At 32.6% G+C, this 106,684-nt stretch overlaps 2 protein-coding genes across 7 annotated transcripts; both read right to left on the bottom strand.

Moving 5' to 3' along the window:
- Positions 1–19,361: 19,361 nt before the first annotated feature.
- On the bottom strand, positions 19,362–63,631 carry LOC134718763 (uncharacterized). 6 transcript variants are annotated; one of them, XM_063581453.1, is made up of 33 exons: positions 56,875–63,630; positions 54,729–54,785; positions 54,017–54,055; positions 53,335–53,388; positions 52,750–52,794; positions 51,799–51,897; positions 49,443–49,463; positions 48,410–48,520; positions 47,477–47,509; positions 46,943–47,008; positions 44,793–44,954; positions 43,872–43,916; positions 42,966–43,007; positions 42,651–42,680; positions 39,818–39,844; positions 38,831–39,103; positions 38,304–38,345; positions 37,100–37,183; positions 36,467–36,490; positions 35,494–35,523; positions 35,017–35,034; positions 34,454–34,468; positions 33,694–33,714; positions 31,331–31,402; positions 28,454–28,672; positions 26,949–27,230; positions 26,083–26,124; positions 24,896–24,928; positions 24,250–24,273; positions 23,761–23,784; positions 22,094–22,150; positions 21,034–21,051; positions 19,362–20,008 (listed from the first exon to the last, which is right to left on the bottom strand). In XM_063581453.1, exons 1-33 carry the CDS (start codon positions 63,575–63,577, stop codon positions 19,998–20,000), a joined length of 8,823 nt encoding a protein of 2,940 aa, XP_063437523.1. In that variant the 5' UTR covers positions 63,578–63,630; the 3' UTR covers positions 19,362–19,997. The 6 variants fall into 6 exon arrangements, with proteins under 6 accessions (XP_063437523.1, XP_063437524.1, XP_063437525.1 ...); XM_063581454.1 differs by lacking the exon at positions 34,454–34,468 and having other exon boundaries at positions 48,410–48,522; positions 49,442–49,463; XM_063581455.1 differs by lacking the exons at positions 33,694–33,714; positions 34,454–34,468 and having other exon boundaries at positions 48,410–48,522; positions 49,442–49,463.
- A 3,244-nt stretch (positions 63,632–66,875) lies between these two features.
- LOC134717868 (uncharacterized) lies at positions 66,876–82,195 on the bottom strand. The gene is made up of 8 exons (XM_063580365.1): positions 82,174–82,195; positions 80,227–80,241; positions 75,091–75,162; positions 74,152–74,196; positions 72,140–72,226; positions 69,663–69,875; positions 67,954–68,055; positions 66,876–66,892 (listed from the first exon to the last, which is right to left on the bottom strand). The coding sequence occupies exons 1-8, from the start codon at positions 82,193–82,195 to the stop codon at positions 66,876–66,878; spliced, it is 573 nt and encodes a 190-aa protein (XP_063436435.1).
- Positions 82,196–106,684: the final 24,489 nt, after the last annotated feature.

The following is a 106,684-nucleotide window of genomic DNA, read 5'->3' as shown; positions in this document are numbered from 1 at the left end:
TACTTATTTTTCATTGGACAACAATGACTTCCTTCACGTGCTTTGATATGAGCACATCGGAATTTTCACGTGTTCAACCCTGAAATATCGTAAACAGTATAACCTGTACAAATGTATGTGTATGTTGTCGTAATTGTAAATATACGTGTATATTACACGCACATGTACTTACCAGAAGCAGTTAAACTAGAAAAAGTGAGGCCTGTGCCCTCCACTCTAAAGGAATTGCAACAAAGTGAATGCACGAATTTCTTTGAGATGTCCCCGCAGATGCAACGTGTTTTAAAATAACTGTAACATTTAACCTCTTATACCCCAAAATTGTGCATCTATCTCCCCAAAAAGCAAATACATGTATTAATAAAAATCAAACCCGTGACCACATGAACACCTCAAGTTCAATATATGTACAAACAGCTAGGAAGGTGAAAACTTCCTAGGATTCAAAATGTAAGAGGATCTATACGGAATAACTAACAAATGGTTGGACATGGGTAAAACAATATTCCCCCAACTTTCAGTTACGGGGGCATAAAAAACATAAACTACATATCTTTCACGCATCATAGTGTATTACTCTCGAGCTTATGCTGTTGGGGGCAACGTCAGTCCTTTGAGCTAGACTGTCGGTGTAATATCAAACACTCGAGCTTATGCTGTTGAAGGCAACGTCAGTCCTTTGAGCTAGACTGCCGGTGTAATATCAAACACTCGAGTTTATGCTGTTGGGGCAACGTCAGTCCATGAGCTAGACTGTCGATGTAATATCAAACACTCGAGCTTATGCTGTTGAGGCAACGTCAGTCCTTTGAGCTAGACTGTCGGTGTAATATCAAACACTCGAGCTTATGCTGTTGGGGCAACGTCAGTCCTTTGATCTAGACTTTCGGTGAAATATCAAACACTCGAGCTTATGCTGTTGGGGCAACGTCAGTCCTTTGAGCTAGACTGTCGGTGTAATATCAAACACTCGAGCTTATGCTGTTGGGGCAACGTCAGTCCCTGAGCTAGATTATCGGTGTAATATTAAACACTCGAGCTTATGCTGTTGGGGCTACGTCAGTCCTTTGGGCTAGACTGTCGATGTAATATCAAACACTCGAGCTTATGCTGTTGAGGCAACGTCAGTCCTTTGAGCTAGACTGTCGGTGTAATATCAAACACTCGAGCTTATGCTGTTGAGGCAACGTCAGTCCTTTGAGCTAGACTGTCGATGTAATATCAAACACTCGAGCTTATGCTGTTGGGGCAACGTCAGTCCCTGAGCTAGATTATCGGTGTAATATCAAACACTCGAGCTTATGCTGTTGGGGCAACGTCAGTCCTTTGAGCTAGACTGTCGGTGTAATATCAAACACTCGAGCTTATGCTCTTGGGGCAACGTCAGTCCTTTGAGCTAGACTGTCGGTGTAATATCAAACACTCGAGCTTATGCTCTTGGGGCAACGTCAGTCCTTTGAGCTAGACTGTCGATGTAATATCAAACACTCGAGATTATGCTCTTGGGGCAACGTCAGTCCTTTTAGCTAGACTGTCGGTGTAATATCAAACACTCGAGCTTATGCTGTTAGGGCAACGTCAGTCCTTTGAGCTAGACTGTCGGTGTAATATCAAACACTTGAGCTTATGCTGTTGGGACAAAGTCAGTCCTTTTAGCTAGACTGTCGGTGTTATATCAAACACTTGAGCTTATGCTGTTGGGGCAACGTCAGTCCTTTGAGCTAGACTGTCGTTGTAATATCAAACACTCGCGCTTATGCTCTTGGGGCAACGTCAGTCCCTTGAGCTAGACTGTCGGTGTAATATCAAACACTCGAGCTTATGCTCTTGGGGCAACGTCAGTCCTTTGAGATAGACTGTCGGTGTAATATCAATTACTCGAGCTTATGCTGTTGGGACAAAGTTAGTCCTTTGGGCTAGACTGTCGGTGTAATATCAAACACTCGAGCTTATGCTCTTGGGGCAACTTCAGTCCTTTGATCTAGACTGTCGGTGTAATATCAAACACACGAGCTTATGCTCTTGGGGCAACATCAGTCCTTTGAGCTAGACTGTCGGTGTAATATCAAACACTCGAGCTTATGCTGTTGGGACAAAGTTAGTCCTTTGAGCTAGACTGTCGGTGTAATATCCAACACTCGAGCTTATGCTTTTGGGGCAACGTCAGTCCTTTGAGCTAGACTGTCGGTGTAAAATCAAACACTTCAGCTTATGCTGTTGGGACAAAGTTAGTCCTTTGAGCTAGACTGTCGGTGTAATATCAAACACTCGAGCTTATGCTCTTGGGGCAACGTCAGTCCTTTGTTCTAGACTGTCGGTGTAATATCAAACACTCGAGCTTATGCTCTTGGGGCAACGTCAGTCCCTGAGCTAGACTGTCGGTGTAATATCAAACACTCGAGCTTATGCTGTTGGGGCAACGTCAGTCCTTTGAGCTAGACTGTCGGTGTAATATCAAACACTCGAGCTTATGCTCTTGGGGCAACGTCAGTCCTTTGAGCTAGACTGTCGGTGTAATATCAAACACTCGAGCTTATGCTCTTGGGGCAACGTCAGTCCTTTGAGCTAGACTGTCGATGTAATATCAAACACTCGAGATTATGCTCTTGGGGCAACGTCAGTCCTTTTAGCTAGACTGTCGGTTTAATATCAAACACTCGAGCTTATGCTGTTAGGGCAACGTCAGTCCTTTGAGCTAGACTGTCGGTGTAATATCAAACACTTGAGCTTATGCTGTTGGGACAAAGTCAGTCCTTTTAGCTAGACTGTCGGTGTTATATCAAACACTTGAGCTTATGCTGTTGGGGCAACGTCAGTCCTTTGAGCTAGACTGTCGTTGTAATATCAAACACTCGCGCTTATGCTCTTGGGGCAACGTCAGTCCCTTGAGCTAGACTGTCGGTGTAATATCAAACACTCGAGCTTATGCTCTTGGGGCAACGTCAGTCCTTTGAGATAGACTGTCGGTGTAATATCAATTACTCGAGCTTATGCTGTTGGGACAAAGTTAGTCCTTTGGGCTAGACTGTCGGTGTAATATCAAACACTCGAGCTTATGCTCTTGGGGCAACTTCAGTCCTTTGATCTAGACTGTCGGTGTAATATCAAACACACGAGCTTATGCTCTTGGGGCAACATCAGTCCTTTGAGCTAGACTGTCGGTGTAATATCAAACACTCGAGCTTATGCTGTTGGGACAAAGTTAGTCCTTTGAGCTAGACTGTCGGTGTAATATCCAACACTCGAGCTTATGCTTTTGGGGCAACGTCAGTCCTTTGAGCTAGACTGTCGGTGTAAAATCAAACACTTGAGCTTATGCTGTTGGGACAAAGTTAGTCCTTTGAGCTAGACTGTCGGTGTAATATCAAACACTCGAGCTTATGCTCTTGGGGCAACGTCAGTCCTTTGTTCTAGACTGTCGGTGTAATATCAAACACTCGAGCTTATGCTCTTGGGGCAACGTCAGTCCCTGAGCTAGACTGTCGGTGTAATATCAAACACTCGAGCTTATGCTGTTGGGGCAACGTCAGTCCTTTGAGCTAGACTGTCGGTGTAATATCAAACACTTGAGCTTATGCTCTTGGGGCAACGTCATTCCTTTTAGCTAGACTGTCGGTGTAATATCAGACACTCGAGCTTATGCTGTTAGGGCAACGTCAGTCCTTTGAGCTAGACTGTCGGTGTAATATCAAACACTCGAGCTTATGCTGTTGGGACAAAGTTAGTCCTTTGAGCTAGACTGTCGGTGTAATATCAAACACTCGAGCTTATGCTCTTGGGGCAACGTCAGTCCTTTGATCTAGACTGTCGGTGTAATATCAAACACTCGAGCTTATGCTCTTGGGGCAACGTCAGTCCTTCGAGCTAGACTGTCGGTGTAATATCAAACACTCGAGCTTATGCTCTTGGGGCAACGTCAGTCCCTGAGCTAGACTGTCGGTGTAATATCAAACACTCGAGCTTATGCTGTTGGGGCAACGTCAGTCCTTTGAGCTAGACTGTCGGTGTAATATCAAACACTTGAGCTTATGCTCTTGGGGCAACGTCAGTCCTTTTAGCTAGACTGTCGGTGTAATATCAAACACTCGAGCTTATGCTGTTAGGGCAACGTCAGTCCTTTGAGCTAGACTGTCGGTGTAATATCAAACACTCGAGCTTATGCTGTTGGGGCAACGTCAGTCCCTGACAAAATGTCGGTGTAATATGAAACACTCGAGCTTATGCTGTTGGGGCAACGTCAGTCCTTTGAGCTAGACTGTCGGTGTAATATCAAACACTCGCGCTTATGCTCTTGGGGCAACGTCAGTCCCTTGAGCTAGACTGTCGGTGTAATATCAAACACTCGAGCTTATGCTCTTGGGGCAACGTCAGTCCTTTGAGATAGACTGTCGGTGTAATATCAATTACTCGAGCTTATGCTGTTGGGACAAAGTTAGTCCTTTGGGCTAGACTGTCGGTGTAATATCAAACACTCGAGCTTATGCTCTTGGGGCAACTTCAGTCCTTTGATCTAGACTGTCGGTGTAATATCAAACACACGAGCTTATGCTCTTGGGGCAACATCAGTCCTTTGAGCTAGACTGTCGGTGTAATATCAAACACTCGAGCTTATGCTGTTGGGACAAAGTTAGTCCTTTGAGCTAGACTGTCGGTGTAATATCCAACACTCGAGCTTATGCTTTTGGGGCAACGTCAGTCCTTTGAGCTAGACTGTCGGTGTAAAATCAAACACTTGAGCTTATGCTGTTGGGACAAAGTTAGTCCTTTGAGCTAGACTGTCGGTGTAATATCAAACACTCGAGCTTATGCTCTTGGGGCAACGTCAGTCCTTTGTTCTAGACTGTCGGTGTAATATCAAACACTCGAGCTTATGCTCTTGGGGCAACGTCAGTCCCTGAGCTAGACTGTCGGTGTAATATCAAACACTCGAGCTTATGCTGTTGGGGCAACGTCAGTCCTTTGAGCTAGACTGTCGGTGTAATATCAAACACTTGAGCTTATGCTCTTGGGGCAACGTCATTCCTTTTAGCTAGACTGTCGGTGTAATATCAGACACTCGAGCTTATGCTGTTAGGGCAACGTCAGTCCTTTGAGCTAGACTGTCGGTGTAATATCAAACACTCGAGCTTATGCTGTTGGGACAAAGTTAGTCCTTTGAGCTAGACTGTCGGTGTAATATCAAACACTCGAGCTTATGCTCTTGGGGCAACGTCAGTCCTTTGATCTAGACTGTCGGTGTAATATCAAACACTCGAGCTTATGCTCTTGGGGCAACGTCAGTCCTTCGAGCTAGACTGTCGGTGTAATATCAAACACTCGAGCTTATGCTCTTGGGGCAACGTCAGTCCCTGAGCTAGACTGTCGGTGTAATATCAAACACTCGAGCTTATGCTGTTGGGGCAACGTCAGTCCTTTGAGCTAGACTGTCGGTGTAATATCAAACACTTGAGCTTATGCTCTTGGGGCAACGTCAGTCCTTTTAGCTAGACTGTCGGTGTAATATCAAACACTCGAGCTTATGCTGTTAGGGCAACGTCAGTCCTTTGAGCTAGACTGTCGGTGTAATATCAAACACTCGAGCTTATGCTGTTGGGGCAACGTCAGTCCCTGACAAAATGTCGGTGTAATATGAAACACTCGAGCTTATGCTGTTGGGGCAACGTCAGTCCTTTGAGCTAGACTGTCGGTGTAATATCAAACACTCGAGCTTATGCTGTTTGGGCAACGTTAGTCCTTTGAGCTAAACTGTCGGTGTAATATCAAACACTCGAGCTTATGCTCTTGGGGCAACGTTAGTCCTTTTAGCTAGACTGTCGGTGTAATATCAAACACTTGAGCTTATGCTGTTGGAGCAACGTCAGTCCTTTGAGCTAGACTGTCGGTGTAATATCAAACACTCGAGCTCATGTTGTTGGGGCAACGTCAGTCCCTGACAAAATGTCGGTGTAATATCAAACACTCGAGCTTATGCTGTTGGGGCAACGTCAGTCCCTGAGCTAGACTGTCGGTGTAATACCAAACACTCGAGCTTATGCTGTTGGGGCAACGTCAGTTCCTGACAAAATGTCGGTGTAATATCAAACACTCGAGCTTATGCTGTTAGGGCAACGTCAGTCCTTTGAGCTAGACTGTCGGTGTAATATCAAACACACGAGCTTATGCTGTTGGGGCAACGCCAGTCCCTGAGCTAGACTGTCGGTGTTATATTAAACACTCGAGCTTATGCTGTTGGGGAAACGCCAGTCCCTGAGCAAGACTGTCGGTGTAATATCAAACACTCAAGCTTATGCTGTTGGGGCAACGTCAGTTCTTTGAGCTAGACTGTCGGTGTAATATCAAACACTCGAGCTTATGCTGTTGGGGCAACGTCAGTCCTTTGAGCTAGACTGTCGGTGTAATATCAAACACTCGAGCTTATGCTGTTGGGGCAACGTCAGTTCTTTGAGCTAGACTGTCGGTGTAATATCAAACACTCAAGCTTATGCTGTTGGGGCAACGCCAGTCCTTTGAGCTAGACTGTCGGTGTAATATCAAACACTCGAGCTTATGCTGTTGGGGCAACGTCAGTCCTTTGAGCTAGACCGTCAGTGTAATATCAAACACTCGAGCTTATGCTGTTGGGGCAACGTCAGTCCTTTGAGCTAGACTGTCGGTGTTATATCAAACACTCGAGCTTATGCTGTTGGGGCAACGTCAGTCCTTTGAGCTAGACTGTCAGTGTAATATCAAACACTCGAGCTTATGCTGTTGGGGCAACGCCAGTCCCTGAGCTAGACTGTCGGTGTTATATTAAACACTCGAGCTTATGCTGTTGGGGAAACGCCAGTCCCTGAGCAAGACTGTCGGTGTAATATCAAACACTCAAGCTTATGCTGTTTGGGCAACGTCAGTTCTTTGAGCTAGACTGTCGGTGTAATATCAAACACTCGAGCTTATGCTGTTGGGGCAACGTCAGTCCTTTGAGCTAGACTGTCGGTGTAATATCAAACACTCGAGCTTATGCTGTTGGGGCAACGTCAGTTCTTTGAGCTAGACTGTCGGTGTAATATCAAACACTCAAGCTTATGCTGTTGGGGCAACGCCAGTCCTTTGAGCTAGACTGTCGGTGTAATATCAAACACTCGAGCTTATGCTGTTGGGGCAACGTCAGTCCTTTGAGCTAGACTGTCAGTGTAATATCAAACACTCGAGCTTATGCTGTTGGGGCAACGTCAGTCCTTTGAGCTAGACTGTCGGTGTTATATCAAACACTCGAGCTTATGCTGTTGGGGCAACGTCAGTCCTTTGAGCTAGACTGTCAGTGTAATATCAAACACTCGAGCTTATGCTGTTGAGGCAACGCCAGTCCTTTGAGCTAGACTGTCGGTGTTATATCAAACACTCGAGCTTATGCTGTTGGGGCAACGCCAGTCCTTTGAGCTAGATTATCGGTGTAATATTAAACACTCGAGCTTATGCTGTTGGGGCAACGCCAGTCCTTTGAGCTAGATTATCGGTGTAATATTAAACACTCGAGCTTATGCTGTTGAGGCAACGCCAGTCCTTTGATCTAGACTGTCAGTGTAATATCAAACACTCGAGCTTATGCTGTTGGGGCAACGTCAGTCCTTTGAGCTAGACTGTCAGTGTAATATCAAACACTCGAGCTTATGCTGTTGGGGCAACGCCAGTCCTTTGAGCTAGATTATCGGTGTAATATTAAACACTCGAGCTTATGCTGTTGGGGCAACGCCAGTCCTTTGAGCTAGACTGTCAGTGTAATATCAAACACTCGAGCTTATGCTGTTGGGGCAACGTCAGTCCTTTGAGCTAGACTGTCAGTGTAATATCAAACACTCGAGCTTATGCTGTTGGGGCAACACCAGTCCTTTGAGCTAGACTGTCGGTGTAATATTAAACACTCGAGCTTATGCTGTTGGGGCAACGCCAGTCCTTTGAGCTAGACTGTCAGTGTAATATCAAACACTCGAGCTTATGCTGTTGGGGCAACGTCAGTCCCGGAGCTACATGTAGACTGTCGTTGTAATATCAAACACTCGAGCTTATGCTGTTGGGGTGACAGCATATACAAACTACATGTGAGTTAGGCTGTCTTGAGCATATCAGACTCTCGAATGGTATTAACCCTCGAGCTAAGCTGATGTGTGTAATATTGTGTAAAAGTCTTACAGTAATATACTTGAATAAATATGCCATGATTTCAATAAGATATATTTCAAGTACTTATAAAAAGTGGATACATTCTTTTATGTTCTATCATTTTTAAATGATTATTGTAAATTATGTTTACATACAAGAAATCTGAAAGAGTTATAATATTTACATTATGATTTATAGTGTTGATCTGTTAAGAAGTAAATACACAAAGCTTGTCTACTAGACATAAAGTAAACAACAATCAACCAATCAATACACAAAGCTTGTAGTAGTTTAAGTTCAAATGTGATTTTATGTTTATAATACCCATATAACTTTCTTATTAGAAACAAAATAACTAACCAAACAAATTACCAGCACGCCCCCTCTTTTTAAACCATTTAGTTAGTTAACCTATACTTTTTTTGTGACATCATTATTAAAATACAAAACAGAAACCAATGCTAATTTGATGCGTACGTGTATCTAAATATCTAAAATATACCGAAGAGATCTCAAGAAATGCTAATTTTGAGTTTGGAGATAAATGCTATCATCAGTGATGTACTGAAATTGAAACCATTACTTATTTATCTTAATTTATTTAGATTGATTATCTCGCTTGAGCCGGTACGGTTAAATTGAGAATACCAATCGATTTGTGATGACCAATGATAATCTTTTATCGTTATTTTACAAATGTACATGCCGACTTTATTAATTTCATTAACAACTGGCACGTGCGCCCTTAGTATCGCCCTTAATTTCTAACGATAATTTCTTAAAATGAAAATCGCTGTTATGTACATTTTTACTTTGATCTTTTTTTGTGATAATTTTTCATATCATGCTACTCGCTTAAGATGGAAACTTATCACTAGAAACTAAGAAGTCATGTGGTGTTGCTAAGGAAATTGACATGAAATTGACAACGTCGTCATAGGTAAAATAACGATAAACAGATTATCATTGGTCATCTTTATAACTCGATTGCTTGTCTCGCTTTCGCCATAAACGGCTCAAGCGAGAAAACCAATCTCGTTGAGATGATCAACGATACTCTATAATTATAATATACTTGTTTCATTTTTCTTCTTCCAGTTAAGCGGCCACAATCAACTGTCTGATTATTCTGCCACTGTGTGTTGAATATTATTATTATAGTTGAGATGACCAATGATAATCTGTTTATCGATATTTTACCAATGACGACGTTGTTAATGTCACTGACTAAGGGTACGTGTGTCCATTAGTTTCTACCGATATCACTCTTCTGTGCAAAGAAAGAAAATTATCAGTCAGTAAGATCAAAGAATTTTTTTCGTATTATCGTTGATCATTTCAACGAGATTGATTTTCTCGCTTGAGCCGGCGAAAGCGAGAAAAACAATCGAGTTGAGATGACCAATGATTATCTGTTTATAGCTACTCTACCTATGACGACATTGTCAATTTCATGTCAATTTCATTAGCAACGCCACGTGCCCCATTAGTTCTAGCGGCAATTTTCATATCACTCGACTCCACTGAGAAAGGAAATAATCAGCCAGTAAGATCAAAGGAATTCGTTATGAAATAGCGATAAACTTATTATTTCAACAAACATTTTTTTTTATCCCGGCTTAGTATATATCTAGGATTTTGATTGGCTAACGCATGTCGGTACAAAACCAATAGCCCCTTTGTGTTGCTAACCTATATCCCCGGACGTTGCGAACCATTATCCCGGGGAACTCCACGCAAGTTTTCCTTAATTCAATGATTGCTCCTTGTGAAATATAATCAAATATGAATAACAGCTAAAGGAAATCTTCCGTATGAAAGACATTAATTGCCATCCGCAGCCAGGCCGTATGATGACCATAATTTAATAAGTACCACTATTACAGCTAACAGTAACAGTTATGTGGACTCTTGCACATCAATTGCAAAAATATAAAAAGAAAGCCCTTGTTCAGCAATTTCTCTGTCCCATTGGTACATGCATTTAAGTTTTACATAGCGTGACCTCTAACACTTTCGTTACAACAAATGGAAGTTTTTAACGACATTGACTGGCTTTACAGCCCTTGCACGATCAGTAATACTTTCGATCGGCCAGATTGTCACATATTATGCAGAAGTGTCACATACCGTAATATTGACATATAACGCTGACATATCTTAACCGGATACGATTCATACCTTATTGTATTGTCGTATTATGATACTCTCCTGTAGGGAAAACGGTACTATTTATTCTGTCATAGGCGACAATACTAATATTTTCTAAATTTACTAGTTTTTATAATAAAATCCTGGATAAAACAGTAATGTGTGGTGTTAGTACTTTATTACTGTATTCTAAAAATTGGAGCCAAATAGTATCTTGACCAATTTCCAACGGAGCATGTTATCCATGCCCACCGTCATTTTGCACCAAATTTATGAAATTTTGGAGGCCTTTTCGAATAATTATGTAGAAAATATTTCAATAGGTTTTAAAATTTATAATTGGAAATTTACACACTGCAGTTATTCGTAGATAAATAAAAAAATATATTGTACCCTTATAAATTCTATATATAACTTTTGGACTAGTTTATATCTCGGTCTATTTCTGAAATTTATTCTTACATACTTTTGATTTTTTAACCCTGTATGCTAACATTGCCTATGTAAATTTTAAAATTGTTTGTTTGCTCATTGAACGACAATTTATGTGACGTATAAAAATTTTCTGACGTCAGACACTCAAATCAATCAATGTGTTCGTAGATAGTAGATGTTTATTTGTTCTGTTAAATTGTTATACGATGATGACTGATGTACCCATATTTTGACTATTTTATTTATTGTGTCTGTATATTTAACGCATTAATATAAATATAATGGAATTTGATGAGACTGTCATTAAAGTGAGAGGGTTAGCGCTATAGAACCAGGTTTAATCCACCATTTTCTACATTTGAAAATGCCTGTACCAAGTCAGGAATATGACAGTTCTTGTCCATTCGTTTTTGATTTGTTTCGCTATTTGATTTTGCCAAATAATTATGGACTTTCCGAATTGGTTTTCCTCTAAGTTCAGTATTTTTGTGATTTTACTTTTTACATCCAATCACAGCGCTCCTAAGTTGACTTCCTTCACCTAATGATGGGAAAATGTAATACTACCGTTTTCTCTGTAAAGAAGGAAAATAAATATAGTTTGTTATTGTTAACATGTCTTCGTACTTATTTAACATGGTGTCAGACTGAACAATCGCCCATCATAATGAAAATAAGCCATCCGTAGATGGTAGAACAAATAAACATCTACTATCTACGAACACATTGCATGATTGCATGAACAATCCAGCTACCTAAAATTATCATAATCGATTCGTCGATGAACTATCAGGACCCCATCATAAAATGGACTGGAAAGCGACAAACCTATTGATCGCTTAAAAACAGCATACATAATTTTGGTTCGCGGGACCTCTAGCTAAAAATGCCGAAGCACAAAAATGTAACTATATAATGATATGGATAGGCAACAAAAGTAGAGACTCATACTCAACCTGGGATCTATCGGAAGATGACAAAAAGAATTTCGAAGTACACTATCAGAACTTTGAAAAACACGTCCGCCCTAAATCAAACAAGATATATTCACGATACAAATTTTTAAGCCATGTACAAAAAGACATCGAAAATTTCGACGAATATCTCACCGACCTCAAAATACTGATAAAAAAATATCGTAATGCGACGCTGGAGGAAATGGTACGAGAATCCATTGTTTTTGGAACTAAAGACCACAAAGTAGGGTAAAATGTATTACTGAAGGGTCCGAACTCTCGTTAGAAAAGTCTATACTGACAAGTTTTTGGTATATGAATCCGTTGATGAGAGTTTTAATGCCTTTCTGTGATATTTCTGAGTTCAGTATTTTACTTTTTATAATCATGTTTATTCTGTTCGTTTATTTTCTCGTCATTTTTTCAAATTATGATAACTCTTTATTTCTCACTTTATTAAAGGATTCTATAAAAACAAACAAGTACTTTGTACGACATAAAACAATTTATAATTAATTTTAAATAATCAAGGAATAATTTGATTTTTATTCTTTTCTAATCAGTGGTTGAAAGGATAATAAAACTATAATATAAAATTCATGATTTTTTTATAGCAGTGTGCGCTTAACAGATGTCTAATGTTATAATAATTTCTATTCTAAAGATAAAATCAATTGCTTAATGAGATTCTGAGACATAAGGTTACAAAATTGACCAGGTAAACAAAATATATATATTTTAGTTAAAACACCATCATTTCCATTTAGTGTATGACTATATTACATGACTTATACACGAGAAAGGACTACACAGAACAAACAAAATACCAGTAAGAACGCTACTACGTTGTGTTATCTAAATTATAAGTTTTTTATTTAACTATTTTGACTGATGAATTGAATCAATCAATGTTTCCATGAGGAAAAAAATCTGTCCAACTTAAAAGATTGTGTGTTGTAATGTCAAAAGACATATACATGTTGTTATGAGATTATGAGGTCGAACTTTCCAAGTAAAAGAGTCAGAAATACTGTAAAACTGTTTATTCGCGTAGTTGTTTAACCCAAATGCAAATTCAAGAACACACAAAAGAACAACTGGTGCAGTTCCTTCACTAGAAATCTGTGACATACTTATGATTGAAATAATAACTCAAATAAAACAAATAAAAGATGTTCATGTAATCAAAGGCCAAAGATTTAAAACACATGGCATTCTAAACCTTGAAATACATTTTAATGAAAATAATACTTATCTTATCTGCACAGAAATAAGTGTATCAACAAACGAACTAATTTCAAAGTGAAATCATTAGATAGGGTTTATGATAACCATGATGACGTGGAAATAGATGATAGTATTACTGATGCTTCATCAAGTGACCGTACTGAATTATTACAACAAACAAATCAAAAGAAAAACAAAATATTCCGTTAGTTTGAATAACAATTTTTTTTACGAATATGTCGGAATTTGCATATATGTAATAACCTCAAAATTGCACGGGGAAAAATGAGGTTATTGGTTATTGTGCCCTAATTCGCAATGACGTGACGTTATTGCACCCATAACAACACAAATGTGATAAAATGTTAAAGATATTTACCTGCTATGTTTCGAAATTCATTAAATTGTTATACTTGGATTTTCCCTCTTTCCTGCAGAACTTAAATATATAATAAATAGATAATAATATGACTTTTCAATACTGGCCCTGGTATCATCCCTCGACCCATATCGGCCCTTGGCTAAAGCCTGCAGGCCGATATAAGAGTCTCGGGATGATACCAGGCCAATCTTGCTATAATACATACTTACTCCGGTTAACATGATTAATGCTTTGTGTTTATTATAATAGGTACGAAAGAAATATGATATACAGGACGCTGATGACGACATCTGTTGTTCCAGTCACAATTTTAGCACTATGCACTCTCTTAATTGTCGTTGTCAGGAATTCAGCATACACTAGTTTTAGTAAATCATTGAAATCTGATGAAGGGGATACCAGTCTAATTAAAAACATTGTTCAAGTCAGAAATCAACTATCCATTCAATTAAACAAAGCAAGACAGGTTATAGGAAAAATGGAGTGCGAGGTAAAATAATTTAATTTAGTTGATCACACTTAATGTGTATATCAAGACTCATTAAGATAATACGCATATAATCAACCCCGCAGAATGTTTTACTCCTGCCGCATTTGTGCGATTGTATCAAGTTAGGAGCTTCTGGTCTTGTAAGTCTGGTATGAATTTTAATTTTAGTAATATATTTCGGAATTCAGCATGGCGTCTTTAATCACTTAGTATGTTCAAATATTTTTTAGCGATGATATATAGATCGTCTACAGGTGCAGAATGTTCTCGCTGTATTGAAATCTAATTGGTGGCCTACGGCTGTTTTCTACTCTTTGGTCGGGTTGTTTTCTCTTACACATTCCCAATTTCCATTCTCAAACTTATATAATTTGACGAATATTTCGTAAAAAAAATCCTCAAAATGTCCAGGGACAATCTACCTGTAACTTTCTATATAAAAAACATGTCCACTCCTTGCATAGTTATATCATAATTGGTATATTTTACTTTGATTTTCGAGTGAGTTAATGTAACGTTTTGGTTTAAGCACTTTAACATGTTCGGTCCTGATAAATCATTGGTTTTCAAATATTCAAATTTGAGTGTTCCTGATGAAGGTAAATCAAGAAGCGCATTTCGGACGAATGAAATATGTAGCGTGTTATTTGCTCATGCACTGCATATCTCCTCAATTTAAGTAAATGCATAGGTCTAAGCTCTTTTAGAATCTGTCAACGACAGGATATAATTACGGGGCGCCGAATGGGACTCTTGTGGTTTTGTACTCAAAATTCAATTTTGTACGGACAAAAGTGACCTTTGTTCAACAAAAATTAGTTCAGTTTAACAAAATTTGTATCATAATACAAATTTGAAATTTTGTCATACAAAATTATCTATCAGCGGACAAAAGTCACTTTTGTCATGACAAAATTCATTTTTGTTACACAGACTTGACTTTTGTTACCTAATTTGAAAATTGAGCGACAAAAGTCAATTTTGTATTTAAATTAGTTTAGTTTGGTTTCTGTGAACTAATTTGCATACAAAATCGACTTTTGTTACACAAAAATTACTTTTGTTACACAAAATTGACTTTTGTTACACAAAATTGACGTTTGTTACACAAAATTGACAAAATTGACTTTTGTCTCAACAAAATTGACAAAATTGAATTTTGTCTCAACAAAATTAACAAAATTGAATTTTGTCTCAACAAAATTGACAAAATTGAATTTTGTCTCAGCAAAATTGACAAAATTGAAGTTTGTCTCAACAAAATTAACAAAAGTGAATTTTGTCTCAACAAAATTAACAAAATTGAATTTTGTCTCAACAAAATTGATTTTTGTCTCACGAAAGTCAATTTTGTCTCACGAAAGTCAATTTTGTCTCATAAAAGTCAATTTTGTTGTTACAAAATTGAATTTTGTCATCACAAAAATGAATTTTGTCGTCACAAAATTGACTTTTGTCTCAACAAAATTGACTTTTGTCTCCACAAAATTGACAAAATTGACTTTTGTCTCAACAAATTGACAAAATTGACTTTTGTCTCAACAAAATTAACAAAATTGACTTTTGTCTCAACAAAATATACAAAATTGACTTTTGTCTCAACAAAATTAACAAAATTGACTTTTGTCTCAACAAAAATGACAAAATTGAATTTTGTCTCAACAAAAATGACAAAATTGAATTTTGTCTCAACAAAAATGACAAAATTGAATTTTGTCTCACAAAAGTCAATTTTGTCTCACAAAAGTCAATTTTGTCTCACAAAAGTCAATTTTGTCTCACAAAAGTCAATTATGTCTCACAAAAGTTAATTTTGTTTCACAAAAGTCAATTTTGTCTCACAAAATTGAATCTTACCGTACACAATTGACTTTTGTGATTTAATTTCCATATCAGGTAACAAAAGTCAATTTTGTATGCAAATATGTTTATATTTGCATACCTTTAAGACAAAATTGACTTTTGTCATGACAAATATGAATTTTGTCTACAAAAATGAATTTTGTCATGACAAAAATGAATTTTGTCTACACAAATGAATTTTGTCATCACAAAATTGAAGTTCTCACAAAACAAGTCTGTAGCACATAGTTTTGTAAGACAAAAATGATTTTGTTATGACAGAATTGAATTTTGTACAAAACCACAAGAGTCCCATTCGGCGCCCCGTAATAATTAAGTAGTCATTTAAATTATTTTCTTTCAATTTTATCATGTTGTTAACATATAAAAGACATTTGATAACTCTTCCCTGCAAAGCTGACCTTGGAGGGATTCTTATTCGATATATTTTTTTTTTTCAAAATTCATTATGAACGATAATGATCGAAAGTTAATGACGCTGTTTAACTGTAGCGGTTTTCAACATTCTTGTCTTTCACATTTCGGCTATGATTTACCTAATTAAAGGCGACAACGGTTTGGACGCATGGAAATTATAAAATAACAATTTCATTTCTGTAATCTAAAACAAAAAAAAGTAAAAAAAAAAATCAAAAACGGCACGATATAAATTTTATGCGTCGGAAGCATTTTTCTGAATTTACCTTCATCTGGATCGTTCAAGGTTAAATAAAGACTTGTAAAACATTAACAAATAAAGCAGAAATATCAATGACCGTTCCAAGGTTAAACAAAATCAACCACCTCAGATATGAATTTACAAAAGGGATGTCCTTAAATAATAACAAAATCCTATGTTATCCGCCAATAAAACGAGAAGTAAAACACAAAAGTCCTATTCCTATCTGGGTATTAGAATTTTCTAAAGAAAGTTGGTAAAACCTGGTTTTATACCTAGCCACATTTCGTATATGTATGGCATTTGTCGATGTAAACACATTATATATAAGTATATAAAGTTACTGTCTCGCAACCATTATCTTCAGGAATGGCAGCAATAGGACAATAGTTTCCCAATCGCTTTGCTGGTTAATATAGAATAATTTCTGATTGAATCATTTTAATAGACTTTCCCGTGGATATAATATACTTATAAGAAGATGTTGGATGGTCGACAATGAGACAGCCCTCCACAACAGACTTAATTACATTTATATGTTATTGTACAACCTTCAACAATGGGTAAAACCAAAAACATGATATTAACAATTTTGTTTTCTAGACTTTAAACTAAGTCAATTTGATGTGTCCAAATTCATTATGAACGATAATGATTGATGTTAAAGTTAAACTTAAGCAAAACCAGCTTTAATCCTTGTTGGACACAAGCTCAAAAATTGTTCAATACCTTATGTCTTTTTTCAGATGTCAAAAAGTCTCACAAATAAACATGGTGGATACTGTAAAAGAGCCAGCACTGAAACGGGAGGTCAGCATTTCACGGACAAGTCATTAATTCCTCATCTGTCATTGCTATTTAAAGGTAAAACTGTCGCTAGTTTCGGAGATGGACCCGGCGCATATAAAAGAGAAATAACGAAATTAAAACAGGTTGAATTGTATGACGCTTATGATGGTGCTCCATATTCGGAGGACAATAGCAACGGTGATGTCAAGTTTTTGGATCTTACAATACCACAGTACGGAATTCCGCTTTATGACTGGATCATTTCGTTAGAAGTTGCGGAACATATTCCGAAGGATTTTGAGTATGTCTTTTTGGATAACATATTCAGGCATGCAAAAGATGGGATAATTTTGAGTTGGGCTATACCAGGGCAAGGTGGCCTACAACATGTTAACAATCAACCATTAACGCACGTCATTCATGTCATGGAGAAAAACGGCTTTGTCCGAGATGAAAGTTTGTCTAACAAATTACAGGTCTCCTCCAGTTTAAGACCGATTCGCCAAAACATTAATGTATACTTTAGAACAAACAAATCTGCATTTGATACTGAAAGTCGCCGTGTTCAATGGTTTCTTTGATAAATTTGCATATCATATATTTCTTTTTTATTTTGTGTCAAATTTATTCGGTGTTTTTAGTGTACATTTAAGCGAATTTTCTTTTGCTTATTATTTTTCCAACAACATGTGTATTGCATATTTGCTGTAACAATTTATTAAGTTTATAGCCTTTGACTTAGTATCCCTCGTGTTAGCTTACCTTATAGGTAAGTGAAGCACTATTTGGCAAGATATTATTATTATTCATAATATAAGTATTCATTGATAAATTATTGTGATTACAAATATCTTTGGTTTTATTTCCACTTTTTTATAGTGCTCGTTTTCCGGAATCAGCTCCGTCATCGGTATGATCCATGTTTACATTGATATTGGGCAGTGTTGTTTTTCACATGTTCGTTATTGGGTATAGTTTTGATGTGTGTCGTCTATCATTATCCACAGGATTTAACTTAATTATGTGATTATATATGGTGAGTATTCAAGATATCTTTAGTCTGTTGCTTATTAATTTCTGTGTATATAATTTCGCAAAATATATGAACATATTAAAAAAAACCCAAGAAAGATACCTAACTAGAATAATATACACAAGATACACCAGACGCACGTTTCGTGTACAAGGTCAAACTAGTAACAGTAATCAACATTCTGATGTTGTACAGCATTATTACGGTTGATCGAATCACATTGTGCGAATTTCTGCGAATTGTGTTACGAGGTTATCCAAAGGCCCAAAATATCGTAAGTAAACATCCAATCTAATGCAAACACTACATCAACAAACTGAAAGTTTCATTCCAGAATTAAGCCAGTTAATAGTTAAAACGAGTGAAAGAAGATATATATATAATCTTTCCAAATGGAGAAAGGTTGTGTAGTTGTTTATACAAATTGGAATTAAGAAACTGAATGGGTTAACTAATATCCATGCTACATCAATCTTTAAAGTCAAAAATAGTGTAAATTAGTGTTCCTCATTTATTTAAGCAAGATTTCGAAAGTTGTACATATCGACTCTTCTATAAATTTCTAGATACGGTTCAGCATTTTAATAAAATTTTGTTTTGCTTTAATGACTGATTGCAGCGTACATGTGAATGAAGTATTTGGTAAAGGGATGTTCTAATGCTATTGTGGCCAGGCTTTTTTAGTCGAATAGAAATGCCTATTAAATGTATTGATAGCTAATAAAAGGTAGTTACTGGTTTCTCTCCGTTTGCCATTTGATCCTTAATATATCACAACAACCTTGACAAGTCTTCATCTAACATAGGCAACACAACAAGTGCCATATGTGGAGCAGGACATGTTCTTCAAAACACCTGCAACAACTCCCGTTTTTTAGTAACGGTGGTATTTATCAGTTTTTAGTTTCTATGTTTTGTTTTTGGAGACTGTTGTTCGTCAAGTTCGTCTTTTTTGTCGTTTTTCTCCTTTACCATGAAATATTGGCAGTTTTTAGGAAGGAATACATGTCTGCCTAAAGGTCGTTAGACTACTTTCATCGAGATAGTATTATCTGCATGGGTATGCTATATGTGACTGAATTTATCATAGTGGCTTTGACTACATTGGCCTATCTATAAATTACGCAGTCGGCTTTGATACATGCGTTAATTTTCACAATGTTAATTATAAAAAAAATGAAAAAAATCACATTGCTGGTATGCGTTTGTTTACAAAAAATGAGAAATAAACAATTGAATAGAGACAAATACTTTATTCGTCATAACAGTGTGTGTCCAGTTATAAATAAATGATAATTGACCACAACAACGAACATGTTACATCAAATTATACTAAAAAGACTATCATCACAATCATTTGGTACATTATTTCACAAATCTGTTACAAAAAAACAGACATAATTTTTCCGTAGTGTATGATAAGAGAAAACAATAGCAATTTTGCATTTTACACGAAAACTGTTGAAGAGATTTGTAAACCTTACATTCTCTTATTTTTTGTATTTAATACGCAACAGAATAAAAATCTGTTTCATTTGCTTGTATTTGTACTCTTTTTGTCAAGCATCATGACTCAACTTTCTAGACATAGCTCAGTTAAAAAAAGGTTTAACTTTTATATATGTATAACGAAAATAAAATATGAACAACATATCATTCAACAATCAATTCATTATTTAAATGTCAATGACTTAGGGGATATCTATAAAAGAATAATTGTATTACGAAAATGACCTGAAAGATGCAAAATAAATATTAATATGTATAAAACTTGAGATTGATATTGTCACACATTAAGTACTAGTTCTTTTAAGTTCTTAATTTCAATTTAATTATATCATAGATTATCTTAAGTATGTTGGTTTTCTCCAGAATCAGCCTACCACTGAAACAGAAAAAAATAAAATTTTAATAATGATACAAAATTAAAAAAAAAGGACACAATTCATGATTAAGGTGGTACCTAACACAACAGGGAGATAACTCTGTAAAATCAGCAGAACGTTTTAATGACGTTGCGTTGTTACGGGAAAAGGGAGCTTCTCAATGATCAAAATAAGTGTTTGTTAAACTGCTATATAACAGGTGTAATTTTTCTGATTAAACAGTTGGTTCAAATTTTTTGATTTTTTTATATTTTTGTCAAAGGGTCAAAGTAAATACTTTGTCAAATTTTAAGAAAATTAAACGAGCCAAATTAATTTAAGTTAAGGTGTTGGGTACCACCTTAAACCAACTCTTTCAAGTATAAAGATTTTACATTACTTTTAGAATAAATATTCCGTGTCCAGGTTTTGTTAGAACTGATCTGACAATATTTCCTTCCACATTGTAAGTGGAAAACCTTTTTTAAAGTTTCTGCGTATTGATCCAAAAACGGATTTATATCAGTTTTTCTAGTTTCAGAATCCTAGTATTTCTATTATATAATTGTATTTCGTGCACTTTTGACAAATTCAATATTGTTGAAATTCAATTTTTGAAGTCAGATTGCAATTTATGCATTGTTGAATTAGTGCAGTAAAAGTAATATGAATCATTGTGCGTACGAAGATTTAAAGACCATAACTTGCTGACACAGCGTTAGAAATTTATATATATAATTGTATGCTATAAAATCGTAATCGTATTTCAACACTGCATGTGCGTGTGTGTGTTGACGTATTGAAATGAATCAAGAGTTTTGAAGGAAAATAGAGATATCATGTTTATAAGAGAGTACATATCATTAATTTAGTCAGAGCTCCCTTTTCCTTAATACTCTCCATGATAATGATATAAATGTTCCATTTTTATACTTGAACTTTTGTCATTATATGCATTTATCTTCTGTACAACTTCATAATTTCAAAAATATCATTTTTTATTTTACTATGGCGGAAAAACTCTTATATTTTATAAAATACTCACTCGGCATCATTCTAGCCCCTGCAAGGAGATAATTACAAGTTAGAATATGAATGAAATACTACAGTTTAAATATGTCAACCACCAAATTCCATCTTAACAATTATTCTAACATCTTCAAATACACCTCTTTATACTGTACAGAAATTTTGTTTGGAAATAGTACGCATTTATTAATTCACTTGTATATATATGAATGCATGTATTAATGGTGTACATTGCAATCCTGGAAACAGTTTCGTTTCTATTTTCATTACAAAATCTGACAAAAAAAAATTTCTTCTGCGCTTCTTTGGTAGGTGATAGGTGATATGTTTGGCTAGCTATAGGACCAAGTTCATGCCACTTTTTCTCACATTGGAAACTGTATGCACCAGGCCGGGAGTGTAGCAGTTGTTTGATGAATTTGAGGTTTCGATTTTCCCGTTTGATTTGGGGACTTTTTGTGTTGAATTTTCCTCGGAGTTCAGTGTTCTTTTTATTTCTATTTTTGCTGACATTAAATAAAAAAAGTTTTGTTGTTTTTTTAGCTTCTGGTATGTAACGAGGACCACATTTTATAAAGTATGTGTTCAAAGGCTTTCCAACTACTTTTCTTCGTTTGAATGTGTATGGTTATGATCCAAGCTTCAATGATGAAGTCAATACGCGTGTGTATTATACTTAGGAAAAACATATTGTATTTTATGCTTTAATTTCAATACTGTTGCACATTTCATCTAATCATTACTGCCAGCTTTTATTAATTAAAGATGCCGAAGGAAGGCAACATACTTTCGGTAGAAACATTGACAAGTCTTCAATTAACATTGGTGTGACTGTCAGATGCTCTTTCCACATACGGAGTTAGAATTCCCAAAATTAGTGTTTACAAACAATTATTCGATTCCATTTCTAATCTTTAATGTTTGCCGGATGTTTTTGCAAATTACATTAAAATTATTATGTGTAGAGATATTGTAATGGTATACCTTTACAAATTGTGACTTGGATGGAGACCTATCTCATTGGCACACATCCACAACTGCCTATATATCTAACTAAAATATATTGCATTACTTACGTCTTGCTTGCATAACGTCTCCTAATATGTCGGCTATTTGATCAGGTGTTGAACCCACTAAAAATAAAAAAAGATATGTTCGAACATGTTTATCTAAATGACAATTCAAAATCTATGTTAGATCTTCCATTTAAGGGCATACGATAAGTTTTAATCCCGTATTTACAAATTCGAATTCGTTGCCGTTTTTTTCCTTCCGAAAGAAAAACATAACTTTTTGTTTTAAAAGATAAACACAAATTGTTTTTTGTTAAATAGTTTGTAATTTCTGTATTTTATATGTATCCCAAATTTTTATACTTTTTTATTCAGAAATAACTCATACTTATATTTTTCAAATTTAAAAAAAAATGCACTATTTATGTTTTCATGAAAATTGGCGCACATGATCTTCTCGCGTAATCAAACCAAATGGCATTTTACAAAAGGGGGATGCATAAACTCGTTTTCAAGTTAAATAAGTCAAATAAGTTTGAATGATATAAATCAGTCGAAAACTGAATCTGTTTTCCGATAAGTCATCTTTTGACGTCGCGAAAATAACAATTTACGTTAGCAACGTCAAAACCTTCTCTGTAACTGTATCGTATGCCCTTAATGATCCATATATCAGGCACACCATACGTATTCTTAAAACACCAAAACCAAAAAATATTTTTTTATTTTGTTTTGTATGTACTTGAATTGTATTGACTGTAAAAACATTTAAAACAAACACTTAAATGAGAATACATACCTTGTGTTGATGTTAAGGGGGCTCGCGGGTCTGAATATTTTTTTTTTAATTTAATATAGGATTTCGCTATATTTTTCTATAAATGAAATTTATCTTATACTCAATAGAAAAAAGAAATAAAAATTGGGGTCATCGTTCATTTACGCTCACAATCTGCCTTCGAATGAAGCATACATTATTGTTAATGTCCTTTTTTTCTGTTAAACTAATAGGTGAAATAGCGGTATTTTCGAAATAAAAAATAGAACAGAAATCTCTTAAATTTTACAGTTATTTAGTTTTTTGTACAGCCTATTCGAAAACAATAACAAAAAATATAAGTCTCTGATGTGTAAAAAAAAATATTTCAATTTTATGGCCAAAAAAATGGCATTTTTGCTCCAAAGGGAGATAATTTGGAGCCTTTTTAAAGATATCTACATTTCAAAAGTCACCTGGGGACAACACGAATAGAATTTTGAGAATGATTATTGTACCATATGATAAAGTAACAACTACTAAAGGTAATTAATAAAATGTGTAATGAAAAATCAATGTTCATTTTTTTTTCTGAAAATCTTATACCCGCGAGCCTCCTTAACACAATAAGTTTGTAGAATTGCATTTACAACTTAACGAAGTACAAGTTCAAAATAAAAAAAAACTTAGTAACGTCCTAGAACTGATTATAAATTATCCAGAATACTCAATTGAAGTATAACAAAATACAATACAATATATTTGTTTAACGTTTAAGTCGCCGTAAGAAGGAAGCACACTTCACTGTTTTTTTATAGGACTTGGTCTCGTAGAAATACAAATGTTATTTCGCTATAAGGAATAGCTATTCATTTTTATATTTCAATTTTGAATCGTTTTACGTGACATAAAAAAACGATTCCCATAAATTATATTAAATAAAACAATGTCAAATACAATAAACTGTACTTACTTGCTCTCATTTGGATTGCTCTTACTACAAGGGAAGGAAAAACAGTTACATGTGTGCTTGTAATAAATATTACACAAATAACAATGTCAATTGATAAATAGTGTAAACAAAACGTGGCATTGGCTTCCTCAAAGAGGGCAGAGATACCGAAGAGACATTCAATATACTACTCTGGTATTTTCTAACATCATTTGTATCACCATCAATTTCTTACAATACAACGAAATAGACTATTGTTTACAGACAAATATATCATCTCTTCGAATAACGCAGTTAAAACCTAACATAAATTGTTTTCCTGAAAATGTGTTATATTTATTGTAAGTAGATAAACAACAATATTTATCATTGCATTATTTTACTTTCCCATTTAATAGAACAGTTTTAGTTATTTTATTTATATTCTTTAAATGTATTAATGTATTTCGAGTTCTTGCCATTTTAAAAGAGCGGAAAATATTCTTAAATATAAACAAATATTTATCTTACTTTTAATATCTTCTGGTAACATTGCTGCAAAAAAAAAAGATATGTTATAATGTGTTACGAAAATTCTTATAAGCACATGCATACCTTATCACAATGATCAAAATGCAGAAAGCAAAAATTAATAGCAGTTTCCCGAATTTTAAATTAAAATATCTTATTTAAGAGAATTAAGTTTAAGAATTTAACTTCGCAAGCTATTAGATTTTGACACTATTTTGAATTTTGTTAATTTGCTGATCTTTTTGGGTCAAAAAGCTTTTAAGTATGATGTTCATCATGTTCATAGCAAATGCTTTTAAAAGTTTGATTTGGGTAAACTTAATAATAATCATCCACAAGAGCGCACTGGAAGCACGAAATTTGTAAGGTGTTTGTTTGCTTTAATGTTGTTCCTATGCTGTTAGTCAATATCGATATTTTTTTTTACATTGAACAAATGAATAGGTGAATTGTAAACAGAAGTGGTGGGATGTCTAATGACAAAGAAAGTGTCAGATCAAAAATACAATCTCTAATTCTAAGATATATTATTACTCTACAAAGATAATTTATGATGTCATAAAACTTGTTTATAATAGTAAATTGAAAAATATATTAAATAAAGACAGATTCAATGGTTCATGCTGACCATATAAGTACTACTTACTTGCTAATCCATGAACTCCGCCGCTTATATCACCTGTAAAATTGTATGTTTAGTGTAACTATTGTATTATAAAAAGTAAAATCACAAAAATACTGAACTCAGAGGAAAATCAATTTGGAAAGTCCATAATCACATGGCAAAATCAAAAAACAAAACGCATCAAAAACGAATGGACAAGAACTGTCATACTCCTGACTTGGTACAGGCATTTTCAAATGTAGAAAATGGTGGATTAAACCTGGTTTAACTACATGTTCATACAATTTTGTGAATAATTGTATTAGGTGATTTTTATGGGGAGGGGGGGAGGGGCTAGGATGAAATATGAAAAAATAGGCAGGACAGGAGTTTTGAGTAAAAAAAAGGCAGGATGAGACACTTGCAAAAAAAAAGTCAGGACGACAATTCAGGTAAAAAAAAGCAGGATACACTAAAAAAAAAAAAGGCAGGACCAAACAGAGTGAAAAATAACAAGGCAGGACAGAGATTACAGCTAAAAAAAAAATGCAGGACAAAATTTTTCATCCTAGCCCCCCCCCCCCCCCCCCCCCATAAAAATCAAATGGTAGCTCCCTTTTACTGTTCACATGTACTATCATGGAAGTAAACATGTCAAAGGTACCAGAATTATAATTTTATACGCCGACGCGCGTTTAGTCTTCATAAGACTCATCAGTGACGCTCAGATCAAAACAGTAAAAAAGCCAAGCGAATACAAAGTAATTATTACAAGATAAACCTTAAATACGATATAACATATTGACATTAATTAAGAAATTTTATTTTTTATTGTAGCATGTCCTTTTTGCCCAATGGATTTGACTGCTACAGGGTTACCACAGTGGTTTATACAACAATATTTTGATTTATTTTATAAAACAACTTTAATAAAGTCCTTTGTCATTTTATACTCATAACACAAATGATACAAATTACTGCTATTTTGGATTTATTTAAGATCATTTGCGAATAAAAAAAACCCAGATAGATATATAGAACTCGTCATGAATATGACTTAGTTAAGTTTTCTCTTTGGTATGCAAACAACAGACACGTATTGCTAAATAAAGGCAACAGTAGTATACTGCTGTGCGAACGTCATAAGTGTGGTAAAGAAAATTGCATCCGAAAAATAAATTTGTTCACAGTCTCAGGAGGAATAAACACAAGAACTTTATTAAACTTACGTATTTGGTCAGGAATCATTCCTATTGCTGTAAACATGGTTTCTGAAAAAAATTAGTTTAGGAATAATCATTTTAAGTTTATGATATGTTATAAGTATATATTTTACTTATATTTTTTTACACCCAAACCGTAGTGTTTCCCGACATTTTATTTTTTATATTAAACTTTAAAATGAATCTTTTTTAGGGGTAGATAATCAGTTCGAATGACAAAGCAATATACATTGAACAAAGTAGAATCTAATATATCTGTTTTGTTGTTAAAGAACGTACCTCAGTTTTCCTTTAAATTTAGGGATAACTGTAAATTGTGAAACAAACAAAAAATGTAAAATGAAGAATGACCTGATAATGTTTTTGTGACATTTGTGATGTGTTTGACGGTTGACGCTTTGTTTACATCTTTATTTCAGTGTTCAAGATTATAACTCAATGTTGCCTGATATATCTTTTTCACATGTTGACCTATCATATCTGTTTGTTTTAGTCACACATCGCTGTCAATATAATGAAAGTTTATGTCACTGTCTTATAAGTAAGAGGTTAAGCTAGCTAAAAAACCAGGTTCAGTCTTCCATTTTCTACATACATGAGTGTAACAGTTATTATTTTTTCTTTTAATGTGTTTTTGCTTCTATTTTTGTCTTTTGCCTAGGTACTTTCTGTTTTGAATTTTCCTCGGAGTTCCGGATTTTTGTTATTTTACTTTGATGCATTTCTCGCAGCCAATAACCATTTAAAGTCGTATAAAAATACGCCTATAACTCACAATGTTAAGGTAACTACCCTTCATTACATCTATAAATAAATAAAAACAGTATGTGTACCGCAAAGAAATAATAATTTGATGATATAAAGTTGCGTACCTATTTGAAGTGGAGTCATATTACTGGATATTGGATTTGCTTGTGCAAGCGCTAAGCCTGGAGACATCATTCCAGCCATGCCACCCATGCCACCCATGCCACCCATGCCACCCAGGGCGGATGCATCAGTTCCTGTACCAGTCAATCCTGCGCCCGTCAATCCTGCGCCAGTCAGTCCTGTGCCAGGCACTCCTGTCAACCCAGTACTAGTACCTGTGCCGGTGCTTTGGAAAGTAAACTTACTACCACCTGAGTGTGAGGCAGCCGATTTCGAAAAGGCGTCTGAAATTTAAAAGAAACGATTGTTGTAATCTCATTCTCCTTCACAGCATCATTAAAACGATCTTTTATAATACATTTATTCGACCTCTATTGGACTACCGTTTCATTGATGTTTTATTTTAACATTTACATTTGAATCCTATTATTTGGTTGTCACCATAAAGGCGGCCGTGTAAACACATTATGAAAAACATTAACATTAAATCAGTGACCTTAAACCATTGGTTCCCGTTCAAGTTGTTTTCTCTACGGCACTACGTTTGAGTTTTTGCGAGTTTAAAGTCCTAATTAAAGCATTTAACATTTTGCATCATGTATCTTGCATCTTATATTTTGAAAGATGTGATTTTTCAGTAAAATAACTTTATGTATTTTAATTAGAAGATAAAAAATTACAACACAATAAATTAGTAGAATATCGGTATGTGCAATGTAACCAATCAAATTCCAAGAATTCATGTTGCCAGGTAACCCATTATAAAAATTCCAATGAATTCGTGCGTATCAAATGAGTTAAAAGTTCATGCTCTAGTGTTTTATTAATCATTCCTCTTATTTTAGGAGGAAATTAGATTAGTTCATCAAAAGGTGGACTGACACGACGACAAAAATGATGTATTCAAAGCAGTAAAATGAAAAATACAAAGTTGAAAATGTAAGCGGTGCTTGATCTAGTAAGTTTAGCTTGCCTTACATATTCTTGTTATAGATATCGTTCAATTTAAAGACCATGTATAACAGTTTTTTCCAAACACTTTTGTTTTTTAAATGATTAATTAGATATAGGAAGATGTGGTATGAGTGACAATGAGACAACTCTACATCCATAACAGTTTATAAAAGTAAACCATTATAAATCAAGGTACGACCTTTAACATGGTGCCTTGGCTCCTACCGAACAGCAAGCTATAAAAGGTCCAGAAAATTACCAGTGCAAAAACCATTCAAACGAGAAAACAAACGATCTCATCCATATAAAAAAGAGTGACGAGAAAAACGTATGAATTACATAAACAGACGACAACTACTGTACATCAGGGCGCAAAGTCCGTAACAGGAAGGACGCCTCTCGAAAAAAAGAAAGATGTATATCCGATTCCTGACTTAGGACAGATGAAAACATTTGCAGCAAGACTAATCGTTTTAATGGTACCAAATCTTCTGCCTTTTCTGAAATAATAATATTTACATTAATACATTATTATGTAAAGTGCCATTCTTACCAAATGCTGACACTGTAGGAAGGGCTGTTGGTGGTGGTACTGGCGGTGCTGGTGTTGACACTGATTTTCTTTGTCTATTTGGAGGACTAGGATCATTCATCAATAATTTCTTCAGTAACCAATCAGGAATAACTTGTGATCCCATTGCTGCATTGTTATTGGTTGGCATTGATGGTTTCTTGTTGGGCATTCGAGATGCTGGTGGTGATCTTCTGTGACCTGTGTAAAGTAAAGTTAGGTTTTTGTTAATCAGTGTACGTTATTCCAAATACGCCTCAGCCAGCAGTGAAAACGTCTAGACTACGTATTCATTTTTTTAAGGACCTTCCGTATAGTGACACAAGTACCGAGCTGATTTAATTAAATATATAAACAGGTTTACTGTTTATAATGTGTGTTCACATTGGGACAGTGATGTTTAATGTGAAAATGTTTTCCAGGAGGTTCATAAATTTGGATTCATCAATATTCAATGATTCAATTTTTTTATGGATTTTGGTGGGTTTATGTGAACCAAAATTTCAATTTAGTGAATTTATATAAGCTTATATGCAGACATTGGCAAAACAACGAAGTTAAATGTTAACGAAACACGAAATTCAAACCATCCACGAAAATTGGTCGCCAGGGAAACATATATTATTCCACGTAAATAAATTCATAGTAGATACCAGGATTAAATTTTGTATTTTTGGATCTTCATTTTCGTGGGTATCAATTTTCATGGAATGCTGAAAACTTGCATATTCGTGGATATTTGATATTGTCGATTTGCCAGTCTCTGTATACAAGGCCTATTGAAAATATGTCCTTCATTGAACATTTGAGTTCGGGGTCTCCCCTTTCCAACAAAATCCATGAAAATTGTTATTCAACGAATATTAAGGAATCCACAGTAGGAAACAAAGGATAGTACACTTATGACGTGACATACTAATATATACGAAGGGAATATGGAAAATGAGAAATGCTACGGAAACGTTAAATACACAGGTATAGACATCACACTTTCATCAAAAACTACACATTGATTCTATAAATACACAAGTATAGACATCACACTTATATACATAAAAAATACACATTGATCCTATAACTACACATATAGCAGCATATTGAGCCAATTGTAAATACAAATACTGTGTGCATTATATATAGGACTAAATGTATCAAAACATACATGTTTAATACTACAAGGGAATACAAAGGACTATAAAAAACACTATTTAAAAGTAAAACCATATACATTTAACACAAAATTTACAAGATACAGGTTAAAGCAAGACATATAAATGCAGTAACAATGTACTAAATAGCTAATATCTACATACAGTGAAACCTGATTAAACCGAACCCTGAATAAACCGGAAACCTGTATAATCCAAACTTGTTCTGAAGACCAATCATACCACATTTTATGCATTGTGAACCTGATGAAAACGAATACCTGCCAAATTCGAACAAAATTTCAAGTCCCGAAAGGGTTCGGTTTAGTCAGGTTTTACTGTACTGATATATATTTTACACACTATGATGAAACGTTGCAATACATCATATAGATAAAAGGCTAAGGCTTAATATTTCCCTTCCTCAAAATTTATAAAAGTATAATTTGAACTGGATTTGATTCCCTCTGGAAATCCATTGATTAAGATAGAAGACTAAATGAAATATAACATGCATTACTTTGAGTCCAATTTGCCGCATTAAAACAAAACCATGTAAATCTCCAATCACGAATTTGAAATATTACTTGTAATTTTGCTAACTTTCGTAAGTAGCGAGAAATTATCAGATTATCTAATACAAAATTTGAAAAAAATAGAAATCTCTAATATACTTTTTTTTACAAAAAAAAGTGTGCAATAAAGCCTAGATTTGACGTACTATATAGTTTCACGTGTTTTATTCAATAAATTTAAGCTTTGCTCTTTAATCATTTACCCAAACTTCACTGTTGTTTATTTTAGGGATTGTCTTATTTTCCTTAAAACTTGTTTGTATGCAATATGTAACATTGCTTAAGGAGGGTCGCCGGTACAAAAATTTTAGCCAAAAAAATGAACATTTGTTTTTCATAACAAATTTTATTTATTACACTAATAGTTATTACTTTATTATAATGGTACAAATATCAGCCAAAACATTGATTCGATTTGGTCCCAGATAACTTTAAGAAGTGTTTATATCATCGAAAAAGCTCCAAAGTATCTCCCTTTTGAGCAAAAATGCCATTTTGTTACATTGCAAAAAAATTGAAATATCTTTTTCAACTCATCGGTGACCTATATTTTTTATTATTGTTTTCAAATAAGCTGTACATAAACTAAATAATTGTAAAATTTAAGCGATTTTTGTAATTTAGTTCTTTTTTTATTTCGATATCACCTCTATTTCTCCTATTAGTTCAACAGAAAAAAGGGACACTAACAAAAATGTATGCTTCTTTCGGAGGCAGATTGTGAGCTTGAATGAACGGTGATCCCATTTTTATTTCATTTTTCTATCTAGTTTTTGATTAAGGTCTTTTATAAAAAAAAATATAGCGAATTCCTATATTAGAACAAAAATTTGATTTATATCCGCGAGCCCACTTACAACACGTTGCATATAACAATCCAAACGTTAATATCAAATTTGATAAACAAGGTTAAACATTACAAAATAAAATATTGTCTCCTAGGCCTTTCCATCAAAGCATAAAGTTTTATATGACACATTATGATTTATATGAATACATGTATATATACGAGAACGAATATTATATGGTTACACACAGTTCAATTAACCATGACCTATTTGACAAATTATAGTGTGTATGAATACATGTATAAATACGAGAGTAAATATTATATGGTTATACACAGTTCAATTTACCTTGAGTTTGCCGATGCCAAGGATTTGGTCCACGGCCTGCACTCCTCTTTTTCAAACCAAATAGGCCCATCCCTATAGTTTGAAAGGCACTTTATCGTTATTCAATTGGCCGTTCCGGAATATAAAGAATCAAGGGTAATTTCATTGTTCGTACCCCAAAATGAAAATAACGTCACGTCATTGGTTAAATTTCAATTGTTTATGACATTTTTAACCGATCACGACTTTTTGGTGTACACTTTTGAAAATATTACCCAGGATGCATTAGATTCTTAAAAGGCTTATAACACACTAATATACAATTCGTTTCAACCTTTATTGACATTTATCTCAACTTTTGAAATCAAATTAAAATGCGGAAACCTTAAGTGAAATGATGAGTTTAATAGTTATCATGGTTTAAATTAACGGAAAACTATTAATATTAAATAATAAAAAGTCTAGAACATGATTTGATATGTGATAAGATTATCGTGTTTAATAAGAAAAAAGTAATATCACAAAAATACTGAACTTAGAGGAAAATCAAAGTCCATAATCACATGGCAAAAACTACATGTAACTATAGTATCGAGTTCATTTTTTTTAGTAAAGTACGTTAAAACTTCTACCAATATGTTCTCTCCATAAAACATAATAAGGTTAAATATACTACGTGGACGGTTATTTTACAGACAAACAACAGTAGATTAGAAGGTTAGAAACGACTTGGATAATAGGTTAATTAATGCGTATAGATTATAGTTAATGAACTCAGGATTAAATGACAAACATTTACACAGATTATTGTCCATTATTAACTCGTGAAAGGAAAAGTACATGTTAGTATTATAGATCCTGGAAAACAAATGTCGCGTGTAGTAAAAAATTATATATTTCAATATGGAGAAATCAGGAATTTATCAAACGGCAAACAAACAATGACAAAAAATGTCGATAACCTCAAGATTACCAGATTACAGAAAAAAACACTTTTGAATAAAACATTGTTTCTATCAAACGAGAAATTACTATACCACTTCGAGACAAAGAAAAATTGTAAGCAGTCTGATTGTTTTTTCACATGCTTAATTGATCTTTTTATATATATCACCGCATGTTATTTGCGTCTTCTGTATTTTGGATTTTTACGTGTATTTCATATAATACTTTTCTCGGCTCAATGTTGAAGATTATACTTTCGAGTGCTTGTAGAGGATAAGAAAACAAAACAATTTGAAGTAGACTTAACAACGGTGTTGGTATCTTTTCCATTTGCAATAGATCATCATAATTGCAAGCATTGCCTTCTCATTAAAATCGTACTACTCTGCGTCTTCGCGTTTACAACGAAAAAACGGCATGATAAACGTGACATATTTGCATACGTAAGATCAGAATTTTTGTATTAGTATCCATGTTTTAGTATCCATGTTTTATCGGACTGTCGAATAACGCGGCATGCATTGTAAAGTAAAAGTAAGTTGAAGTAGATTCAAAACTAAAACTTCAAAAAAAATATAAAAAGTTGCTTGTTGTAAAAAAGTCTGAAGGCCGAAAAACAAAAATAAAGAAGCACATACTTGGTTTGCTTATATCTTTTTTTCTAGTTTTGAATAAAACATTTTTTTTTCATTTAAGATTTGATGGAACGTGCTAAAAGATACCCGAGTGAACAATCTCTTTTTTTTTTTTCTATTAAACTTGGATAATATGTGTGTTGTTTCAATGTTACTTTACAATCCCATTTTAAGTTTTCGAGTTTCATTTAATAAAGGCATATATCTTTTGGTTACGTTTTTTTGTAATCAATTGATAGGTAATATTAGATAATCACTGAAGAATTGAACATGCTAAAACCTTTAGTTATTTACAATGAGTATTTTAGGCTCCATGTTAATTTAAATGCAAGAGATTACAACTGAATTAACTCCGGAACACGAAATATTCGAATGCACCATATCATAGATTGCCATAATGTTAGGAATTTCGATTACAGAGAAAGATAATTTGCATTCATATCTCTTACTGTCAACGGGTGTACTTTTCATATACAAGAGTTATTTCCTGATTGCAGATATAGTTTATAATCTTCTTTGGCCTTTTGGTCTATCAACGTCAAAGACAGACAACCCCCAGTGAATATTTTCATCCTTTATAAAACACTTTGTTATGATAACTAGTTTTGGAAATGATTGATTAATTGGTAGTGCATTGCCATTTCCAACATTGATGGCTATATCATTGCGGTCAATTTCAATTGTTTAAAGATTGAAAAAATAAATCTTAGAGACAAAAACACAAGTCTGAAATGGAAGAAAAAACTCATATATAACAAAAAGTACACACGTATGTTGAAAAAGAAAAATCGACTATTTCTTTACCTCTTCTACCACCCATCATTCCTATAAAACAATAGCAATTTAAACAATTTACTTATTATACACTTTTATTAAACATTTTAAACTTCTCAATGAAAACAAAATCTACATTGACTTGTGTTTAGAATTATTTAAGATAAATATCGAAAACGGACAATTAATAAAATTCTAAAGTATTACTATTTGCTCAGTTTGAAAGTTTTTATTTCAATTTAAAGATCACACTCTTCATCCAGAAGATAAAAAATTTAGGTAATGATACACCTCATTAAAAACGTAAGTAAATATTTTTTTATTACATTTGTTCATTTATACACTATTATTCTCTTTCCAGCTTTGCACATGTGTATTTTTTTTGTATTTGTTCATTTATACAACATTGTTCCTCTTTTCAGTTTTACATATGTATATTTATTTATATTTGTTCATTTATAAAACGTTTTTTTTCTTTCTAGCTTTACATATGTATATTTATTGATATGTGTTTATTTATACAACTATGTTTCTCTTTCCTACTTTACATATGTATATTTCTAGATTTTTGTTCATTGATACTAGATTAATTTTCCGTTCCAGATTTACATATGTATATATGGAATGTTTTTTTATAAACAAAACCTAGTGCAACTATGCAATGATGAAGCAGCGTTTGTTTTGTTATCGTTCTGAACAAGATAATATTGACTTAATTTTTAAATACGAAATGTTATTGTTTTTCTTATATTTTAGTAGTATTATTTCTACCGTATCTATGACGACCTACCTCGTCTTTGCAAACCTAGATTTTACAAAACATTCTATTTTTCACACATGATAACAATTTTCTTTTCTTTAAATGTATACCTTTGTTCATAAAACTAAAATCATATATGAAAAGTATACTATATTTAATTTCTTCAAAATAACTTAAAATAAAACATCGATTTATGAAGCACCTTGTTTCACTTCAAAACTTTAAGAAAGAAACATACATTTATTTATATTGAAAATTAAGACATACCAGACAGTTTGAATTTAATATATAGTAAAGAGATATACTGTAGTCAAGGGACATAACTCTTCAAAATCATATATGCGTTTGAATCAACTCATTATCATATACGTTTTTTTAAGCTTCTAAGTAAACAAGATTATTTTAATTATCTCTGACACATAATGCCTACATCGTTGATGAATCTGATTATAACAAATATTTAACCAATGAAAATAGTTTATTACAAATGTATTTAACCAATGGAAAGAGTTATCTCCGTAAACAAAAGTTATCCCTGTTAACATACTAGTATAAATGTTATATATGATTATTATATATATATATTTGTATACCTCCTCGAACTGGTGTATCTGGAATGTATATTACATTTGTAAACACAGTGTTGTTTGTTTTAATACAAAATTTATATATACACATAGTTTAAGGAAAACTTTCTCAAAGGGCTTGATTTGAACCTACTAACACAATTGCACATTTCCGGTAAAAAACCTCAGTATCGTTGAAAACGGGGGAGGGGAAACAGTTCGTAACAGTTATGACATAAATAAATACCATTAGTATCAATAAGATTACACATGAGTGAGTAAAACACAGTGAAACAAAAACAGTAGTCATGAGAATAAGGTTGAGAGAAAAAAACCAAATTGTTTCTATCTTCTCTCCTCAGTTGTATTTTTTTCATAGTATTCAACACAAACACATGATAGAAACTTTGCAATAGCTAAAACTACAATGAAAATGTATTGACTCTTATAAAAAGAGCTAAAAAGAAAATAAGACACATGATAGAAAAGATTATATGTTCTTACCTGGAGGTTCTGCTCCACCGCCCATTAATGCTGCAATAATGAAATAGAACTTTAGTACTGTTTGATTTGAACTCAAAGCCGTGTGAGGATATTTTATAATGAAACAGCAATCGTAAAAAAAAAAAAACACCAAAGAATACATCATGATGTAAAATATTGTCTTCCAAAATATATCTATTTTGATTAACGATATATTACCACCTACTTTTACAGTCTATAGCCTTTTTTTTTAAATCATTTGCCTTTTTTGAATATATATAATCTGTTGGTTCATTTTGGTTATAAAGCTCTTGATAGATTTCAGATCATTGGAAAACCACATGTTTGATGTTCAGTGATCCTGTTTAAGGTAACTCCGAAAAAACTAACTTCGGACCTATACAATAAACAATATTATTTTTGCAGTTTTTTATAATTATCAATAATGTTATGTAATGGGCGATTTTTATAAAGAGTGACTTAAAGTTGTTTCTGTGTCATTTGATCTCTTATGAAGAATGTTTTCATTGTACATCATACCATACATTTGTTTGTATCACGTATGGTTTGATTTTTCTTGTTTCTCATTGGTTTATTTGGTCACATGTTTTCAAATATACATTTTTTCTCTCAATGTTTTTTAACCTATTGAATCGACAGTACTATATTAAAAAATGATATTGACGCCATGTTACTAAAACCATCATGGCGTCAATATCATTTCCGAAAAAAAAAAAAATTACACAGCGTCAAATTCGTTTCCAAAAATAGTAACATGGAGTCAATATCGGTTCCAAAACTACGCTATGATCTACATATTCAATATTAAAATTAAGGACTTGCACTTAGTCAATACGTTATATATGGAGCTGATATATTATAATCAACCTTGAACTTCGTCCTAGGTCAATATAATCTGAACATGTCTATATATAACGTATTGACCTTGTTGATAAAAATAACACAAATTTCCTCAAATTTATTCATTTCTCACCTGCCATCATCTGCATCTCCATACCTACAATATGTGAAATTTACTTATTAACAATAACAAATTTCACAAATTAAAAAAAAAAAAATCGGTATTTTTTTTTATATTATGATTTTAACACCTGATTACAAATATCTCGAAAAATTTTCTAGGAGAAAAACTATGAATAGCTAGCTTGAATACAATTTTTCATTGAAACATATTTAAGGTATTATTCATTTTTTTGGAATATTTATTGTTTTAAAGTGTTGACAGAGGCACATTTTCTATTACGATTTTTTTGTTGTTGAAGCACAAGAGTCATCCCGAATGTAACATTCCAACATGCTATGAAGGTTAACTTTTGAACGACGCGCATTGGTTACGTGTAATTGTTATCGTTTATTCTTGATCATGAAATCATATTGCTACATTTAAAAAGTATTGTGCGTTTGAGTAATAATGTTTGAAGGGGTTGATGGGTGTGAAGTGTACATTTGTTTGTCTTGTCCTGTTTATATTCTCTTGTCTTCTGTTCAACTTGTTTGTGAAAACTTCTCTAAAACTCTGGCTTTTGACAATCGTCTCTAAATATATTAAAACTCGCTTCCTATACCACTTCCTCTCTAAATAACTTAAAAAGTATCATTCACTCACTTCCCATACCACTTCCTCCCATACCACTTCCCATTCCACCAGCGCCTCCCATCCCTGCACCATTTGCTAAAAACGAAGCCATATCTGAAACAGAACAAATTATATGAATATATATAAGCAGCTATGCATTAATTTTAATGAACATCATTTACTTTTAAAGGAAGAACAACCATTTTGTGGAGATGGTTTTGGCGAGGTTTATGTTCATATGTCTTAAGTTGCCCCGTTGTACTCTTCTGCTGTGTGTACAAGTAATTATTCTCAATTTTAACATTGAAACATTTATAATCCAATGTAATTTGTTTGAGTTGTTGTGTTTTTTTGGTGTTTTTTTTATATCTATGTCCGTCTTTGCTTACACGGAACTCTTAACCATTATTTTTTTTAAATTCGTTTCCGAAAGACGATCCTTTATTCAACACTAACAATGGATTATATAGGTCGTTTTGTCCCTACAATTCAATAACCTTACACAATCCAGAAGTTGATCAGAATGCTATTGATCAGCTGTTGATAATATTCATTTGTAGTTATAGAGGACTTAATTTAAACTAAAATGCTCAAGTTTACAGTATGCATTTTTAAATTTTATGTTGTGTTTTTATATTAACGTGTGTTTAAATTAAGTGTTGCTTAATTTATGATTATGCTTTACATTCCTTGTGTTTAAATGTATTTGAACTTTGATGAAGCCAATTTTTATCAACTTTTTGTGCTGTAGTTTTAACATCTGTAAAACATTTATAGAAGTGCTATTCAATATAACTACAATGTATCGTTACCTCTGCATTTCAATTTGTGCTGTTTAAATTCTTTATCAATTTTCCCATTAATTAAAAATTAAGTTTGAAAAATGTCGAGAGCAAATGACAATTGGTGTATTATCGTGACCTACTGAACAAACATGTTTAAACAAGAAAACCACAATACAAAACATAGCAGCCGCAATGCAGATAAAAACAAAAACGCTTTCGCAGTACGCTTCAATATTGAGCAAAATAAATCCACAATATGGACGCCGATGTAATGAAACAAAAGGTCTTAACATGATTGGCTAGCCAAACATATTCCTACACTATACCAGCCATTCAGCTATATAGTATAATATATGTTATTTTTAATATGAAATAATTTTGAGAATAAGAAATGATTATATATGTGTATTTGTGTGTATGTGTATATTTGATTAAAATGAAGTAAGTACCAAAACCGGCGTCAGCTCCTCCTACAGCGCTTCCAGTTGCTTCTACAATAACACAAAATGTGTAAAAACCGTTAATGTCGTTGTAAATAAGTGCATGTGCTCGATAACAGCTATAGATTGGACAATAAAATATAATATTAGCTGCTTTTAAATGGCATAACCCAAAAAATACGTAATCTGTAATATCATTTATATGCGTGCTCTTTTAATATTGGAAGGCACAGACAAAATCTGCGATAAGTAGGTCTGTCTTCTAAACAAGTTAAACAAAAGAACATGAAACAATCAGAAAAAAATCGTTTTTAATTTATAGTGTACCAAAATTTGGATTCTATTTTTTTTAATTCGTTTAACAATTTACATTTGTTTGTATTTTTGTCCTTCTCTTTAAAAAATCAACTTCAAATGTTAGATAATCTCAAGTTAATAGAATTATAAAAAAATAAACACTTTCTACGAAGACGAAATACACTTTTTGCGCAAACACAAAATTTCAATCCTGGTATCTATGATGAGTGTATTCATACCTGTAGAAGAATTTTTACTATTTCCACCGCTGCCTGTGTTTTCCATTGCATTCATTAGATTCATCATGTCCATTGGGCTCATTTGACCAGTTCCACCTCCTCCACCTCCTCCGCCTCCTCCGCCACTCATAGCGGCCATTAAGGAAGCCATGTCGCTCATGCCACCTCCTCCTCCCATACCGCCACCGCCGCCCATACCTCCGCCCATTCCAGACATCGCCGACATCAGATTTGACATTTCATTACCACCGCCGCCGCCGCCTCCGCCCATACCTGATCAATGAAGTTTAATAGTGTTAATCAGTGAAAACAGTTGTTAACGCCATAGTGATAAAAATCATACCAGTAGATTATAAAATATAAATTACATAGAACCACATGTAATATCTATGTTGTATAACTACTATGTTCTGATTGATTTTACCTATCTGAGCTAGTAATTTTATTGTATTACACGATATTTTAGCCGCCGACCCACTCAAACTCTGTTAACATGTCATGGAAAGTTCAACTATAAATTATGACCGTCTAAAATATTTTGATACTATATGAATATGAAACATGATCATTATGTAGACAAACTCAGTCAAACCCACTAAAGGCGGCTAACAAGAAAACAACTGAGGCTGCAATAAACCTGTTTATGATCTTTTATGACCATCAGATGGTCCAAACGAATGTACTTATATTAATTACATCGAGTTACTTTAAAGTCTCGCCTCGTCACTTAATCTTAAAATAACAAAACGTATTATTGAAGGCCAAATAGTGTTGAATAAAGCATTTAAAAATATTGCACTGCAAGATAAAATCGAAGGGAGAAGTCCATAAAACTAAAAATAACTGTTATCAATTCACGGAACGAGTGAAAACACAACTGCCAAATTATGCCCAGGTACTTTCTTCGGAAAATCAAACGAGTGCTTAAACCTTATAGTATAGCTAGCTAAACCTTCCTCTTAAAAGTGTTTGTATAGAATTGCTCACCTGCTCCACCTGCTTGACCCATCATTGCTGAAATGTTTAAACAATGAAATTTACTTTATGATAATAACAAATAGAATTGCGCTTTTCAATATTTATACTGCACGCAATCACTTGGTGTACAAATTAATTAGGTAGTTATCAATACGTTTCAATAAGACATTTAATTGTGTACTGAAACATTTTTTAAAAGATAAACTTTTATAAAAGAATTGCCACTCTTTTTATTGTGATTTTAACATATCAAATAACAATGCTTATTCTGTATTCACATGCGAATGATTTATATTTGCAAAATTGACGCAGCAAAAAAATCTTGGCGTATGTTTTAATGGAGTTTCTTATGTTTTGCTATTTTTATGTTTTTATGTTGAATGTTTTGTCTTTTGTTGAGGTTGTCGTTCTTCATCAATTTGATTTTGCTTGATAAACAAATTGCATTTGTCAATATAACTTTCAAATACGAAATGTTCTATATTCTTAAAACAATTAAAAAAACTGTATTGTTTTGCTTTTCACAGACTTCATTCTTTGTGTATATGTGTATGTGTGTTTGTACGTGCGTACATGTGTAGATCAACATGATGTTTCTTATAGCTATACTTATATATTCGCTTATTTTATAAATGATATATGGTATAAATGATAGCATAATGATGATTCTTTATTTTCGTAGATACCAATTGTTCATGGATGGAGGGTACTGTATCTTCATGGATACTAAATTTGTTATTTTTTCAAAGTCTGCACACAATAATAGAGATAAAAGTACATCGCTTAACATTTTAACTCTTGCTGTACCCATATACACTCAAGCCACACACTTTGGTACCCACAAAAATTAGAACCCACAGTAAATGAAATAATTTGAGCTCCAAATGCATTCGCCCTGTGCATGCAAGTCCTGCGGTTCGAAACAATCATGCGCATATTATTAAAAACAGTCGAGAGATTTTAATAATTATTTTTAAAATAAAACAGATCAGAAAATGCAGCGATATGAGAAATCAGAGAGATGTATGAAACTACAATTTTAAAGAGTTGGCAAAATTACTAAATTTGAAAAATAATCTTCTAAAAAATCGAAAAAAGTTTTATATTACATCCAAGTGTTAATTGTGAGTACAAGCAACATTGACGCCTAAACAGCAGCGCAGGCAACTGAACTTACATGTTTTTCGTGACAATTTATTAGGTTTAATCTTTAGTTTAACTCTGATTTCTCTGAATAGAATTACATGCAACCAACGATCCCTAAATATCATAGATATTTCCAATTTTTAGCTGAAACGCCAGTGAAAAGAGCAATATAAAGCGACAGTCAAAATTACCAATGAAATATAATAAAAAAAACAAGAGGCTCTCAAGAGCGTGAATCGCTCACCTTAATTCTTTTGGTTAAATCTCTCATCAATGATTATTTTGGCTTTTCAATTTATTTAAATGTTTTTTGGATCGTCCTATTTTCTTCAAAAGCCAAAAAAAATAATCATTTTCTCCTATGTTCTATTTTAGCCATAGGAGCTATGTTTCTTGACATACAAGGAAATAAAATATAAAATTTATACTAGATACTCTGAAACTCATTTAGCCTAAGTTTGGCTGAAATTGATACAGCAGTTTCAAAGGAGAAGATTTTTTTAAAGTAAGTCAACATGATGAACAAATTGTGAAAAAAGTCTTTAAAGGGCAATAACTCCTTAAGGGGTCAAATTGACTTAATTGAAGATCTTACTTTGCTGAACATTATTGCTGTTTACAGTTTATTTCTATCTATAAATATATTCAAGATAATAAACAAAACAGCAAAATTTCCTTAAAATTATCAATTCAGGGGCAGCAACCCAACAACAAGTTGTCTAATTCATCTGAAAATTTCAGGGTAGATAGATCTTGACCTGATAAACAATGTTACCCAACGTCAGATTTGCTCTAAATGCTTTGGTTTTTGAGTTATAAACCAAAAACTGCATTGGACCCCTATGTTCTATTTTTAGCAAATTCCAATGGCGACCATGTTTGTTGATAGATCATAACTTCGGATCAATTTACAAACTAGATACCCTAAGGAACATTCAGTTAATGTTTGGAAGTATTTGGCCCAGTAGTTTCAGAGGAGAAGATTTTTGTAAAAGATTACTAAGATTTACGAAAAATGGTTAAACATTGACTATAAAGGGCAATAACTCCTAAAGGGGTCAACTGACCATTTCGGTCATGTTGACTTATTTGTAAATCTTACTTTGCTGAACATTATTCCTGTTTACAGTTTATCTCTATCTATAATAATATTCAAGATAATAACCAAAAACGGCAAAATTTCCTTAAAATTATCAATTCAGGGGCAGCAACCCAACAACAGGTTGTCTGATTCATCTGAACATTTCAGGGCAGATAGATCTTGACCTGATAAATAATATTACCCCATGTCAGATTTGCTCTAAATGCTTTGGTTTTATAATTTACAAACTAGATACCCTAAGGAACATTCAGTTAAAGTTTGAAAGTATTTGGCCCAGTAGTTTCAGAGGAGAAGATTCTTGAAATAGTTTACGACGACAGACGACGACGACAGACGACGACAGACGACGGACGACGACGGACGCCAAGTGATGGCATAAGCTCACTTGTCCCTTCGGGACAGGTGAGCTAAAAAGACAAAAGAAGTAATTACTTTTTAAAAACGAAATATAAACAACACATTTTTCTAACAGAAACAAAAAGCAGTCACAATTGTTTTTCTTTTTCTTTGCATGATCTGTTTAGATAATTTTGACTGTCGTTAAATATAAAGTTTATCTTTTGTCCTCGATTTAGCACATGCCAATAGACCTACCAGCCATCAATAATCCTGAAAACAAATTATCTAAAATCATTTCAATAGTGAGATGTTATATGAAGCCGTAATGGATAATGTATTAACCTTGATCAGAAAAATAAGCTGTAATATAGCTCTTCTATAATTGTAACACAGCTTATTTACTAATACAACAGAACACAATTTTTTTGAGAGAAACAAATTTCTGTCTATCTTTTATAATCTATAATTTGTATAAGTACATCATTAGTAAACTAGTTCATGTTTTGATGTTATTGTTAAGATCGACAATTGTAATAGTTGTAATATTTGTAATCTTATAAAATATGTTACCACTAGCTTCTGGTCCTTCTCCAGGGTCGTAACCAGGTCTCTCTAAATAATTAGAAAATATTTCTTATTAGAAAACAAGACAAAAAGATTGGACAGATTGTAACAATTTAAAGTTACTTTAGAAATTATTGATGTTATCATGGTAAGAGAGAAAAGCTCTTTTCTGTACTCCAGAATTTTTCGCTTTTCGTATTAACTGGTTTATTGTTTAGCAAAGAAGTATATAAAAAAAATACCTAACTTCAAAGCAAACTTTCAAATTCAAATGTAAGACTTCATTGTTGTTTGTTGGTGTGGTTCATAAGTGTTTCTCGTTTCTCGGTTTTTAATATAAATTTAACCGTTGGTTTTCCCGTTCAAATGGTCTTTAACTTATTAATTTTTTAGCCTTTTGAGCGCTCTGTTCGGTGTGGGCCAAGATTCCTTCTTGAAGATGTATACGACCAAATAAAAACCCATAATAACACAAAGACAAATACATGAAACACTGTTATCTATTTCTTGAGATGATCTTGTAGTAATATTCGTAAATAAGACGCTGAACTTCCATTCATCACATTAAGGTACTACCCGATTAAAAAACAAAGACGCGACTTTCTATGAAAACCATGACCCCTTAATATTTTGCTCTAACATCTAAGTATATTCTACATCAGGATCTTTCAGAGTAAACAAGTTTGCCATGGAGAATAATCAGCACTTTGAGGGAACCAGCAACCAATGCCAACGACACGAGTACATGTTCCGTAAATAATGTTCCTCTTATTATATACAACAACTTACAAATCGCAGATTAAGGTTAATAAACACAACATCAGTAAAAAAACCACTATATAAATCAGTTATCAGTGTATTTCAGATTGTTTTGTGTAATACATTATATATGTGTTTTCAAATTCCACTTACGGCTTCTCAGCTGTCTCTCGAGTAACATTCTTTGCATCATTGGATCTGCAATCATAATAGTTTGATTAAAATTGTATATATAGTGAAACCTGTAATAGACTTCTGTGAGATTTACGAATTTGTTCGTTTTGGCCGTTGTTCGGTTTTGCAAGGTTCAAAATACATACAGTTGGTATGACGGTGCTTAAGAATATGTTGGCTGTACAAATTTTTGGTTTATCCAGGTTTCACTGCTATTATAACAAATATAGAAATCATTGGCAACAAATGGGCCGTTACTTAAAAAGTATTTCGGTATTTCCTGCTTTGCACAAATCAATACATTCTATACCTCTTGTTTGTTATTAATACAATTTGGTTTGTTTAAGGTTTGTAAGATTGTCTAATATATGAACACATGCATATTGGACACATATAAAAATTAATAGATATTCCCAAAAGGTATTTGTTGTCCTTTCAAAAAGTTTCAAAAATTTCACATCAGATTCATGTTGTTGTTAAAATGGCATATGCCAAAAAGTCAACTCGTTTTTGAATTCGTTAGAGTCAAATAAAAGACTTCTCCTTGTATATGATCCAAATCTGACTAGTACAATGAAAATAACTATAGACACAGATCGATAAGCATTCAGAACTCAATACAATCTTAGTACCTTTACAATATTTCTTTGACATATATTAACATATCCAATAAAACAGTTTCTGGCACTGGTCCTTGATTTGAACAGACTATTGAGAGAAGAAAAAACAGTAACTTATTTGAAGGTTACATTTTCAATTTTGAAAAACACTATAATCCTTAAAAAATAAATAAACTATTTACTATAGTATTAAGAGTTAAAACTCGGTTATAAGGATTTAAACTAAAAAATAAATAAATTAAAAATGTTTACAGTCAATATATTTTGAAATCAATTTTACCTCTTTGGGAATTTTCTCCTGTGAGTCCACCTCCGAGTCCACCTCTGCCTCCGCCTCCGCCTCCGCCTCCACCTCCACGTCCCCCACGTCCAAAACCTCTTCCTCTTCCACCAAGACCTGCACTTCCCATTCTTCCACCAAATCTAGTACTTGTCATTTGTTCTAAAAACAGCCAAAGACATATTTAATGTTGCACACTATAGAAAAGAGAGACAGTGAAACTCATAAATCGAAAATAACTGACAACGCCATAGCTAAAAATGAAAAAGACAAACAGACAAACATAGTACACATGACATAACATAGAATAATTAGGGGTAGAAAAGAATATAAATCGTAATAAAACTTTAAACTATTTGAATTTAACATTTATATGCATTACAAAGAAAGGATTAAGTTTCCATCATTGGTATGGCAAACGTAACAACATGTGAATCTTTAACTTTACATTCACTATTGTATGACTAGACACCAAAATATAAATAAAATTATATTCAAATCAAACATCGTGTTTACATCAGCATTTATGATTCACGAACAAAACAACCATGTTGTTGATATGATAAGAAATGCATAAAAGCATGCCAGTATAAATGATCATGCAACAGGATATACTTAAAGGCGAATTTGGGAACTTAAGTAATAAAACCCTTCATTCTGTCAAACTATAATTATCTTTTTGTCTGCAAGGCACGTTTTGCACTTATTGACGATGACATCTTTTCTTTTTCCCTTATCTATTATGGATGATAACGTTGGAAATTGATCATTCAAACTAACGATAAAGTACAAACAAGGCACAAACATTGTTGATAAATAAAGATAATGTAGAATCATATTCTGCTGTTGGCTGCAAATATATGTTATATCATTCTCAGATCTGCATTTGACAGAAATATAAGGTGATAATTAAGCAAAATTTTATTATTTCATTACAAAATGTGTTAATAACTCAAGACAGCTTTGATTCATTTAATTTTGTTTTAATTTCATTTATATAGACAAAAAAAATAGAACTTAGATAGACTGAAAAAACCCAGACCGAAACAAAAAGACGACAGATAGAAGGAGACTGGATTGTCAGTCGAATTTCTATTGACAAATCTCAAATGATATATAAAATGCATAGCAATTCACAATTCATAATCGTCAAATACCACAAACATACCAAATACGCTACACCAGTAAATACATTTTGAACAAAAAATATAGTAATGCAAGCCATATTCGTATTTTTCGAGCAATAAATTAATATCAGTAACATTCAGAAACAAGACATATATAACGTAAAGTTTAAGTATCTTTGAATCTTAGGTTGTATGTTCAGATATTTCGGATTCATAAACAGCAGAATAGTAATTTCAGTTCTTCGTCCATATACTTTTAATATGTTGATATATGTATACTATATATGAGCAGGCAAACCAACAGATATATACTTAATTAATATCGATACCATACTGCTAGCTTTATTAAAAAGACTGTACATGAGGTTTTCTAGGAGCGAAACAATTTAGTTTAAATTCTAACGTATGGTACTCTTGACGTAATATGTAGGTCGTAATTTTTATAGAGATGACATCTTCTCTCTTTGCAGTAATTATATCTATATCCGCTTAATCATGTTTATAAATATGTTGAATGTTGAATAACTTGATAGGTGATGGCAATCAATTGCCAAAATTGCAATGTACATATGTATGTATGTTCCAACTTAAAATTAAAAAGACGATAATTTCTTCGAGTAATCTGCCTCTACTTATGTTTTATGTATGTGTTTTTGGTTTTTAAAGAATGCTCAAATATTAAATGCCAATTGAATTCTTTAAGCCATTAAAGTTAGTAGTTATCATTTACATAAATTAGTATTGCCCTGCAATTTTTCCGAAATATATGTTAATATAAAAAAAATTAACACTGTGATTAAATTAGTTTTCTTTCTGATACCGGATCTAAATAAGTTTAATGTTTACATGAATTAACGAGATAGACATACTAAGTTAATACAGAAATAAATAGAAGGGGCTTAATTATAAGACCGTTTTTATAAAACAATATTGTGGAAATTTTCTGTGAATTTTCAGTTTAAAAAAAGCTATCAAATATGAATATCGTTATCATGTATAACAGTTTGACTATGAATCTCATACCCTTTTGTTCAGCCATGTTCTCATTCATCATGGGAGCCATTAGCTGTGTCATTAATGCCATGTTACCTAGCGTGAAATTGACTAGAATGTTCTATTTAAACGTATTAATTATGCATCAACGTTTCATATTTTTTTCCCATTCAAATTGTCACTATTAATGTTCTCGTCATAAAAATTTCCGTAACCCGTATTTACCTTCATTTACAGATATACAAGAATGAATGAAAAATAAATAATCTTGCATTTATCTCTAAACAATAACTAAATCACCTAGAGTAACGATCAGAAAAGTGATATGATTGCCAAATGTAGTAGATGGTGAATTAAACCTAGTTTAATAGCTAGCTAAACCTCTCACTTGTACAATTAAATCATCTAGAGTAACAATCAGTTATACGATTGCTAATAAGACAACTCACAATCAAAGACCAAATGGTACGTTTTAATTACTGTGATGATATAACTACACACGTACACATGTAAACGAAGCTGTGTACCATGAGTATTCAATATATTTATTTAAAAAAAACCTACCTCCAGGATCTGTTGATCCTCCACCCATCATCTCTGTAAAATAAAATGGAAATATTATAAAAAATGTAATGGACAATATATTTTAAACTTTATAGTGTTGAACAAAAATTCAAACATACCAGGACTGGGTGTAATATAAACAGATTCTATACTAGATCGAGTCGCTGACTCCTTTTAATTGTGTTCATTTATAGGAATTTACCACATTATTATATAAAAAAAAGAAGATGTGGTATGATTATGTCATCTTAACTGTTTACACAATTCCGATCCAGGCAGTCGTTTCATTTTCTTCTAAATACTGTATACCAAATATAGACGTCCTGAATTCTAATTTTAACTTTAAACATTCAACACTGATTGAAGCACGGTTCCTTGACACCTAAGAGCGACTTGTTGTTTGGTTGATTGTGTGTAATTGTATTTTGTATGTATTTACCTCTTGTTTCACATGTCAATGTGACGGAGAGTTTTTAAAATAAAGCATATTGTTTTATTGTAAGATAACATATATTGTATATTTGTGTTTGTAGACATTCGAATGTTTTGATTTTTTTTTCTTTTTTTTCTTTTACTTTATTATTTTTCCTTGGTTTGTTTTCATGGTGATATTAAGTTTTTAATCCAGTATAAAAAAAAATCGGTGGCAAAACCTACAAGACTGATAATGTCCCTCTTCAGCACAATAGACCGATATGATCAATTATGGCAAGAAACTAAAGGCACACGTGCTGTTGTCAATAAAATACCGTTGTCAATAAAATTAACAACGTCGTCATAGGTGAAATAGCGATCAACAATTTATCATGGTCATCTCACCTCAATTGTTTTTCGAACTTTCGCCGTACCGACTCAAGCGAAAAATCAATCTCGTTGAGATGATCAACGATTATCCATAATTCAACGTAGATATCAACTATCAATATAACTTACCCATGAGTGCAGCCATGTCCATTCCTCCCATACCGCCCATGCCGCCCATACCGCCCATACCTCCCATGCCATTCATTCCATTCATACCGCCCATATTTCCCATTCCTCCTCCTACAAAATAAATCACATGTTTATATAGAGTTATCAATAAAATGAAATGTCTGTGTTCCTTTTGACAAATGATAAGTAACTTAAAAACACTATAAGATACACCTATAATGTGGGTACGATGTATTCTTTACAAAAAAGAAAAATCAATTGACCACGGATTTCTCCAGTGTTTATTTGTGCTGTAATCCTCATAATGAAAAAAAAACATGAAAAATGTGTACAGACATTTAGTAAAGCAAATATCGTCTCAAATTAAGATCCCCAGATACCAGAACCGTCGTTTTATTCGCATTTATTTTACTGCGTCAAGACATTTTTCAGGATCTCGTATTGTTGATGTATGCTTAGGGTGGTACCTAACACTACAGGGAGATAACTCTGTAAAGTCATCAGAACGTTTTAATGACGTTGTGTTCCTAAGGGAATATCAAGCTTCTCAATAATCAACATAAGTGTTTGTCAAATAACCAGTGTAAGTTTTCTGATTAAACGGTTGGTTCAATTTTTTTGAATTTTTTATATTTTTGTCAAAGGGTTCAAGTAAATACATTGTAAAAATATTAAGAAAATTAAACAAGCAAAATTAATTTTAGTAAATGTGTTAGGTACCACCTTAACTGCAGATTATAATACCGTCGACTCTTCCAGTAGGGATTCTATTGGATAAAATGAGTTTATTACCATGCTTTGTATATAGATAATTGTATTACGTGTTTTGATTTCTTTTGACTCGAAGGATTTAAGGAAAGATTGCATATTGTTTGTAAGTCTATGAAGAAATAAAATCAAAAATGTGGTTCACACTTAATAACCCGCATATATTATACAAAAACATCTTCAGCCAATCAAAAGTCAAGTCAAATCCAAAATAAATTAGTAACCATTGAAATGAAAATAAAAAAATATTGAGACAACAACTTACCACCTTGACCCATGGCTGCTGCTGAAATGAAACAAATTACTTATTAGTTTTGTTTAAAGATACATTTTTGTTTCCTTCGGTTAAGACAAAAAGTAATACATATAGGTATAAGAAAATTCATCTTTAACTGACATAAATCGTGTACTTATGGTATAATTGAAGGACTTCGCCTTACTTGTCGAAACTGTATGGTGCGAAACGTGATACCAAATTTGCTTTTGCATAATGTACTTTCTTTCTACTCTTAAATGACTGATGAGTTTCTTGGCTAGCGTAAACAAATGAGACTTAGTATCTATTATACTCATTTCACAATTAATTTTCATAATCTTTCTAGCACAAAGTACAACTGAATCAATCAGTAAAACACTTTTTTAACTTAAAATCTAGAAAAGAATCATATACATTTTACGACAAAAGATGATATAATATTATAAAAAAAATCCATATTCAGGCTTTCAAAACATATGCAAAAACGAAATATTATGAAATATAAAGCAATGACATCTACCCCCCCCCCCCCATTTTGATCTTAAATCAGCACAGCTTCAAGCTTGTATGATCAATTGATAAATGGTTGGAAATGTCCACTGTGCTACTCAAAGAAAGCTTAAGTTATGGAACAACAAAGTTAAAGCTGGAATTTACGATACATCATTAAAATAATGTATTTCCATATTTAGGCTTTTTTTTACATAAAACCTATTGATGTTAAAGCAAATATAATTGGCACGTTATTAGCTATATTATAAAACATAGAAAAAAGCTCCGAATATATAATGATAACATATAAAAACATTATTGACATTCATCACTCTCTTGGATATGTTTTACATTAGCTTTGCATGAAGCATGTATATTATAAAATAATAAAATGTCTGAATAGTGTTGTGTACAACTCAATGAAATGTTAAGATGTGGAACAAAAACAAATGGTGGAATTTAAAATGCATCATACAAAAGCATGGTGGCAAAGCGAGTACCTAGCATTGCTTGCATTGGGTCTATTGGAGATCTGCGACTATCTGAAACATAGACATTCAAAAAGAATGTATATCCGTTTCTTTAACTGTAAAACAATGTTTTCAACTTAAAACGTCACTGCGAATATGACGACAATTTGTAGTAGTAAAGTGTTTATAAAGAGAATATTTATCTTGAGAAGTATATATCCGTTGTATTTATTCCTTATAAACTTAAGGTACATGTATGTGTGACATTAATATAAAGAAATACGAACAAGACAAAAGAAGACTGAACGTATATGAAAAATAATTATTAAAAGTAATAGAATTCAAAGACAAAAAAAGAAAACAAAATATGGTTAGGACTGTCTGTGCCTTTAATAAATTTTGGACAGAGCAACATTGCGATGTTCTTTATATTAACATAACTCACACCACATCTTCCTATATCTATTAAGATAACAATAAGTATTGAAACATATGAAGATATTTATAACCAAAGAAAAATAAGAAAATTTCTCACAAACCGGGGGAGGTCAATAACATATTTTTAGATTTTTTTTATCCTAACTTAAGTTGCTGTTGTAAAGACCACCTATATTCGTTACAAAAACTTGAAGTGACGTACCTTCAAACTTAATATATTAGTTGTCAAGTTTAATGACGTTAAACTAGCCTACTAAATATTTAAGTGATATTTAATGAAAAGCAGACAATCTGTCGCATACAAACAGATACATTTAACGAGAATTTCATATACAAGAGACGTTGTTCATATTTAAAAGTAGGAGTATCCTGTGGGGCTCCCGAATATAAAAAATATATATCAGTTGTACACATCAAGTTACAGGTATAAAATGATGAAATAAAGAGAAAAAAAAACCTTTCAAAAATGTATATAGATTTTTAGAAAAATTCATTTATGCATCATGTCAACGTCACATTAGCCAAACAGACTCCGTATATTGATGTGTGGTAAAATTCGTCTTGTAAGTTAGAGTTGATCTTACATATATACGTGTATAAATCTCAAACTGCCTCATAGAATCCACGTATGGTCAAACAAATTATAAGGCTGGTATCTTTGATATGATTTTGACAGTTATATTACTAGTATACAAAACAAAATTTCTTTTAAGTATACTACAATAACTGTAGACATATAATGTCAACAAGTGATTTATTAATTCGATTTTGCAAAGGAAATATAATACATGCAAATATAAACATAGCAAGTATGTCCAGGCTTACATATTTTGATACAAATTTGAATAAAAGCTAGTATTTCAAATGTCTGCACATCCGTTAAGTTACAGAATAGTACCAATAAAGGACTTCATTTTTTTTTCCATTTTTAACATATACTAGTAAACAAACAAAAATAATCTTACTCAGTAAGCTTTGCATCATTTTCATTTTCAGAGCACTCATATCTGGCGTCGGAGCTGGTGGTTGTGTTGGTTGTGGTGTTGTTGTCGCTGGTGGTGCTCCTATAATATTAGAATTAGATATTAACTGTTTTAAAACTTAGGAGAGTAATGGAAGTTGATTTGCTTGTTTTTGTTTTTTTAATAACCAATATGGCATTTACCCGAGATTGTTTTCTCTCAATCGATGTATGACTTTTGAACAGCGGTTTACGACTGTTGCCTTTATATAGCTATCGTATGATAAGTTTTTAGAACGAATACTTAAAACCTCTGTAATATGTATTAGATAAGTGGTGTTTGTTCGGTAACGTTTAAATGTAATCTCATGTTTGTCTGATTATGATTTAAACAATAAATCTTTCTTCAAATGTAGCAGTTAATCGCAAGAGACATTTACGATATTAGTCTGCTTTAGATAGTTATAACGAAACATAGTTTTTTTTAATACTGTGTTTTTTTTAATAATATACGATTATAAAACATCATATTAGAGATGTATATAAGAAAAGAAGATGTGGTATGATTGTCAATGAGAGAACTCTCCTCAAAAGACCAAAATAACACAGAAATTTACAATTATAGGTCAACGTAGGCCTTCAACAATGAGCAAAGCTCATACCGCATTGTCATGCTATCTATTTAATTTGTTTTTTAACATTTGACAAATCAAACAAGAAGTGTTAACTTTGTTAGGGTAATAATGTATACAGTATGACTTTTTTTGTGTAACGTAATTATCAGTATGAAGCTTAGTAAATATATACATTGATAATCAAATGATTGGCGAGGATTTGCCATTCAGCATACAAATAAATCCGGAAATAAATGTGTCTTAAAATTAGAATCAAGATACTTGTTTGCAGAATTTTCCATGTCAAAACCAATCATTATAAAAAGAACTAAGTAGTTTACCTAACATAGCTAATAAAGCGTTTCTCTGTTCAGCTGATAAGGATCCTGAAACAAATAGCAGTACATGAATTGTTAGAATACAAAGTGAATAAAACAATTTACTTTATTTAAAATGACATTTTGTTTTACAGGACAACATGTACTTTTCATTTCGTTATCTGACGTTTTATTTCAACGATAAACTTAAATGCACGTTGTTTAAGACATGTCAAAAAATTTGCATTGGTGAGCATTAAAAAATCAGCTAAGGTTCGCGTTCAATTTAATTTGACGGGAATATGCTTTTCTTGGATCTACAATTGATGTAGTTTCATAATTTTACTAAAATTTCAGAACAGTTAATACGATAACAGAAATACGCTTCATACACATCATATATCATAAAAGTTCGTTTATATTTTTGCGACACTATTCCAGTAGCAGTAATCGGAATAATAAAAACATCGCAATAATTTATGAATTTACTGTACATAGATACATCAACTTTGATAGAAAAATAGAAATGAGAATGCTTAAACAAGAATTCATAATACAAGATTATTGTAATTGAGCTATAAAAAGATTTTAAAAGACATTTTGTCTTACCAACAAATCCTTGCATTCCGTTGTTGGACTGTGATGATTGTTGTGGCTGAACATCTGTGAAATAAATATCAAACCATGTTTATCTACACATGCGTAACTTAAATATATATCCTGGATTTTATTGTTAGCAGGACACGACTTACTTATTATTGCAGTAGTTTCGTTAACTCTTTATATAAACAAAAAAACAAAACAAATAAAAGTACATTTACGTTCTATTACAATACGCAATCAAAATCTAAGCATATGAATATCACACCACATTTAATCTAACCAAAAAATCGTGTTGTATTAACTGGGAAAATGTCAGCTTAATATGGATCTGGTTTATACGAATAATTGTCTATGTGGGTTTGAAAAAACAGAGCAATGATCACTTCAAAATCTTGAGTTAAATTTTGAGTACATAGATTTTGTTTCGTTGGTGGGGGGATGAGTTATAATCGAATAATTGTCTATGTGGGTTTAAATTAACATAGCAATGACCACTTCAAAATCTTGAGTTAATTTTGAGTACATTGATTTTGTTTTGTTGGTAAGGAGATGAGTTATAATCGAATAATTGTCTGTGAGGGTTCAATTTAACAAAGCAATGATCACTTCAAAATCTTGAATTAAGTTTTGAGAACAGAGATTTTGTTTTGTTGGTAGAGTGGATGGATAATAATCGAAATGGACATACCTCTGATCATTTGACTACCCATGCCAGCAACATCGATACCTGAAAAAGTATGAATTGTGTTAGAGAATAAGTTTACAGTTAAACCTTGAAATCATCAAGTTGTATTGAAAAAAGTAAAGATGTAATGCAGTGTAGTGAACAATCTGACCTTTTAATCTGTCGAACAATCTAATATGAAATACTGTGTAAGAGATATTATCTTAACTTCACTCAGGACAACATTCTTAAATCAAGAATTCTTCGATTAAAACTATAAAGCAACATACGCATGTCTTGGTAATATCATTACAAGTTACAGCCTTGTTGAATCATAACATAAATGTTGCTCTCTTACTTTATACATTTACCAGAATATAACTAGTTATGACTAATCAACGAGGCCAATTGGATTCATGCTTGCGAAAGCCTTGTTATTTATTTTTTATTAGTTTTATAGATCGTACCGGTAATGCTATAAAAGGTCTTCATCTTCCTTTTTATACCGAACCAATATTAAACACCATTAAAAAAGTCACCTTACACATAAAGAAATGCTTTACCAAGTCAGGAGTATGACAGTTGTTTTTCTTTCGTTTGGTGTGTTTGAGGTTTTAATTTTGCCATTTGTATGATTTGATAACGGACTTTCCGTTTTGAATTTTCCTTGGAGTCCGGTATGTTTGTTATTTTACTTTTTTCAATAATAATCACATCATTACTCTTAAATACTCACCTTGGAATCGTCTGTTATTGTTTTGATTAGATTTTCTTTTTTGATTAGGCGATGAAGCTATTAAAAGAACATAAAAAACTATGTCATATATCAACCTTGGAATATTTAATTAAATAATGTTTCTAGTTGTCCTAATGTTATATCTTTCTGGACAGAAGCCTTGACAAGAGATGATTAATCTCTAACTGAAAAATGTCATTGCCCCTTTTTTGTCGTTTATGTTCGCATTGATATTTACTTTACAAGTCGAGAAAAACAAATCATGAAAAAATCGTTTAAAACTCAAAAGCGATAAAAACTTATAACATAAACCAATCTTAAAAAGTTAAAACTAATACCCGAACATACACTTAAACACAATCAATCCCCTAAACAGTGCAATTACATAGTGTATACCTTTCAAAGAACATTACACAAAACCTTAATAATGATTATACATCATGTCTAGTTTTTCAATACCTATCTTTTCTTACTTATATTTTTAATATATATCATATGATTATATAATTAATAATGCCGAGAATGTAATATTTAAGGAAATCCCATGTTTGATCTCATCCATACAGTCAATTATTCGTGTTTGGAAATTGCATAACAATATCAAAATGTTCTTCCATATCCCCAAAAAAAGAAGGCTTATTATATTTTCATGAAAAAAGCTCACATGCTATTCCTTTAAAGCAACATTGATACCTAATATGGTTATAAATACACTTGATCATGGTATATCAAATAATGTTCACAGAAAATACGACGATTGTTAAATACTTTTTAAAATATAGAAGATAAGATTGAGAATGGAAATGGGGAATGTGTCAAAGAGACAACAACCCGACCAAATAAAAAAACAACAGCAGAAGGTCACCAACAGGTCTTCAATGTAGCGAGAAACTCCCGCACCCGGAGGCGTCCTTCAGCTGGCCCCTAAACAAATATATACTAGTTCAGTGATAATGAACGCCATAATAACTTCCAAATTGTACACAAGAAACTAAAATTAAAATAATAGAAGAGTATCTTTATTTCTTAACGTATTTACATTAAGGTTAAGAGGTAGGTAACAAGTGATAGCAACATTTTTTTATAACCGTCAATTTTATAAATGTTTGCAATACTATGTTAAAGGAGAGTGAAACAAACGTATCAATGATTATTATGAGTTACTTCCCTTTAACGATGTCTAAATCCTTCGGTTAATATTGTTAACATTAAATATAACGGGGGTATGATGTTCATTCATCTATCAAAGGCAGTTTTATTTCCATACAAAATTTAACGTTTATAATATTTTTGGATTGTTACTTTATTTCAGTTATTTATTTAACTTTAATAGCTCATTTAACAAGGTGTCAAATTCATAAAATAAAGCTTACGATTAAGATTTATCGGAAGTATTCTGAATTGTTCATGACTTACGACCAATCTTAATCGTAAGTTTTATTGTAAAACCGACTCTTGTTTTATAATTGAATACCTTTAAATATGTTATCTACGCATTTTAATAAGTGTCCTTCATTTTGGTAGTACATGTCAACCTTTCTAAATTATTTTTCATTTATGATTTACATTCTCAATATCTAACAATCATTATAAAATTAATATAAAAAGAAACCGATGCCTTTATTGGTTAAACATTTATGAAATATTAAGAACTGTGTTTTCATATTTGAATAGTAGCAAGTTTATGCAAATTAGAAGAAAGAAAAGAAAGTAGATCACTTTGGATATGGGTAATATTAACATTCAGACCAAAGATGACTGTTTCGGTCGTTTCTTCCTCGTTCACGTTTTATAACGAAACTAATTTAGATTTGTTAAATTTTTATTTCACTTTGTTTCACTCTTTCTCATTTTTAACTACTAAATAATTTGCAGCAATTCCAAAGCACAATGATCACGATACCTATTTATAAAAAAATGCTAAAATTCCTTAACATGTCTTAGTTTGTTTTTTTACACATATTTAAGATCCGTCGCGCAGTATTCTCTCTTTAAAATAAATTATTTAAACATGTCCTTATATTTCTCAAATTGATAACAGGTAAGTTATAAAAGATGAGATTACACTTCTAATTAGCAAACGTCTGCTGTGTCCGAACAATTTGAACAAGGCAAAATGTGACATAATATATTTCTTATATTCTACCTCTCATTACAATATCCATAACATTATTGGTCGGTGCCCTTGCTAAAGGTGTTGGTTTTGTATCAACATCATAAAGCCAGGATGGTGGTTTAATTTTTGGTTGTACGATATTGACGAAAGGTTTTCCAGTACTGATTATTGGTTCTACGTAATTTGTTTCTGCAACTACATCAATACTTTTACTTGTATGCAAAGCACTTGTTATTGGCACGTCCGTTGTTTCCATAACAATTGTTGGCGCTCTCGAGTATTCCGTTGTGTTGTATGCAATAATTGCATCTGTCATTGTTTCAGTCACATTCATTTCTGGCTCCGTGATATAGTCTGTAATTAGTTTTCGACCACTTCCTGTGTTGCTTCCAGAGATTAAAGTTTGTGTACCCATTAATTTTGTCTCCTTTAACGAAAATACAGGAATTTTAGTTCTTTTTATTGACTTAATGCTCTCCGAAACTACAACATTGTCCGTATGTAATGAAATCAACGTATCATTAGGTAGTTTTATTGACTTAATACTCTCTGAAACTGCAATATTGTCTGTACTTAATGAAACTGACGAATCGTTAATGTCATTTCTTGTATTGTTATATATACTTCCAGTAACATTACTGTGTGATGTTGTATTTACTTTAAGTGATACGAAATCAACAGTTTGCGTGGTTGTTTCTGCTATTTTTGTCGTTAACAATTCTATTTCTCTAGGAATTCCAGTGGATGTTTCGGTTATTTTTTTCGTTAACAGTTCTATTTCTCTAGGAATTCCAGTGGATGTTTCGGTTATTTTTGTCGTTAACAGTTCTATTTCTCTAGGAATCTCAGTAGTTGTTTCGGTTATTTTGGTCGTTAACAGTTCTATTTCTCTAGGAATGACAGTGGTTTTTTCGGTTATTTTTGTCGTTAACAGTTCTATTTCTCTAGGAATGACAGTAGTTTTTTCGGTTATTTTTGTCGTAAGCAGTTCTTCCGCTCTAGGAATTTCAGTTGTTGTTTCATGTGTTGATGATACCGTCGTATTCAGGGGCAAATATGCAATCACTGTTCCATTTGTATCTTGCTCAATAAACATTGTCTCATTTTCGGGCAGAGCAGCGGGTGTTGGTAATGTTCGATCTAACGTCTTTCTACTTTCCAGCAAGTCTGTGTTAGCCATGTCTATGGAAGCATTATACATTAATGACGATTCAATTGGCAAAACATCTCGTATTGAACTTTTTACTTCCTCTACTGATATATTGGCTTTTGCAGAAGATTTAATTATAACTTGTTCTTCTGTTGTGTTTCTACTGATAACTTTATCAACTTCATTTGTATTTTTTGGAATTAATACTGAATTTTCTAATGACTTTTTATTTGGCTCTTCATTTATTTTCTGGCTGTCCGAAGTTTCTACTTTAAATTTTTTAACCTTTTTTGTGTCCACTGACCTAAACTGTTGGTTTGAATTGTCTTGAACAATGACTTGGCCTAAAACGTTCTTATTTGCCTTTGATTCCGTAGTTGAATCGTTTAGCAAATCCGAAGCATTTTTTGTTTTGACCAACTGTATACTTTGTACAGTTGGTTCTATTGGTTCAAAAATTAATGTTGTTGATAAATCTGGATCAGTTAGAGCAGGCATTTCGGTAGTTGTTGAAAATTCTTTATCCGGTACGGGTATACCGTAAAAATAATAATGCACACTGTCGATATATTTTGATAAAAATCGCAACATCTTTTCCATTCGATTCAGAAATTCTAATTCCGTTGTAGCTCTTGCTATTTTTTCTATATCTTTATCAGTTTTTAATCGTAAAGAAGATGTGGTGTCAGGGATTGAACTTGAATCGGTTTGAATTGAAACAGTATCTGGTAATGTTACATTCTGCTCCCTGTTAGTAAAGTTATGAGAAATATCAACAGCTTTACTATTATTTGTTTCATTCACTTTCACATCATCGTTTTGTGTCATTACAGCCATTTGTGCCGTAGTAGATGTATCTTTGTTTATTGGGTTTTCAGTGGTTGACTTTTCATTCCGCGTTTTTACATTAGTAGCCAATTCAACTACATTTGTAGATGTATCTTTGTTTATTGGGCTTTCAGTTATTGGTTTTTCAATCCCCGTTTTTTCATTAGTAGCCAATTCAACTATAATAGCAGATGTATCTTTGTTTTTTGGGCTTTCAGATGTTGACTTATCATTCGGCGTTTTTATATTACTAGCCAATGACACTACTTGTGACACATCGTCATACATGATATTCTCAGTATGTTGAACATCATTTCCACTTACTAAAGGTGCATTGCGAATTTCTCTTAAGTGTGTTACTTTAGTAACTGGTACCTCAACATTGGCTAATGAGACAGATGTTTGGTTCGTAAGCTCATCATAAGTTGAATCATTAAATCGATTTGTTGAGTTGTAGTTGTCAAATTGTTTACTTGTTTCTTTCTGAAAAGAAAATTTTGCAATACCCATCTTTTTACCATATGCTAGTCTGATCTTTTCTTTCTGTTCTTTCGGTGCGTTTGATTTTTTTGTTTCATTCTTCAGATAATCAGTTATATTATCTACATCACTCGCAATGACGCCATACTTATTAATAATTTGTTTTGTATCCGTTTTAGTACCGTTTTTACGTACAGCCGAATCTGACAGAACTGAATAACCTGTCACCTCGTTTCTAATATTCGAAACAGTTTTATTTATATCAAACAAAGACGATGAATTCGAAATTTCCATGTTTCTAGAAACAATCATCCTAGAATCGTGGTTTGTTGACATATTTAATTGATTAAAAATCTGTGAAATGTTTTTTGCTTCGTCATCAATAAAACTATTATTTTCTGATAAGGCGACTGTCTCATTCTGTAACAAAATAATGTCTGTGTTATTATTTCCATCAAATGTCAAATCTGTAATATTTGAAATCGAGTAGTTCGAATCATTATACAAAGAAATCATGTCATTAAGAATGCTTGAATTATACGTAGAGATGTTCCTATATTGATCCAATGCAGTGTCGGAATATGTTGTATCCAGTCCTGTTGTTGTCATTGATAGAGTATTAGACGAATCACCGGCTGCTGCTGCTATCAAGCTTCCTGCAATCAATCCCTCACTTAAACCTTCGCCCATTTCGCCACCAAGCTGACCAATCCCAACTGCCTCACCTAACCCTTCGCCTCCAAGCTGACCCATCCCAACTGCCTCACCTAACCCTTCGCCTAATTCACCTCCAACAATCGACATGACAGCTAAGTTTTCTGCCAATCCGCCAGACGGTCCACGTGTTGTCGTCTGTTGCTGTTGGATTTGATCCATCATTCCTGCATCAAATGTCAATAATTGGTCGGATGAAGTTTTGTTAACGTCTACAAATAACGCATCTGTAGAAATAGAAAAGTTAAAGTCGGTTTTCTTATTTGTACCTATATCTAGAGTTGAACCGCTCAAGTATAAAGTCGATGCATTTATATTCATTGAATTGTCTACAGTAGCTTTGACCAGTTGATCAGATGAATTTGAATCTATACTGAATAAGCTATTTGTTAAAGTATAGTTCATGTCAGCAGTATCATTTCCAATACTATCAACAACTCCAATAGTATTTGATGCAACTACAGATTCGTTATTTCCAAGTAACACATTGGTCGGTATGACTGGCATACTGTTATCAGATATTGATGAGCTATGTGTTATCATACTTATAGAGTCACTAGGTACCTTGGACGATGCATCAAATATCTGCGCATTGTTTTCGATATGAGGCTTATTTATGTCTATTGCTTTGATCATTGTGCCACTATTTCGTTCCGAAATTGTGTCAACGTTGCCAATATTTACATCAGAAACTAATCCCGAAGACGCTGATTCTGATTGTTTGGTTTTGACAACATTAGATGTAGCAACAAGACTATCTGATGATCTTTGATTTTTCCTATTGTTTTCTGTAGCATCTGTTGCAACATTTCCTGACGTGTCAGCTTCATTTCCATTTCCGGATGTAAGTGCAATTGTCTTGGAAGTGACCGTTTTTACATCAGTACCTGAGGTTTGACCGATTACATTATTAGCTGCATTTGGCATCAAAGGACTAGAAGTAACCTTGGACGTTTCAATTGTCTCGCCGATTAATTCTGATTGTAATTTCACAACACTATTAATAACATCCGGGCTAATAGGTATTGCCTGGTTGTTAACGCTGACGAGTTCGCTATTTGATACCGATTTTGATTGACTATCATCAAGTATTAATTCCTCATTAGCAAACATGTCACTGCGGGTATTACCAGTTGACGACATAGTCCTAACAGATAATTCATCATTTGATTTTTCTACAGTGCCTCTTGTGCCACTCGGAGAGTCTATGTTCAATTGGCGGTAATTGTCGATATTCTTTGCAACTTCAATGTCTGGCAATACAGTACCAAAATTTTGAGACCCGGATGATTTAATGATTGCATTATCAATAGTTTGCTGGCCTCTACTGTTTACCGATCTGTCTGAAGAGACTATTACATCTTTTTGAACCGACGAATCTACAGCAGACATTTCCGATTTTACCTCAATAGCAGGTAACATGACGATTTGGCCTTTTTGTGTTTCAGATTGAGTTTGGTCAATAACTGCTGATTCAGACACGTTGCTGTTAAAAATTATTGTTGTATCAATTGACCTATCAGACTTGAGACCAATGTTTGTTTTGCTGGACATTTTAATTGTTTCCTTGTTCAACAATGTACTATCTCGAACATTGGAATTTAAAATAAAAGTGTCGTTAAATGAATTATCAGTTGCACTATACGTTGAATCGTTAGCCATTGACGTTACAACTGGCATTGATTCCACTGGGTCTACGGGTATTCCATACGGAATTGCAACTTTCTGTGATATAGTGTTATCAGTTAATGTTTTGCCATTAGACTCCCATGTCATAGTTTTAGAATTTTGTAAACTGGTTTGCAGATCAGTTTGGTTTGCCAATTGATCTACAGGTATTCCATGAGAAAATGTAACTTCTTGGGACATTGTATTATCAGTTGATGATTTACTATTAGACTCCCATGTCATAGTGGAATTGTGTAAACTGGTATGCATATTAGTTTGGTTGTTATCGTTCAAATCAGAATCAATATTCCCGTTTGGCCTAGAAGTAATTCCTTGTAGAATGCTGTCAGAGATAAAACTTATGTTAGCTGGAAGAACATGTTCCTCCTGTTGAAAAGGGATAATTGGTGGCATTGTTGTTGACATGGTACGTGAAAGATCAGATAAATCAATGTTTGATCTGTGTGATGAATCATCATTAACTGTTTTAATAGTCACAAAATCCGAAGGCGAAGAAGGCAAAGTGGCAGGTTTTATCAAATTAGTGTCGAGAGCTACACGACCAAAAGTTTTTCTTTGATCTGAGAAAACAGTCACTGTTGACCCTACATTTATTGCATTTACACTCTCTTGGGGTGGTACAATGCCTTCTATAATAAGATGCCCTTTTTTACTTACACCAGAATCAATTGTCTCTGATGTTGTACCGCTAGTGTTTGTAACTGACATACTAATACTTGTGTTATGTGCATCAAAGGAGTCGGAAGATTTTACTTCCGTATTATTTCGATGATCAGTAGCAAAAGACTGCACTTCCACAACTAAATTAGTAGTATTATCCAATACATTATCAAAACCTGTTACTGATGTTTCTGATACAGTTTGATTGACTACATTGTCTATAGTGTTTGAAGAATTAAATGATTTGCCAAATCCATTTTGTTCTGTTATCTTGATTTTCTCAATAAATTTAATGCCTCTCGATAAATCCGGTCCTTGGTTATCAGGGATAACAAAGTTGTCATTTAAATCAATTTGGGAAGAAGTTTTTCCAGAAGTAAGTTGAATAGATTCTGTTATATTGTTAAGGACAAATGGCTCAGTATTATTTGAATCGAATTGACCACCATCAGTTCTGTCAAACTCTGGTGCCTGGTTGCGATTTGAACGGGAATTTACACTCATAATTTCTTTGTTTATCATTTGTTTGAGATCCCGATCAGTAACATTATACTTGATGCCACTGCTTACTGTTGGAGCGGTATCAGGTATAGCTGTTGCAGATTGAGATTGTGCGTCAACGGGATATCTTTCATCGGTCTTTGCAGTTAATTCTGTGTCTTTAATAACACTTGCATTTTCTTGATTTTCTGATTTTTGATTGGTCGTTGCAATGGACATATATTCTTTTTGAAAATTTTCGGAAACCCCTTTTGCTATATTTAAAGTCATATGGTCTGATGAAATAGATGGTATTGTTTCTCTAGATTCATTCGGAACTTGTATTGAAATAGTTTGTGACAAATCACTTTGAGTTCCTTTTGAATTTTCATCCGTATGTACAGGTTTATCTATGACAATGTTTGATGATGAGGTTAACGTTTCATGAGACAAAATAGTTGACGACGATGACGATGATGATGATGACGAAGACATGTTTACATTTTCATTTAGATCTGATCTTTCCCTGAAAACAGTTGTTATAATTTGTTTTCTACTGCCTCTTTCTGAATTTGAAATTGGTTTTGGTGTAGTTATTAATGGTGGCACAGTTGGATCAATAGATTGGGGTGTCATAAGAGCGTGATTCGGTAATATAGGAGCCAATGTAGGCCAGAATGTTCTGTATTTTGGAGGGGGCCACTTTGGCGCCAATGTTTGAATATCTGGCATCTCTGTCGATGATGCGAGTCGATATATTCCTCCTCCATCTGGAAGAAATAAAATTATATTGTTTTGATTTTGCATTAAACTGTTTATGTTTTACACTATAAAAAGAAGATGTGTTATGATTGCCAATGAGACATCTACAAAAGACCAAAATGACATAGAAATTAACAACTATAGGTCACCGTACGGCCTTCAACAATGAGCAAAGCCAATACCGCATTTTCAGCCCCGATAAGATATCACTGTTTAAAGGAGCTTTATTTTATCAATTGATTCATATAAAATTGAGAATTGTAATGGGGAATACATTTCTATTTATCTATGTATTTATTCAATAAAGTATCGACAGGCATTTAAAATTGATGATAAATAAACGACAATTAAAAATATAAATGCATGCGAAGACAAAAAATGTTAAACATGGGTTTGAAATAACAAAAAAAAATTAATAAGGAGAAGATTAGAAAACAAAAAATGTTAAACATGGGTTAGAAATAACAAAAAATTAAATAAGGAGAAGATTAAAGACAACACAGGTTAGATAGATATATTAGTGTCTATGTATAAGTGGATTATTTCTCAACACAGTGATGGCAGGAATTATGCGTGTTCGTGTTGTGGTTGGTGTTATCGCAATTGTAATTATGGTGACTAATTTGAATTACTAAAACAGTACGTAACTTGATAAAACATGGAGCTATTTGGAATGTGTTTCGTTTACCAAGGCTTTTCTGAGAATGATTCATAATGAATATGTTGTGACAAAGCAAATTATACAACTTCTCAAAAGTAAAATCACAAAAACAAAATCAACTCAAAGTCCCGACTCAGATAAAACAAATCAAACTAATGTACAACAACCGCCATATTATAAGTTTGTTATCATAGTTTATTGTAAAGAAAAGTTTTATCGGGGCCTTTTATAGCTGACTATGCGGTATGGGCTTTGCTCATTTTTGAAGGCCGTACGGTGACCTGTAGTTGATAATGTCTGTGTCATTTTTGTCTTTTGTTGATACTTGTCTCAATGGCAATCATAGCACATCTTCTTTTTTATATGAACTTTTTTTATATTCAGTCATATAATCGCACAGAAAGTAAAACCAATCATTCAAGCTGACGCAAAAATTTACTAGCTCGATTCTGAACATGTAAACATATTATTATGTCTCTGAACATAAAAAATAATCACAATTAGATTCAAACACTAATCAGACGGTCTAAAACCTTTATCACTTAACACTAAATGAATTGCGCTATAACGTTGAATCTTGAGATAGGAACATAAAGATAACCTATTATTGTGGAACATAAAGATAACCTATTATTGTTAAAATAAACTTTAGGTTTTGTTTAAGCGTAGTCTGTTAAGTAAACTTTCTGTCACTATAAAATAAATAGAAATTGTACTGAAGGCCGTATATGTATATAAAAAGTGTAATTTCTTTCTTTTTGTTCATATCTGAACTTTTTAGCGTTGCGCAACTAATTGTAATGCATGTGTAGTAAATCATATAGTCGCAACCGCATTCTTGCTATATCATATTAAACATAGAAAAAAAACATGTTTACTTGTTACTTGTGTCAACAATTAAATATATAAATATGTTCTTTATACACAAAACATAAAACTATTGGTCTACAAAAAACTTTCACATGACTAATGTAAAAATCGAGTCAGATAGTAACAGCTTACTTTAAATAGGTTTTTGTTTTTAGAAAATATCTTAATTGGAACAACAAACTATACGGTTGCCAAAAGTTGGAGGACAAGAAGATAAACGGTATTTAACAATACGATGGAGTAACACGAACTAAAAACTGTACGTACAAATATGTGCCCCATAAGGTTGATAGTTCGATTTGACTTGTGGCACAGTTGAATGATTTATACCTCAAAATTGAAGGATCTACCCTCTATTGTTTTCAATTTCATTTCAAAGTACAGTTAGTTAGTTGACTAATGTCAATTTTATAATTGTTGGCTTTAGCTTCATCGCTAGTGGCGGATTTAGTAAGACCATCCTACCCGTCCCGTCCGTTCGGTGGGACATATTATATAGGGAATTACTGAAGCATGACTGGAGCTGGTCCCACTTAGGTTGTCAGTGGGCCCCCCTTATGAAAATGTCTGGATCCGCCACTGTTAACTGCTTTAGCAAATGACAGGTGTAGAAATAAGGGAATCTTGGTCTTATTGATACACCTATAATATAAAAGTACACTTGCAGAATCGGCTGACTTTAGCATTGAAAGCATAGATCAAACAGGTGAAGCTTACAACAAACAAGTAAAGCAAGGAATAAACAATTAAAGCATGGAACAAACAGGTTAAGCATAGAACAGACAGGTACAGCAAAGAACAAACAGGTAAAGCATAGAACAAGCAGCTAAAGCATAGAACAAACAGATAAAGCATAGAATAAACAGGTAAAGCATAGAACAAACAGGTAAAGCATTGTAAATAAATTCATATTTTACATGTAATATCCAATTTTTTTTTATACAGGTATATGGTATCTTATACGATAACAAGTAAACTTCGTTTTAAATCAAACTATTCAGAATAATCATCGGTTTAATACATTTAGACCCGTTCTCAACAACTGAAGAATTTCCGTAGATTTGTTAAGTTAATATACATTTACAAATGCATGGAAAGTTATACGATATTTCTTAGCTTGGTATGTAACCCGGATTTGTTTTCTTTCAATCGATTTATGGCTTTTGAACAGTGGTATACTACAGTTGCCTTTTTATAAATTTGCTTTCAATTCAAGGTTTGCATATAACAGAACTTAAAAAGCAAAAGTAAATGCACGTTCCAAGTACTTTTTTTCATTTTTATAGAAACCATTGAAACTTTGGCGGGAAATAGTTTTCTATAGATTTTTCATACAATTAATATTGGCACGTTTCATTTTTGTTTAAACTTCAGCAAAATAGCCATAAATAAGATTTTCAAAAATTGGTGTTTTTTCACAATATGCTATAAAAGCAAGAAAAGGTAAAAAAAAAAAAAAAAAAGGACAAATAATTGATGCACCTACATCGAAAAAAGCCATAGGATTTTGAATATTTATCAAAAGGTCAGAATCACTGATGACTGACACCCTTCACGTCTGTAATAGCCAGGTGCATCATAGTTAAAAAAACGTCATTACACTTCAATTGTATCTTAAATGTATCAAAGTTAAATGTATAGGTCTGAGCCAATTACACAAACGTAAGGTATAAAATATATACTGTGTATCAGTAATCTTGAATTTTTTTTTATGATACATGTATTCGTAAACCATAATCAATCTGCAAAACAACCTACAAACGTAGAAAACATGATTAATAACTTTTCAACTTCCTGTTTTAATACTATCACTACACAACACATTCTACTACAAGTTGTGATGAGTTCTAATTACAAAAATAGTAAATTCACATATACTTAACTCCGGGGAAAATTCAAAACGGAAAGTACCTTATCACTTATCAAATAACAAAATCAATTGATAAAACACATCAAACGAATGGACTACAACTGTCGTATTCCTAAGGTGGTATAGCAATTTTAAATGTAGATTTCAGTGGATTTAAAATACGTTAACCAAAGTAGCCGAATATGAAAAGTATGAAATGGCTAGAATATTTCTGTTCCACTACTAATATCAAAGTAATTACGTCAAATGTGTCTCCGAAGACTATTTTAGTAGTTAATTGTATTTGATCTGTTATTTCTTTAACTCCTATCAAATCACCTTCTATATAAATAGTTTGTAGTTTTAGATCTCATCACAACTATTTTCCGTTGACAGCTAAGTATTAACATTTAGAAAGCTATAACTAATATATACTTACAGATAAAACCGGATAATTCTGTTTTCACCAAAAGCTAGATGTGAGGAATACCATTCCATGAGAGAAAAAGGTCGCGAGTTCTATGGTTATATACGTATAGATATCGATATATAGGTTTAATTTCTACTTCTATGTCATTAATACATTTTAGACGAAAACGCTGGAAAACACGCTGCTTGCTTTGCGCTTAGACTGGTAGCTTGCTTCAATTACATCAGTTTAATTTACATTTTATATTTATGTAACCCGTGTACGTGTAGATCCATAATTTACAGAATGTACAATGACTGTAGTAAGTGATATTGAAGTAAAATCAGTACCAAATGTGTGGCGTATATTTTTTTCAATAATACTTCTTTCACCTTAGATCAACAAAGATTTAGGTCAATAGTTGTACTTAGATTGGTTTTAATCTGTTTTTGTTGTTCTCAAACATATTACAGAGTTGCTGATGATAAGTGTAGTATTATATCATGTCGTTAACAACGGTCGTATTTCCTGTTTGGTCTCTTAGCAACTAGACTCACGTGATCCATCGATCCATTCTTGTGCCTGTGATATGATGTTTGAAGGTCCAGAAATACCCGACAGAGAATGTTGGACCATTATAACTGGTGGAGCGGGGGTTGCTGTAAGATAAAAATAGTACAAACAGATATTAATTGGACTGTATTTGATAATAATATTGATAAAAAAGATAGTATGAATAAAAAATATGAATTTGATTATATGAAAAAAGAGCTAAATAAAAAGAATATGGAAATATATTAGAATAACTATGTTTAATTCATTTATTGATTTTCTGACATTGTGTGGTTTTATAAATATATTGTTTTGTATACTGAACTTAGAATATACTTTGTTTCAAATTTATCATAAATATAACAATATTGTTATATATCGGATGATATTTTCCCAATGTTTAACAACAAAATTACAAAATGCCTGATGATTTTGTTTGGTCTTAACATTACAGATGTATGCAAATATATGATGTTGTGCATTATATACTAATAGTAAATATTTGTGATACAATTTTGTATTTCAAAATGCATTTTCAATATTTTTTTATTTCAAATGTATTGTTTTGGTTTTTCTTTGCGATAAAATAGTATGACTGTCTATATCTGTTTTGAAGCTTACATCTACTACAGGATAAATACAAAACGTTTGACCTAATTGAACTCAGGTTTAACAGTTACAGACATTTAACCACCAACTATACTTAACATAGACAATAGATCACTCGATTGTCATTAAATTAATGATCTAATTACAGGAAAACTTGATGGACGACATGAATATATCCAATTTTAGACATAAACGTCGGTGCGGATGTGCATAAAACCACTTCAGTAAACAATATCCAATCTTACTACAGATATATCGTGTGACATGTAGAAAAAAACTTATATAGAATTACGCATATCAGCCCTGGTGCAAAATGTTTATATAAAACAAGATATACACCTAGGTTAACATGGTTAAGAGTCTGACTGTCAATCTGGTAGCTTTCGCCTATCTTTTAAGGGATGCGTTACTAAGATCACGTTTCGGCAATTTTTTCAAGCATTTGCGTGAATAGAATTAATATAATCTGTGCTTAAAGATGCTTAGAATATATTTATAAAAATGAAAAAAAAAAAAATTAAGGTTGCTTTGGCGTGTTCATCAAAGTTTTTCATAGAGAGTTTTGATAATGTTTTTTTTTTCAAAAATATATAATAAAAAGTATGGGTAACCGGACTTTTTTCACGTTACAGGCTCGTGCAAATTGTCAGATTTTGTATAATTATGCATGGGAAATCCATACAAAGAAAACTACACCATAGAATTTAAAGATAAAATGGATGAAGATACCTCTTATAACACGATTTCAGAAGGGAAAAAAATAGGGTCACCTAACTTGTTTTCTTGCAACATATTAAAATCACAAAAGCCATTTGTAAAAGTCTTATAAAATCTTATTTATTTTTTGATACTTTTTGAGAACTTCAACCGGTCAATAATAAAGTTATGAAAAATCAAGAGAGAATATTTTCCCGCCAAAATTCCAATAGCTAATATCTCGAAAACAAATACATTGACCCCTATATTGTTTTTGCTTTTTTGATTCCTCAATCGATCCCCTATCAATATATACTAGTTTTACGGAAAGTTATTTATTTGGAAACTGAGTAGCAAACTTCCTGAATTGATTTTGAATACCATCAGAATGAAACAGTAAAAAGTTCACCTTCCATAGTTGGTGGAGGTGTTGGTGGTTGAGTTGGTGGTTGTGTTGGTGGTGGTGTCGGTGGAGGTGTCGGTGGTTGTGTCGGTGGCAGCGTTCTGACTGGCACTGTCGGTGTTTGTTGTGTCGTTCTCGTTGTAGTAGGAGGTGGTAGTGTTGGTGTATTTGACACTTTTGGTTGTGTCGCAGGATTTGTAGAAAGTGTCTTTGTAGAACCTAAAATATTAATACAACAATTAGCATCTGTTTTATCTGTCTGAGTTATTTGTTTTAAAATTATTTCAAAATATTGTTATTAATAAGGTATAAGTAAACGTAGATGTGTTTTGAGTGTCAAAGAGATCCAAGTCAAAATTTAAAAAAATAAACCATTTAAGGTGGTACCTCACACTACAGAGAAATAACTTTGTAAAATCAGCAGAGCGTTTTAATGACGGTGTGTTCTTAAGGGAATATTAAGCTTCCCAATGTAATTTTCCTGATTAAACGGTTGGGTCAAATTTTTTGATTTTTTTTATATTTTTGTCAAAGGGTCAAAGTACATACTTTTTTTTGTCAAACTTTTAAGAAAATTAACGAGCCAAATAATTTTAGTTCAGGTGTTAGGTACCACCTTAAGGTCAAATAACGGTACTTAATATAGAGCCTTGAGTCCCTTGACTCAAACCGAACATCAGGCTATGACGGGCCCCAAACATGACTAGTGTAAAACCATTCAAACAGGAAACCCAATTAACGGTCTAATCTGAGTGAGAGAAAAAACCAAGAAGGACTTATGAACAACATCAACAAACGACACCAATAAAACATTAGGTTCCTGACTTTTTTTGTATTTTTTTTCCTTTTTACTATCGATTAGCTCTTTCAAACCTTCATAATGTCCCTAACAAATGAGGTATATTAGATAGGGATTGACCTTTAGCTCTGTAAATGATCAACTCCTGACCTCAAAACGAGATGTTTTCAAAAACTCTTAACGTTGAAATGTTTGGGTCTCTGTAAACACGAGACATTATATTTAACAGCCATGTTCTGGCAACTAATTTATGCACCCCACAGCAACTGTCATACAAGTGAGAGGTCTTTTTAGCTATAAAACAAGGTTTAATCAGTATTTTTGACTTGAGAAAAAAACCTGTCCCAAGTCCGGAATACTAGTATAACAGTTTTTATTCATTCAGTTGATGTGTTTGGGCTTTTGATTTTGCATTTGTTTAGGGACTTTCCTTTTTGAATTTTCTTCGGAGTTTCGGAGTTCAGAATTTTTGTTTTTCTACTTTGTTGTGAAGTGTTTTGCTGCCAATTGGAAGTAGACCATATTTTTACACCCCAGTCATCCCGTACGGCCCCCAGTTTCATGTATATACCTGATGAGCACTGCATGTTAGCGCATCTCAGATAAGTATATACATCACGCACATATAATGCAATATCGTCCAGAATGATTTGCCAAGAAATAATTATTTTATAATATTACCTCTGGTTGTTTTAGTTGTAGCAGGCGACGATGTAACTGCGGGAACCACAGCTGGTGGTTGTCCATTTAATCGTGGTATAGGGGGAAGCTCTGATATCCCTTAACATAGATACAATATTATTATTTAAATAACATTATAAAACTATCTTTTAATTTAATCGACTCTTTATTAATTTGGGGAAGATGGAATTTTTAGAGTTGTTTTACTGTTGTGTGTCCCTCGTTTCACGTTATCTATATTTTAATTTGTTATTTAATAGAAAGATATCTGCATGTTTTTTTCTCTGTCTAGAATTACCAAAGTTGAGGAAATCATATGTGCACCTTTCATCTTTACTGCGTTCAGAAACTGTTATGTTGATTTCTATATTTCGGTTAAAAATATTATTGTTGGTTGCTCAACATCCAGTGGCAATAGTTTTATGCATGCACAGGACGTTAGGAAATTGACCAATATAATATCCAATGGGTACAAAATGTAAGCCAACCTGAGTAGAAGTCTGTGAAGTTTCGACTGCCACTAAAACTAAGTATTTCTAGATAGGTACAGTCATTTCGTCTTGCAACAGGCCACTTAATGACCCTTTACACTGGTTCTTAACGTGCAGAGGGCTTGGATACTTTCTCAACACGACGGATCGGCGAAATCAAAGTTATTTTGTATTAAAGTTATAATAGTTATCTTGGATTTTACCTATTGAAGATAAACATGCAAACTGTTGCATAGATATTACTTTAAAGGAATGCAATACAAGTTTGTGCATTTTTATCTTCATTATGCGTCCTTTTGGAATTGGCTTTTTATTAATAGACTTTCGGCTTTTGATTAGTGTGGTTGTGGTGTGTTGTGTTGTGTTGTTCTGTTTTTATTTGTTGTTCGTTAATTTTAAGGAGGTTTGTAATCTTTTGTGGGGGAGCTGTCTACTTATCTATTTTTTTCTAATAATGTAATTTTTGTAATAATGATGGTCTCATGGAATAAAAATAACAAAAGTTGACATACCTGGTAGTTCTACATTTGCAGCTTTCCTGCCAGGTGTATCACCGGTATCCTTTATCTCCACTGTAGGGTTGATTTTTAATAAGCCGTCTATTACAGATTATAACATATAATTATCAATCATAAAACATTACCATAAATAGAAAAGAATTATTATCCCCTATATGTTGTCTACAACAAAAACAATATCTTTAAGAAGTAACTCTTCTTTGACTGTACAATTTTGTGAATTTTTGATTTTTTTAGGGCAATGCATTTATGACCTTTACTAAGAGTAACAGATTCAGTTGTCATTTTTATATGAAAGAAAGGAGATCAGTCAGGCAACAACCCAACAACTTAAGGAAAAGCTTACTCTTTTCCAGCTGTTGGTTTGTTTCCTCTTGCTTTGAACCTGTGTTTTTAAAGACATTCACTCTTGCTGTGAACATGTGTTTTCAAAGACGTTCACTCTTGCTGTGAACCTGTGTGTTCAAAGACGTTCACTCTTGCTGTGAACATATGTGTTCAAAGACATTCACTCTTGCTGTGAACCTGTGTTTTCAAAGACATTCACTCTTGCTATGAACCTGTGTTTTCAAAGAATTTCACAGCACACCTCCTATCGTACACTAATGTACATAAATGCATTGCATATTACGAGCATGATACAATATGTATACTTCAAGTTGCACATTGAAGAAAAAGATTAATAGAAGGACCATACAAAAAATTATGCTTACAATTTTACTTTTTAAAAAAAATCTTTGAGGGTCTGGCTGGGGGTAATTGTTTTTATTTCTATCGTGTTTGTCCATTTTATATTGTTAGTTGCATTGTATCATAAATTTCAACCTTTTTATTTAAATAACCCGTTATTCTCAACTTCTTTTTTATTGGCCCATTTTTCTCTATTCTGTAAACCCCCATTCAGACCCTCATATTTAAAATGTGTTTTCAGAATATACAACTATTAATGAAATAAAATTGTTATGATTATTATGATAATATTATAGAATACATGTATATATCATGATACTATATATAGAGTCGAGTATATAATATATATACTAGTAATTAATACCTTTGTCTGGTTTAGATCAATATATGTCATGTTTAGATACATGTTTTTTTATCCATGTTTTTTATGTTTCTATTTTACGCTTTGATAACTGATAAGAACCTTCACAAATGCAAGCAAGCTCCCAGTCTTTTTTTTTTAATTCTAGCTGCTATAAAAGTTAGGGAGCTACCATTTGGTTTTTGACGTGGGGGCTTGGATGAAATTTAAAAAAGAAAGCAGGACAGGAGTTTTGAGGGGATCAAACGTAGGAAGAGACACTTTGTCAAATAAAAAAGTCAGGATAAACTAAAAAAAAAAGGCAGGACTGAATAGAATGGAAAATAATAAGGCAGGACAGAATTTACAACTTTAAAAAAATGCTCCCCTTTAAAATCATATGGTAGCTCACTTACAGTACAACCCATTGCTAATAAAATCTTGGAATACTTACTCGTTGTTTTGATTCCAAGACGCACTTTACTGTATTTTCATTTATTTATTTGTTTAAACATACAGTAAAATTATTTGAACAATCCAAGAATCGCAAATAATTAGCAGCTAGAATTACAGCGCAATCACAGCATTTCAAAGGCAAGAATTAAACAGCAAGCATGCACCCTTTACTGATCATATGCGTACATTGCATATGACCACCAATAAGATTAGCATTCATTGACACACCTTGCAATATTAGCATTAATGCTTCATGCCAAAATGTCATGCAATTGTACACAGAACACCGATAAATATAACATAACAGGATCATATATATCTTATATCTTTATTTCATAAAGTACACAGTTTCTCAATCATATAGAAATATATACAAAAACTTATAATGATAAATGTCTAGCATTATATAAACTCTATAACACATTTCAAAACTATATCATAATTGAAAATGAATACAATTATAGCAAGAATGCGCTTGCGCCTATCCTATACGCAGTGCACCTTACACCGGAAGTCTTACCAAAGGCCGACCAATCAATATGGTCACCAAATGGAATAGGTACACCTGTGAATAATGTCTAAATAATTTATCTTTTTTGAATCGTACTATTTTTTATTTGCTGACCTTTTCACAAATTAAAGTTTTCCACGGTTTACTTTATACTACATTATTCCAAGATAGGAATAAATTACATATGTATGTAACAATTGACAAACTGCAAGAACCAAAAAAAAAAAATCGAGCCACTTGATTAATAGTCAATCTTTATACGGCACATTACTTTTCTTCATATATTTAAAACTTGAATCAAATATAATTACAGTGTGTACATTGTCTTGAAATCGTGTTAGGACGTTCAAATTATTGATAAAAATCTTATTTATATAGAGAAAACAATTATAGTTGTTACTTGAAAATTTAAAGGTTTGTGTCTGTGCAATTCACATGAAAAACTTTGTTTACGAATAAAAAATAAGTATTTAAAAAAAATTACAATATGAATTATTAAAGCATAAACATTTGAAGTATTAAGGTGTGATTATAATCATATAATGATATTTCATATATATTTGTTTTGTTTTGTTCATCATTTGTCTTTAAAAAAATAATTTCAACCGGAAGTAGATAAGTCTGTCAACCGGAAGTAGATACGTCTGTTTTTGTGTCGATATCAGATTTACCAAAACTTATAAAGATGGCATATGAGTCACCGTCGACGTGTATAAGAATTGTGTAATGTTCTTTTGAATTGAAACACCTAAAATCACCGATACACCAGTGTTAACCCAAAACCACAAATACAAACATATCCTGAATCTTCTTAGCATTGATTCAAAATTTCATAAATTTTGGAAATTGGAAAATATAAATGTACCTGAACAAAGTCAGAAAAAGTAGAACAAAGGTAAGAAGATTCATATTCCTAATACGTTGATCTTAGTAAATACAAACACTCACCAGTTCCTGTTGATCCTAAACTGGCTTGCCATTGTATCTTCGAGCTCTTGGCTCCATTTGTTTGACATGATACTGGAAAGAAAAAACTCAGCGTTACTAAAAAGCAAAATAACCAAAAAAAACTCCGAAAAATTCTAAACGGAAGTCCCTATGCAATAGCAAAATCAAAAGCTCAAACAATTTGGTACATGTATTGTCTTATGAAGACATTCAAATACGTAATTGCTTATAAGCATACAAACAAGATAAAATATTATAAAATATAGACAACACAGTCTATAAACGATTAATTTATATTGTCATCTACTCGATCTATAATAGAGGCAAACAAGAATGTGTCCCAAATACACGGATGATCCATTCGCATTAACATTTTCTATGTGCAGTGGACCGTGAAAATGGGATAAAATCTCTAATTTGGCATTAAAATTAGAAAGATCATACTATCATAGGGAACATATTTACTAAGTTTCAAGTTGATAGGACTTCAACTTCTTCAAAAACTACCTCGACCAAAAACTTTAACAAAAACTTTAACCTGAAACGGGACAGACGGACGGACGAACGAACAAACGGAGGCACAGACCAGAAAACATAATGCCCATAAATGGGGCATATAAATAGGTATCTTCTACATCATTAATCGGAGACAAACTGACAACGAGATAGCAAATAAACGAACATTTTACACTACACAACAAAGACTGAGGTACCTAACTAAAAGCCCCAGGTGTTTGCATTTGCTCTGGAAGGATTGGCAGATTTTGCTTTACAAATGACACCCATTTATGACTGTATTTGTAATGGTTTTACTGTTTTCATATCACTTGGTGTCGACGTATTCAAAAGGTTTTTCTTTTTTACATATTTCAACCTAATGTGGGTCGCATTGACGGTACTAAGTATACAGTGAAAACTAAACAAATAACAACAAAATATACCCCTTCACATGTATGAACTATTTGCCACTGGACGTGAGTTTTGGCTTAAATAAGAAAGCTATTTAGACGTTTAAAAAGGGAGGTAACTTGTACTTTTCCGTCGTGATGACAATTTTATGATATAACCTATCACTAAATTATGACATTTAATGATTTAAAAAAAAAAATGGGATCTATAAAAAGACAAATATTTGTGTACACAATCAACATAAATGTCTACATAATAATCGGTCAAAAAAACACAAACAACAACAATACAGTAGATACAATAAAGTAAACAAATATCATAAAAAGTAGAAACGACAGAAGGTATCGGGGGCGGTCGTCGGTTTTCGAAGGGCATCATTGATCAAACAACATCAGACAGAACGAATTATGCCTAAAATACAAAACACAATTTTAAATAAATCATGGTATGCAGCAAAACGTGCTCGGCTCTAAACTTAGGCTCTAAAAGAATAAGCATCAGAGAATGCCAATGATGAGTGTAAACAAAAAGAGATATTGAGTAAAGTTTAATGAGACATCTACAAAGCGGTTCAAAGGCACCTCCAGGGACCAAAGGCAAGTATTCCTAAAAACAAATATAAAAAGTATTTCTGAATTGACAAAGGACTTTTCTTCAGCAACTAATTTCATTTTGTTGGCATAGGCCTATTTTTCTTTATTCTCTGTGTAACGTGCCGGGTAATTTTCATTTTTCGCTTATCGTGACATGGCCATTTATTTACCCTTCATCCGTGCACATATACGCCCTTTACGTCCTTTGTATCAGAAAGTTGATTCATCTGTTTACTTTTTATACATCAATACGGACACTTGTGATACAGTAACCGTTATTCATCAAATGTACACGTGAATTAATACATTGAGGCATTAACCATACAAAGTTTATATACAAACACACAAAAAATGAATAATGAAAAATTATGAATAATATTGTCATGTATCGTCATTAATTATTCCATATTTATATCTTCAGTTGCTAAACGTGTTATATTTTTTTGTAAGACCAATGAGGTCAGAGGAGGATATCCTGTCAACATCTTTCTTAACCGTCGCTGTACAGATCAAGGTCACACAACCGCGTGCTAACAGTTTATTTATTTCAAAATATCAGAATGTTTAGTGTACAATGATTCGTTTTATATTGCAATAGTCAAATGTGGTATTATAGCCGTTGAGACAACGCTTCATCAATTTTCAAATGAAATGGACGACTCGTAAGCAATTGAAAGACAAGCGTAGAAATTTCAACAATGAAAGATAAATATTGTACAGTCAGCTAGCTCATTGGCGGATCCAGAAAGGGGGGGGGGGTGGTCCAGCGGTTGAAAGACCTCTTTTTTGTTGCCGATCAATGCATTTGAATGGAAACACATAGTTGAAAAAAAAACCTTGTCCTTGGTTGGGACCCCCTTTTAAAATGGCAGGGTCCGCCACTGCAGCTAGAGAGGGTCCAGACATGAACAATATGTAATAATTCAATTGAGAAATCTTAAGGTCTCAAGTTTTATGATCAAAAGGTGAAATTCAATATAAGGAAAAGACACAACAAAAAATAGATAAAACTATCGACATGTATAACTATCAACAGGATTAAAAACAATCATTATGAAAATGAAATTTCTATTGACGGGAAAATCATGTCTGATATAGAAATTTTCTTGAAAAATTGATATATCCTTAGTTCTCATATACAGTTGATATGTCATATAAGTAAAAAGACACAACAAATAGATGGAACTATATAGCCACCAGCATGATTAGGAAAAATGAAAACAAACTTTTTACTAGCCGGTCAATGATAATCATATGTGATATATTTAGACATTTTCTTAACAAATTGATTTATTTTGGTACACATATTTACGTGCATTTATAGTTGTACATAAATAGCCTTAGGGGATATCCTCCTTGTTACTTGTTCAATTTTTTGTAAAATTAATTATAATATCTCGGCAGATCACTGTTGCTATTCATTTTTACATAACTATAATAAATGACCGTCCAATACTTTGTAAGATTTTGTCTCGATCGGTCACGTTGTCATGTTATATACTGACACAAAATATAATAATTAACTATATTCTGACATGAATCTCAAAATGTGATGACGCAAAAAAAAAAGAAAAAAGAAAAAAAGTTTTCAATAAGCTTTGTGGTTGTTAACTTTTAATGCACATTCTATGTTTTTGTATTTACCTTAGAGACTTATTTCTATTTATGTGTACATTTCAATAAGGTTGACTGAAAGCATTTGAAGTATCTTGAAACTATTTTTAAACTACCACTCTCAAAGACAAAAGTTTTTCCTAAATATTAATTTACATCAGTATTTTTTATTAATCGTTCAAAATATATACATTTTCTAAATACTAATAACATGGCTCTGTTACATGATGAGAACCTTTTTAAAAATATACTAAGGCATAGAAAAAGTCCTTTGAAAGTACCAATATTTTGCTCGCGAGGAAAAATGAGGACGGTCAAGGGCCATAGAATAAACAGTAGAGGATTACAATATATTTCTCTTTAACATACCACTGACTGACAAGACCATTTTATACAAATGACAAACAAATAGCACTGTTTATCCGTTTTTCTCCGTCATGTATTATAGTCTCGTGTGGTGTGTACAAAATTGAAATAGACTCGTAAAAATTAATGTGCCAATTTAATTTAGTTATAACCGAACTAAACCAGTTCTTAAATATTCAAACAGCTAACAATTATACTAAAACCCTTATCAATGTCAACATTTTGACTGGGCTGCTAGGAACCTTCAGTTTAAGAGAAGCTAGCTACTTTTGCCATAAATGTATGCTATTCAGCACGTAATTGACTTTTTATAAATCACTTCTTAAAAACAAAACAAAATGCCACGGGACATTAAACGAATTTATCGAATTCGTAAGGCTTCTTTAAAGTGTGCACATTCAAGCTTATCAATTAGTTATGACATATTTAAATATTTTTTTTATAAAGTGCGGGGTTCTTGGTGGCAGAGTATTATGTTTACAGTTTAGCTAGCCTGTCAACGCAGTTAGTTCGAACACCGCTCGGGACAGGGTGCGTTCGATTCAGATCTTTAAGACTTAATTAGTTTGGATTGTCAGCTTTTCAGTCGAAAGTCTGTTGTTTTATATGAGTACTTAATTTCCTTCAGATAACACCTCGTCACTCTTGTACCGCCAAGTGTGCTTACATTAAACACTAGCATTCAACCAATACATTAACTTGTTTATAGATATAGGAAGATGTGGTATGAGTGCCAATGAGACAACTCTCCATCAAAATAACAATTTATAAAAGTAAACCAGTATAGGTCAATGTACGGCCTTCAACACGGAGCCTTGGCTCCCACCGAACAACAAGCTATAAGGGCTCCAAAATTACTAGTACAAAACCATTCAAACGGGAAAACCAACGATCTAATCTATATATAAAAAAACGAGAAACAAGAAACACGTATGCATTACATAATTAAACGACAACTACTGTACACGTCACCGGATTCCTGACTTAGGATAGGTGCAAATATTTGCATCGGGATTAAACGTTTTAATGATACCAAACCTTCTCCGTTTTTCTGAAACAATAGTATAACATCACAACATAGAAAAACGCACGATAAAGTATCAATTGAAAGGCTTAACTCATCAAAATACGTAAATACTTGTTTGCATATACTAAGTAATATTAAACGAACTATGTATATGCGTAGTACGTTCTGAGTGTTGCACATATCAAGCCTCGTTTCAAAGGATACTATATAGGTGTCAACCGTAACTCAATTGAAGTATTCAAAATATTTTGAAAATCAATCATCACAAAATCAGTGGCGAAATCTGAGGGGGCGAAGAGGACAAACGCGCCCCATTTTTCCAGCTTCATGGTCAGGGAAAACATCGCCTTTTGGAATTACATCGTTCATTTGTTCAATTGGCTGAGCCACAAAAAAAATGTCTTCAAAGTACATCTGTAGTTTTGTTTTAAATAACACGTTACAATTTAAAGTATTGACAAATAGATTAATATTCTCTTTTTAGCATTTCTGCCTCTCGTCTAGATACAGCTTTTGTGCGCTGACGCTTTATCAATCATTAATGAATCGGCCTACACTTTAAAAGATACTTTAATAAAATAAGTGAACATATAATTTCGTCTAAGTAAATTAATCTATTACACTTACCAAATAAAACTGAATCTGAAAAAAATGAAAACATATATTAAGGTAAACAGCAGTAAATTATTTTTTTCAAAAACACTAAGTTGTTATAATATATTGCGAAATAACATAATTCGTTTAAGCTATGATTTATTATACAAGATTCGTAAGAAATCCCTTGTTTTCAAGAAATATTAAATCAGTTTTTAAGAAGAACAGCTAAAAATACATTTTTTTTAAACAGATTTCTGCATTTTCCGTTTTTATATGTTAAATATGTTATAAAATTTAAAAAAAAATGACATTTAGTCAAGTAAAACCTCCTCGGCTTTTAACGTTTTCGATAAAGACAAATCAAGAAAGTGCGATTCGGACGCTTAAGAGTTATGAAGCGTTATTTTCATTTGTTTCCTATAAACACTTTTTTTTTCATTTTTCTTTATAACTTATGTCTAAAAATTCCATCGAAATGAAATCTTTCAAATTCTGACACATAATAGAAAATAAACTTACTTGTGAAAAATAAAAATAGAAAAATCCTCATTTTCTGTACAATTGTAATATCCTATATATAAAAAAGTTAATAATCCTCAATTAGTATGTCCAATCCGTATAAATAAGTGTTTTTTTTTTATTTTCTTAGAAAATTAAACAGCCTTTCGTCCAAACCACTATACTAAAATAACAATCGCATATCAATCAAAATTGCTGTCCGCATCCAAGGTAGATAATCAAGTATTTTTCGCGGACTTTTTTTTCTTTTTCAGTAGTTTATTTCTTCTATGATATTTATCGCAAAACTTTTAAAATCTAAAACTTTAGAAACAAATAGACATATATATATAACTTCACTCGGCTGCGATGTATACAGTAACTGCGTATGCAAAAAGAAGATTATGACGATGATACATAAAAACGAATATTTACACAATTTTGGTATTGTTACTTTATTTAGACCAGAGGGTAAATAGCCAACACGTTGTTGTCGTAAAAATTATTTCTGATATATGGTCATGTCATTAACTGTCAAATATTTGTTCTCGATACAGAAAGATACATATAAACCGTCAAAATAATCTTTGTTTTATTGTTTCTCACCAAATAGGTACGTCTTTTTTTAACATCACGTGATAAGTCAGAGGTGAAAATGATAATCCCTAAGAATTCACCTAGTACTATGACAGCATACATGTGTAGTTAGTCATTAATACATCATGGATAATTATCCTAACCAATTGTATTGCTTAAACATGGATTAAAACCGTCTTTCTATGATCTTATCTAGAAAGTATGTTATACGAGAAATCATGGACTTTCTATACTAAGTTAAAATAGAAAGTTCCTGGACAAATATTTTTATCAGAAGTTCTTGCAATCTTTTAAATTACACTAATTGATATATTTTTTTATCAATCCTGCGCAAAAACTAGGTTCAAGTTAAATACGAAGAAAAACAACGGGAAACATTTATAATAAAGTAAAATGTTTTCACCAGTTATTTGAAGAAAAAAGGCAAACAATGCTGAAGGAAAACCCTTTTTTGGTTGAAAAAAGTGAACTTCTGGAGAGAAAAAAAACATGAAAATATCCGCCAAATCTTAAAGTTTTAACGCGTCAAATTACATGGAAACATGTTCGTCCTAATATTAATGTAACATATTATAATTGACACTGGACGTTAAACTCTAATCCATCAATCAATCCATTCAATGTACGTTTATAAGTTTGATCTAAGTTTATATGTTGAGCCTGTAATTCAGTGGTTGTCGTTTGTTTATGTGTTACATATTTGTTTTTCGTTTATTTTATTTACATAAATAAGGCCGTCAGTTTTCTCGTTTGAATTGTTTTACATTGGGTCATTCCAGTTAATTTCTGACAGGTGGGGATAGATGGGGAGATTTTTGTTCATACCTATCAGAAAAAAACATCATGAAAAACTACCTATCAGATCTATAAATTAAGACCTACCAGATGTAGAGTTTCTGTTCATTTTGGGTGGATGGGCTTTCATGGGAAAAATTGACCTATAAGAATTTTTACTGCAAGGATTGTACCCATCAGAATTTTAAATCCGAAACCAGGTAATATATAATACGAAACTGTCTACATTCCAAAACACCCCTAAGATATGAAATAGGTATATTTTGTAACCCCTCAGATGTAATAATTTTTAATTATTTACTGTTGCAAGACCCTCAGAAATTGTTGCGTAAAAGTGTACCTGTCAAAAAAAAAAAAAATCACCCCTAAGATGTATAAATGTTACACCCCTCAGAAAGGACCATCTATCCCCCATTAACAGATTAATTGGAATGGCCCATTGTCTTATCGGCGCCTTTTATAGCTGACTATGCGGTATGGGCTTTGCTCATTGTTGAAGGCCATACGGTGACCTATAGTTGTTATTGTTTGTGCCATTTTGGTCTGTTGTGGATAGTTGTCTCATTGGCAATCATACCACATCTTCTTTTTTACACACCTTCTTTCCCAAATTAATAGATATATACGTCATTAGGACAGCTATCAAACAACAAATATATGTTAAAAGACAAACAAAGGGATACATAGACATCATTTTTAACATTATACATATGTCAATCTTTAAATTTCATTTCTTAAACTTGGACAATGAATCATGCAAATGAGATTTCAGTCTGAATTATTCTGTCAAACTGGTGTTGTAGGGTTTCAGTGGTTATCGTTGGTTTATGTTTGTCATATTTATTAGTTTTCTCAAATCAATTGTTTCATATATTTATGTAGGGACTTTTTATAGCAGACCATACGGTATGGTTTTTTTTTACATCGATAAGGTCGTAAGGTTGTCTGTAATTATTGCTTACAACACTTTTTACCACATCTCCTTCTTTGTATATATGTATATACCATTCAATCATTCCATACACCTGTTTGTTCTTGATCAACTGCTTATAGTATCTGCGAAACAGACATAACTAATAAAGCAGACGTATAACATTAAGCTAAATGTCGTAAAGGGGCACTAGCTGTGAAATTAATGTTCACCAATTTGACTCAAATTCATATTTGTGATGATGTATAACATACTAAAACCTATTTCCAAATTACAAAAAGTCTGAAATAAAAAAATAGCAAGGCATATATTCAATAATTAATATCAGAATTGTGTGTGTGTGTGTGTGTGTTATTGTCTAGACGCCATCTAATTAACTATCGAGATAATTTCCCAATACAGTGAATACTTCCGACTATCAACATAAACATATGATATATGATATGAATAGATTGTGACATCGTGCAATTTGATTTTTATTGGTCTATTTGATTTTTATTGGTCTATTTGATTTTTATTGGTCTATTTGAGTTCATGCTTTAGTTTAAAAAAAAAAAATTATGAACTTTTTAACCAGTATAAGAATTATTATATTTGTGGATTGATTTATTCCAAAATTTTGTAAAATGATTTTACATTTCAAACAGTCTACTCCAAATTTCATACTGTATGCAGAACTGGGCAGACACCCCATTACCATGTCTGTAAAACTGCAATGATGTTCTCTAAAACTATGTAATTGTAGTTTTATGAGAAATAAAGTATTCGTAACAAAATGGCTCACCCTTGTTTAACTTCCAATGTTGACATTTTTTTCTCTTTTAATGACTAAAGACAAATTATGCATGCGTTACCAATCTCCAGCCAATGAGTTTAATTGAGGGTCACATGACTACGAACTTAATGAGGTCAAATTATTCACTTGCAAGTGAGCAATTCAACAGCGATATTTCTCTGCTTAAATTGACAAAATTGAATCAAATTGGCTGCTAAAAACAAATTAGTATTTCTGTTTTTCCCTTTTATTAAAGATTGAACCAAACGAAATCTTTTTTTTTTCATATATCGTAGCTTGTGTCCTTTAACCCTTTAGGTGAGGTCAATTTTAGATAAACCCTATACCAGTAAGGAATGAACATCATATAATCATCAATTACAATAAATTCAGTTGACAAATTGTACATGTATATATAAAGTATTTAAAAAAGGATCAACCACCAGAAAAGCTTCTACGACTTTCTTTGAAGGCCAGACAAAATCCAACACTGAAAATATAGATATAGATAGCACATATAACCCACACGTATAGAAAAGCAAACGAAAGGGGAAGGATATATAATAGTTATATACCATGTTAAAGATGCATGGAGTTATCTACAGAACAGTCAATGTATTTAACTTGATATGATTTAATTCCCGCAAATTGGGATCTTTTAAAAAGCTTTTATTCGAGTAGCTTACTCTGTTGCTATACCGTCTTTCGTAGCCGCAGCCATCGAATTAGCTTCAGGTGTCTCGTCTACTGCGAATTTCCTAGCAGTCTAGAAAATAACTTGGACGGATAAAATTAGATATTGATATGAAATGAAGCAAATGCTTTTACAAAATTCAAAAAAGAAAAAAAGATGGATATTTAATACCACGTTAAAGATGCTAGAAGTTATGTAAAGCAAGCCTAATGAAATAAAATTCATGATATGAAATCATGTCGTTCTAAATTTTGCTCTTTTATAAAAAAAAAAAAAATCAATAATTCGTCAGCTGTTTTTCCCCCACAGCTAACAAAATGTACTAAAAGTAAACAAATCGGACATGATCTTTTTTTTCTAAAGGACACTTTAAAACTCTTGAATTGATATGTTCCATCATCACATTTCCAATTATTTTAATTACAGCTAGATAATTAAAGAAAAAAAACTATTTAGAAAACGATGACATGCAAGATTTATTAATTATTCATGGTTGGATTCCTTTAGACCATTTTATATTTTGGAATCTTCTCGACCATATGAGATCCTGCAGAAAAGATGAGATTCGTAGGGATTATATCATGGCAATGCATTACTATTACGATTGCAGGTAAACGATCTCAATTAAACTTTTCAGACCGTTAGATTTTTGTATAATTATTTTTCATTTATATAATCTATGTGTACTATTTTTTTTGTTATTAAGTTAACGATGTTTTTCATAATCAAATATGATATCAAATTGCCGTAAAATTGTGCTGGCAAGAAAAGAACATAAAGCCTATGAAAACTGACAGCGAATAACCAAAAAACAAACAAACACACGTATGTGAAGACCTTTATCAGAAAAAATGCAAACGAGTTGTAAGGGCACCGATATAGATAGTACATATATATAAGATGAAGTTATATAAGTACCAATGCGACAACTCTCCATCTAAGTCACATTTTGTAAAAGTAAACCAGTATAGGCCATAGTACGGTCTTCAACACGGAGCGTTGGTTGTTTGGATTACAGCTTTCAGTGAATGTTTTTGACACAATCAAAATTGTGAAATTGAAAAAAAAATGCATATGCGAACTGTATGTATTCGTCTGCTTCTGGCAAGTTGTAAGAAATATTGCCAAGACAGTATAATTTTTCGGATCAAGTACAATAAGAGTTGTTCAACTCGAAATAGTTTGATTTCAAATATCAACGTACAATTTTATTTTTAGAAATTTTATATTTTAAATTGTTTTCATTGTAAAAAAATATACATTTGTATCATACCACCTATTTAATTAAACGATAAGTATCTACTCGAAAAAGTTAACTTTTGACATTTTGAGACCGAGGATTTAAAGCTTTCTTAAAAATTTATTATCGATAGTAAAGAAAAAATAAACGTCAGCAAAGTACAATTCGTAAAAGTAAACCATTACAGGTTATAGTACGGTCTTCAGTACAGATAATCATCATGAAATTGATATGGCGGGAAATAAAATTTATTATAGCCTTCGTATCTAAGGTTGTTTATCAAAGTTTATCAAAGTGGAAAAACTGGTTTACATGTAAAAACTATTTATGGACATATTGTATATCTTATTGTTAAGTCCTGTTATACATATTTCCCGTATAAATATATACATTTTGTACCTATCGGATTATAATGAATTGAATAATTGATACAAAAAATGCAATAATTGGGTTGGCTTATCTTGCTTTTGGGTTACAAAACTGCGACATTTGTATTAGCTATGTGTAAAGTCAGTGCGAACTTTAAAAAATTACAACAAAATCTTTTCCATCTTGGCAACAGTTAAGTTTGATAAAAATAATTAGGCGCGGATCCAGAGGGGGGTTCTGGGGGTTGGACCCCCCCCCCTTTTATTTGGACGATCAATGCATTTGATTGGGATATGTAATTGGACCCCCCTTTTTTAAAATGGCTGGATCCGCCCCTGATAATGCTACAAAACAACATTCTCATGGTTCATTTGAAATTATTATTTTTTGTGAGATCTTATTTATTTCATACTGAAGCATACACAAATCTTGAAAACGTCGTAACTGATGTGCTGTTGATTTTTAAAAGGCAAGAACACTCATTGTGTTTCGCAGAAACTTCGTTATATAAGAAAAAGGGTCAGCAACTCGTGAGAATTGGATTTCTTATGCACATTAAATTACGATATTTATAGCTAATTTGAGCATTTTTCCATGAGATTGAAAATTATCGCCAGAAACCAATGAGGCTCGTGACGTTGCTAATGAAATTGACATGAAATTGACAACGTCGTCATAGGTAAAATAGCGATAAACAGATTAAAATCCGTCATCTCAACTTCATTGCATTTCTCACTTTCGCCGTACCAAGCGAAAAAAAAACCAATCTCGTTGAGATGATTAACTACAAATATATAATCTTGATTTTAATAATTATAAACAGACTTGTCATAGACTCGTTTATTTTTTTATTGAACACCTTTAGATTATGTCAAAATAAATCCAATTATACGTTTTACTACGTTTTAAAATGCTACGTTTTAACTACGTTTTAAAGAAAAATGTCCCGTTCTTTTGAAAACTAGGCTAATTCAATTTGTGTACGCTCTTACAACGTTTTGTTACGTATTAGTAAGTGTAGACCTTCGTTTCAACAACGCACTGATACGTTTCGATACGTAGTAAGCACGCGTTTTGTTACGTTCCACTTAGCTTTGATACGTATTTACTAGGTTTCTACTTCGTTCCAATGTTGGCTACGTTTGTTGTGAACCTACGGAGCAGGTCCTGTTTTGAACAAAGGATTACTACGTTTCGATACGCTTCGTTACGTATACCCCCGTTTCGCTACGCTTTCAAAACGTAGTAAAACGTAGCTCTTGAAACGTGACAGTGTGACTTGAGTTTAACGAAACCTATAAATATCAATGGACGAAGCCTCCTGGTTTGAAAGAAATTGTTTTGATTTATCTCATTTTTAATGCATGCATGTAATCACTTTATTCACTAAGTCTTGACCCATTTTATGGGCACTCTCATCCAACGACTAAGGCATATTTTGAATATAATGCTGAGTTCACACGTAAATCGAATTCGATTCGCATTAACTAATTCGAATTAGTTTAATTCACATTCGGACGATTTACGTCCTAACGTCAATTCTAATTCGAATTACAATGCGCGTCAAATTCGTTTTACTGTCCAAACGAGGTTAGCTTTTACTTCGTATTGACAAAAGCGTATTTCTAATGCGAATTAGATAATGCGAATTAGCCAATTCGAATTCGATTCGAATTAAAAAAAGAGGAGTGTGTGAACGCAAATAGCGAATTCGATTCGCATTCGACTCGAATTCAATTCGAATTAAACGTACGTGTGAACGAGGCATTAAAGGAAGTGGAAGATATCAAAGGGAAAATTAAAAACCCAAATTTAAACAGGGGCTAACAAAATCATGGTAAAAAAATCGACGAAAAGACTAACAAAAGTATACAAAACACGGGGGTTGATTTAAGTTACATTTGACAGTGGGTTAGCTGCGGAACCGTAGCTCTTAGGTCGATATCCTTATGTTATTTTTTTACTGTTTGCGGACCATATATAAGCACATAAGAGCTACGGTTCCACAGCTAACAATAAGTATGATAGTAATTTTCACGAACGAGAATCTGCATGACATTTTCCGGACGAGCATGCTTTAAAATCGATGTCTAATTATTGTTCTCATCGTTTTAATGAGAAAATGAAAATGAAACAAATGTTTACAAATCCACAAAGCAATTTGAAAGACACTTGAACATTTACTTATATAGTCGAGTTTAAATTTCCCTTTGGTATCTATGATCCTCTCTATTTTCTATTAATAGAACACCACAGGCTCCATAAATATGATAATCAGAAATAACAAACCCCAATTTAGCTGGAAAACGAAAATAGACTAAATTTTAGTACAAATAAAAAAAAACACGATGGTCATCGCTTGTCACAAATCAGTTTCTCTGTGTGTGGTTTGGTAATTGAAGGAATCTGATGCTGTTGACAGCTTTATTGGTGGTATTTGTTAAATAATTTATTTATATTTTGATCGTGACATGGGGTTAACCTTTTGATGGATATCTAAAATAACTTTTATTTCAAACCATTTATTTGTTCATAGTGATGCACTTGTTTGATCCTTTGTATTTGAAAAATCGGGTTTTGTTTTGTAAAGTCAGGATAATTAAGGCAGGAGAAGTCACTTAATGTTTGACATGGAATACCTGTCACTTAATTCAAATATAAACAATGAAGATGGGCATGCTGGAAACTGCTGGATTTAACATAGAAAGCAATGAATTACATGTATATTGATATAACATATAATCAAACTAGTTCGAGTAAAAACGAAATGAAGTTTGGTCGATCTTATAAAATGTATATAACTAACTATTCTATGATGAATAATTTTTAAACAAATACGACCCCGCCATTGTTCATTTAAGGGTCAGTAACTATAAAAGAGGGATGAAAGATACCAGAGGGATAGTCAAACACATAGATTAAAAAATATACCGACAACGCCATGGCTAAAAATGAAAGCCAAACAGACAAATGATAGTACAGAAGACATAACATAGAAAAATAAAGACTCAGCAACACGAAACCTATCAAATACTGGGGGTGATCTTAGGTGCTCCTGAAGGGTAAGCAGATCTTGCTCACATGTGGTACCCACGGGGTTGCTTATGCTAATATTACAAATCCGGTAAATAGTCTAATTCGGTGGGTCACATTCGTGAGAAAGGAAGGGTAATGTAGTTACATCTGTACGGTTATTCCATAACGGTCAACCAACTCGTGATGGCGTCCGTAAAATTTACAAAGGGATGATTTCAACTTCACCATTTTGAACTCTTGGTTTAATAGCTTCCTTGTGAGCAGAAATAAGTTGTGACCAATAGTGCTGAAAGTCGTGTAATATAATCTGACGTACAATGTTTAATATTAATGTCGACGGTGTATTTACTCTACAGAGGTAACCAGCCTAATGAAGCACGTGAATATTACAACCCCACCATTGTATCAGCTAATCGCCTTATCAGACTATTACATTGACTACCCGGATGACGAGACACTGATATTTAAGGTCAAAGTTTGGGCAGATGCAATTATTGTTCTGGTTCCAGTTGAGGGATTTTCGTCCCTGTTCTATGAGGTGGTTATCGGGGGAGCTGGCAACACTAAATGTTTTATACGCAAAAGGACGTTAGATAGATTGAATACGAAAGTTAAAATACTCGAAGGTTTGTACAATATAAATTAAATAAATTGATTGAATTGCATTTATCTCCACTTTCAGCAATATTGACAATTTGGCGGTCAATTTTATCGGAGGAAGCCGTTGTACCCCGTAAAACCATCGACTTCCGGTAGGAATACTGACAATCATTGTAAAATTAGATTGAAGTCTTATACACCTGACACATACATATACAGGGTTTGCACTCACAACCCCAGTCTTGACAGCTAATAATACAGTAGATGAACGAGGTACTTAGACCACATTGCTATCGGGAATCTCCTGGGTTTCCCACCAAAAAAAATAAATGACATGAGATAAGGAGACGAGATATGATCACATAATAGACACCCATCTCAACTAGTCCATAATACCGGTTGAATCAAAAAACAATTATAAATGTGTTAAACCGTGGTTTTGTTCTAAATACTTTTTGTGGATTTCTTGCATATAAATTAAGCCAAAGATATTCAAAGAATCACTTTGTAACAATACTATATATGTATGTTGAGTGTCAACAGCAATACTTTGGCAATACGTTAGATTTAAGTAACCCATAACATTCAAATGAGAATAATAAGTATGCATTACGTTTTAGATAATCAGCTCAATGCTGGTGAATACAGAGCATTCTGGGTAAGATGGAAAGATGGCCATATTGAGGTTGGACGTGGACATACTGTTCGAAATCTATTTTCAAAATACAATGAATGGGTTGACCCTAACCCACTAGGCATCACTGCTTTGTATGTTAAGAGTATTGATGTGGCCGAATTTACCATTTATCGAAAGACAGGTACGTTCAGAACTTCAGAGTCACATAACTATATAATTTATTCCATAAGAAACAAGGCTGTGCCAGATTTCATGTATAAATGCAACACACATCATATCATTTATTTCTGATATCTTCAATTACATTTAAGAGATGACTGTATTGTATTTGAAGCTTTAAGGACGTTCATCTGTAGTTTTACTGTCGTAAATTTAGTTTACCTGGAGACGCATAGCGGAGACAGATAAACGGGTATTTGCGACAGTAAAACTACCGATGGACGTCCGCAAAGCTTCAAATATAATACAGTTATCTCTATTCTAATGCAAAACAAGTTCATAATTAAATTTCAAATATTATTTCAGTGTAAAATCGTCATCAAAGAAAATTCCGCGAAGAGATGTTATCGTCTTTGGTCCCTACATTAGTTGACGTCATATGTAAGCTTCTGGCGTCAAACATAAACACCGGGCGTTTTCTGGCTTCTGTCTCGCTCCAGAATGTAATAAAATGTGATAAAAAGAAGATTTTTAGGTGCAACATGTGAGTTTTTTGGCTCATTATTGTAGACATTTCATGTCAATTCGTTCGGCTTCCTTAGTTACAGACAAGGAGATAGCGAATTTTACGCTAACTGTCAGAAGCATTGATACAAAATTATTGCATTAGAATTGAAAATATTTGTCGTCAAGCACAATGACTACTTCCAACCAGATCGACTTACGATGGAATATCCAAACCCAGTTTTAACTTCTATGGTGTTTACTTTACTTGTATCATACATACGTTTTAAGTATACTGACTAAGTGGGATGCTGAGTTGTAATAATTTTAATCCTTTTTCTTTTTCTTCAGAAAACAGAAGAAAATACACTGCTAATATAGATCACAGAGCCATAACTTCATTCACAGTAACACTATTTGTTCGATCACGGTTAGAATGCTGCATTACCTGTCAGAAAGACTTGAACTGTATAAACTTTAATTACAAAAGGTCCACTCGATTGTGTGAATTGATGCAAGCCTCAAAGACAGATGTGATAATAAATGATTCGGAATACAATTTTTATTTCTAAGACATTGTTTCATTCAGTTTCGTTTAAATGTCTTATAATTTTAACAGTATGTGTCAGTGTTAAAATATGTACATATTAAAAACCACGTACTATTTGATATGTTATTATTTTCTGTTACACCGTTATTGTATACGATTATTTTACATAAGGTAGCTGAAATAATGATTATATGTATTATGTTTGCATTACTTTCATTAAAATCTAGCTTCTTACATGAAAATTTAGTGAGTATTGTTTTCAAAACATCATAAAAAAAATTATATTTGCTCTTTTATTTGTTTTTAAACCTATTAAATATGGATATGAAATATGCATTATTCATGAGGAGGAAATTTGAACAGCCAAATATTTTGGAACACTTCGACCTATTGTTATACAGTATCTGTCCTAATCAAATCAAAAACGCTGAGTGTGAAATATCGACAATTGTAATGCCGACTTATGTTAAAATGAGCAAAGAGCATGAACAGATGGAATTGTAATTTCACGAGATTGATATTTATGTTTATAAAGTGTTGTATGACCGTCGACAGTCTTCGGAGGTAACAACGATGTAATAAGTTGGAATCTAGACTAGAATATACACGACGAAATGTTGATACATTTCATCGATCCCATGTATTGTAAATTGTTTTGATTTTCCTACTTTTATAATTTGTAATTTGGATACTTGTGCATTGTATATTAGGCTTTCGTTCAATCAGTGAACATTAATTTTACAGCTAATATTCCTTAATTAATTAGCATCGCACATGGCCCTATACATTTCTAAATATTCTCTATAGTAAATTATCATCAATAATTTATTTATTTCATTATCATGATTACTTTAGAAAGATAAAACAAATACTTGTAAAACGGAAACAACTGTTCAGAGAGTTGTTTTAAATCATCATCTTTCAAGCAAAACATATCGAATAACTTGTTTTGAAAAATTTACAATTTATTAGTAAAACAGAGAAAAATATGATATCTATGTTTACGTCTCTTGTCAAGTATAAATTCGTCAGTTGTCATTATGAAAATCCATGTGCACAACAGAAACAAGAAGTTATATATATATAATAGATATTTTTCGTATTTTCAAGGTAATGACTTATAATTCTAAAAGTTTTTAAATGATCAAACACGTACATCTTAAGTTAATATTTTATGATTGCTATGCATTTAAAATTTAAAATCTAAACAAATTGTACTGTGTTATGTACTTTTTATCGGATATGTTCCTTACGTCGTAACTACAGTTCCCTTCCGTTAATGAATGTGACCTAACGAATTAGACTATTTCCCGGATTTGTTATCCCATAAGCAACACGACGGGTGCCACATGTCTTTCTGTTTGTCTTTTTCATTTTTATAGACATGGCATTATCAATTTATTCCCGATTTATAAGTTTGACTGTCCCAATGGTATCTTTCGTCTCTCTTATTTTAAAGGAAATCCTTGTGAGTTAATTTAGTGAATACAATGACACTTCCGGCTGACCTTTTTGGGGTCATATGTCGAAAAGCATTATGAAAAGACCACATGGGTTTATAATGCAATAATATGAATTTAAAGGAAAGAATTTAATTCAGATCGGACAATATTCCTGTTTGAATGGTTAAACACAAGTATTTTGGGGCCCTTTATAGCTTGCTGTTCTGTATGAACCAGGGCTCCGTGTTGAAGACCGTACTTTGACCTGTAATAGTTCACTTTTACAAATTGTGACTTGGATAAGAGAGTTATCTCATTAACACTCATGCATCATCTTACTGATTCAAAAGCGTATACACTGTCCGCTATTATATACGACATGTAGAAAATAACTTTGTTTCATCCGGCGAAACAAAACTTCCCAAGAAATGAGAGAGGCATAAAAAAAAAACAAAACCAATAAGGCTTTTCACGGAAACGTGTAAAAACATTTTCAAACGAAGTGGGTGTAACGCTTACTGTCTTAAATGCTCTGGCATTTATTTGTACTTTTTTCCTGTCATGTAATAGTATCATTATAGTTATATTTTAACATGTTGTCATAAAAGTGCAAGGTTTGGCTAGCCACAAAAACAGATTCAACCAACCTTTTTTTCTTTTCTTAAAATGTTCTTAACCAAGTCAGGAAACTGAAAGCTGTTATCTAATAGTTCGTTTCTATGTGTATTGCATTATCGTTTATTAGGTATTGTTTTATTATATATATATATATAGATATACTCAAATTCCAACTGTAAAACGGAGAACTCAATTTATATATTAACATGTGACACTTGTGGCATTCAGTATGTGGGAGAAACAATGGACAAATTTAATATTCGGCTTAATAACCATCGTTCATCGTACAAAACCAACAAAAACTGTCCTCTTACAAGACATCTTCGTTCAACGAAACATCATTTTGAAAATGTCACTTTCCAAATTATAGAAGTCAACACCGAGTGGGACACCACGGCGAGAAGGAGAAGAGAAAACTTTTGGATCCACCAACTCCGCACTTTAGAACCTGATGGTCTTAACGAAAAAGACGAGAAAAGATACAGGAAAGATAAAGAATAATTTAAAAACAAAGCATCGTCCTTTTTATCCCGTAATATCGGCCAATGGACGTTGCTAATTTCAACTTCCAATTATGTATTTTTAAGGCAGCTAAATCCAAGAGCAACATATACATGGAGCTGCAATTTTTTTTAATTTTTAAGGCAGCTCAATCCAAATTCAACATAGACATTGAGCTGCAAAATTTTCTTATTTTCAAAGCAGCTAAGTTCAACATATACATTGAGCTGCAAAAGTTTCTTATCATCTACATCCGATTTCACCTGGATAGATGCACGCTTGATAAAGCTAGTTGGTCTAGCGAAATATTGCGTTTATTTTCATCATTTTGTAAATATTTTAAACATTCTTATATTTACGTACTAAATAGTGTGTTAAAATTACATTGTTAGGCAATTTATAATTTATTTGTGTAATTGAATTAATCTCTGTACTGATTAATCCACACTCCCATAGATTTGTATGTCATGTGCTGCTATTTATAGGCACTTATATATATAGATATATATATAAGAAGATGTGGAGTGCACGGTGGGTATGGTTGTCCTGCGAGAGAACGTACTGTGCTGGTGATTCGGTCCTGACGGGTGCTGGTGGGTCCTGATTCTGTGCTGGTGGGTTTGTTTACATTGTATCAGAACGGTAATAAAACGACTGTTTTGTTGCTTAATTTTTCTCTGAGGCATCATAAGTACCATGCAAATAGATATAGGAAGATGTGGTGTGAGTGCCAATGAGACAACTCTCCATCCAAATAACAATTTAAAAATTAAACCATTATAGGTTAAAGTACGGCCTTCAACACGGAGCCTTGGCTCACACCGAACAACAAGCTATAAAGGGCCCCAAAATTACTAGTGTAAAACCATTCAAACGGGAAAACCAACGGTCTAATCTATATAAACAAAACGAGAAACGAGAAACACGTATATATTACATAAACAAACGACAACTACTGTACATCAGATTCCTGACTTAGGACAGGTGCAAACATTTGCAGCGGGATTAAACGTTTTAATGGGCCCAAACCTTCTCCCTTTTTCTAAAACAATAGCATAACATCACAACATATAAAAACATACGATAAAGTATATTACAACAATACTATATTGCAAAAGTCGTGCAAGTTCGTTAAACAGAATTGTCCTGACGCGGTGCTGGTGATAAGAAAAAACGGTCCTGGTTCTGTGCTCCTATGTCCTGGTTCTGTGCCTTTATATTTTAGTTAAAAGTGGCATATATTCAAGATCATTGATGCTGTACTGTAATGACTAATTAACTGTTGCCTGCTTTCTTGAAATTGACATTGTTGTGAATCCGGTTACTGTTATTATGCAAGAAAAAATACCCTTATTTTTTTTTAAATTAACTGTAATCTTATTCATTGGCATGTTAATGGAACCCTTCTTGCCCCCTTTTAAGATAACGATTTTCGGGATTACGATTATTTTGCAAGATCACCAAAATACTTATATAAAGTAGATGATGTGGTATGTTTGTTGTCAATGGACAAATTTCCATAAGAAACCAAAGGAAGTATGTGTTAATAACCATACGTCATCGTAATACCTTCAACAATAACCCATTTCATAAAAATGTTAAAGGTTTTGCATAAAAATGGAGAGCAAAAATATAGAACAAAGGACCTTCTGAGCGTTTGAATCATATGTCTTTAGTAGCTTAAAACACATTTTTTTGTGAACAATTGAGTGCTGACTATAAGAATTACAATAGTATTGCGGGTTTGTTTGTTTGTTTGGTTTTGTTTTGTTTGGTGTTTTTTTTGGGGGGGAGGGGGATGGGGATACGAAAGAGCGAGGTTACAGTGAAAGTTTTAAGCTTGGAATGGTTTCCCGTAAGATTAAAAAGTTGTACTTTAAAAGAAAAATGCATCTTATAGCTATTAAGAATCACTTGCTGTATCTGTAAGATTTTTTCAACTTTTTTGTCTGAACGGTTATCAGTTTTTTTTTTTCGAAAGTTCGATAGAACACTAAAAAAAATCACTATTTTATGAAAGGGCAGACTAGAATATGTTAGAGAATGAAGACGAAATAACCTAGAGAACACTAACAAAACTAAGATTAATTTTCTTAGCTTTTTCATTTCAAAATTCCAAAATAAATAAAGAATTACGGGGGAGGAAGTGAACAATGTGTCCTACTTTACTATATTTAAATGTTTTTATGAATAAAAATCAAATGTGCCTTAATTATAATTGAAAATGGGTAAATGGAAAAAATACCTAACTAAAATACACTTTTATTTTAATATTGGTAATATCACAAAGCTTTTAAGTTTTATGTGTCAAACACACCATCTCTGTAGTAATGACTCCTTACTAAGATATTTCACTTCATCCATTTTTTTCTGCATTTTTTTATATTGTGAATTCTTAGTATTATTATATTAAAATGTAGCCTTAATTTATATCTAAAAAAACTGAATCTAAAGCCAAATACATCAAACAGTTTTGTTTCCATCTATCCGTTTTCAGGACAGAAAAAATCAACATAAACACGTCTGGAAAGTAAAATGCTTACTCGGCTGTCTGTAATCAACCATTTTTAGACACCCTCCTAAAAAACAAACCGGGGTGGGGGTTCAGATATGCAAATTAAGTACTTAGATCATTATTTATCTTTTCGTGTATGGTTTATGACCCTTCTGTGGCCTGTCAATTACGAAATGTGCAAACTGCAAAAGTATCAAAACAGCACAGACAATGAATAATAGAGACATAATTTTGTACATATATCAAGGGGAAACTTCTTGCAAAGCATTATTATTTATAGTTCATTATTGTATTTAGTAGAAAAAGAGAATTTGGTGAAAATAAAATCATTATTTTTGTAGAAAATTCACAAACCTTTGTACAGAGATTTTTGTTATGTTTAGCATGGGATCAACGCAAGGGTACATTATCCTTAAAAATCTATTTAAAAGTATTTGAAACTAACGTTTGCTTTGTTAATTGTGCATTTCAAAGTTCCCCAAGAGTTACTGGGAAATAGAAATATAGTCACTTGGTCTTCTCCCGATCGACAGTAAAACGCTTGCCGAAGTGGGGCGTCCGTTTGGCTGTGCGGGATGTATCAAGTTCGCAGTCGCGTCCGGTCAGAATGGAGACGTTAAATCGCACGTTAAGAACCCTTGCAGCAACTCTTTGAGGGGTCTGTAGGTGGCCTGCTGCAAGGCAAAATTTCTGTTCCTATCCAATACATCCTCATTTTCCAAGGACAGTCCAAAATTCAACGACCATTGGCCTCTTTAATGACAAGACCTACCTATTGTATTTATTGTGAACTTGACGTTCTCGTCCTGAATATGCATGAAATATTTGCCACTGGACGCAAAGCAACCAACAATCAATCAATCAATAGCTTCATACTACCAATTGAGTTTAAAACAAGTATATAAGTTTAAAAAAGAAATTCTTAGATTAAACACCTACATTTAACTTTAAAAGGTCATAACAGTTTAAAACAATACAAATCTACACACACACACACAAACTGGCTTAATTCCAAATGGTTATCAACCTGAATCGCTATAAGATCATATAAGCTCACCTGTGTCGATGGGTCGTGTGAGGTTCATGTATTGTTTTGGTGTCCGCAATTACAAAACGATCTTTTCTAAAATTACTTGACCAAATGTTACCACATGATTTTTCAAAAGTGAATTTAGGAAAAACAATATTCATCAACAAACACAACCACTGTCTGTTAAAATGTATTCGAGTTTTTAGTTACAGCCGATTCCATTGAGTATGAAGGCAAACATAATATCTTTGGTTAGCTTGCTTGTTAGCTAAACCGTACCCTCCTTTCGAAGTAGCCTGGTCCTACAGACAGAAAGATGTGTCATTTGTCGGACTAGTATACTCTTAAAGTAGGGTAGTTTACATAACCTAACAATGACTGTTCGGTTCATCAAGCAATATAACCAAAGATATTCCCTTTGTCTTCACACTCATTGAAATCGGCTTTAATATTGCAAAAGTTCAAGCAATTAGGGCAAAACTTTCCGAATAAAAAAAATCAAAATGTCTTTCTACCTTGCACATTTCAGAACATTCAGATCAGACAACGAAACTGGGTCCAGCAACATTTATAAGCAATTTAAGATTTTGACCCTCACAGTTTCCATTCACCTTCCATTCATGATCATTACATTGAACTGTAAAACATTTCTTGGTACCTTCTTAATTCCTTTATAAGTCTTATGTAAACATAATTATGACAATAAGTGTTGTGAGCACAAGATTCAATGCACACTTTTAAAGTTCTGCTTCATCAAACATAAAAATGTGAACTTAAGTTTTGAGAATTTTTTAATCGACGCGATTGAGATTTTTTTTATATGAGAACATGGTTTATCTATTAGTTGAAAATGCGGCTTTGAAATAGCTTTCAGTACCTGCGAGCATTCGTTGTTCAATAATGTGTGTCTTTGTGTTATTATTTAATGTGATAAATTGTTGTGTTGGTACAGCACTGTAACAATGAAGGAGGAAATGAGGATCGAGGGTTGGTTGGGTGGAAGTGGGGAGGTGTATGCGGAGCGCTGACAAACATGTCTATGCGGCATGGGCTTTGATCATTGTTGAAGCATCAATGTAAGGGCCATTTAATATCTTAATAAAACTATTCTTATTTTAAATACTAAATATTGTTCTCTGATATTGGACGAAAGATGTTGCACTTTTATGTAATTATTTTATACAAGTTGCGATCATTTGAAAACACATATTAAACAGCCAAATGGATGCACAAGAGCTAAAATAGGAGTAATAGATCCTATTGACAACAATTATCTGCCCATTTTTTTTGATTTTGTAACATTTGTTTCAAATATGACCAACTTCTTATCCAAAATCACCAGCACCGTATCAGGACCCACCAGCACAATGACAGGACCCACCAGCACAGTATCAGGACATGAGTTAATTGAAAAAATGCTAAATTTTAATAAATTGCAATGTTTTTTTACAAAATAGTTTTGTCGTGTGGATTGCGATATAGAAAGTGGACTCTATGAGCATTTTTGTTTTATTTTTTCAGTTCGAGATTTTCTGAAATTGAGCATTTTTGTGTTACGCTTACTGAAACAGTTTAGAGGGTCAACTTTTCAATGGTTTACATATGAACCCATAAGAAACAAAATTGAAAAATCTCAACTGTTTTCTTCCATTTTTTATGAGTGAAAACGTCAAAAATCATCATTTTCGTCTTTGTTTACATTTTTTCATTGATCACCAGCACCCGTCAGGACCAAATCACCAGCACAGTACGTTCTCTCGCAGGACAACCATACCCACCGTGGAGTGAGTACCAATGAGACAACTCTACATCCAAATAACAAATTATAAAAGTAAATGATTATAGGTCAATGTAGGGCCTTCAACACGGAGCCTTGGATCACACCGAACAACACGCTATAAAGAGCCCCAATATTACTGGTGTAAAACCATTCAAACGTAGAAACCAACGGTCTAATCTATATAAAAAAAAACCGAGAAACGAATAACACGTACAAATTACATAAAAAAAGGGCAACTAATGTGCATCAGATGCCTGCTTTAGGACAGGGGCAAAAATTTGCAGGGGGATTAAACGATTAGATGATACCAAACCTTCTCCTCTGTACTGAAACAATATCATATTAACATCACAACATAGAAAAGCACACGATATGATATCATATGGCATGATTTTCATTATGTCTGTTTAGTTCACACATCATTATAAATATAACAATATTTGATAATACTGCCGTACAAGGTGAGAGTTTTAGCGCTATAAAACCAGGTTTAATCCACCTTTTTCTACATTTGAAAATGCCTGTTCCAAGTCAGGAAGATGACAACCGTTGTTCATTTGTTTTTGATGTGTGTTGTCATTTGATTTTGCCACGTGAGTAGGGACTTTCCGATTTGATTTTTCTTCGAGTTCAGTATTTTTTAGATTTTTTTTTCTACTATTGCCTATATTTACAGTACATTGTTCAAGGAAAGTTACATACATGCATTATTATTGGTTAAAAAAAACCACATTGTTGACAGCTAGTAGTGGTACAGTTATTACACTACTAGGCAAATGAGACCATGTCAAGAATATACATGCTTTTATAATAAACAAAAAAAAGTTAATAGATATTCGACATGACACGTTGGTGGGACTTTTCATGAATTTCTATAGATTATGAAAAATCTTGTTGTGCATTTATTTAATAAGATTTATCGGACCACTGATGAATTATCACGTTGTGATTGGTTAAACGCCGTCACGTGGTGACCCCCTATGAGACCGTAACGGGCTAGTAAGTTTCATATGGGGTTCATGACGCGGTAATGGCGACGTCATCTATTAATGTTGTTGTGTTTCATTGTTTATTTTTCAACAAAACGCCCCAGAGAAAGTCCTGCGTCCAATAAATTCGTTATACGGTTAACTACTGACCCCCCTACGGATCCATAGAGGGTTAGTAAAATCCACAGGGGACTCGGCCTACGGCCTCACCTAATAAGATATAGTTACTAAGAATTTTCGTTTATCTTATTATAATGGTCTAGACCAGCCATATAATGAACATTACGAATGACAATATGATCATCCTGTGTCATATATTCTAGATTCATATAATTCGTGTCCTTACTGGTAATTTTGTTATGTTTAGATATTTATGTGTTTGTATTTAGATCGGATAAATTCTAGACTGTTTCAAAACTTTAAATTGTACAAGATGTTCTGAGAAATGTCGAAAGTAGAAATAAAGTACATCTGATTAAACTGTATTTTGCGAAAAAAATGTGAAACATATTTGTCGAGTATCAATGCTCTTAGTTTATAAAGCCTGTATTTTTTTTGTTTTCGAGCGTTACTCATAAGTCTGTTGTTCAATAGAAAAAGCCCCATCTCCAATAAGGACACCATTTTGGCCTCAACACAGCTATAAAATCCCTTTTTATCCCCCCACCCCACAAAAAGGAAAACAGAATAAAAACAAAAAATAAACGATGAATTTAATAGTTTCAAACATCCACGACGTAGTGCACGTGTATAGTTGACCCATGCAAGAAAAACTATTAAGGTTTATAACAACAACCTATTCATACAATCCCGTGATGAGGCATTATATCATAACATTGGTGCCTGATAGAAAAATATCATACAATCACGTGATGAGGCATTATATCATAAGATTGATGTCTGATAGAAAAATATCATACAATCACGCGATGAGGCATTATATCATAAGATTGATGTCTGAGAGACAAATGCCATACAATCATGTGATGAGGTAGTATATCATAAGATTGATTTCTGATGGCAAAATATCATACAATAATTTCATGAGGCATTACATCATAAGATTGATGTCTGATAGAAAAAAACCAAACAATCACGTGATGAAGCAGTATGTCATAAGATTTATGTCTGATAGAAAAATACCATACAATCTCGTGATGAGGCATAATATCACAAAATTGATGTCTGATATAAAAATACCATACAATCACGTGAGGATGCAGTATATTATAAGATTGATGTCTGATAAATAAAAAACATACAATCACGTGATGAGGCAGTATATCATAAGATTGATGTCTGATAGACAAATACTATACAATCACGTGATTAGGCAGTATATCATAAGATTGATGTCTGTTAGAAAAATACCAAACAATCACGTGATGAGACAGTATATCATAAGATTGATGTCTGATAGACAAATACAAAACAATCACGTGATCAGGCAGTATATCATAAGATTGATGTCTGATAGACAAATACCAAACAATCACGTGATCAGGCAGTATATCATAAGATTGATGTCTGATAGACAAATACCATACAATCACGTGATGAGGCAGTATATTATAAGATTGATGTCTAATAAACATATACCATACAATCACGTGATTAGGCAGTATATCATAAGAATGATTTCTGTTAGACTAATACGATACAATCACGTGATCAGGCAGTATATCATTAGATTGATGTCTGATAAAAAAATACCAAACAATCACGTGATTAGACAGTATATCATAAGATTGATGTCTGATAGATAAATACCATACAATCACGTGATCAGGCAGTATATCATAAGATTGATGTCTGATAGACAAATACCATACAATCATGTGATGAGGCAGTATATCATAAGATTGATGTCTGATAGACAGATACCATACAATCACGTGATGAGGCAGTACAAAATAACATTGATGTCTGATAGAAAATATCGTCTTCATCTTTAATGCAAAATATATTGAATAACATATTTTGTGAATTGAAAATTTCCAAATGCACCTAACACGACACTTCATTGGTAAAACGAAGAGAAATGTGATATATTTGTTCACGTACTTTTTTCAGTATACATTTGTCAGTTGTCCTTATTAACATACAGGTGAACAAAATAAACTAGTAGTTAATGATAGATTCTTTGTATTATCAGGTATTTATCAAGACTTTTTTTTTCATTATCCAAAAAAATGTAAGTTTACATTTTATGATTACTATGCTTGTATAGAATTAATACAGTTTTTATGAATTTTTAAAGAAATAATTGGCTAATGGAAAATTCCAGTTTACAAAATGACACTTCTTGTTTGCCTTTCGAGGTCTTTTGTCTATAAACATGAAAAAAAACATATGGCTTTAGTATGTATGCTGGCATAGAAATTTAAAGGAGATATAATCTAGAACGTCAAATTTACATTAAATCATGACGTCAATTTAAAATTCACAAAACAAGAACATAAAATATAATACCCTTTGTCATAAGCTACTAACGGTTAAGTAACAAAACAATTGTTAATTTTTAATACGGTTTCAGATAAGTATTGACAATTACTGGCCTAGGGGGATTAAAAACTTCATCTCTATATCAGAAATATTAAACATAATCCTTTGGAAGAATATTATTTATTAAAGATCTATGAGTTATATTTTCATCTGTTATACAATCATCATAATTTGCCATTGGAGCATTCAAATCGCCAGTTAAATGTCCAATCAAAAGTTTGTGTGGCTATCCATGATCGAAATATCGTGTTATGCATTTTTAATTAAAATAACAATGCTATTGTAAAATAATGCAAATATACCTAAAAATCCGGATTGAAAAAAAAAAATATAATAACTTTTTCATTTTTCTTTTATTGTTTTAAACAAGTAATAGACTGAATATTGAGAAAGACAATACGAATAACCTGTATCATATACTGTAAATGCCTATACTATATGTCCTGAATGGTAAATATATTTATGTTTAGATATCTAAACTGCAACTGTTTTCCCTTAATTATAGTAAAATAGCTATATTTTGTGCAATGTTTATTTCATCATGAATAAATAAAGGCAACAGTAGTTTATCGCTATTCAAAACTCATAAATCCATGGACAAAAAACAATACCGGTAACAAACTAAAACTGAGGGAAACTCATGAAATATAAGAGGAGAACAACGACACAACATCAAAATGTAACACACACAGAAACGGACTAAGCATTAGACAAAATCCTATGAGAATGACAAAAATAACACTTTCATCACGAACAGGGATCCAATAAGGGATGAAAATAAGTTTGAAATTATTTTAACAATTTAAAAAGCTATCAATGTAATAATTTAAGTTTTAGTTTAAAAACAATGTTGTGTCAATGTAAGAAAATTATTAACGTTTTTGTATTCGTCGCAAAACTGGGGAAGGACTCGGTAAAATCTCGCCCTTCCCAGTTATCATGCTTGGTCTCATACAAAAATAGTTGTACATGTATGTGTATGTCTTTGTGTGTGTATTAAGATCGGAGCAATGTTAGATTGTTTCAAAACTTTAAATTGTTCAAAATACGTAGAAAAGTTGAACTTAGGAATAAATTACCTTACCATATTTTGCATAAATAGTTATCAAAGATACCAGGATTATAATTTGATACGCCAGACGCGCGTTTCGTCTACATAAGACTCATCAGTGACGCTCAGATCAAAACAGTTAAAAAGCCAAACAAATACAAAGTTGAAGAGCAAAAATAGAATATATATATATATAGAGGGTACCATTATGAGGGTATCATGTACGTATTGCTTATAAAATAAACCATATATGTTCCTAATCAACTCACTCGCACTAGTTTACTTACTTACTTATTTTAAAAATCTAATAAAAGTATTCATCACCGTGCAACATATCTAAACATTTCAAATATTTTTATATAAAAAAACACATTTTTGTGAAGACAAAAACATCTAAGAGATAGAATTTTAGAATAAAATATTAGAAGATAGGTTTTAAAATATGCTTTTAGAAAATAAAAAAAACCACATGAGGTCATCGAACATGTTTTATACAAGTAAAACATAAAAAGTCAATATAATTATAGTTTTGTATAAAACTCAACTATGAGAGTTATATTCCCCTTTTAATGGCTAAGTTGACAGATAGATTCTAAAAATCTTTATCATTTGGTACTTCTTTCAAAACTTGTGAAAGAGTTAAAAAAAACAACTTATCTTTTATACAAATAAACGCCAAACACATGCATTTTACATCCTTTTCTAAATTTGCAGATTTATTAAAGCATATAGATAGACTGATAAATATAATGTGCTACAGTTGTACAGATCAACCTGGCTGTATATGGTACATCTACCTTTAAGCATGTACAAAAGGATATGGCTCAATGTCTCAAATGCCATCACAAAACTTTCTCCTTATACTGTAATAAAAATTGGTTTCACCAATGAAATAAAAACACGCATTTTACTCTACAGCATCTACGATAGTTAAACATATGAACATAACTACTCCAGAAGGATATGGAAGGATTGAATTATTAGATTATTGTATTGAGACAACAGACGATTATTCCTTCAAATTCGAGGTTATGGCCTCCGACAATGCATGGGTGGACTTAGTGACAGATAATGGAATCACCGAATCGGGATACCAGATAGGCATAGGGGCTAACAATAATACACGTTGTGACATCCGACGAGGAACACCAAGTGATGACATTTTTGTAGAATGGGGTTATATAGGCAAGTTTATTTTATTTTTAAACGATCGGGTGTTATATACAATCCTTTAATAATATTGGGAATAACAGAACACGATATACATATTGTTTAAAGCTAGATATTCGTATTAAATTTGAAAAGAACACTAAACCGTTTTTTCCTCAGTTAGTGGTAAATAATTCCGTTGCTGTCATTTTAAACGTTTTGTTTGAAAAACTGTATTGTTAAAGTTTTATTAATTGCTAATGTACGAATAGTTGTTGACATTTTCGTTCTTTGGTCAATGGTTGATAGGTTTCGCTCTTGTAATCTAACCATATCTTCCTGATTTTATCAAAATCTTTAAAGAACCATCCTTGGTGACTAATTGTTGTTATTCATCACAAAAGTGATCGATTTGTCTAAGTATGCATTTGAACAGAGATGAATAGTTTAAAGTCTGAAGCATGGTCTCACGCGACAGTTTGTTACGTACACTTTTCTCCTAAAGGCACATGTTCATACACAGCGGATAAATATAAGTGGCATTTGTAAATGTACATCCACAGTCCGGGAAATATGTAAACCAACTTATTTTCGCGAATGCATTATTTCGCGTTTTACCTTGTCTTGACTACTTCGCGGCTATTTAATTTCGCGATTATCTGATTTACTTTATGAAGTTTATTAAGAAAAGATCAAAGATTAACATATTCGCGACGATTTATATTCGCGTTATTTTTCTACTCGAAAAAGTCGCGAAAATAAATCGCTCGCGAAAATAAGTTGGTTTACAGTAAGCATGGTAAGTGGCATTAGTAAATGTACATCCACAGTCCGTGAAATATTCACTATGCAATCTATTTTGTCGCTAACGGCCATGTGCATTTAAATTCAACTAGCACAATGTGGGATAGCCCGATTTTCTGTCAAATTTAGGTGAATCTTTCTGACATTCTTTAAACGTCCAGTAAGAATTTTCTAAAGATTGTCAATGCAATAAGGGCCTAACAGTAATGTCGTAGAAATATGTTTTTGATACTACACCCATATACCATCGTATAACTGCAAATTATTCCAAAATGTAAAAGAAACATTTTAAAGAAAAACATAAAATTGTTACTTGGTATTTTGAGACAAATTCAAGGAATTGATTATTTTGTCGTGTGTGCATTCTTCACTAATGTACAACTAAATGGAAAATATAAATACAATAATATGCATAAAACTAAAAATGTAAAACATAAGATGTATTGTTTTATTTCCAGTTTTAGTTCAATGAGGTAAAGATGTATGTGCAAATTTAAAGTCATCTGATACGAGTATCTTGTTATAACATTGGTATTGAAACTATTGTAACCATAAATGCATATTATATACTTAACTAAGCCCTATGTGTATATCTGTTACATTTCCATAATTCTAATATGAGATGCTACTTTCGCTTTGTAAATACTGTTAACAACACCGTGATAAAGTTCTCAATATATCTATACTTACCACAGACTCCGAGATGCACATAACAATAG

This window comes from Mytilus trossulus, chromosome 5 (genome assembly GCF_036588685.1).
Source record: "Mytilus trossulus isolate FHL-02 chromosome 5, PNRI_Mtr1.1.1.hap1, whole genome shotgun sequence".
In the NCBI taxonomy this organism is placed as follows: domain Eukaryota; kingdom Metazoa; phylum Mollusca; class Bivalvia; order Mytilida; family Mytilidae; genus Mytilus; species Mytilus trossulus.
Note: the sequence above shows the minus strand (reverse complement) of the source record. Positions and strands in the feature narration are given on the sequence as shown.

Bases quoted from the DNA above. Each gene is read 5' to 3' on its own strand.
- LOC134718763 (XM_063581453.1), bottom strand. From the start codon at position 63,577: ATGCCAGATATTCAAACATTGGCGCCAAAGTGGCCCCCTCCAAAATAC. The intron at 54,786-56,874 runs GTAGAATATAAG...TTCTTTTAATAG, and splicing joins TATGGATATTGTAATGAGAG to CTTCATCGCCTAATCAAAAA. The intron at 47,510-48,409 runs GTAAGTTATATT...TTTATTTTACAG, and splicing joins GGACATGGCTGCACTCATGG to AGATGATGGGTGGAGGATCA.
- LOC134717868 (XM_063580365.1), bottom strand. From the start codon at position 82,195: ATGAACAGAAACTCTACATCTG. The intron at 74,197-75,090 runs GTGAGTGTTTGT...CATTATTCACAG, and splicing joins TTTAGGATCAACAGGAACTG to GTGTACCTATTCCATTTGGT. The intron at 69,876-72,139 runs GTATGTCAACTT...TTAATATTTTAG, and splicing joins TGCAAATGTAGAACTACCAG to GTTCTACAAAGACACTTTCT.